The 139,052-nt window shown below is 50.2% G+C and overlaps 6 protein-coding genes and 1 long non-coding RNA gene across 20 annotated transcripts; 2 read left to right on the top strand and 5 right to left on the bottom strand.

The window, feature by feature from the left end:
- Nucleotides 1–8,995: 8,995 nt before the first annotated feature.
- Nucleotides 8,996–12,590, bottom strand: Muc22 (mucin 22). Its single transcript, XM_052164425.1, has 2 exons — nucleotides 9,492–12,590; nucleotides 8,996–9,154 (listed from the first exon to the last, which is right to left on the bottom strand). Exons 1-2 carry the CDS (start codon nucleotides 12,588–12,590, stop codon nucleotides 8,996–8,998), a joined length of 3,258 nt encoding a protein of 1,085 aa, XP_052020385.1.
- Nucleotides 12,591–26,703: 14,113 nt separating this feature from the next.
- LOC127670168 (mucin-like protein 3) lies at nucleotides 26,704–34,110 on the bottom strand. Its single transcript, XM_052164502.1, has 3 exons — nucleotides 34,029–34,110; nucleotides 27,219–28,498; nucleotides 26,704–26,850 (listed from the first exon to the last, which is right to left on the bottom strand). Exons 1-3 carry the CDS (start codon nucleotides 34,108–34,110, stop codon nucleotides 26,704–26,706), a joined length of 1,509 nt encoding a protein of 502 aa, XP_052020462.1.
- A 6,853-nt stretch (nucleotides 34,111–40,963) lies between these two features.
- Nucleotides 40,964–41,595, top strand: Sfta2 (surfactant associated 2). The gene is made up of 3 exons (XM_052162972.1): nucleotides 40,964–41,021; nucleotides 41,281–41,369; nucleotides 41,509–41,595. The coding sequence occupies exons 1-3, from the start codon at nucleotides 40,964–40,966 to the stop codon at nucleotides 41,593–41,595; spliced, it is 234 nt and encodes a 77-aa protein (XP_052018932.1).
- Nucleotides 41,596–46,338: 4,743 nt separating this feature from the next.
- Vars2 (valyl-tRNA synthetase 2, mitochondrial) lies at nucleotides 46,339–57,224 on the bottom strand. Of its 2 annotated transcripts, none has more exons than XM_052163390.1 (29): nucleotides 56,686–57,224; nucleotides 56,458–56,539; nucleotides 56,270–56,370; nucleotides 55,775–55,896; nucleotides 55,609–55,675; nucleotides 55,412–55,509; nucleotides 54,417–54,498; nucleotides 54,162–54,281; nucleotides 53,712–53,823; nucleotides 52,785–52,873; nucleotides 52,281–52,371; nucleotides 51,990–52,117; nucleotides 51,790–51,893; nucleotides 51,418–51,562; nucleotides 50,802–50,878; nucleotides 50,652–50,727; nucleotides 50,356–50,461; nucleotides 50,170–50,240; nucleotides 49,948–50,073; nucleotides 49,715–49,819; nucleotides 49,571–49,639; nucleotides 49,394–49,472; nucleotides 49,178–49,305; nucleotides 48,944–49,096; nucleotides 48,025–48,231; nucleotides 47,140–47,251; nucleotides 46,884–47,059; nucleotides 46,681–46,803; nucleotides 46,339–46,597 (listed from the first exon to the last, which is right to left on the bottom strand). In XM_052163390.1, exons 1-29 carry the CDS (start codon nucleotides 56,884–56,886, stop codon nucleotides 46,502–46,504), a joined length of 3,246 nt encoding a protein of 1,081 aa, XP_052019350.1. In that variant the 5' UTR covers nucleotides 56,887–57,224; the 3' UTR covers nucleotides 46,339–46,501. The 2 variants fall into 2 exon arrangements, with proteins under 2 accessions (XP_052019350.1, XP_052019351.1); XM_052163391.1 differs by having other exon boundaries at nucleotides 51,481–51,562.
- A 94-nt stretch (nucleotides 57,225–57,318) lies between these two features.
- On the bottom strand, nucleotides 57,319–63,425 carry Gtf2h4 (general transcription factor IIH subunit 4). 5 transcript variants are annotated; one of them, XM_052163394.1, is made up of 14 exons: nucleotides 63,218–63,425; nucleotides 62,380–62,522; nucleotides 61,473–61,577; nucleotides 60,780–60,911; nucleotides 60,423–60,519; nucleotides 60,200–60,288; nucleotides 59,915–60,026; nucleotides 59,715–59,783; nucleotides 59,473–59,556; nucleotides 59,148–59,280; nucleotides 58,809–58,939; nucleotides 58,245–58,292; nucleotides 58,042–58,120; nucleotides 57,319–57,603 (listed from the first exon to the last, which is right to left on the bottom strand). In XM_052163394.1, the coding sequence occupies exons 2-14, from the start codon at nucleotides 62,517–62,519 to the stop codon at nucleotides 57,431–57,433; spliced, it is 1,392 nt and encodes a 463-aa protein (XP_052019354.1). In that variant the 5' UTR covers nucleotides 62,520–62,522; nucleotides 63,218–63,425; the 3' UTR covers nucleotides 57,319–57,430. The 5 variants fall into 5 exon arrangements, with proteins under 5 accessions (XP_052019354.1, XP_052019355.1, XP_052019352.1 ...); XM_052163395.1 differs by having other exon boundaries at nucleotides 63,226–63,425; XM_052163392.1 differs by having other exon boundaries at nucleotides 63,248–63,425.
- Nucleotides 63,426–70,275: 6,850 nt separating this feature from the next.
- Nucleotides 70,276–92,983, bottom strand: Ddr1 (discoidin domain receptor tyrosine kinase 1). Of its 8 annotated transcripts, none has more exons than XM_052163860.1 (18): nucleotides 92,952–92,983; nucleotides 82,391–82,520; nucleotides 82,191–82,293; nucleotides 80,961–81,189; nucleotides 79,551–79,698; nucleotides 79,244–79,343; nucleotides 78,118–78,304; nucleotides 77,783–78,029; nucleotides 76,980–77,063; nucleotides 76,739–76,890; nucleotides 75,442–75,607; nucleotides 74,777–74,887; nucleotides 73,625–73,869; nucleotides 73,330–73,457; nucleotides 72,565–72,783; nucleotides 71,922–72,156; nucleotides 71,340–71,489; nucleotides 70,276–71,235 (listed from the first exon to the last, which is right to left on the bottom strand). In XM_052163860.1, exons 2-18 carry the CDS (start codon nucleotides 82,476–82,478, stop codon nucleotides 71,095–71,097), a joined length of 2,733 nt encoding a protein of 910 aa, XP_052019820.1. In that variant the 5' UTR covers nucleotides 82,479–82,520; nucleotides 92,952–92,983; the 3' UTR covers nucleotides 70,276–71,094. The 8 variants fall into 8 exon arrangements, with proteins under 8 accessions (XP_052019820.1, XP_052019818.1, XP_052019817.1 ...); XM_052163858.1 differs by lacking the exon at nucleotides 92,952–92,983 and adding an exon at nucleotides 92,360–92,514; XM_052163857.1 differs by lacking the exon at nucleotides 92,952–92,983 and adding an exon at nucleotides 90,775–90,956.
- A 1,480-nt stretch (nucleotides 92,984–94,463) lies between these two features.
- On the top strand, nucleotides 94,464–102,351 carry LOC127669726 (uncharacterized). Of its 2 annotated transcripts, XR_007974415.1 has the most exons (4): nucleotides 94,464–94,592; nucleotides 94,826–94,918; nucleotides 100,131–100,405; nucleotides 102,188–102,351. It is a non-coding gene; the product is annotated as an uncharacterized LOC127669726 (long non-coding RNA). The 2 variants fall into 2 exon arrangements; XR_007974416.1 differs by lacking the exons at nucleotides 100,131–100,405; nucleotides 102,188–102,351 and adding an exon at nucleotides 95,498–95,561 and having other exon boundaries at nucleotides 94,466–94,592.
- Nucleotides 102,352–139,052: the final 36,701 nt, after the last annotated feature.

Here is a 139,052-nt window from a genome sequence, read left to right as displayed (position 1 = left end):
TTATTATTTATTTTGTTTATTATTTATTTATTATTTTTATTTATTTATCATTAATTAATTTATTTATTACATCTAAGTACATTGTACTTAAAGAAAAACTTGTTCTTGCATTACAAGCACCTACACAGCAGATCACAGCTGTCTAACTCAAGTTCCAGAGGATCTGAGCATCTGGCATGCAAGTGGTATACATACATACATACATGCATACACATACATACATACATATTTACATGCATATATTCATGCATTCCTGCATTATACATGCATATACATGCATTGATACATGCATGCATACATACATGCAGGCAAACCACTCACACAAACCTTACAAAAACCTGAATAAACCTTACGAAACAGCCAGAGCTAACAAACCTGTTCAGCATACTCATGTGTCAGCAAGTTTCAGAACTGCATGCTTCTCGCTGCTTTGTGGCTGATCTAGTCTGCACGTCATCAGATAACTATGAGGACTAAGTGGTTGTAAATCCAAAAGTCCCCAGCTCGGAGCTTGGTGCTTGTTCAGTGCCCTTAGTCATCAGGGAAATGAAAATGAAAATGACCCTGAGATTCCACTTTACACCCATCAGAATGTCTAAGATCAAAAACTCAAGGGACAGTACATGCTGGTGAGGATGTGGAGCAAGGGGAGCACTGCTCCATTGTTGGTGTGAGTGCACACTTGCACAACCACTCTGGAAATCAATCTGACAGTTTCTCAGAAAATTAGAAATAGCTCTCTAAGCCGGGTGGTGGTGGCATACGCCTTTAATCCCAGCACTCTGGGAGGCAGAGGCAGGCGGATTTCTGAATTTGAGGCCAGCCTGGTCTACAGAGTGAGTTCCAGGACAGCCAGGGCTACACAGAGAAACCCTGTCTCAAAAAAACCAAATCCAAAAAAAAAAAAAAAAAAAAAAAAAAAAAAAAAAAAAAGCTTTCTACCTGAAGACCCAGCTATACTGCTCCTGGGCATATACCCAAAAGTTGCTCCACCGTACCCCAAAGACACATGCTCCACTGTGTTCATAGCAGCTTTATTTGTAATAGCCAGAAACTGGAAACAGCCCAGATGCCCCTCAACCATGTATGTGTATGTGGTGTGTGTGGCATGTATATGGTTGGGGTCACACAACATGAGGAACTGTATTAAAGGGTCACAGCGTGAGGAAGGCTGAGAACCACTGGTCTAGATGCTAGACAGGAATAATGTGGTTACATCCAGTTTGTGCACAGTTCAGGGTCCACAGCACCGCCCGAGAGGGGTCAGCTGCAGCATCCTGTCACAAGGTGGGCCTTGTAGGATGACGGGTCAAGTCTTCCCAGTGAATGTTACCTTGAGTGTTCACTTTGTGTCGGTCAGGGTTGCAGTTGGTCCTGATCAGCAGGTGCTGCCTAACAGTTTGGCTATAGAACCTGAGATATGGAAAAACATAAATAGTGAATTGGCAACTGAGAAGCCCAGAAGAGAGGATCATGAATGGGTCTTGTTCAAACAGCACAGACAGCAAGAGCCAGAGGCTTCCAGTTAATGAGTTGGCAAGATGGCCCATCCTATGTCATCTTCTTTAGTCAGGTACTCAGGGACCAAGCAGCTGTGGAGGTCATACATAGCTCAGTCTAATGGCCATCTCCTCTACAGGGCTGAGCCACATGGCCCTACCTGTCTAATCTGCGTACGGTAGTGCTCCGGCTTGGCACCATTCTCCAGACAGAACCCGGGTCAGGCTGACATCTCCAATCTGGAAGCAGTTAGTTATTCTCATAAAATTGATGCTTGCTGGTTTGAGAGTTTGGTATACACCTGTGATTCTGGTACTCGGGAGACAAAGGCAGGAGGATCCTGGCCATGCTGGGCTTCCTAGTGAAACCTGGCCTCAAAATAAGAGATACCTACTTTTCCTGCACACAAGCACCTGTCACGGAGCTCTCTGTATGTCTTATCACCAAGTGTCTCCAACATGCGTGACCAAGGATATCATACTAACAGAATAATATGCTTTCCATAGTCCAAACTGAAGTGTTATTTGTAGAGAATACCCAAGTCTTAGCAGACCTCAGCCAAGTTCATGTATATATCTAAATATATATGTAGATATAATATATCCTATATCTATCTAGCTATATATTTATGAAGTCATCACTCACACAAAGCATTCTTTCCCAATTCTAACCTGATCACAGAAGCTCTGTCAGGCCTTCCCCCTGTGTTTTTCCCACAGCTCTGCTCTCTCTGGGTTGATCTGCTTTGTTCTTTGTCCATAGGTGGATAGAACTGAACACTACATTCCCTTTGCCCTGACTTCTTGTCCTTGAAGCCAACCTTAGAGCATGATCCAACCGTCCATTCTTTTTCCTGCTAGGCAGCAGCCACGGTGAGGCCATGTAACAATGTACTCACTCATTCTGATAGTTATAGACTTTGGGTGATTTCCATCAGGGCAATAGAAGAAACTTCTGGTGGATGTAGGCATTCGTGTCAGCTGGGTATATGAGGGGGGACTCAAGAGTGGAAATACTAGCTCATCGAGCAATGTATATTTAACTGTAGTGTTCTCAGGAGCTGGACAGTGAAGAAAACTTGTTCTTAGGGCTGGAGAGATGGCTCAGTGCTTAAGAGCACTGACTGCTCTTCCAGAGGTCCTGAGTTCAAATCCCAGCAACTACATGGTGGCTCACAACCATCTGTAAAGAGATCTGATACCTTCTTAAATATAATAAATTATAATATATTATATATTATAATAAATCACTTAGATATAGTAAATAAATCTTTATTGATTTATTAATAAATCGTTATTATATCTAAGTAATTTATTGTAATATATAATATATTTATGTAAGATATATTTATATAATGCATATAATATTTATATATATATAATAATTATATATTATAATTTACTTAAATTACTTAGATATAATAAATAAATAAATCTTTTAAAAAAAACTTGTTCTTGCAGAGGATCTGGGGTTCCATTACAAGCACCCGCGTGGCAGATCACAACTGTTTGTAACTTGAGTTCCAGAGGATCTGAGCATCAGGCATGCAGGTGGTATACATGCATGCATGCATGCATACACACATACATATTTACATACATGCATGCATACACACATACATACATATTTACATGCATACATACACACATACATATTTACATGCACACATGCATGCATACACACATACATATTTACATGCATACATGCATGCATACACACATACATATTTACATGCATACATACATGCAGGCAGACCACTCACACTGTGGAGAACCTGGGCTTTATCCCCATCACCCGCACTGAAGCTTATGCCCACTTACATCTTTAGTTCCGGGGATCTGCTCCTCTTCTAACCTGCTCAGGCAATGCATGTGCTTGGTTCACATACGTGGATCCAAGCAAGCACTCCTAAAATATAACTAAATCTTTTTAAAAATATATAGCATTCTCATTTTCCCAAAATAATTTTGTAAGTTCTCACTTCTACTAACAGTGCGTGACAGTTGTTTAGTGTCTCAGCAGTACCTGGTGCTATCGGCCTAAATTCTAGTCACGGGTATCATTATGTTATGCTATCCAGTTGTAGCTTTAGATTCCATTTCCTACAAACATCTGTTTAAAAAAATGTTCACTGGCCATTTTTTTATCCTTTTTTTTTGTTAACTATTTTGCCTGTAAAAATATAGATTTATTTGTGTGTGTGTGTGTGGTATGTGTGTGTGTGTGTGTGACACACACACAAGTGCAGATGCCCACAGAGACAAGAAGACTTCAGGTCCCCTGGAGCAGCAGGCAGGGGACTGCCTCATGTCAGTTCTGGGAACAAAGCTCTGGATCTTTGTAAGAGCAGCAGCCTGGCTCAACAGTTGGGCCATCTCTACAGATCTTCTTTCTTCTCCAGACAGGGTTTCTATGTGGCCTTGTCTGTCCTGCAACTCATCTAACCAGGCTGGCCTTGAACTCACAGAGATCTGCGTGCCTCTGCCTCTGCTTCTGCTTCTGCCTCTGCTGGGATTAAAGGCACATGCTGCCACACCCAGCTGTCATTTTCTTATTGATTATGGTTCCTGAATATCCAGGCTTTGACTCCTTTGTCAAATGTGCCTCTTGCAACATCTCCGGTCTTGGGTTTTTAGCCCTCCTCTGTCTCTGTCTCTGTCTCTGTCTCTGTCTCTCTCTCTCTCTCTGTCTCTGTGTCTGTCTCTGTGTCTGTCTCTCTCTCCGCAGGATCTTACTATGTGGCCTTGGCTGGCCTGGAACTCATGGTGCCCCACCTACCACGGCTCCTGAGCTTGTGTGAAGGATGGACTCCAGCACACGGGGCTCCTTTATGCTCCCCCCCCCTCTCTCTCTTTCTCTTTCTTTGGATTTGTTTTTTTTTGGGGGGGGGACGGGGGACAGGGTTTCTCTGTATAGCCCTGGCTATCCTGGAACTCACTCTGTAGACTAGGCTGGCCTCAGAAATCTGCCTGCCTCTGCCTCCCAGAGTGCTGGGATTACAGGCATATGTCACCACCGCCCTGTCTGAATACACCTCTTTTACAGGTGTATTCAGACAGGGAATTCCTGATAGTTGTTCAGCAGTTTTTAAAATGTTTTATCATTAGTTCTTGCTGTGTTGTGTTTAGATCTCCAGGCCTTCTTTATTGTCATAAAGATGATATTCTCAAAATTTTTCAAGGATTCAGGTGTCTAGTCTGTGACCTGGGGCCACGTGTGTCTTGGATTAGCTATGCGTGCAGCTAACACAAAAATGGAAATATACTTAAAGCATGAGTTTTTGTGTGTATGAGAGGAGCTAGGGATTTGGAGGGTGTGGCTGTGTGACTGACACGTTCCACTGTCCTGGACTTTTCAAGGGTGGAGAAGGTGGGTGATAACTAAATCCAGTTTCTGGGGTCCTGTAAGCAGGTAGATGTCGTCTTCCAGGGGGTGAGGAGGAAGCTCAGAACCACCCATGCCCCGGTCTGTCTTTTATAATGGTTCCTCAGCACTGGCCGTGGTTCTAACCACCTGGAGCCCTGATTTTAGGCTTCTCAAACTGTAGGGAGCTTTGATGCATGCCACACAGGTGTGAGGAAAAAGAACACTTCCACGGACTGTCATTGATCTGGTGTTGTACTTGGGCACTCATTTTCCAGTGGCGGTAGAGAGGGGCATCATTATAGGTGGGAATTAGCATCTAAATTCACTAAGTACTGAAGCTTCAATCCTTCAAAAGGCTCTCTAGGAGAGGCCACCGTGTGGCTCCGGTTCTGCAGAACGCAAGTACATGGAAAAGCCAGCTAGTGCTGATTTAGTCAAAACAGCAGCTGCTTCTCAGGGTGGTAAGAAGGAGGAGGGCAGGGAGGGACCAGAGGAGCCTCCTGGGGAGAAGGCCATGTGTTCTGTCATAGTAACAGTGTGACCTGTCAGTGTAACACACAGTTACATTGTGTGCCTCAGTTAGAACCCAGTGATTTAGAGCCAGGTCAGACTGAAGAAGCAGTTGAATTGTCATGAAAAGCCAGCCAGGGACAAGCAGGAAAGCACAGACAGACAGACAGACAGAATTAAACCAATGTGACACTATTGGGAGGCAGTAGAAATTACAAGATGTGGCCTAGTTGGAGGATTTACAGTCACTGGAGACAGAACTTTGAAGAGGGGTTCATCCTCGCCTCTCCTTTTTTTTCTTCCTGCCTCGCACAGACCCAGAGCTACAGGGTCAGTTGGTGTCATGGCCTGAAACATCTAAAACCTGTGAGTTAAAGTAAACTTCTCTTTGTAAGTAGATTGTCTCAGATATTTTGTTACAGTAACAGAACATTAACTAACATACTCTTCTTCCATTGATGGACAGATGGGTTTACCTGCTCCCACCTTGTCCTGCATAGAAATTCTGGGATGATCATTGTTACAATGTATTTAGACTGTAAAACCTGCAGAGGCTGAGAAGGCCCAGCTATGAGAGTTTGGAAGACTCATCTGAAGAGACAAATCACAATTAATAGCTCTGGAGCAGTTTGACCTGGGGAAGTGGTCAAGTCAGAGGCCCATTTCTGTATGCCTCTTTGGAGAGTCCGTGATTGTGAAGGAAGGTACATGCAGAACTGAGGGCTTAAAACTTGTTTGTTTTTTCAGTGAGAATGGTCAGTTTTGAATAAAAAAAAAAAGGAGAGAGAGATGTCTGTTCCTAGGTATGGTTGGGAAGGTTTGTTGTAGGTTTGAGGGAGAGTAGAGCCAGGGCCCAGACTGAACAGGATCATGAAAGGGGAGGTAAGAATGGCCCTCTTTGAAGTGTTTTTGCTTAGATCAGATGGTCTTGGCGGGCTTTGATATTTGTCAGGAGAAAGAAGTAGCTTATGGAATCCAGAAATGGCTCAGCAGGTAAAGGCACCTTGTGCCAAGCCTGACCTGCAAGGTGGATGGGGAGAACAGACTCCCACAGCTAGTCCCTGACTGTGACACATCCACCATGACAATCGCCCACATACATATATCATACATATTCACATCATACATACTTACATCATGCATACATCTAACATATTTATATCATATATACCTACACCACACATATATCATACTTACATACATCATACATACTTAGATCATACATGTTTATATTATATATACCGATATCATATATAAATAATGATATTTACATCACACATATACATGCTTATGTCATATATATGTACATCATACATATATACGTCATACACATTTACATTATATGTATATAAATCATACATGCATGCATACATACATTATACATACTTATATCATACATACCTCCATGTTGGTAATCCTGCAATGCATCCTAAATAGTGATATTAATAGGCTCTGCGTACATGCTCTAGTTGTTGAGAAAGCGAGTCTTGACGGCACAGTCATGTGCCTAAATCACTGGGGATTGCTCCTCCTTGTTTTTTCTTCTTCCAGGGACTTGTTATTTAGCTTCGTATATGTAAATGTATATTTACATGATGTGCCTTGTAATATTTTGATAGTTTCGTTGAGGGACAATTCATTTTCTATCTAGTTTACTGGTTTACCTGTGATCTGGCACGTTTCTCGTAACTGGTGTGGTGCCTGGTCTTAGCCGTCAGTTTCACACACTCAGGAAGAGGAAACCTCAGTTTAGGGGTTGTCTCTTTCAGGTTGGCCTGGAGGCAAATCTGTAGGGCATTTTCACAACTGTTAATTGATGTAGGTAGTCTGTCCCTGGACAGATGGGTCTGGGCTATAGATGAATGTTTAGCTGAGCAAGCCAGTAAACAGCATCACTCCAAAACCTCTGTTTCAGTTCTTGTCTTGAATTCTCATCTTGGTTTCCCTCTATGGATGGCAAATCTAAGATGAAAGAAACCATCCCTGCCCCGAGTGGCTTTTGGTCAGTGGTTGTGTGTGTGTGTGTGTGTGTGTGTAAGCAGCTTTGTTTTTTGTTTTTTGTTTTTAGACAGTGTCTCTGTGTCTCTGTTAATGGGTTCATCCTGACTATTCTGGGATTTACTATATACAACAGGCTAGCCTTGAACTAGAGAGCCCCCTGCTTCTGCATCCTGAGTGCTGGGATGAAAGGCATGGCTACCATGCCCAGCTCCTCCATATTTTTTATATAACCCTTTCTAGGTTCCTGCCAGCAGGAGACACCTTTTTGCAGGATGGTCAACACAGCTTCTGATTCTAGTTGATGATTTTTTTTTATAATTTATTTATTTATTAATTATATGTAATTACACTGTAGCTGTCTTCAAACACCCCAGAAGAGAGGGCATCAGATCTCATTATAGATAATTGTTAGCCACCATGTGGTTGCTAGGATTTGAACTCAGGACCTTTCCAAGAGCAGTCAGGGCTCTTAACTGCTGAGCCATCTCTCCAGCCCCTAGTCGATGGATTTTTTAAAAGTGATATGATGGTGACATTATCCCCACTTATATTTGGCACAGCACAGCCTCGTGGGTAAAACATAGTTTCCAGTTTTACTGTCCCTTCTGAGTAGGGAGAGCAGAGAGTTACTTCTCTTGCTATGAGCAGGGCTGAGCCCATTAACACAGATGGTTCTCTGCCCCAGGTGAGAACCTCAGTTCCTCTGGATTCAGAGTGACCTTTGCCTCTGCAAACAGCTGCCCCCTGTCCTCCAGACCTCGAAGGGCACACAACCTTCTACTCTGGACCACCGACGTGATGCACAAGAGGGGATTTGCTTCTCTTCCTCTCTGGTTTCTGCACACAACAACCTGATTCTAGACCAGTCTTGCTGTAGATCCTTCCCCAAGTCCCTCCCCGTCACTTATGCCAACCCAATTTCCCCAAATCTCTATCTGTGTTAGTTTGAATGAGCATGGCTCCCATAGGCTCCTATGTTGACTACTTGACTCTCTCCGTCTCATGGTTGAGTCTCAAGATGTGGGAGGTTAGCTACTGCTCCAACAAGCCTGCCTATCTGCTGCTATGCTCTCTGCCATTCTGTGCATGGACTCTAACTGTCTTAAACTATAAGGCCCGAATAAACTCTGTCTTCTATAAGCTGCCTTGGTCATGGTATCTTATCACAGCAATGGGGAAAACAAAACAAAACAAAACCAAACCAAACCAAACCAAGACTCCAGGATCGTGCTTGGGGCAGGAAGACTAAGAAAATGGGCACATGCGGATCTTGAATGAGGCCTCTGGATTTTCCTGTGGAGATTGGGAAGGCCACACGGATTCTAGTACAAGTACTCTCCCATGTAACCGGAAAATTTCCCTTCAGAGCTCTAGACCCCCACCCACGTATATAGATCCTCTCTTCAGACATGTTGGATGTTTTTATTTCTTTGTGAAGTGACCACACAATGCATTATCTTCCTTTGTGTGTCTGGTAAAGACAGAAGAGAAGCATGTATCTTCCTCAAGGATGTCAGGGACCCGAACAAAGCTGGAAAGGGGCTCCTAGAGGGGTCTCACAGAAGAAGCAGTGGCTCGGGTCTGAGAAGGATGAGGCCCTGGGCTTCGTGGGCAGTAGTTATAACCCATTCATCTCTATGACCTCAGAGGTTCCTAGTCTCCTCCAGGAGCAGGTAGGGCTCCCTGGAGTCATATCGGATCCTCCAGGACCAGAGTGGGAATTGTGGGGGTTGTAGACTGCTCCATCAGCAGCATTTCTCCGAGACAGGTATCTTCTCTAGAAAAAAGAGCACACAGTTTAAGAGCCCTGTCTCCTCCTCCCAGGTACTTACCATGGGCAACTTTGAAACCATTACCCTCTCTTCCTAACAGCCTTTCTTTCATGTTCCAAACAACCCCTTCCCTAAAACTCCCCGTGGTCTCCATTCCTCTTGGCAAGCCTTGTTCAGATTCGGTGAATTCTCGGGGCATGGATACACTCTTCTGATTCTAACTTCTGTTTCTGCTTGTAACTCTCCTGATCTCCATTTCTTCCCATCTACTTCTGACTTAAGGCTGCTGTAATTCACCACCCCAGCCTTCCCTAAGCAGCTTGTTACCTATCAGGTACTCACCACGAAGATAAAGAGCCCAGCAGAGAGTCCCATGGCCATGACAACAGAGGCCAGGGTGATGAGGACGATTTCCCAGGGCTTCAGGGACCCACTGGACTCCACCTCCTCAGTGTGGTTGGAGGTGGTGTGTGCTCCAGTGGAAACTGTGGGGTTAGAGGTGCTGTAGGTGCTGCTCGAGCCAGAGCTGGAGGCTGTGCTGGTCCCAGTCGGGGCTGGGGTGGATGCAGGGGCTGTGCTGGACCCACTGGTGGTCAGGGTGGATGCAGAGGCTGTGCTGGGCCCAGTGGTGGTCGGGGTGGATGCAGAAGCTGTGCTGGGCCCAGTGGTGGTCGGGGTGGATGCAGAGGCAGAGGCTGTGCTGGGCCCAGTGGTGGTCGGGGTGGATGCAGAGGCTGTGCTGGACCCAGTGGTGGTCGGGGTGGATGCAGGGGCTGTGCTGGGCCCAGTGGTGGTCGGGGTGGATGCAGAGGCTGTGCTGGGCCCAGTGGTGGTCGGGGTGGATGCAGGGGCTGTGCTGGGCCCAGTGGTGGTCGGGGTGGATGCAGGGGCTGTGCTGGACCCAGTGGTGGTCAGGGTGGATGCAGGGGCTGTGCTGGACCCAGTGGTGGTCAGGGTGGATGCAGGGGCTGTGCTGGACCCAATGATGGTGGTCAGGGTGGATGCAGAGGCTGTGCTGGGCCCAGTGGTGGTCGGGGTGGATGCAGAGGCTGTGCTGGGCCCAGTGGTGGACAGGGTGGATGCAGAGGCTGTGCTGGGCCCAGTGGTGGTCGGGGTGGATGTAGAGTCTGTGCTGGGCCCAGTGGTGGTCAGGGTGGATGCAGGGGCTGTGCTGGACCCAGTGGTGGTCGGGGTAGATGCAGGGGCTGTGCTGGGCCCAGTGGTGGTCGGGGTGGATGTAGAGTCTGTGCTGGACCCAGTGGTGGTCGGGGTGGATGCAGGGGCTGTGCTGGACCCAGTGGTGGTCGGGGTGGATACAGGGGCTGTGCTGGACCCAGTGGTGGTTGGGGTGGATGCAGAGGCAGAGTCTGTGCTGGGCCCAGTGGTGGTCAGGGTGGATGCAGGGGCTGTGCTGGACCCAGTGGTGGACAGGGTGGATGCAGGGGCTATGCTGGACCCAGTGGTGGTCGGGGTGGATGCAGAGGCTGTGCTGGGCCCAGTGGTGGTCGGGGTGGATGCAGAGGCTGTGCTGGACCCAGTGGTGGTCAGGATGGATGCAGGGGCTGTGCTGGGCCCAGTGGTGGTCAGGGTGGATGCAGGGGCTGTGCTGGACCCAATGATGGTGGTCAGGGTGGATGCAGAGGCTGTGCTGGGCCCAGTGGTGGTCGGGGTAGATGTAGAGTCTGTGCTGGACCCAGTGGTGGACAGGGTGGATGCAGAGGCTGTGCTGGGCCCAGTGGTGGACAGGGTGGATGCAGAGGCTGTGCTGGGCCCAGTGGTGGTCGGGGTGGATGTAGAGTCTGTGCTGGGCCCAGTGGTGGTCAGGGTGGATGCAGGGGCTGTGCTGGACCCAGTGGTGGACAGGGTGGATGCAGGGGCTGTGCTGGACCCAGTGGTGGTCGGGGTGGATGCAGAGGCTGTGCTGGGCCCAGTGGTGGTCGGGGTAGATGTAGAATCTGTGCTGGTCCCAGTGGTGGTCGGGGTAGATGTAGAGTCTGTGCTGGTCCCAGTGGTGGTCGGGGTAGATGTAGAGTCTGTGCTGGACCCAGTGGTGGTCGGGGTAGATGTAGAGTCTGTGCTGGTCCCAGTGGTGGTCGGGGTAGATGTAGAGTCTGTGCTGGTCCCAGTGGTGGTCGGGGTAGATGTAGAGTCTGTGCTGGTCCCAGTGGTGGTCGGGGTAGATGTAGAATCTGTGCTGGTCCCAGTGGTGGTCGGGGTAGATGTAGAGCCTGTGCTGGTCCCAGTGGTGGTCGGGGTAGATGTAGAGTCTGTGCTGGTCCCAGTGGTGGTCGGGGTAGATGTAGAGTCTGTGCTGGTCCCAGTGGTGGTCGGGGTAGATGTAGAGTCTGTGCTGGTCCCAGTGGTGGTCGGGGTAGATGTAGAGTCTGTGCTGGACCCAGTGGTGGTCGGGGTAGATGTAGAGTCTGTGCTGGACCCAGTGGTGGTCGGGGTAGATGTAGAGTCTGTGCTGGTCCCAGTGGTGGTCGGGGTAGATGTAGAATCTGTGCTGGTCCCAGTGGTGGTCGGGGTAGATGTAGAGTCCGTGCTGGTCCCAGTGGTGGTCGGGGTAGATGTAGAGTCTGTGCTGGTCCCAGTGGTGGTCGGGGTAGATGTAGAGTCTGTGCTGGACCCAGTGGTGGTCGGGGTAGATGTAGAGTCTGTGCTGGTCCCAGTGGTGGTCAGGGTAGATGTAGAGTCTGTGCTGGTCCCAGTGGTGGTCGGGGTGGATGCAGGGGCTGTGCTGGGCCCAATGGTGGTCAGGGTGAATGCAGAGTCTGTGCTGGTCCCAATGATAGTCAGGGTGGATGTAGGGTCAGAGACTGTGCTGGACCCAGTGGTGGTCAGGGTGGATGCAGGGTTAGAGACTGTGCTGGACCCAGTGGTGGTCAGGGTGGATGCAGGGTTAGAGACTGTGCTGGACCCAGTGGTAGTCAGGGTGGATGCAGGGGCTGTGCTGGGCCCAATAGTAGTCAGGGTGGATGCAGAGTCAGAGACTGTGCTGGACCCAGTGGTGGTCAGTGTGGATGTAGAGTCTGTGCTGGACCCAATGGTGGTCAGGGTGAATTCAGAGGCTGTTCTGGGCCCATTGGTGGTTGGAGTAGATGCAGGGTCAGAGACTGTGCTGGTCCCAGTGGTGGTCGGGGTGAATGCAGAGCCTGTGCTGGACCCAGTGGTGGTCAGGGTGAATGCAGAGTCTGTGCTGGACCCAGTGGTGGTCTGGGTGGATGCAGAGGCAGAGGCTGTGCTGTTCATTGCTGATGTAGGATTTGGTGTGCTGGAGGTAATGTGGACATCTCCTGTGGTACAACAGAAGTTTTTTCTGAATAAGACCATGAAAGGAAACTGGTTCAGACTGACATGTTTGCCTTCTGCTTCCTCCTTTGTCAAATTCTTGGCATGGCTGATTTTATTCAGTGCTCCTGAGTGCTCCGTGGACACCATCATTATCAATTATCTAATCAAGAATTAGAAATATGGACGGTGTCCTGGTGCCCATGAGGTCAGAAGAATGAGTTGGAATCCCTGGAACTGGAATCACAGAGGGTTGTTGGCCACCATGTGGGTTCTGTGAATGGAACTTTGGTCCTGTGAAGAGCAGCCCGTGCTCTGAACTACTGAGCCATCTCTCCAGCCCCATAGTTAATGTTAGACCAGCCTAGCCTACATCAGACTATGTCTAAACAAACAAACAAACAAACAAACGAAAAACCCACAAGAAGCTAAACAGAATGAGAGCAAAGATAACATCAAAAAGCAAGGCTGAGTTTATCTGATAAACATTCTATATTCGTACATTAAAGAAAAAAAAATCTCAGTTTAAAAAAAAATACCATAAAGGAATTGAAGGGCGGCGCCCACCTTAGTGGTAAACATTTGTCAAGCACACACAAAGACCTGTATTTGAACCTCAGCATGAATGTGCAGATACTCATGCACAGACACACAGACACACACGCACACATGTATGCACATGCATGCACAGAGAGACAGACAGACGGGGGTAGAGAATTATCAGATAACTGGATAAAAGTTTTAAATATGTGGGATGTGTGTGTGTATGTGTGCGTAAATAGTCAATATTTTCTACTGCTGTTATAAAATCTCCAACAAAAGCAACCTTAGGGAGGAAGGATTAATTCGGCCCACAATTCCAGGTCATGGTTCCTTTTTGCAGGGCTGACCCAAAGCAGTCCAGGCAAGGGAAAGGGGGTGGATTTGCCTGGGAATATCTTGAAGGATAAAAATGAATGAATCAAGATATAGTCTGGAGAAAGGACTAGAAAGGCAGCTGGGTGGCTAAGAGTACTTGCCGCTTTCAGGGGATGCAAGTTTGCCTCCCATCGGTCACATCAGGCAACTACCTACCTGTAACTCAGCTCCGGGGACTCCAGCATCCCCTGCCCTGCTCTCCTCAGTTCTGTGCACATGTGGTGCATGGACAGGCATGTAGCCAACAAAAGGCACTCACACATAAACTAATTGTAGTTGGCTTGAATTTTGGTTCAGAAAGATGAATTCCCCCAGGATTCCCACTTCCCGCTTCTGTGCAGGCAGAACGCGGGAGTGTTCATTGTTGTAAGAACCGAAGTAAAAAAAACAGTCCAGGCTTTTAGGTTTTTGAGAGGGCTCACTCTGTACCAGGTTGTCTGAACTTACTCATGATCCTCCTGCCTCAGCTTCCTGTGTCCTGAGATAACAAGTCCCCATGCCGAGAAGCACTGGAGGGGCCTCTTACACACTACAGTAGCCCAGCCTTTATCATAACATCCATAACATCGGAAGAAACCCATGAGGCTAAAACCCACTGGGGTCTTCACCTTTTGCTCTTTTGTAGAATCCAGAAGGTTCTTCTTGTCTACTTAAGATGGCGCCTGCTTCACAACCACCTCATAGAGAGAGCCTGCCTTTAATTTTATGATCACTGTTGTCTTTAAAATTAACTTGCCACTAGATCACTTATTATCCTCTGATCATTTTTAAACTTTCAGGCGAGTCCTGCTAGGTGACTCAGGCTGGCCGCTGAGACCTCAGGCGTGAGGGGGCCACACCCAGCTCTACTTGTTTGATTTAATGTGATTTTATTTATTTTATTTTTATTTTTTTACTCCTTTGCTGAATTCCAAACCCAGGGCCTCCCGCGTGCTGGGCAAGCATTCTGCCCACGAGCTACCGCTAGCCTCTTGTTTTATTCTATGCTGTGTTGTTTCAAGACAGAGTCTCGCCCCATGGACAGGGCTGCGGTTGAACTTGCTCCATAACCCGGATAAGCCTTGCCATCTTCCCATCCCAGGCTCCCCAGTAGCCGGAATTGCCGGCCTGTGCCTCCCCAGCTAGAGTTTTGGATTCTATTCTTCTTGGTTTAAGATTGGCTTAGGGTGATTTGGAATTAGGGTTACAGACAGGAGAGAAACAAGACTTAAAAAACAGTCAAGTCGGGCTGGAGAGATGGCTCAGTGGCTAAGAGCACTGACTGCTCTTCCAGAGGACCTGAGTTCAAGTCCTAGCTACTACAAGGTGGCTCACAACCATCTGTATGGGATCCAATGCCCTCTTCTGGTGTGTCTGAAGACAGCTACAGTGTGCTCATATACATAAAATAAATAAATAAATCTTAAAAAACAACAATCAAGTCTTCTCATTATTTAAACACCTAGCCCACACCACACAGGTTATCCCCCCTTCGCCGAGGCCTGGGAAAACCAGTCCCACATGGCGCTCTTAATAAGTGGAACCATGATTTTGGTCGTAGGCAGTGTGAGACCAGAGACTACAGTGTCCATTGCTGGTTCCTGGGCAATGATACACCATTCCCCTTAAGAGATGAAATGATGACTCTCTCTGGGGAGAACAGGAGCTTGTCCCAACGTCTCCTACCTCCTCAGAAGCAGCTAGACCATCCACATTTAGATAAAAATCACTCACCGATTTCTAAAAGCAGGAGCTGCAAAAGCAGCCAGCACCAGAGGTTGCTTCCCCTCTGCATCTTCCTCTGCCTCCCTGTGGCTGGCAGGCAAAGATACCTGGATCCCAAAGTGTGGCCAAGTTCTAGAGAGTTCTTGAGAAGGAGAAGGTAAAGAGGAGCTTCCAGGAGCTCCGTTCTTCTAAGGGCTTTGCCGCTGGGGAGGAGGTCGTCGGATGCCTGAGATGTCAAGTGTCCTCGGCACTAGCCTGTCACCTCGTTCTCATTGCTAAAGTGTGGCTGAGACCTTTATAGGTTCCTGTGGGCCAGGGAGAGGCTGGGCACTTATCTTGACAGATTGCCAAGTGCGAGCATGTAAGGAAACAGTCCTGAGCCTGGGAAGGCAACGGCCTAGGGGTCAAGGGGATGGTACTAAGACAAAGAATGGCATGATCACACTGTGCTGGGTTGAAGCAGGAAGAGAAAAAGGAAAGAAGATCAAGATTGTCAGAGGTGTGGGACCCGCCCCTGAGGCTGGGATGGGGTCAGAAACCTGTTCTAGCTCATTTGTTTCCTGGTCAAGAAATTCTGTGGTTTGACGTTAGCGGAGAAGAAGTCCCAAGGATCTGCTGAAGGACAGGGCCCTGCGTCACCGAACAAACAAAAACGTGAGGTTGGAAAGGGACCCGTGCACTCATCAGCTCGCTCGCACTGAATCAGCCAAGGAAGGGAGAGGACCCAGGGTCAGCAGAGCCATCTTTGCGTTCTATCTTTGTCCATTTTCTGTTGTTATCACAAAGGACTCGGTTTGATCTCTGTTGCTGTGACAAAACAGCCTGACCAAAAGCAACTTAGGAAAGGAGAGATTTATTTCTTTGGCTTACACTTCCAGGTCAGTGCCCGCCATTGAGGGAAGTCAGAGAAGAGATACAAGGGGCCTGAGGCAGAAACCGTGGAGGAAGGCTGGGTTTTTCTCTCTCACTCTTTAGCTCCCTTGCTGGCTCATGCTCAGCTAGCTACCTTATACAGTGGAAAAACCACCTACCTTGGGATAGTGCTGCCCACAGTGGGCTGGACCCGTCTGTATCAGCCATCAATCTGATGGCCTCAGATAGACATGCCTATAGGCCAATGTATTCCAGGTAATTCCTCCACCCAGACTTCTCTCAGATGACGATGCTAGGCTGAGTCAAGTTGACAGTTACTGTTAATTGGAGTAATGCCTGAAGCTGGAGACAAAAAAAAAAAAAAAAAAAAAAAAAAAAAAAGGTTGATTTAGCTCATACTTTAGGAGGCTTAAAATTCAAAAATTTAAGCCTCCAAAGCTTGGCTCTGGTGAAGAGCTATTCATTGGAACATGATGGTCGATGTCATGGTGTGTGATGTCATGGCAGAAGCACATATGAGCGGAATGGATCACATGGTGAGATATGAAGAAAAGTTTTTTTTTTAAAAAAAAAATTTATTTATTATTATTATTACCAGAAGAGGGTGTCAGATCTCATCACGGATGATTGTGAGCCACCCTGTGGTTGCTGGGATTTGAACTGAGGACCTTCAGAAGAGCAGTCAATGCTCTTAACCACTGAGCCATCTCTCCAGCCCCTGAAGAAATGGTTTTTAGGAATATACTATGTTCTCTGTTCTCTCCCTTTTCCCTCCAGACCAAAAAAGCCCCCACTGCGAGGAAAGAGGAAAGCACCGACCCCTCTCAAATTGCCAATCACCTCCCCTTAGGCCTCTTGACTCTCAATCTCTGGTGCTGCTCTCCATTGGAGATTCCCCATCTAGGACCCTTCTCACTTTTCCAAACAAGGCGTCTCTCCATAGCATACACCAGGGTCTCTCCATAGCATACACCAGGGTCTCTCCATAGCATACACCAGGGTGAGCCTCAGGCTCTGCTTTGAGAGTCTGAGTCTTCTACGAGTGTTGAATTTGGTCTGGACACGTGGATGTTGCCCGCTCAGAGCACACGTGGTCAGCTGAATGAGCATAGCAGAGGGTTTCAGGGGGTATGGGGAAGGGGTGCCATATGCCAGGATGGCGAAATGCCACTGTTTAGTCAGCCTGTGAGAGGGGGGAAACTTCATGTGCAAGAGGAAACAACACTTTTGCCAGTCAGTGTGCAGGTGAGCGGACATTCTTCACGAATAAGACCTTCATGAGTGAGAGAGCTGGCAGGTATCTGGAGATGTGAAGCGGCTCAGAACGAATGAGTCTGAGACAGGAAGGGATGTGGCGTACTGTGTGAGACTCAAAGCAGGGTCTCCAGTGTGGCCGTGATGGCCACTCTCCAAAGGCAAGAGGCTGCAGTAAGGGCCGGGCTCCAGTCTTCCAGCAACTCTTATTTTACAGCCGAAGAAAAACCTATAGCTCTCTAAGAAACAGACCTTGCCAGCCCGATCCAGACTTAGCCGGAAGGAGGCTATCTTGGATGCAAATTCAGAGTTTTGATTTAGCTACTTTCCAAAGGTTGTACGAGGTGTACTGATCAGAATCTAAATGTTACTAATCTCTACTCGTCCTCAAAGCAGGAAGGCACTTTATTAGACCCTGTGACTCATCTTCCAGGTCATGCACTAAAGCTGTAAGCACTTTCATTCTGTCTTCAGTGGTCTGGGAGTTTGCTTTCTGAGATAGGCTTGCTGTGTAGCCCAGGTTGGCCTCAAACTACAGACCCCAATTCCCATCTTTTTTTTTTTTTTTTTAAGATTTATTTGTTATATGTAAGTACACCGTAGCTGTCTTCAGACACTCCAGAAGAGGGCTTCTGATCTTGTTACAGATGGTTGTGAGCCACCATGTGGTTCCTGGGATTTGAACTCAGGACCAACTCAGGACCTTTGGTAAAGCAGTCGGTGCTCTTAACAGCTGAGCCATCTCTCCAGCACCCTCTCCCGAAATCTCCATCTTAATCTCCCCAGTGCTAGGCATTCATACACCATTACACCCAACAATTGTTTTTCCCTTTGTGTCTGTGTGGTGCTTGGGAGGGAACCCTGAGCCTTGCACGCCGGGCAGGCCGACCAAGCAGGTCCACCACAGAGCTACAGCCCCTGGCTTTAAGCCCCTACTTTATTCTTTTCCCTCCGTGAGAGACGTTTCTGGCTTATATGCCATCAGCCGAGCATTGTCACACAGCGGCACACAGTCACAAGGGAAACTGAGGAAAACAACTTAATCAACCTAACTGGGTGTGATGGCACATGCCTGGAATACCAGGACTTGGGAGGAAGAAGCAGAGAATACAGGGTTCAAAACCAGCCTCAGCTACATATTAAGTTCAAAGCCAACCTAGGCTACATGAAACCCTGTCTCAACAAACATATCTAGCCCCAACCCCTCCAAAGACAAAAGCAAACCCTAAAGCTGCCCATGTATGTTTGTGGGCGACTATGAAACTGTGACACACATGTAAACCCATTGACTTCATCTTCTACATTTAATGTTTCTAACAGTAAAAGTCTTTATGGACCTGAGCCAGCCTGATTTTGTCTGTTTCCTCCTTGGCTTTCTCTCCTGGTGTCTTTTTACATTTAAGATATCTGACACTGTGTTACTGGGTTTCCCTGAGACTAATGTCGTCTGTACACGCTATCTGAAAGCCGAGCTGAAGGGATGCCCTTCCTCGGAGAACACGCACGTTTTCCCAAACACACACACACACACAGGCACGGCAGTTTGAGGATTCTTTAAATTGGGTGTTGGGATCAAGGGGGGTAGTTTGTTTTGTTTTTGAGACAGGACCTCATTGTGTACGTAGCCCTAGCTGTCCTGAAAACCGCCATGGAGTCCAGGATGGCCTTGAATTTACAGAGATCACCCTGCCTCTGCCTCCTGAGTGCTGGGAGTAAAGGCATGAACCACCATACCTGGTCCCATTTTCTCCTCTTTTAAAAAAACAATTTTATGTCAGGCATGGTGGTATACCTCTTTAATCCTAGCATTTAGGAGGCAGAGGCAGGAGGATGTCAGGGAATTCAAAGCCAACCTCATCTACAGATCAAGTTTCAGGACAGCAAAGAACTGTATAAAAGAATAGCAGTCATTAGTGTGGGGTGGAGCGGAAAAGGGTTCTGGGTCCCTGGGGCTGAGTCACCTCTGAGGGTACTGGTACTGAACTTGTGTCTCTGGAAGAACAGCAAATGCTTTTAACTGAGCTGCCAAGTCTACTGCTTCTATTTTTTATTTTTAAAACACTCTTTGTAGGGACTGAAGAGATGACTCAGAAATTAAGAACACTGTTCTTCCAAAGGACCCAGGTTAGGATCCTAACACCCACAAAATGGCTCACAGACAATTACAACTCCAGTTCCAGGGGATCCAGTATCCTTGTCTGGATCCCGGGGTACCTCACTCGTGTGGTGTGTTGGTAGGCAAGACACACACACAATAAAAACAAAAATGAATATCGAGTTTCTGGATGGTAAGTGGGCATTTGTGGAAACGGGATGTACTGGCTGGTTTTGTGTGTCAACTTGACACAGGCTGGAGTTATCACAAAGAAAGGAGCTTCAGTTAAGAAAATGCCTCCATGAGATCTGGTTGTAAGGCATTTTCTCAATTGGTGATCAAGGCAGGAGGGCCCTTGTGGGTGGTGCCATCCTTGGGCTTGTGGTCTTGGGTTCTAAAAGAAAAGGCAAGCTGAGCAAGCCAGGGGAAACAAGCCAGTAATAACATCCCTCCATGGCCTCTGCATCAGCTCCTGCTTCCTGACCTGCTTGAGTTCCAGTCCTGACTTCCTTTGGTGATGAACTGCAGTTCACACCGAGTGTAAGCTGAGTTAAACCCTTTCCTCCCCAACTTGCTTCTTGGTCATGATGTTTTGTGCAGGAATAGAAATCCTGACTAAGACACAGGAACAATTCCCAGTACTGAGAGCATGCGGAGGTGGGGAGGTTGGGGGGTGGGGGGGTGATGGGGGCGGGGAGGTGGGTGAAAGGCTTTTTGGTCCTAGCCCAAATCACCTAAGGCCCAGGCATGGCTCATACCTTTAATCCTAGCACTTGGAAGGCAGACCCAGGCAGATCGTTGTGAGTTTAAGATCAGCCCTGTCCATGTAGTGAGTTCCAGGCCAGCCAGTGCTACATAGTGAGACCCTTTTTCTTTCTTTTTTTTTTGTTTTGTTTTTTTGTTTTGTTTTTTGTCTTTTGTTTTGTTTTGTTTTGTTTTGTTTTTCCCGAGACAGGGTTTCTCTGTATAGCCCTGGCTGTCCTGGAACGCACTCTGTAGACCAGGCTAGCCTTGAACTCATAAATCCACCTGCCTCTGCCTCCCAAGTGCTGGGATTAAAGGCATGCGCCACCCCCCCCACCCCCTAACCTCCCCCCCCAAGACCCTTTTTCAAAGAAAGAAGTAACAATAAATAAACAAATTCCAGTCTTTTAAGTAAGATCTCTCGACTCTAAGAGGCTGAGCCTCCAGAGTCACAGTACTGGGGTCTTTCAAGTGACCTTCAGCGTGTGACAAGTGACCTTCAGCGTGTGACTCTCCCTGAAAGTCCTATTAAATTCTGTTGACTTTACTGTTTGCTTCTCAGGGGTATGTTTCTTACTCTTCCCTGTACCATGACAAGAGACAGGTAATTTTACTTGTATTTCCTTCTAGGAGGGATGAATTTCGTTTTAGTTTATATTTGCAGGGCGGGTTCTAGATTGAAGTGAGGATCTACTCTGAACAAGCCCCCTGCATTGGTCCCTGAAGGTTGAAATAGCCTGAGCTCAAATTCCATGGGTTTCTTTTTTGCTTCCTTGTTCTTTAATGTTTTATATCAACCCAGGTTTGTTTGTTTGTTTATCTAGGGTCACTCTACGTAGCCCAGGCTGCCCTCAAACTCCTGTTCCTCCGGGTGCAGCCCTGTGAGTGCTTTATAGGCGTGTGTCTCCGAGGCTGGCTTCCCCTCTGCCTTGAGCACTGCTCGCTCTCCTGCCAACTCCACATTCCCTGGAGATTTACCAGCCATCTCTTTTCCTTCAGAATATTTTCAGAGAGGACCCCTGCTCCATTACGTAGTGTACCGACTGGTTTTGCATGTCAACTTGACACAGGCTGGAGTTATCACAGAGAAAGGAGCTACAGTTGGGGAAGTGCCTCCATGAGATCCAGCTATGGGGCATTTTCTCAATTAGTGATCAAGGGGGGAGAGTTCATTGTGGGTGGTTCCATCCCTGGGCTGGTGCTCTTGGGTTCTATAAGAGAGCAGGCTTGGGCTTGGTGGCGCACACCTGTAATCCCAGCATTTGGGAGGCAGAGGCAGGTGGATTTCTGAGTTCAAGGCCAGCCTGGGTCTATAGAGTGAGATCCAGGACAGCCAGGGCTACACAGAGAAACCCTGTCTCGGAAAGCCAAAAAAGAGAGAGAGAGAGAGAGAGAGAGAGAGAGGAGAGAGAGAGAGAGAGAGAGAGAGCAGGCTAAGCAAGCCAGTAAGAAACATTCCTCCATGGCTTCTGCATCAGCTCCTGCTTCCTGACCTGCTTAAGTTCCAGTCCTGACTTGCTTTGGTGATAAACAGCAGTGTGGAAGCGTAAGCTGAATAAACCCTTCCCTCCCTGAGTTGCTTCTTGGTCATGATGTTTGTGCAGGAATAGAAACCCTGACTAAGACACATAGCATAGTTTAATTCTGTTGCTATGATAAAATACCCTGACCAAAAACAACCTGGGGGAGGAGTTTATTCAACTTATATCTCCAGGTCACAGCCAATCGCGGAGGGAAGTTGAGGCAGGAACTGGAAGGCCGTCCTACATGAGATGTGTGGTTTCGAAGGCAACCGAGTCTATGTCTCAGTCTAGCTCTGCTCACTGTAGAGCACAGCTCTGCTCACTGTAGAGCACGCAGGACGGCTCAGCGGGGAAAGGTGCCAGCTGCCGAGCCTGGGGGCCCGGAGTTTAACTCCAGGGCTCGCGCGGCAGAAGGAAAGAATGTACTTCAGGTTTTCCTCTGACCTCCGTGTGCCAGCCATGGCGCATGCATGAATCCCACCTCCCGCAGTCAGTCCACGCATGTGATAAAAACTTATAAAAAATGAATTTTATATAAGTGTCACCAAAAATCTGTTTGGATACTAAAATGATGCTTTTTGTCTTTTTCCACATATGCTTGCTTATAGTGCAAAAACTCAGTCCTATAACATGCATAGCAACTAAAACTAGAGGACTGTGGGACAGGGTGAAATATCCAGCTGGGTTGACCCTGTTTGTGGGGTGTGTGTGTGATGGCTACCCCCAGATGTTTACTTCTGGAAGGAACAACAATCCAGAAATGGAGGGTACACCTGTGATCCAGGTCTTGAGGCTGAGAGACAACAGGCTTTTGATCCAGATCTTGGGGCATAGTGGCCATGAAAAGCATAGGCCTGGACACGCCTTTAATCCCAGGAGACAGAGGCAAGCAGATCTCTGGGTTCAAGGCCAGCCTGGGACAGGGCAAGTTCCAAGTAAAGAACGTTTAGGTCCTGGCATGGTGTTCATGCCTTTAATCCGGGCCGTACCTCCTGCTGGAGGCCTGCATGAGGACAACAGAAGATTCTCTTCTTCGCCTGCTTGCACTTACTGGCCAGCACATCTGTTGGAACCTGCTTCTTCAGGATTCCAGCCCATACAGAAGACCAACTGAGACACTAGCCTCGTGGGACTGAGCAATGACTAGATTCTTGGATTTCCCGCTCACAGCTGCCCGTTGTTGGGTTAGTTGGACTGCAGCCTGTAAGTCTTCCCAACAGATTCCCTTAACATATAGAAAGATACCTAATATGTCCTGTGAGTCTAGAGAACCCTGACTAAATGCAGTATGTGTATTGATACTGGCCCTATTATATGGGAAGTCATACTGTCTTTGAGGAAGGTATTCAGTGAGTAGAAGGGCTGTCTGGTCCTGATCTGAGGATGAGGCTGGGGATGCTGACACAGGGCGATGCCCAGGCTCGAGGTGTTTGGAGCTGGTGAGATTATGTGTGGAGTCTCTTCCAGGAGTCACAGTAACAGAAGCGGTGGTGGCCTGTCAGGTGCTCTGGTTTCTGTGGAGGACGCGGCCATTGTCCAGGGTCTCCAGTCAAAGTTTTAGGAGCCTCAGAGCCTGAACTGGAACAGAGATGCTGCAGAGGAGGAATTGGCGGTATCCAGAGTGGGGGAACCCTGTGGTTCTTTCAGAGACGATAGTGGCCTCGGGAAGTTGGCTGGAGACCCTCACTGGCGCAGACATTGTGGTGGAGGATGTGATGATTGAGATGGAAGTGGTTGAAGCTGTCATGGTCTCACATCGTGTAGTGGAAGCATGGCGGGTATGTGCCCAGGTTATGGAGGATGTGGAAGGCAAGGATACCGTGGCAGTGAACAAGGTGATCACCAGTGGTTTTACAAAGGCCCTGTAGATAGAGACTTGGGCAGTTTCAGAGGTTTAGGGAAGGAGGAATTCCTAGTGCCGTGGGAGGATTAACTAGTGTTAGCATTCTGTCTAAACACCACCCCACAGTTACCTGGCAACAGCCAGATAGGACTGACCCTCTATAAAAGGGGCTGCTTGCCCCTTCTCCCTCCTCCTCTCTTGTTCCTCCCTTCTTGCTCCTGGTCTGTCCCCTCGTCACCCCCACCCCCACGTGCTCATGGCCAGCCTCTGCTCCTCTACTTCTACTTCTCTCTCTCTCTCTGCCTTTCTCTGCCTCTACTACTCTCTTAACTCTCCTCCCCATGCCCTAAATAATCTCTATTCTATGCTATAACATCTTGTGGCTGATCCCTCAGGGGAAGGGATGCCTTAGAATGGGCCCTCTGAGACACCCCTTTCCCCGTACCTCATAGAAAACATCTCCCTTCTCTTTATCTTTTTATAAACACATCAACTAGTATCCGTGGAAACACTGCCCTGAGAATGGGTATTTTTATGCATTGGCTTGGCTGTGGGAGAGAAACCCAGGCTCTCTCATCTGTGATGGAGGCAGAAACTGACTTTGTAGATCTAATGCTGGGAGAGGGAGCCCAGACCCAGCTGTGTTCTGAAAAAGACATCTAAGATCCACCCACCAGGCCGGAGCCTCGGGAGGAGGAAGAGCTGCAATTTGATAACCAGCCTAGGCTCCAGGGACCTGCCCTCTGGGTCTTGAGCACTCCTAGGCCCAGCAGTGACCTCCTGGAGGCACAAGGACACAGCTTGCTGAAAGGGAGTGCGTTCCCTCCAGACCTGCTCATCAATTAGCCATGCCCCAAGTGGACCCAGCCCTGGGCTCATTAAAGGACTTCCCTGTGGGTTTCAGGGTAATAATTAGTGAAGAGACAAGAGTTCCGAGGGGAGCCGCACTCATTTGGATGGTTAAGCTCTAGAGGAAACGTTGTTGTTGTTGTTGTTGTACTATTATTATTGTTGTTGTTGTCTAGTTGAAGGAATTTAGGGTCGGGGTGGGGTAAGGGCTTGAGCATCCCTCCCAGGGTACTCACAGTGCACAGCTTTGCTGAGTCACACCGGCTGAAAAGCACACACCCTTCTCCTTTTCTTCCAGAAGTCCCCGCCTAGCATGGACTTCACCAGAGACCTAAGTCCGGAGTCGCTCCGGCCCCTGAGATACTTCTTTTCTGAAGCCGAGCTCCATCCTGCCCTCAGCAGAGCCTGCCTCCTGATGAGAGATCCTCTGGCCCGAAGCAACCCAGACAATTCAAGATCATCCATGTCAGGGCAGGGATTGCTGACCTTGAGGGATTCCCGAATATTGTGAAAGGGGGAGAAAAAGAGTGGCTAACAAAGGCCTGTGACCCTGCTTCCTGCTTAAGGTTGGAGTCTGGCCAGAAGGCCTGTGGCACACTGAAATGCCTTGTCAGGCACCTTTCTCCAGGGTCAGTGGACATCAAGTCTCTGTGGGTGATGGGCGAGGTTCTGTGGGACTCATAGTTTTGGTATCTTAACAGAGAGACATGACTGCTTATAAATACTGATTTAATTATCCAGGTTATTTACCCTGCACAGCACTTCCTGTCTGCCTAGCACTTCCTGTGATGACTCTTGTGGAAGTCTTCTAGTGTTCCTCAGTTTGTGTCTCAGGCGGGAACATTGCCCTATGTGTTTTTTTGTGTCAACAGACTATATTTAATGGAGGGTTAATAATGTGACATATGGGGGTGGAGAGATGGCCCAACAGTTAAGAGCAGCATTGCTCTTCAGAGACCTGAGTTTGGGTTCCAGCACCCCTGCTGGGTAGTTCAGGACTATTTGTAACTCCTGAACCGGGAGAATCTGTCGCCCTCTACTGGCCTCTGTGGCTAACTGCATATGTCCAGGCGCCCGTGCGCGTGTGTGCATGTATGTATATCACAACACACACAGAGAGAGAGAGAGAGAGAGAGAGAGAGAGAGAGAGAGAGAGACAGAGAGAGACAGAGAGACAGAGAGAGACAGAGAGGGAGGGAGGGAGAGAGAGAGAGAGAGAGAGAGAGAGAGAGTTTTCTTATCAATCCCGAATTCTCCACTGTCCTCATTTTGGCTCCATGCAAATAAAGCCACAGTGGTGAAATGAACTGATCTTTTGCCTTTTAGAAAGAATAGAATTTCTGTCTCTGCTCTCTCTGGCCCTTTAAAGAACTCCACTCCTGCCCTCCAACCTCTTCTGTCCAGGGTCACCCATAAGACCACAGAGCCGGGGAAACGAGTCAGTTCCAGGAGAATCCACACAGTCCACGCTTTAGAAATACATCATGCTTTATTGCAGAAGCCCAGCAGAGGGCGCCTGTCCTCTCTCCACTTCCTTCCTCCCCGCTCCCCGCCTCTAGTACCAGGTAAAAGGAACGGGATAAGTAGGAAAGAAAATCCAAGTACACCGAGATGAACTGCCTGTGAGAAGGAAAATCAGAGCGTGGTGGAGAGTGAGGAGAGGGGCTGGGCTGGGTGACAAAGGTGACTCAAGATGAAACTGCTTTTGATGAAAGATGGAGAAATACAAGTGCTGAGTGGACGCACCATCAGGGAAGGCTGGGGGTGAGGCTTAGTGGATGAGACTGCAGGCAAACATAAAGTCCTGCGTGCAGCCACCCACGTACAGAAAACCCACCACAGACATCCAGAAAAAACAAGGGACTCACAAAGAAGAGGGAAGAGCTGTGGGGGTGGAGGAGTTTGTAATCATTTGCAGGGTAGGGGTGCGATCTCTCCTCCTCCTCTTCCTCCTCCTACTTCAATCTTCCTTTATTTGGGGGTCCTTTTTAAAAACTAAAAACAATTTAAATATATCTAGTATCTCGGGAATTCAGAAGTGTGTGCATCTCAGGTGGGGGTGGACAGAATTACTATAAATCGGTTTTTAAACCTGGGCACCTGCCTTCACTCCTCCTGCCTCCCAGGGTCCTACTTCACTCTTGGAATGTTGAGGAGCCCCTGCCTCACCAAGCCACGCCCCTTCCTGTACTGGTCCCGCCCCTGCTGTCCATCAATGCTATTCTTATACCACTTTCTATAGAGAGCACTTGCGGTTTTTCTTTTTTCTCTCTCCTCCAAATGTTCGTCGTCGCCCTTACAGTCTTGTTCCTCAGCTAGTCAGTTAGGAACATGGCCGATTGGGGGCTACAGCTTTTTGTCTGTCAGTTTTTGCCCTTTCTAAGTCCAGGAACTAGAGTCTTAATTCATCTTCCAGGAAAGGGGCTAAGCCTGGAAGATCTGGGGATGCAGGCCTCACAGTCATGGTGGGGAAGGGATCTGGTTTGGTTTCAAATTCTGCTGCTCCATCAGGTAGACTGGGTAGGAATTACGGCCCCCTTTGTCCTCGGGCTCGGCGTCCTCTGAGTTCTGGGTCAGTACATGGCGTGCTCGTGATGCGCAGGAGACCTGAGGTGACAGACAGAGGAGTGAGACCGCTGCCAGTGGTTCGATTTCCTCAACCATCCTCAGGGCTTTTCTCCCTAATCCTATTCCTTTGTCTTTCTCCTTTTCCAAGATTCTATCCAAGCTTTGGTCCATATTCCAAACCTCAAATACAGAGACCCAGATTCCACCTACAACTCACTTCTGCCCTGGTCACCTTGTCTTTAGATCTCCACCTTCACGCCCAAGACTATTACAACTCCCCAAATTTCTCTCTCAGACCCATATTCCACGACAGCTCATTATTCTAATGCCTAATCATTCTTCAATCCCCAGTCTCTTGGGGATGTGCCTCATCCTTCCCACCCGACTCCAATCCCCACTGCCCTCACCAAAAAGATCAGGCCAAGGATAATCAGCAGAATAATCACAGCCAGGAGGATCACAATAACTATAGCCCACGCAGGGAACGAATTATTCTCCCCTCTCTCCCCAGCACCGTGGAGGCCTCCAGGTAAGCTGTGCGTGTTCTGCTGGGAGTGGTGAGCTTCTGAAGTGGTGGGTCCCAGGTCCACTCTGGATGTCAAAGAGCCAATGGCCCCTTGGTGCGAGGTCTCGGTTTTATGGAAATGAGAGGGAACCGTAGACGTGTCTTCTGTGGCATTGACTGGTCGTGTGGTCTCCAAGATTACTGATGTTTTTGCTGGAGTTCCTGTGGCCTTTACCGTCTTAGTGGCTACTGTGGTTTTCCTCTGGAATACTGTGGGATTCTCTGTGGCTTTCTCAGTGATTGATGTGGCCCCTACTGGGTATTTTGTGGATTTTGCTGAGACCTCTGTCATATTTTCACTGGCCGATGCGGTATGGTGTTCTACAGGAAGCCCCTGGGCTTGCGAGGTATTCTCACTAGCTGGCCCGGTCTTTCCTTCATGCTCAGTGGATGCCGACCGGGATCTTGTGGTCTTCTCCCTGGCTGATGTGACTTCTTTAATGTGCTCTGTACTTGTCTGGACAGACTTGTCTGAGGCAAATAGAGTTGTGTGATGTTTAGCTCCTGGTGTTGTTGGGGTCTTTGGAGTCTTGTATGAGGTCCTTGGGGCTTCTGTGGACTTTCCTGGGGAAGAACTGTTTTTAATAAGCTCTGAGTCAGGGGAAATTGTGGGCTTCCGTGAGGTGGTCCTTAGCCTGGAGCTGGTCTCTGTGGGAATCACTGGTGTACCAGATTTCCTCGTTACCCTGGTTCGACTTGTTGCAGACCTACAAGTTGTGCTTCTCCTGGGTGCTGAGGTCGGATGTCTTCCATCTGACAACTTGTCTGAGTTAGTGGATCCGGGCTCGTCAGCAGAGCGTTCATTCCGGGCCATTGGGTGTTTTCCTTGGCTGCTGAGATTCTTTCCCGAAGCCAGAGGCGTTTCATGATGGACAGTGGTGTTTCCGTAGTCTGCAGCTTTGGCGTTGTCTACAGGTTTGTGCTCTGGTTTGACAAGACGAGTGGTGTTGCACTGTTTTTTGGGCTTCTGGGTTGCTGTAAACTCAGGGAGGTCTGGAGGATCTTGCCCTGAGTTTTTGTAATCAGAAGGAGCTCTCTGAGTAAGACCCGGAGTAAGAAGGAGTAAATGATCGAATATTGAAGGTTCACCAGTCTTTTGAAGCTCTTGAACTGTGTTAGCACCTGTGGGGAGAGAAAGAGAGAGAGATAAATTTCCCTAATTTCTTGCCTGCCTCTGTACTAGGGTTCCCTAGACGCACAGTTGTCTGCTCAGGAAGGCTCATTAGAATATCACACTGTTCAATCCTATTCTTCCCTCTAGCTGCTGAACGTTTGCATAAACTGTACTTTCAGGGGGGGAAATGTCACCCCTCTCCTTCCCACGTCAACTCCTCAAATTTCCTCTCAGCCTTCTGGCATCTTTCATCTGTCATTGGTTGATATAATCACCTGTGGGCAGTGCTTAGACTCCTGCGGTCCTCTTATTGGCTGACACACTGTCAATCAAAACATCTTTACTTTCACCTTCCAATCACCTTCCACCTGCTTGTGTGCCTATTGAGAGTGACTTACCCACCACAAGATCCAACCAGAAGTTTTTCAGAGCTGGGGTTGACTGGTATTCTGTTGCTGGACATTCCTTTAGGGTTTATAAACTCATAGACTCGAACTCCCTTGCTTGAAAGAACTGAATGGAATTGAATCCATATCAGAACTGTTTGTCTTTCTGTAACATCCTAGGTCTGACCCAAACGTGACCTGATGTGAGAAACTCAGAGACAAACTCCTGGCTGAACTTCTCAAACCGAGAGGTTTGATGGAAGAGAGTTGGGGAGAAAGGCAGGAAACTTCCATCCTGGTGACAGTTTGGTCTGAGTGGGGGAGGTTGATACAGTAGGTCAGCCTGTGTTGTCTCCTATTGGGTCCCCTTCTTTGTAAACAGTCTGGGAATAGATGAGGGTGACTTCTTTTGACAGAAAGGTCCCTCCTTGCAGGTCCTAACAGTGGTGAGCCAGGCAGCTGGATTGTGGGAGGGTTCTGTTTATGGACAGGGCAGGAAGGAAAACAACCTTATCAGTGGGTAGATATGGACCTTAATTCAATGAAATTAAAAACCACCTGGATAGGGACAGAGGATGTGTTTCTGAATCTGGCCCTAAGATGAGAGCTGGGAGGTTGCTAGGACTTGTAACTGAGACTGTCAGCACTGTCGACTCAAGGTGGCACCCAGAATCTGGACCCATTCCCAGTCGTGAGAAGCTGAGGCCCACCCACCTTTCCACGGATGGGAACGAGGCTGGGTATTCAGTCCTAGAGAGAACCTTGGTCAGAGCAGACAGGGGCTTGAAGAGCATAGAGAAGCCGGCGCCCCAGTGGGGAACTGAGTTTACAGGCGCCAGAGGAAGAAGGTTCCTGTCACTCCCTTCTCCTCTTCCCTGGACAGCAGTTTCCTCTCAGTGGTTGGGAGCACCATTGTCCAGGTGCCAGAGTAAATCTAGGCTGCCACCAAAGGAGTTAAATGCCAACTTGGCACTGCCGGGAGGTGATGGAACCTTTAGTGGATGAAGTTGGGTCACTGGAGCAGGCCTTGAAGGGACTGTTAGGATGCCAGTTTCTTTCTTGGCTTTACTCTTGATCAATCAGTGAATGGTTTCACCCACCCATACATTGCTACCTGAATGGACTGCACTAAGGCCAACTGTCATGTATACAATCATCAAAAACTATGACCTCAAACAAAACTTCCGTCGTCTTGGGGCTGGAGAGATGGCTCAGCGGTTAAGAGCACTGACTGCTCTTCAGAGGTTCTGAGTTCAAATCCCAGAAACCACATGGTGCTTCACAACCATCCGTAATTTGATCTGATGCCCTCTTCTGGTGTATTTGAAGAGAGCAATGGAGTACTTACAGCTGGATCAAACAGAGATCCTGAATTCAATTCCCAGCAACCACATGATGGCTCACAACAATCTGTAAAGCTACAGTGTACTCATATACATAAAATAAATAAATTAAAAAAAAACTTCTGTCTTCAGAGATCAATAATCTCAGGTATTTTGTACAGTTACAGAAAGCTAACACAGTAGGCCAGGCACTTGATTTCTTCCTAGAGACATTCTTTCGTGATTGGGCTTCCAGACCTCACCAGGCTCTTAGAAGCTGTGAGTCCCTTCCATTTTTCTTTTAAAGATTTATTTATTATATTTAAGTACACTGTAGCTGTCCTCAGACACTCCAAAAGAGGGCGTCAGATCTCATTACAGATGGTTGTAAGCCACCATGTGGTTGCTGGGATTTGAACTCAGGACCTTTGGAAGAGCAATCGGCACCCTTAACCACTGAGCCATCTCTCTAGCCCTCTCCATTTTTCAATCTATGAAACTAGAATCTTACAGAAAAAGTGACCGGCCCTTATCAATAGCACTGGTAACTTTCATTGAGCATTTCCCTTAAGCCTCATCTATTTGTCTCAAGAACCTCCTGAGGGTGAGAGCTATTTTCCGTATTTTCTGTTGTCCCAGCTTTACACCCAAGGAAACAAGGTTCAGAGTGGCTAGGTCATCTCAGGGACACCCAGCAAGTGAGAGGTGGAGTCAGAGCATATGGGCTAGCCCCGTCTCTTAAGGAGGGAAGGGCACTGCTGCGGTGTCTGAAGTATGTTGCTTACATATTTATTTAATCCTTTTTACAAGCCCATGATGTGGGATATATATATTTATCCAACATGATAAAACTCTCAAGAGGACAAATGAGCCAGCCGTGAAATCCAGGGAATTCCATCGGCCTTGCAGAATCGAGGGTTAGGGTTAGGGTTAAAGGTTGAAGTCCACACTTTGCCCCCATCAACTTTGTCCTCCCTGAGGACACATCAAAGCTTGGAAGCTCAGAACAGCAGCTTCCCTGTAACAGCTTCGTAAAAACTGAATGGTCAGAAGAAACAGTAATTTGAGACGGTTGAAGAGACATTAGAATGCCCACTGCCTTCCACTAAGCACATTAAGGAAAAAAGAAGAGAAAAACAAACAACAAATATATTTGTGACTCCTAAAGGTTGGGAGACCCAGGAGCGACATCTCCTGTGTTAACTAAGTGATGTCTCAAGATAAACAAGCAGAAGGAAGAGGGCTGGCCTCAAGTCTGGGGTGGATGTCAACTGCCGTTTTTATTATTAACTAATTGATTAAGTAGTTCTCACGGAGCCCAGGATGGACCTGAAGTTGCTATGTAAACCAGGATGACTGACCTTGAACTTTTGATCCTCCTGCAATTACCTCGATGGTGTTAAGATCCCAGGTGTGCACCGTCACGGTGCTGGGAGCTTTGAGCACACTTGACAAGAACTGTAGCCACATCCCCAGCCCCTGCCTGAGCTTCCCTGCGGTGATTTCATCTGTGCGCATGATTTAAGGCTGAGTACAGGCTCTGGAGCAACTTACCTACCTGCCTCTGGGGACCAACGCGTACCGAGGACAGACGCTGAGCCACACCACAAGAGTGTTCCAGGGCCGTCACCCACCCTGGGTGACCTCTTCTCTCCCTCCCTTGACTTCTCTCTCTGCTGAACACAGACCCCCACACCCCATCCCTTGTTCTGCTCAGTTAGCATCTCACTCAGATGGACCTGTGTACCCGGATCTTCTCCCTGCATCCTGCCCCTGGTCCCCTCCGCGATGCCCCAAGGAGCTCCACACCCCTCTGCATCCCGCATCCCGCCTTCTATCCTGATGCAAATCTCCAGGCAACTATAGTGAGCTTTCTCCCCTGGGCCCCTACGGATATCTTCTGCTTGTTCAGCAGCTCGACACCAGGCTGACACAAAGGAGAAAGGGGTGGGGGTGGGGGAAGCTGATACTGGCTTCAGGTCCTGAGTAGGAGCACCGACATCAGGTCGGGATGCTAACAGAGCTCCCTGTGGAGGGCTGTCAGAGGCTCTGAGAGAGTCTCCTCAGCTCCTACCCCTTTCATTCCGATTGGACCCCAGCGAGACCCTGCTCGGGGTAGGAGCCTCCACCTAGTTCCACCCCTTATCTCTGTTAGAGATGTGGGAACTCTGCTTTCCTGTCTACCCGATGGAGAGCCTCCTCTAGACGCCTCCGCCCCTTCACTGTTCCCTTGCATTTGGCGTCTCTGCTCCCTGGCGCTGTCACAGCACCGTCTGTTAACTAAGTGAACAGATTTAGCAATGCCGCCTCCTCCCTTAGTATCTGCCATGGCAAACTTCTTTCCTTTTTCTTTTTTCCCCCCTTCTTTTTCTTTTTACACAGAGGACGACACGGGACCCCGCCCCTGCACCGGCAGCCCGCAGAAAGCGGGCGAGCCGGGCGCATGGAGCGGATCCCACGGGCGCCCAGACGGGGGTCTCGACATCCCCCTCCCCATCCCGGACAGCAGGCTCGGAGCGGCGGCAGCGGGAGGGGACGTTGAGTCTGAGGGAGCAGGATGAGGAGGGACCTGGAAGCTCTCCCTAACGAACGACTTCCCTATGGGTCCCTCCGATGGGGTCGGGGCGGGGGGGGGGCGGAAGGGCGACCCCCCGGGGGGACCTTTAAACCTCCGCGCTGGAATGCTACAGCTTGGTACCTGGACAGAAGCAGAGCGGACACGCGAGCCCAGAAAGCGGGACGGGGCGGGACAGACAAGCCCACCGCGGCCCGACCTACAGGAGACAACGCTCTGGCCACATAGAGTAAAGCCGGAGCCAGCTGGGAGGTGGGAGTTCCGGAAGGCCCACACTTTTCTTATCTATCCCATCATATGGGGAGAGCACCTCATCGAACTGCCACGAGGGCTAAATGAATAAGCTTGGGCAAAGCCCCAAGAACCATCACGCTTGGTGTGGAGCGGGATGCACCCCAGTTCCTGGCAGCATCCTTCCGGCCTTACCATTGATGAGTGAGTGACTTGGCTGTGTCAAATGGAGGAGCCAGGTCAGCAAAGAACCTTCTGAAGCCCTCCCATGCCCCTGTCCCACAGAGCTTGCCCCTTTCGGCTGTGTGGCTTTGGGCAAGTTCTCTGTACATCTCCAAGTGTAACTCCTCTACTGGAAGATGGACGTCCTTGACCCTCTGTGGGATATTAAGGAGAGGATGGGAGATAACTACCATGAGCATCGGTGAGCTCCCGACATGTGAGCGCCCAGTGTGTGCGGTGAGCTCCCGACATGTGAGCGCCCAGTGTGTGCGGTGAGCTCCCGACATGTCAGTGCCCAGTGTGTGCGGTGAGCTCCCGACATGTGAGTGCCCAGTGTGTGCGGTGAGCTCCCGACATGTGAGTGCCCAGTGTGTGCGGTGAGCTCCCGACATGTGAGTGCCCAGTGTGTGCGGTGAGCTCCCGACATGTGAGTGCCCAGTGTGTGCGGTGAGCTCCCGACATGTGAGTGCCCAGTGTGTGCTAGCTCCTGACATGTGAGTGCCCGGTGTGTGCTAGCTCCTTCTCCTGCTCCCTAGGACTAACAGCCCACACGGTGTCTTTCTGCAAGCTTGAAGCTCTTGGCAGGTATAGCCCCTCAGACCAGGTCTCAATAGAAACAGCAGGATGGCGAGTCCTCCCTGTATGTCATGAGTACATGGGGCATCCCCTCACGGCCATCCATGCTTCTTGCCTCATTCATTTCTGTGAGTGGCCATCCAGACAGATCAATACTGAGAAACAAGCCCTTTGTGATTTGTAACCCTTCCCCCCACCCCCATATAGCGGTGACCCTTTTACCTACCTGCCTCCCAAGAAGCAGAAAGGAAGAGGAGGCAGATGAGGAAGCCAAAAGTAGAACAGAGGCCACTGGTCGGCTGAGCCATGTCAGAGCTGGGAAGCTGCTCAGGGACCACGGGCCAGGGACCCTTCATCTTATAAGGGGTCAGATTTGACGTCATGGGGGCTGGGGCTACTCTGGACTAAGCCCTAAGCAAATGGAGCTGCCCCACCCCACAGGGGTGCCCTGATAATGGGAGACCGCAGCTATGTCATGGAGCTAGGTACCTGGGTTCCACCAAAGGGGTGGAATCTGGGGACACAGAAAGGAGCTGGGTGGGGTACCCACTGAGCCTCCTGATCCAGCCCTTGCAGAAGAAAGGGCTAGTACTGGGTGGCCTGCAGGCTCTGAGCCAATGTCCATGTTCTAGAAGGACTGGACAGAGCGCTGGACAGGTCTGGGCTCTGGGAGGAGGTGTACACTCACCCTCCTGTGTCTCTGGCGTCATCCAGATCCACACCCCTTACTCACACATGGTCACACTTTCTGCCTTGGGTGGAGCTGTCTCCAGGACCAGGTGAAAGGGCAGGGACTGAGGCAGCCCTCACATGGCCCGCCACACACCAACAGGTGCTATGCTAGGTGCTTTCAGATGTGTAAGATGGTAGGATAGGCTGTGGGGGCACCTGAGGCAGTGGCAGGGACAAGACAGGCAGGGGACCCTTGGACTGACATCACATGTCTAACCTATTGGACATTTGTCCTTTCTCTTCCTCCTGTATCATCCCAGCGTAGCAGCTAACTTGATCTCAAAGCTACATTTCCCCTGCTCAGAATGAAGACTCCTATAGAATATGGATGCCTATAGGATATGAACTCACTCTAATAGATGTGGATCTCTTATAGAATGTGGACCTCCTATAGAATGTGGATGCCTATAGCATGTGAACTCACTCTTACAGAATATGGATCTCTTATAGAATGTGGACTCATATAGAATGTGGACCCCCTGCTGGGCATGGTGGCGCATGCCTGTAATCCCAGTACTTGGGAGGCAGAGGCAGGCGGATTTCTGAGTTCGAGGCCAGCCTGGTCTACAGAGTGAATTTCAGGACAACCATGGCTACACTGAGAAACCCTGACTCAAAAAAACAAAACAAAACAAAAAATAGAATGTGGGCCCCTATAAAATGTGGACTTCTGTAGAATCTTGCCTCCTATAGAATGTGGAGCTCCTATAGAATATGAACCTTCTATAGACTATAGAGCTATTATATAGTGTAGAGCTCTTATTAGAATGTGGACCTCCTATAGAATGTGGACTTCTGTAGAATCTGGCCTCCTATAGAATGTGGAGCTCTTATAGAATGTGGACCTCCAGCCGGGCAGCAGTGGCACACGCCTTTAATTCCAGCACTTGGGGGGAGAGGCAGGCAGATTTCTGAGTTCGAGGTCAGCCTGGTCTACAGAGTGAGTTCCAGGACAGCCAGGGCTATACAGAGAAACCCTGCCTCAAAAAAACAAATAAAGTAAAATAAAATTAAAAATTAAAATAGAATGTGGACCTCCTATAGAATGTAGACTTCTATAGAATTTGGCCTCCTGAAGAATCTGGCCTCCTATAGAATGTGGAGCTCTTGTAGAATGTGGACTTCTGTAGAATCTGGCCTCCTTACTATAGAATGTGGAGCTCCTATAGAATGTTAACCTCCTATACAACATCTTTGTCTCCCTCACATCCATAGCCCCAGCATCTGGGACAGTGCACAACATACAGGTGAGTCTCCTGGGTGGGTTGTAAGTAGGGCTGCTGTTTCCTGAGGGAACGGGGTCACAAGAGGATGAGGAGATCCTCAGGGAATGCAGGAGCTATGGCAACTGGAACGCACAAGGACTCAGCCTGTCGTGGCAGTGCCTACACCCTTAGGCAGGGCTGGGTGGCGAAAGAAGGGGAAAGGAGACCAACTGTCCATTAGCTCAATTAATGGGAGATTAATGAGCCTCCGTAGTTGGGCGGAAGACTGATGGCTCAGAACTGGCGGCCTGTAGAACAGACAGTGCAGCCTGCAGGATGAAGAAACTGAGGCAGGCTCCATCTGGGCTTAAAAATAACTGACAACGCCCCCTTTATTAAAGATTTATTTATTTTATGTATATGAGTACACTGCTGCTCTCTTCAGACACACCAGAGGAGGGCATCAGATCCCATTACAGATGGTTGTGAGCCACCATGTGGTTGCTGGGAATTGAACTCAGGACCTCTGGAAGAGCAGCCAGTGTTCGTAACCTCTGAGCCATCTCTCCAGCCCAACAACTTTCTTTTCTGCTGCTTTCTTTTCTACTCGTCTTCTGTACCACCTTTCCTCTTTGGTCCCTAATCCCAAAGACACTGGTTCTCTGCAGAGAGGGGCAGTTTTGCCTCCCCGGGAGAGATGTCGCAATTCCAGGAGCTATTCTTGTCCCAGAGTGGTGATGTGTGCCACAGGAAGACTGGAGACACGCCTGGCTGTCTGTGTGGCTCGGGCACCTCCTGAGTAGAACAACCGTCTGCCTGATACGTCAGTAGTGCTGAGGGTAAGGATTTCTTGGAATAAGCTCCTTGTGAACTGTTTACTGTTACACTCCGTAGACCCTCTTCCCGCTCTTCAGCACACTCACAGAAGACTCTGGTGTCTAGAGAGAAGGAACCTGAGGCAGGTGGAGGCTGGTAGCCTCTTGGATTTTAAAAATAACTTATTGTTGTTCTTTTAAGGTGTCTGTTTGTTTTTATGCATATGGGTTCTTGGCCCACATGTGTGTCTGTGTACCACCTTTGTGCAGTTCCAATGGAGGCCAAAATAAAGAGTTTGAGCCCTGAAACTGGAGTTACAGAGAGTTGTGAGCTAATCATGTGGGTGCTGGGAATTAAACCCTGGTCCTCTTGGGGAGCAGGTAGTGTTCTCGACCTTGCCAGCCCTATCCTTAATTTATTTTTTAATGTTTTTTTGTTTTGCTTTACTAAATTCATTGTCTGTGTGTCTGTCTCTGTCTTTATCTCTCTGTCTCTCTCTACCTCTGTCTCTCTCGGACTGTTTCTGTCTCTCTGTTTTGAAACAAGGTGTCCTGTACTCCAAACTGAACTTGATTTTGCTATGTAGCTGAGGATGACCTTGAACTATAACCTTTCCTTGTGCCCCTCCCATGTGCTGGGAGAATGGGCATGTGCCACCATGCCTGGCCCAAGATGAATTCTTACAAGAAAGAGGTGGATTTCTCTGCGCTGGAGGCAGTGGTTGCAGTCACAGGGTCCTCCTGATGTCTGATGGCTGAGCCTGTGTGTATGAAGACACCTCGCCTGTGAGAACAGATGAGGTCAACAGTGCCAGCTTGTTCTTTCCAGATGCGGGCAGGAGAGCCTGGCACCAGGGACTTGCCCAAGCTATACCTTGGAGCAGAGACCTGACTTTGCTCAGTGTCTACTTAGCCATAAAGCCTATAATACGTGGGAGAGCAGTGGAAGGGAACTGCCCATCACCCTTCTGGAGTGGCCTGAGGAACATCACAGAGCAGGTGGGGCATCCTCACCTGCTGTGAAGGAAGTTGGGTGGGGGGCAATCCTGTGTGGTCAGAATCCAGCAGAGGAAAGAGGCTCCTTCAGCAGGGAAGCGTCGTGGGTTAAAGAGCTTGACTGATATTTAGGGAAGAAGGGGTTTGAGGGGTGAGGGATGAAGGTTCTAATGGACCCCTCTTTGACAGAATAGAGATGGTCCTGCCATCCCTAAAGAGTATCTTCTGGTTGTGGGACATCACCCCACTGTCCCACTAACTCTCGCTGGGAGCCGAACCCAGGGAACACAGGGCTTTGTGCTTGCTAGGCAATGTACCTATGGCTGAGCTAAGAACCAACTCTTCTTGGTTTTTCTGTCTTGTGTTGTTTGTTTTGCTTTGTCTTCTTCAGCTAGCTGGAGCTGGCTGGGCCAGTAAGAATGACTGTTGTTCGTTCTTCGGGTTAGCAACGAAAGCCACCGCCACCCTGGGTACCAGGTCTATAAAAGATAGAGGTTGAGGGAGTTATGAAATGGGACCCGTCACCTGTGATGCCAGGCGTGGCTGCAGCTGCTTGAAAGAAGTCCATTGGGTCAGCATCATGGCTACTGCTACCACCTCAGCATCATGGCTACTGCTACCACCTCAGCATCATGGCTACTGCTACCACCACAGCATCCACCGCCACTGGCATTTCTGCCTTTGCTGCTGCAGGTGAGAGGAAAGGGTAGCTGGCTCTCAAGGACTGTGGGTATTTTTTACAAGTCTTACTTTGCCCGCCCAGAGAAGTCTAGGGCACAGATAAAGAGAACCATCCTCACAAGACAGAGATCCTGTGGGCAACGGCTGGCTGTGCCTGTGTGAGCCTCACTCCGCATCACTTTAACTTCGGTGGTTTTCCTCTTCCTTTTGGGGATTTCTATGTCAAACTGGGTCACAAGAGCTGCTTGAGGGATCGATAGCACTGGCTGTGAGTGCGCCCTGAGCCTTCCCTCTATGCATGAGAAAAATGCTCAGAGACATAGGGTCCCTTCCTGCAGTAGGGTACTAGAGGTAGTGCCAGCCCCACTCAGTGACTGACAGCTCTCTTCTCACTATTCTGTGGGTCAGGGAAACCTCCGACCCCCGAGAAGCCACCTGTTGAAACTGGTTTCACTGAGGGAGGGTGACCGAGACCCAGGAGCCTGGGAAGGAGCCACTGGGGCCAGTCAAAGAGGACGACGCTCTCGGCCATTTCAACCCCACACCTCATGAGCATCGCTGGCCAGCAGCCTAATGGAGGCAATGTAAGGGGTCACGGCTGCACCCCAAACGTATCTCCCTCAGAACTGTCAAGTCTGTGAGATAAAAAAAATGGGTAGGATGGGCTGATCCTGGGACCTGGGGGCCAGCCACCCAGTTCTAGGCTCTCTCCATGGGGTACTGCCTCCTGTGATGGTACAGGACAGAGCAATAGCAGCAGGGAGTAACAGGAGACTGCTTGCTCGGCGCTATTAATTATACTGCATATGTATGTGCTTCACATGTATGTGCTTCACGTGTATGTGCTTCACGTGTATGTGCTTCACGTGTATGTGCTTCACGTGTATGTGTTTCATGTGTATGTGTTTCATGTGTATGTGCTTCACGTGTATGTGTTTCATGTGTATGTGTTTCATGTGTATGTGCTTCACATGTATATGCTTTACATGCATGTGCTTCACATGTATGTGTTTCATGTGTTTGTGCTTCACATGTATATGCTTCATGTGTTTGTGTTTCATGTGTATGCGCTTCATATGTATGCGCTTCACATATATGTGCTTCACATGTACGTGATTCACATGTATGTGCTTCATGTGTTTGTGCTTCCTGTTTATGTGCTCATGTGAGGTAGAGGCTAGCACTCCCATTTCCCCCATGAGTCAGCTACCTCTGTGAAGAGTGTGCCCATCTCACCAGATGGCAGTGGTGGTCAGCATCTACCATGTATAGGTACATTGGTGCTGACCTACACTTTTTTTTTTTTTTTTGAGACAGGGTTTCTCTGTGTAGCCCTGGCTGTCCTGGAACTCACTCTGTAGACCAGGCTAGCCTCAAACTCAGAAATCCACCTGCCTCTGCCTCCCAAGTGCTGGGATTAAAGGTGTGCGCTACCACTGCCCGGCTGACCCACACTTTTAATCCCAGCATTCCAGAGGCAGAGGCAGGAGGATTTCTGTGAGTTCTAGTCCAGCCTGGCCTACAGAGCGAGTTCTAGGATGGCAAAGGCTACACAGAGAAACCCTGTCTTGAAACAAAACAGAATAAAAATTATTATTGAGTTCAAAGTGTTTGGCATACAAGCGAGAGGGCCTGAGTTCATCTCTAACACTTATGTAAAAGGTCTGGCATCGGGGCTGGAGAGATGGCCCAGGTGGTTAAGAGCTCTCGTTGATCTTCCAAAGGACACAGGTTCAATTCCCAGCACCCATATGGTAGCTCATAACCATCTATAAATTTGTTTCTAGGGGATCTGATGCTTTCTTCTGGTCTCTGTGACCACTGCACACATGTGGTGCACATACATGTACGCAGGCTCAGCACTCACCCACATAAAATAAAAATAAGGGGCTGGGGAGATGGCTCAGCGGTTAAGAGCACTGAATGCTCTTCCAGAGGTCCTGAGTCCAATTCCCAGCAACCACATGGTGGCTCACAACCATCAGTAATGGGATCCCACGCCCTCTTCTGGTGTGTCTGAAGACAGCAACAGTGTACTTACATATAACAATAAATCTTTAAGCCGGGCGGTGGTGGTGCAGTTCTGTAATCCCAGCACTCTGGGAGGCAGAGGCAGGCGGATTTCTGAGTTTGAGGCCAGCCTGGTCTACAGAGTGAGTTCCAGGACAGCCAGGGCTATACAGAGAAACCCTGTCTCGAAAAAAAAACCAAATCCAAAAAAACCAAAAAAAAAAAAAAATCTTAAAAAAAATTAAAATAAAATCTCAAAGATGGAAGTGCCCTGCTGCCTGGAAAGCCTGAGCCTGGGACGTTAAGATATCTCTTGCCTGCGGAAGGAGCTGGGCCTCATCCACCCCTCCCTAGAGCCCACATTCCAGCGCCCTTCCCTGGCAGGAATGATGACAGCTAGGAACAGTTAATCATTAATCCCTCAAGAACCACTGAAGGACCCAGGCATAGGTGGGGCCCAGATACCTGTAGGAGCCCCCCCTTTGTTCTGCCTCTTTTTCAAGCACCTTCTCCTTCTGCAGGTCTGAAGCACACTAGGGTGGAGGGCACCCTCCAAATCGCCCAGGAGTTAGTGAGTGGCCCTCTCCAGGGTCATGGGAACTGCTCTGGGGAAACTGGAAAATCCAGCTGTCATGCTCTCTTGGTGCCCCCAACACTGGTGCTGAGGACCCAGAGGAGAGCGTCCATTTTCACATCTCTTCTGGAGAAGTGAGGTGGCCACAATGGAGTCTTCGATGTGCCTCTTCCTCCTCCTGGCCCTCCTCAGCAGCTCACACGCAGGTGAGGCTGGAGGGTGGACACCTAGGTCCCTGACATGAACAGGGGAGAGGAGGAGAGGCCATTCCTTGGTTCTGAGTGCCTGTTCTGGGAGTTGATGAGACAGCAGTGGAGGAAAGGAAGTCTGGAAGGGAAATGAGACCTGTTTTCTCCCTCCTCCCCCACCCCCAGAAGGGGTAACATGACCCTGACTGTAGGGTCCTGAGCCATGGTTTTTTTTTTTTTTTTTTTTTTTTTTTTTTTTTTTTTTTTTTGTTCCCAGGTTCAAAGGTGACTTTGCAAGTAAAGCTAACTGAGGCTTTTCAGGCTAAGACCTCCCAGGACTCCTGCGCTCTGGACACACTCCAAAAGGTAGTTTTTAGGAAGCGGGGTGGGGGTGATGCTGCGTGCTTCTCTGGACGCCTGCAGGTCTCTGCTGGGGGCTGGCTGAGTCAAGCAGGTGTGGGGAACCATCTTAGACCTCACCCTCCACTCATTTTTTGTTCCCCAGATCTGCCTCCTCCTCCACCTCCCAGCAGGGACCAACGTCACCCTTCATCATAAAGGGCCGCCACACCACCTCACCTGCAGAGCCTGAGAGCGGCTAAGCCCGTGTGGACCTGGAACATTCAGCTGTGGGGGAATGAGCAGGCCTGACCTGGCAGGCCCCTGCCCTGCTGCCGGCTAATAAACATGTGGAATTCAGTGATTTCATTCTGTGTGTCCAGCGGGTCCGTGAGCACAGGGCAGACAGGAAAAGGGAGCTGCATGGCAGGGTCTCAGACTGATTCCTCCTGTTCCCTGAGCAGGGGTGCCAATTGACTCTCCCTCTACACCACAGAGGCCTGGAATATAAGTGAAGTCACTCCAGACAGACAGACATGCATGTGTCCTCAGGCGCGTGCGCTCACACACACACACCTGTGAGTCACACACCTGCCCCTCCAGCTTATTTTTTTTTTAAAGATCTACTTATTTGTTATATGTAAGTACACTGTAGCTGTCTTCAGATGCCCCAGAAGAGAGCATCAGATCTTATTACAGATGGTGCCACCATGTGGTTGCTGGGATCTGAACTCAGGACCTTTGGAAGAGCAGTCAGTGTTCTTACCGCCGAGCCATCTCTCCAGGCTGTCTAGCTGAGCTCTTTGGAGCACCCATGCCGCTGCATGTCTCTGTGCTCCTGGCTTTCCCCACGTGCTGCCTGTAGCAATCCTGAGTGCTCTGTAACAGGCTTCACTCTCATCTTCTAGTGAGGGTCGTTCTCCCGAGGACCAACAGCAGCCAGCCAAGAAACCAGGTACCATACAGTGTCTTGGTTTAAGCAGGATTTCAATTGCAGCCCCAGGGTCCTGTGTGGCCTGCATGGCTTGTTAGGGTGGAAAGCTGGGTAGAGAGAGCTCAGAGGACAGTGAGGGGTTCAGCTGAGAAGTGGCCAATAGGTCCCCCTCCCCCATGCTTCAGGGAGGCAGCTGTTAGAGGAGTGCATGGCACCTGTCCACGTGGACACAGTGTGATCCACCTGTGATCACAGATGTCCAAGACAAAGGGTCGATCCTCTCAAAGCTTCTATTCACCCACAAGACGGGGATGGGGGCAATGCCTGCCTCCTCTGACTCCTCTGAGAACAATATGGGTAAACTCGGGAGAGATGTGCCACAGGTCCTGTCATTTGGGACACATGACAGGTGGGCACATCTGGGACAGACTGATGCAGAGAAGGGACCCAGTCTTACCAGTTCAAATCCTCTTGAGAATGCAGAGTCCTCTTCCTATTTTTACCTGACTACGGAGCTCAGCTTAAAGGACACATACCCTTAGTTCCAGTGTTCCAGAGGCAGGCAGATCTCTGAGTTCTAGTCTAGCCTGCTCTAGGGAGTGAGTTTCAGGATAGTCAGGACTACATAGTGAGACTCAGTGTCAAAAAGCAAATTATCTTGGCTTCTCACTGAGTAAATCTTTTTTTCGGTTTTTCGAGACAGGGTTTCTCTGTATAGCCCTGGCTGTCCTGGAACTCACTCTGTAGACCAGGCTGGCCTTGAACTCAGAAATCCGCCTGCCTCTGCCTCCCAGAGTGCTGGGATTACAGGCGTGCGCCACCACCACCGGGCCCTGGAGGTGAAAGGTGCCTGGAAATCTGGTGGAGGCCGCTAGAGGCCAGCCAGCAGGGTCAGGGGTTCTGTCTCGGGGTCAGAAGACTTTGTTGGATCCTGGTACCCTGAAGGTTGTCTGCTGTTTGTTCAGAACCCACATGGCTACTGCTGAGGTAACAGGACTAATGACCTCTCTGCCCATACCCCTTCCTCTACCCAGGTCTCCCGACTCCAGGCATCCCAACCCTCACCCTCTTTTGTGTGCAGATCTCTCCCCTGGCTTGGCTGAGACACAGAGTTTTGATGGTCTGAAGGCTTATGGGGGAGTGGGGGATGAAAACAAGAAACATAAGCTTGTGGGGCTGTGGGTGTGGTTGTGGATGGGGCAGTTGAAGGCTTGCCTAGACCTGTACAAGGGCCAGGGTTCCATCCCCAGCCTGAGTTTGCAGCAGCCCAGGGTCAGGTGCCCGACAAGCGACTGCCATTAACCGTTAGGCTCACCTGCTTGCGGAGGGAGGGGCTGGAGTTGAGCGGTCCACTGGATCATTACGGCTTTTTCCATTCAGCATCTCCAGGCTTATTTTTCTCTCTTTTTATTTGATTTTATTTTGCTCTTTGCTGTGTGGCTTCATTTCTGCCCCATTGCACCCTGGGCACCCACTTTGGTTTTTAGTTGCCAGTTGCTATAAATGGGCAGAGGAGAACTGGGCCTTCTATATCCTCTAGATCACAGGCATCTGTGGTAAATATTTCAACCTGAGTGCTGGGCTTGCTTTCAGATTATAAATTTGAGGGGGGTGGAGTTTAAATGGAACCTCTACTCTGGTTTTGTTTTGAGTGGTGGATTTTATATAGGCAAGGGAATTCGTTAATCTGAATAAGCCTCACTTTTCTTTCTTGGTCCCAATAAGAAAGAAGATACAGGTACCTATATCAGGTCAGTAAAATCTCCAAGGGTGCTCTGGAGTTCCAGTATCTTGCTTACGGATGGGCATTATTGGCAGAGGCTCCCCTAGCCTGTGTTCCTTACTCGGAGATCGCTCTGATCATGGATCTAAGAAAGGAACACCTGGTATTTTCCTGCACAAGGACCTGACTTTAATATAAACCCCCATTACCCTCTTAAAAGAAACCTCTGGTGGGAAGTATCAGTATGTAAAAACCAACAAGCTTGTCTGAGGCTGGCGTGGGCGGAGATGTAGGTGACTGGTTCCCTGCTGGTGATAAGCTGTTGCAGGGTTGCTAAGCACTTCTGTTTCTGTTAGGCTTGTCAATAGCGAAGGCACTTTCAGGGCACTCTGAGAAGCAATAGGGGCACCCCAGTGTAGCGGGGGGGTCGCTCACTCCTGCAGGGTCGGGAGAACAAGGGGCTTTGAAGTCGGACTGTAGTGCGCATGCAATCGTTGTCTTCCCAGGTTCCAGTCTGGCTTCCAGTCTTAGAGAGGACGCAGTTGCTGGTCTGGCTCCCCTACTCACCATTGCTTCTCCACCTCAGCTACCACCCCTTAGCCTGCCTCTGGCCTCATCGCTGTCGTCAGGGCAGCTCCAGGGGTTGGAGGACGTTCCTATCCTAGTGGCCAAGAGCGTCCTTACAGTGTCCATAATATCCTGCTAGCCCAGGGCTGTGACTCCTCCCAGTTAGATAACTGTGCCCACCAGGTACAGTTGGAGGCCTCCTCAAGGGTCCACTCCTTAGGAGTGTTTTCTACCAGCCAGGCATGGTGGCACACACCTGTAATCCCAGCAGTTGGGAGGCAGAAGCAGGCGGATTTCTGAGTTTGAGGCCAGCCTGGTCTACAGAATGAGTTCCAGGACAGCCAGGGCTGCACGGAGAAACCCTGTCTCAAAAAACAAAAACAAAAGAGTGTTTTCTACCTTAGACCCTTGGCCTCATGGAAATGGTCAGTTTCTCTCAATACGTGGGCAGAGTGGACGGCAAACACACGGGTCTGGATGGAAGCCCAGCATGTGTCTGGAGACCCAGGAACTGTGTGCAACCTGCTTTATTGACACGACTCTCAGGTGTGGAGCATACGCAGTTGTCTCCCCCAAAAGGTCTCCAGCCTGCTCTTCTGGGGACCAAACAGGAAATGGGCACCAGAGGTAACCCCGGAGGACAGAGGATGGTGGTCAGCTCTTGGGGTGGTAGGCCAGGCTTGTAAAGTTTCATTGGACTGGTAAAGAGCCATTGAAACCATTTTAGCTGGAAACATGGCTGCTAAGGGACGTCTGCCTGCCTCCCTCTGCAGCTGTGTGGGCCACGTGATGATGCTGTGTCCAATACGACAGAAGCCCAGTCCTTCACAAGACCCCGTGTCTTTCAGTGCTAACCTCTGGAGTAACAGATGTCTCTATTACTGCAGACCCGTGTGGCAGGCAGCCAGTACCCCCACAGTTCCCCCACCACACTGCTTGCCCTTCACCTCCTCCCCACACAACGGCCTCCTTGGTACTTGGAGCGCCAAGAATGTCCTATGTCAATTTTTCTCTGATCCTTCCCTCTATGTGGGACACTTTCTTGCCCCTCCCAGAAGTCTTTGCTTAACTGGTCTTTCTAAGATGAACCTGGCCCATTTACTACCCCAGTATAGTGTGGTTCCCTTGTCTACCTTGCATTTGGTGACATTAAATGGCCGACTCGCCCTCTGACCCCAGAGGGAAGGAATCGGGAAGCCTTCCCTTCAGGGAGAGTGCAGACACATGGAGCAGCCAAAGTGGGTCTTGGACATGGTTAATGTGTCAGGAAAAAAAGGCTGACAGGGCAGAGACATGGAGCCCAGACCCTGTACCTCCGCCCGCAACAGGAACGCTTGTCAAAGTTACTACCATGTTTGAAATTTTGCTACAGCAACAGAAAGGAACTGCTCCTGAGTTATGCTGACCAGCTAAGCTAAACTCCCTTTGATACGTTGGGAAGAGTACTTCCACTCTCTGGCATCTTTGTGTCCAAATGAGGCGCAATTGTGCGTGTATGGTTAGGCAGCCTCGCTCTCCTGGAGCAAGGGAGAGGCGAGGCAGTCGGCGAGGCACAGGATCACACTCGGGGGCTGTGGGTTTATCTTTTTTTTTTTTTTTAAAGATTTATTTACTATACGTAAGTACACCGTAGCTGTCTTCAGACGCACTAGAAGAGGGCAACAGATTCCATTACAGATGATTGTGAGCCACCATGTGGTTGCTGGGATTTGAACTCAGGACCTTTGGAAGAACAGTCAGTGCTCTTAACCACTGAGCCATTTCTCCAGCCCGGGTTTATCTTTTTATCTACATCTCCTCATTCTCCAGCTGTAGGGACTTTCCAATCTGCTCCCTCCTACAGAGTGAGGAAGGTGGTCCGCGTCACCCCTGAGGTCCCATCGCACCAACAGCGAGCAGGTCTGAGGAGAACGCTGGCCGGGCCGTGTGTGGAGCTCAGAGCTCCCTGGCACTGGGAGCCTCATCCAGCAGTTGCCGTAGGTGGGAGGCTGCCTGGTCCAGCTTGGACAATTCCAATTGGAGGGAGGAAACCTGGACAAGGAGACAAGATGAGAAAGGGTGAGCTGGCCTCCCTACCCACGCCCTGCCAGGAACTCGGGTGTCCTCAGCCTCACCCTCTGCTGCTTCTCTGTAAGACCCTCTGACACGGTCTGGTTCAAGAGGCCATCAAGCTGCCGCTGTAACTTCTGCCTTCGGGCAGCTAGGCGAGGTAGCTGGCTCTGGGGGTCCACCAGGCCCTGCAGAACAGGGGAGAAGTCGGACACCGGCAGCCTGCCCCGCTGCCTCCTCAGAGGTCCCTCTAACGCCCTCTAGTCACCTGCAGCTCCATGTAGATCTTCATGGTGTCACCCAGTGGGGCCAGGGCCCACCCTGAGGGAGCTGCGGCCCCTGGGGGCAGGAATCCTACAGCCCCGCAGTGGCTCAGGACACCCAGAGGCTCCAGGAAGGGCTGGACTAGGCCTTGTTCTCCGGGGTCTGAGCTCTGCAGCAGCACTAATGGAGATGGGCGGTGAGACAGTCAGTCAGAGTGAGCATCAGCCTGCAGTGCTTCCTTCCCATCCACCCAGCCTCACCTTGGGGTTGGGCTTTTGTGAGCTGGTAGGTGGCTCGCAGCGCCCGCAGTGCCTGTATAACCTCCTGGACTCTGGAGAAGCAGCGCTCCAGCTCCGGCTGACGCCAGGACTCCTGATGAAGAAACCCAGAGTCAGCAGGGAGACTCAGCGGCATTGATTCCCCGGCTCTACCTCCCCCCACATCTCCTCAGCAGCGTGCACACTGCTCCAGGAGCAGGGCAGCATGTGAGGTGTCTCCTAAGAGTTTACACAACCAGTGGCTGATGTATGTTCTCATCTTGAAGGTACCAACCAACTGAGCTAGAAATATAAACGTTATCAAAACACAAAGCCCAAAATCTAGAATGATTTTACTTTATGGGTATTCTGTAAGCATGCATTCATATGTAACATGTGTGCCTGCCAGATCCCCTGGAATTGGGGTTACAGACAGCTATGAGCCACCAATGTGGAACTTGAAACTAAGTCTTCTGCAAGAAGAAATTCTCTTAACTACTAAGCCACCTCTCCAACCCCAGATTTTCTTCTTTTCTCTCTATATCCTGGGCTGTCCTGGAACGTGTGGACTAAGGCTGGCCTCGAGCTCACAATAATTCTTGAGGCTGAAAACAGCAATTCAGTGACACAGTATCAAAAACAGCTGGGCTGGGCACGGCGACACAGGCCTTAATCCCAGCACTCGGGAGGCTGAGGTAGGTGGATGAGTCCAGGGCTACATAGAAAAGTGGGGATGGGAAAGGGCTCGGCAGGCAGACGCTTGCCTAGCCAGCAATGGCAACTCGAGTTGGAATCCCATGTGAAGAACTTCATGACTAACACAGTAATTCTATAACCTTCAGCCATCAGAAGGCTGCCCTACTTCCCGGATCCCTGCCCGTGACTCACCAGGCTGTGGGCACTGGGGTAGGGGGCCACACAGATGCTGGGGGCAAGGGGGCCATCTTGCCTGGGGGGCAGCCTCTGCCACAGCTCTTCTGCCAGGAAGGGCATCAGCGGGGCGAGGAGGCGCAGACCCACATCTGCGCAGGAGAACAGGACCTGCGGGGGTCCTGGGGGACAGGGCACATTCGACAGCACCGGCTTCACCGCTTCCTAAGAAGGGAGCTGACAGGTAACACGACAGCATATACCACTACCCAGGGTGTGGTGTGGTGTGGCTAAGTTACTGAACATCACTGACACCATGCTAGCCTCGGACTTGCGTGTGAACGGGCCCAATGATTCCCAGAGATTGAGGAGAGGAAGGGGACAGTTTAGGAAAACATGTTTTTGTTTTGTTTTTTGTTTTTATTTGCAGTGCCAGGGATAGAGCCCAGAGCCTTCGAGCACCCTGCCTAGGCAGGTCTCCCAAGGAACCATGCCCTCTGCTCTAGAATAAGGCTGAGGAATGGGGTATCAGTGCCACAGCCACCACTGCCTATCCTGAATGACCCTGAGTGGGAAACTGAGATAGACAAGTCACTCTAATGACAGTCATAGACTCTGCTTAAAGACCCTCGTCTGAAACCCACCACACTGATTGTTCCCCCTCCCCCCAGTATACAGCTGCTCACTGTAGATGCAGCAGCGACTGGAGCTGAGGAAACCCCCACTGCCCACATTCCCTGACAGTTTCTAGACTCTTCCAGCCTTCTTCCTCACTAGGACAGGCTGGCAACAGCTCTGAGATATATACTCCAGAGCCCAGGCTAGTGAGGAAGGAACATGGTCTCTCTGATGAGGGAACACTGGGTGTACCCACAGAGCTCTGGACCACCACCACTCAGTTCCGGGAGAACCCACCAGGCTGTGCCCTACCACTCACCAGGTAGACATCACAGAGATTGTGGAGCCAGAAATGATACATGGTGTGGGTGACGAGCGAAAGCTCCCGGCTGAGGAAGCCCCTCTCACATTCATTGGCCGCAAAGGCCAAGCGGCTCAGAATCCAGGCGTCCATGGGAGAGGAGGGCGTTACCTGCCGGCAGGAGGGCGTGAGGACCTGGATGGCTGGACCCCTGTCCTTGCCACCCCCGCAGGCTTGCTGCCCTCTTCCCACCTTCTCTGCAGGCTGAGGCACGAAGTTGTCCCCCAGTGCACGGAGGATGAAGCGCAGGGCGTTCCAGAGCTTGTTGCAGAAATGGCGGTAGTTCAGGACCTCAGAGACAGACAGGTGCAGGTCGCCCCCTTGGGGGAAACAACAGGGAGTCTGCTCATCCTCAGCCAGTGGGGCTGTCCACAGACGCCCTCTGCCATGCCACACGCCAAGGCTTACCCAGGATTCCATGGGAGCATAGTGCAAACCTCAGGGCATCCGTCCCACACTCAGGGATCCCATAAGGAAAGTCCTTTTTCTGCAGACAAGGGAAGACAGGCGTGTCCAGTGCCATCTCGGCTGAGGAGGAGGCTGGCAGTCACAGAAAGAGGCCTGGACAAGGGCCACGGGTCTCACCTGTGCTGCAGCTGCAACAGCGAGCTCTCCCGGGTCCAAGTTGCCCTCTCTCAGCTTGGCCTGTAGCACCTGGAGAAGAGAGAGGTCAGACTCCCTGCACTTGGCACAGACCTCTTCATCTCCAGCTGAAGCCTCTGTGCTTACCTGCAGCTCCTGCCCACTAATGATGTCCCGGGGGTCTAGCACATTCCCCAGGGACTTGCTCATCTTCCGGCCCTGCCTGTCCCGGACCATGGAGTGAAGAAGCACCTGGAGACAAGAGGGGTCAGCAGGAAGGACTCAGGCCCACGGCTTTGCGCTTAGTGAGTTAGGGTAGGAAATCAGAAGGCACGCTAGGGGACAGGTGCTGGGGATGGGCGGGCGCTAGAGTACATTACCTTGCTGAAGGGGAGCTGCCCAGTGAGCTGGGTCCCCAGCATGACCATGCGGCCCACCCAAAACATCAGGAGGTCGCTACCCGTTTCCAGGAGTGTGAGGGGGTAAAAGCGAGCGAGGTCTGGCGTCTAGGATGAGATGAGCAGTAAGGGTCAGGCCTGCCACACCCTTACTGAGCCGTGCCCACCTTCATGCTCTCCTGCCCACCTTCCAACCCTCCTCACCTCTCGGGGCCAACCCAGGGCGGAAAAGGGGAAAAGAGCTGAAGAGAACCAAGTGTCCAGGACGTCAGGGTCTGGAGACAAAACAGGGAAGTGGGCGGCTGGAGCCTTAGGATCTGAGGCCTCCAGCCTGCTGCCAATCCCACCCACGGGGGCAGCCCTCAAAGATCTGCCCTGCCAGCTTCTCACCCCTCTCCAGGGTCAGCTCTGCCTCTGGTCTCCCTGTCTGTTTTGCTGCTACCGCTCTGGCTTCAGCCTCTGACCGTGCGACCACCCAGCATTCCTTCCTGTCATCCTGAGAAAATTGAGAGAAAAGCAGGGGATGGGTGTGAGACTCAGTTTTCACACTGTCTCCTGAGTGGCAGGCTCCTCTAGAGGAAGGAAAAGGACCCTGGGGGCAGGGTTCACACAGTAGGTTCCACACAGAGCCCCTCTCCGACCCTGACCGAGGCTCTCTTTACCACACTCAGCTGGTTCTCACTGACCTCTGCATTCTCTCCAACGACCTGGTAGGCTGGAATCTGATGGCCCCACCACAGCTGCCGGGAGACACACCAGTCCCTGTCACGGAGGATACCATGGCATCTCAATATGACCACTGGGCCCCCTCCCACCTTCATGAAAGGCTCCCTTACCCAATGTGGGAAAACCAGTGTTGCCAGCTCTTCTGGTGGAAGGAGGGCCAGAGCTCCAGAGCCCCTGACTCCACAGCCTGTTAAGAAAGGTGGCGTATGCCCTTAATCCCAGAGGCAGGCAGACCCCTGTGAGTTCCAGCCCAGCCAGGATGCACAGTGAGACTCTGTCTCAAAGACCAACCAAACAAAAGCCCTCAGAAGGGTAGCCGGTGAGACAGCAGGCAAAGGGCATGGCTTGTGCGGTGACAATCTGAGTTCATCCTCTCATCTTCACATAGCACACACAAATAGTTTTAAGGTTTTAAAACACGTTTATGTATGTACACTACTTGTGTACATGTATGGTGTACATGCACACAAGTATGGATGGCAGTCACAGGACAACTTGGGGACTCAGTTCTCTCCCTCCACCGCTTGGGTTTGGGGGACTGAACCAAGACTAAGCTTGGCAGCTAGTGCCTTCCCCTTCTAAGCCATCTGAGCACCTACTGCCCCACAAAACATCGAAACTCCTCAGAAGGACCTTGCGTGATGTCCAAGAGGATTCCGGGCTAGAACGAGGGCACAGGCCAGCCCTCCAGGCCCCTCCCCTGTTAGTCACCACCAGAGCCCTTACGACAGGAGGTTCTCCACTCTGGGCTTCGTCACAATGCTCAGAAGCTCCCCACACGGGCCTTGCCTTGGCAGCTCGGTCCCCCATTTCCTGGCAGCGGACAAACCACTGGCTCTTCAGCAGGTACTCCACCACGTCCCCGGAACGGCTGCAAGGACAGCAGGTGAGAGGCCCCGAGTGCTAAGGAACAGCTGGGACAAAGTCTGGTGACACCCTTTATGATCCCAATACTTGACAGGCTGAGGAGTTCCAAGCCAGCATGGGTCACAGGATCCCAACTCAAACAGAATCCACACTCTAGTCAGGGCACAGAGCCCACCCTGCTGTCCATCCCCATTCAGGATGGGCCCTAGTGAAGGATTAAAATGGGGTTACCTGCAGATGGGCAGTACCATGGGGTGCTCCTGTAGGCCCCGGAACAGGCCCCGTTCCCTCAGTGTGCACATGATCTTTTCCCGGGCCACAAATCGGTGAAGACCCTGGGAGAACGTGACATATGAGAGGCCTCAGACTAGATGGGGAGGCAGGGCAGAGGGCACCTATAGGAGACAGGGTGACACCAAGGCTCGACCCACCTGCAGCCAGTCTCCACAGAGGGATGTCATGGTCCCATCCTCTGCAATGACGTTCAGTGGGGTCAAGCCATGCCGGGTTCCCATCTCAGCATCTGCCGGACTGTGAGCAGGAGTCACCTTCACTGCTCCTGGGGGAAACAGCTGCTCTGAAACGGGCAACGACCTGGGCCTTGGGCTTCAAGAAACATCCCACCCTCATCCTCTCCTGCCTCCATCATCCCCACCTACAGTTCTCACGGTTTCCTCTTCCTGTTCCCTCCGTCCCTCCCTGGACCCCTGACTTCCACACACCTGTGCCCACATGTGGCTGAACAGTGGTGTCTGTGATGATGGGCAGAAGCTGTCCTGTCAAAGGGTGTCGGAGCTGTCGTCCATGTAAATGCTAAAGGGAAGGTGAGCCGTTAGGAACAGGCAGGAGCATGGGACAGAGGACCATGAGAACCCTAGAGCAACAGGGTAGAAAGCACAAGGCAGGGGTTAGAGCAAGACCCAGCATCAGACTTCTGGGTGAGCAGAGAGGCAGTCTCTGGACAATTCCCCACGGCTGCTATGAAGGCAGCCATGGGAAACATAAGCCAATTAGTGTGACTGACACACAGAAGGGCAGCGGCTGCATTTGGTCTGGAGGCCGTGGTTAGTTAACCGCGAGCATGGAAAAAGCAGAATAGCAAAAAACGACAAGCGAGCATATTAGAGCCACCGCAGAGCTGAGAGGCCGGGTCTCTGAAGAAGCCTCTAACAAGAAAGGGGGCACCATGGGGGTGGGAGGGCCTGGTGCAGGCATACCCTACTCACCGTGTATCTAGGGTCGTCTGGGTGAACAGCTACAGCCATATCTCCAGGCAGGGTCTCTGGCCTGGTGGTTCCCACCACAATCTCTGCGTCTGGAGACAAGGGTTCAAGAGCTGAAGTCAGCCATCACTCCGCACCCTCTCTTCCACACAGGGGAAACAGGTAGAGCAGGAGTGGGAAGGAGGGAAGGGGGTAGGGGAAGGAGGGAAGGGGGAGGAGGGAAGGGGATAGGGGAAGGAGGGAAGGGGTAGGGGGAGGAGGGAAGGGGAGGAGGGAAGGGGATAGGGGTAGGAAAGAAGGGGGTAGGAAAGAAGGGGGTAGGAAAGAAGGGGGTAGGAGGGAAGGGAATAGGGGAAGGAGGGAAGGGGTAGGGGGAGGAGGGAAGGAGGAGGAAGGAAGGGGTAGGGGGAGGAAGGAAGGGGAGGGGGAGGAAGGAAGGGGAGGGGGAGGAAGGAAGGGGAGGGGGAGGAGGGAAGGGAAGGGGGAGGAAGGAAGGGGAAGAGGGAAGGGGAGAGGGAGGGGAAGGAAAGGGGATGGGGGAGGAGGGAAGGGGGTAGGGGGAGGAGCTTGCCTCTTTCCCTGCTCTGAACTATCTGGAGTACTTACAAACTACTTTAGAACTAATCTGTGTTTTACTAAGACAGGGCCTCATGTAGCTGTGGCTGGCTTGGAACTTGCTATCTAGACCAGGCGAGCCTTGAACTTGGAGTCCTCCAGCCTCTGCCCCCACAGGCTATGATCACAGGTACACTGTTGGTAGCTCATTTCATCTTAGTGAAGGACCTCACAGAGTCACACCAAGTTCCCAAAGAAGAGGGTTGTGTGCCTTTTCTTCCCCCCAGAATAAGTATCCACGACAGTGCAAACCCGTCACACACTTGAGAAAATGGGAAGCAACGTGAAGAGGGCAACTCTCAGGACCTCACTCACCAGGCTCTCCATCCACAGGGAAAGCAACAGAAACAAGGAGCCCAAAGGACACAGGGGTCGGGCAGCCGGGCAGCTGCAGCACCGTGCGGCCTGGCAGGGGCCGGCTCTCCACCTGGAGGGTTGAGGAGGCAGGGAAGAGAGCAGTCTCTCTGTGGTGCTCACACCCGGGATTCCTACAGCTCTCCACCCTGCTTCCCTGCCCTCCCACCCAGAGGGCTGAGGAGCCATCTTCCACAGTAAAGTCTCGGAGCTCACAAGCCACAGCTGCTCGCTCTAAGGAGCACTGCAAGAATTCTGTGTCTCTTACACGGTCCCTACAGGTCAGCATGCCGCCCTCTGATTGGCAGGTGAAGAAGCAGAGTGGTTAGAGCTGGGGCAAACCAAACACAGACACCACCAGAGGTGGCAGAGACCTCACTCCATCAGTCTGTCTTCCTTCCTCTCCCTCACCTCAATGTCTGAGATGGCCGATCTCAAAGTGCACGACCAGTTGACAAGCTGGCGGTTCCGGTACAACAATCCCGAGTTGTAGAGTCTCACAAAAGCTTCCGTCACGGCTGCTGAGGAGCCCTGTAATGATCTGAGTGGTCACACCGGACATCCTCCCTCAGCTGAACCCAGGGACTCCCCATCCCTCTCCCAACACTTCCCACACTGGTCTCTAGCACCCTCCCCAAACCCACGGGGACTGTGACTCGAACTCACAGCATCCATGGTGAAACACTCTCTATCCCAGTCCAGAGAGGCGCCCAGAGCACACAGCTGCTCATAGATCTCCCCTCCTTTCCTGCACCAGAGATTCCTATCAGTAAATATGACCGGAGCACCTCCCAGCACTAACCGTGGGTGCTCACCAATGCCAGGTACCACAGGAAGTAAAGTGCACGGAGCGCTGACCCCGCTGATGGAGATAGGACCACACACCCGGGGTGGGGCTGCCTGTGGCTTTAAAAGGCACAGAAATGTCTCTGCAGGGGTATCTAAACCTTTGGCTTTTCTGAGACGCACAGGATGGATGACTGACTGACTGTCTTGGGCTACAACCAGTGGTGTCCAAGGTGTAGTTCATGGGTTGTGAGCACATATATACATACATTTTGTATAACAATGTCCCTGCCGTGTAGAAAGTTCACATTTGAGAATTATGCAGTGGAAAAGCAAGAAAGAAATCCACAAAATGTCCTCAAAATGTTTTAAGTTTACGATTCACAGCTATGCTGGGATGCAAGAGGCCCACAGGCCTCGGCCTGCACACACCTAGCAGGAGCAGCTACTTTGTGAAAAATTTGAGAAAGAGAAAGAAAAGGGGGTTGGGGCGGGGGGGGGGGGGGAAGCACGTGACCACAGACACGGGAGGGCCCAGGGCGTGGAAGAGGTGATGATGTCCAAGGGAAAACAAGACAAGGGGATTAAAAAAGAAAATAGACAAGGAGGTTAAAAAACACATTTGTATATATCCATTCATTCATATACACACAAATGTGTGCATTCTAACATGAGCACTGGATACACAAATGTGTGCATTTTAACACACACATGCATGCACTCATGCACGCACACACAGAGCTCAGACACCCCATCCAGCAGTCCCTCTGCTCCGAGGCACTGAGGCACGAGGCAGGAAGAACCAACTGCGACAAGTCAGAAGTGCTGACAGGCAAAGACTCGGCCAGTCACCCACGGCCACACGGCCATCGTACTCATGTTTCCACCGCCACACGGCCCTGAGGAAGTCCTCCCGGCTCAGCTCGTGTCTCCGGACTCTCTGCTCCTTCCACAGCTGTTTCTCCACCACAGCCTGAAGTGGGATCGGGTATACACGAAAGCTAGTCAGCGGCTGGCTTCACACAAAGTCAGCCCTTTCAACCAAGCAGAGGAAAGGCGGCACAAGACCCACCTGTGTAGCAATTCCTGCGTGATCTGACCCGGGGATCCACAGCACACGATCCCCACGCATCCGGTGCCTGCCACAGAAACACCACGGGGACCCCTGAGGTCACTTATCCTCATCCCAGCACTGCCCTCCTTCCCTTCGGGAACTGCAGTGCCCCATCACCTCTCACCAGCGCACAAGTGCATCCTGTATCGCCACTGTGAGCGCATGGCCGATGTGCAGGGAGCCGGTGACATTGGGCGGTGGGACACACATGGAAAAGGTCGCCCCGGTAGCTTGGGGCAGCCTTGCCTGGAAGGAAGAAGAAGTCAGAAGAGGGAGAAACTGGATGTTGCCTGGGGGAACAGCACCCTCTGGTGCCTTGGGGCAAAAAGATCTTCAAAAAGGCCAGGTGTAGTGGCACACAAGTGTTAGGCAGGGACAGGTGGACCTCTGAGTTTGAGGCCAGCCTTCAGTAGTCCAGGATGGCCAGGACTACATGGAGAAACCATGTCTCAAAACTATTATTATGATTATTACAAGGAAAATCCAATAGAGGGAAAGCAAAAAGAAAGCCAGGGGGTGCCAAAAGAAATGTCGGCTGAAGCTAGCCTGTGCCCACCAAATTCAAGGGCCGGCCACTCTGTCCTAGGGACCTCGTAGAAGCCATCTGTCTCGCACTGACCTGATACTCTGGTTTGAAGAAGCCCTCACGCACCCACCATTGGTACCAGGCCGCTTCGACATATTGGGGACTGTAAGCAGGAGGCAGGGGCCCAGAAACATCTGTGGAAGCAGAAGAGAGATCCACCTCTCAACTGCATGCTAACAGACCAAAGAGCAACAACATCGCAAACAGTCCTTACACTTTACCTTTCTTTTCACCTGGCTCGGTGGGGATTTCATACAATACTTTCTCCTTGTGACTCCAGGCCTTAGTGGGCACTGCAGGTATCTGCAGAGAGGCAACAGGGGTGTGTGTGGGGGGGGGAGGGGGGGAGGTTGCAATTCCCAGTACACCACAGTCAACTGGATCCTAGCACCAGTCTCTTCGGCCCCTTCCCAAGTGTAGGAAGACCCAAGGACTGACCCCTGCCTGACCTTGCTCTTCTCAGCTAACCCAGCCTCCAGGGCCGCCTGCTTCTCCCGCACGCGCTTCTGTTTGGCTTCACGGTTCCTCCGCGAGACCGGGGAGCCGTGGGGCTCCGGCTGTGTACAAAGTGCCTGGGGCCTGGAGAGACCCCATGAGGGCCTCGGCCCCCACAGCGGTGGCCGGAAGGAGGCCAGAGGTAAATGAGGCATCGGGAGTGTTTGGGAAGGGATGGAGGTCTGCTCACTAGGAGGCCATGGGGTGCAGGTCGCAGCCCTTCACTGCGGTCCGCAGGACCCTCTCATTCTACGTCCTTCCGCCTCGGGGCGGAGCGCGCGCTGTGGATAGCACTCTGGAATCACTGAAACCAGAGCGTCTGGAGAAGGCGGGAGCTCTGCCTGTCACCGGGCACTGACGCGGACACGAAGGTTGGGGTTCGGAAACCAGGGACCCCCGACTGAACCTGAGCCCCGCGACTCTATCCCGAACGCCGCAGCGAACTCAGAGAGGATGGGAGCGCCGCCGAGGTGCGCGCGCACGTGTGGGCGGGGCTACGCAGGCGCACGCGTAGGAGATTCTTGTTCCTCCCGCTTTCCGAGGGTTGAGAAAAGGCCAGCAGGGGTCGGAAGTCGCACGGCTTTTTTTTTTTTTTTCCATAATTTTATTAAACAAGAAATGTCCCGGTGTGTAAACAAAATACACCTGAGTTGGAAAGCTGCCCGCCCGCTCGCCCGCCTGGGACCGGACCCGGCCGACTCAGGAGCTGTGCTTCTGCCGCTTCCAGAAGCGCTTGACGTCGCTGTGCCCCGCCGGTGTCACCACCATCAGCCGCTTGGCCGAGTTCTCGAACACGAGCACGCCCAGCTCCCGCGCGTGGGCCAGCAGCAGTTCAAAGTCCACTTGCGACAGGAACTGGTTATACAGGACGCCTGGGGTCGGGTGGGACAGGCAGGAAGTGAGGGGCAACAGTGGTCTCGGCCCCTCCGAGCAGCATGCAGGCCGGGGCTGCAGGCCACCGTTCTTAGGACTAATTCTCTACGGATAGTCAACTGTTCAACCTTAACACCTGTGGCATCCAGGCACTCGAAAAGACAACAGAATCCACAAAAAAAACCCATGCAAACCCACCTAGAGTGAAGACTAAATTACCCTGCCTTTTATCCCCCCCACCTAGCTTAATCCAAATTGCACTGATTTGGGACATACTTCCTTTTACTAATATATCAAAATAAAATATCAGTTTTTCTCTCCTTTCCTGTGGGGAAACAAATATGAAATGCACAAAACCTTTTCCGTTTATCATGGCGAAATTGCCGGCCTTATCTCTTTAGCCACTGACCAAGAAAAGGTCAGGAGAAGCAACTCACCTTCAGTAAACCGGAGTCTGTCCCTTTCCAGTTCCCACAACCGGATCTGGTCTGTTATGGTGGGGGGCAGCACAGGAGTCTGCAGGACAAGGGTGAGGCTATGGGACCAGGGCAAGTGTCCAAAGCAGTGTCAGGTTTCTCATCGACCCTCTTACTGCTAGGTGCCCAGGCTGCCAGCCTCCAGTCTTGGTACCCATCCATACCTGTTTGAGCATCACTGGATGGGCCCTTGTCCTTAGGAAATGGATTATCTAGGAAAATGCAAGAATGTAGAAAGTCATCTGAGCGGTCACCTAATGTCACTGAAGCAGCATCACCTGTGTTCTCTTAGCCACAAGCCTCTGACAGGACCCATGCCTGTTCACCTGTTACTTCTAGGTGCACCTCCCACTGGTCACACCTGCGATTCCCCTCTATGGTGCATCTGTCTTCGCCCTGTTTTTCTTTAAGACAGCAGTAGCTACTATACTTTGAGCACTTACTGCTCGGCAGGCTCTGAGCTAAGTGTCTTAACATCTAGTCTTCCAGCACCGCTATGTGGCGGACTGCTGTTTACTGGGAGCAGAGTAAGGCTCACAGAGATCAAGCAGCCGTGAACAGTGGAGTGAGACCGATTCAGAGCTAGACCTTCATGACTTCCCAGGTACTCAGGTGACTTGCCATCCCCCCTGACAGACCTGATGCTGGTGCTTCCAAGATAGGAATACCTTCCCCCTACCCCAGGACAAGCACAGCCCCCATCCTGACCTCCAGTCCACGAGGGGTACCTGCTGAGCTGTGATGCCACTGGCAATGGCCTGCTGCACACTCTCCCGGGTCACTTGTGCCACCACCATGTTGGGGAATCGATAGAGCATCTCGGAGAAGAGAGCAATGAGTGCGATCTGCAGCTCCGACTCTGACCCAGGGATGAGGAGGAGTGAGGAGACTGCCCCCGCCCCGCCCCGCCCCGCCTTCCTCCAGCCCCGCCTTCCTCCAGCCTGCCCTCAAGTGTAGGAATAATTGCCGGGGAGCTACATAATTCCGTAAAACACGGCCATAACTGGAGTTTCTCCTGTGTCCTTCTCCTCCCCCCTCCCTACTCAACCACCCCGACCCAAACTCACCGGTATAGGCATACAGTCGATAATTGGTTTCTACAACAATGAAGCCTGGCTGGTGCACAGTGCCCCCAGCCCCAGAGACACCAGATGAGAGGTTGATGGCCAGGCGTGTGGGGTAGTAACGCCGGGACTTCCTCTGGAAGAACACAGGGCAAGATAGAGTCCTCTTCCTGGTAACCACCCTCCTGTTAGACGTCTGACCCCCTCCTGTGAAACCATTAGCCTTTAACCTCCTCCCTCATGACCTAAGCACTCAGTCCCGGCTAGGTCTTTCGGCTGCGCCCCAACACCCTACTCTTCCAGAGGCCAGGTGGCTGGGTGTACATACCTTCCTCTGGAAAACGAGCCCGAACTCACGCAGGTGTTGCAGGAAGTTCAACAAAGAATCACTCATACCCTCCACAGAGTAGTCCTGGTGAAGAGATGGCCAGCTGTGGGCTGTGACACATCCAGTGGTCACTACCCAGCCCCTGTCCCCTCCGCCCTTTGCCTTCTCAGCTGGTTCTGTGGTCATTACCATTTTCCTCCATAACCTCTCCTTACCTCCCTGCCCTCCAGCTCCCTAGTTACCTTGCCAAGAGTAGAGAAGCTGAGCTGGAAGAGGAAGGAGAGGATCTCCACCAGATCCATGCCCCGACTCTGAGAAGGAAACGGCAGAGCAACAGGAGGTAAGACAGGAAGGGGGAGTTGAGGAGCACAGTGGGCTAGTTGTCACTCAGCAGGACCTAAGCAGGGTGAGCACGTCCCCCGTCCTAGGCCCTGTCTCTTACCTGGGCTGTCTGCAGATACTGCAGCATGAAGTACCAGAGCTGGGCAGATGTGTCCAGGAGCAGGAACTGGAAGCCGGCGGAAGTGATGCAGGGTGGCTCTCCGGGTTCGGTGCTAGAGACAGAGCGGGCCGATGGGAGCAGCTTGCAAAGGGCTACACCGAGTCTGCTTACACCCACTCAGGCCTCTCCTCAGTCTTTCCACTCCCTTCTAATCCCAGACACCCACTTTATTTGAGACCCAAGGAGATGGCAGAGCAGAGAGCTGCAGTGCTCTGCCCTCCTCACCTTTTCATAAGCCCGGCCTGGCTGAGGAGCTGAGCCAGGTCCTGGCTGACAGCTGCACTGGGGGAGCCCACCATGAAGTGCAAGACCACCTAGAGACGAAAAGGGTCAGGAGGCTGGGGTCTCGAGGGCTACCGGGAATGGGAGCATGGTGGAGGCCCGCAGAAGTCCGCTCCTCAGCTCCCAGGGAGAACACAGCAGAGGCCCGCAGAGGCCCACTCCTCACCTCCCAGCGCTCTTCAGCGTACTTGTCCAGTGAGGGAACGTCCCGGGCGTGCTTGTCTGGTCCCAGCTGACTTGTGTCATCAGACCAGGCCTTGCCCCTGTCGCCAGGATGGACAGGAGTAAGGAGCCCTGTCTATTTCCTGCTTCCCTGGGTCTTTACCCTCACCCCATGGGCCATGAGAAGAGGACATTTTCTGTATCCTACATCCACACTTGGTCCAATGTATTCTTGAAGGAGCTTCCGAAGGGGCGAGGGCGAGGAGGAGAGGTTCTGGGGAGGCCTCTCAGGAGCCTTTCCCCCATCACTGCAATAACCAGTTCCCCCGGCCTCGCTCAGGGAGGGAGGGAAATGACGTACCCACCCAGAAGGGCAATTCGGAGGTTCTGACGGAAGACAGGGTTCAAGATGAGGCCCTGGAGTCCACCGGGGAGGAGCTGGGTATGCCAGATACGGAGGCCACTTAGCAGCCCCGTACTTTCCTCCTGAGCCCTGGACAGAACAGAGTTGGATGGGCGTCACCAATAGAAAGGAGACCTCCCGGGAGCTCCATCTCTGTCTCCTCTGAACGGCAGCCTTGGAACAGTGTTGCAGAGTGAAGCCCTGTCTCTCAGCTCACATATCTGTACTGCAATGCTAAGGAGAACCCAGCTGGTTTTGATTGTTATTTGATTCTCTGTTTGGTTTCCTAAGTCAATTTTTTTTTTCATTTGTTTCAGAAAGGATCCTATGAAGCCTGGGACAGCCTCAAACTTACAATGTATCAAACTTAGAACGTAACCCTTGAACTTCTGGCCTCCTGTCTCTAACTCTCAACTTGCTTTCCCCCCCTTTCTTTCTATTTTTGTTTGTTTTGTTTTGTTCTGGTTAGTATGCAGCTAGTTAGATCACAACTCTCCACAATGGACAGGGCAGGGTCGGTTGAAAGGCCTAGATCTGACACCCCCACAACCCCCCTCCTCTGTGTGTGCACCTGGAAGTGTTCCTAACCAATGCAGTTTGAGAAATGTTGCTGTTGAGAAGCTCCCACCAGCGGGCGCGCACAGGACTCACTTGCTGAACTCCTTCTTCACCCACAGGGCGACTGCAGCCTGAGGTAGAGGCTGCTCCAGAAAGAGCATCCTCATCACCCAGTTCTTAGCCAAAGAAGGGAGCTCCCTGTAAGGTTCAGAGGCCAAATGTTATCAGAAGCGACCTCACACCTGTATCTCTGCCCTCACCTGCCTGCTTATTTTTTTTTAAGATTTATTTATTATATGTGAGTACACTGTAGCTGTTTTCAGACACCCCAGAAGAGGGCATCGGATATCATTACAGATGGTTGTGAGCCACCATGTGGTTGCTGGGACTTGAACTCAGGACCTCGGGAAGAGCAGTCAGTGCTCTTAACAGCTGAGCCTTCTCTCCAGCCCCTGTTGTTTTAAAAAAAAAAAAAAAAAAAAAATCCCAACTGCTCAGAGAAGCAGAGAAAGGACCCAGCTGACTTTCCTCCTCCAATGGCATCCCAGAAGGAAAAAGCTCCCTCTCCTTCTCCACACTGTCTTAAATATCCTTCAGCTCAACGTCCCTAATTTCCGTTTACTTGGTAATTACCTGGTAATACTTGACCGTGGGTTGACTTTAGTCCTTGGCTAAAAGGTGTGTGCTTAGGGCTGAGCCACAATACAAGTTTTTTTTTTCTTTCTTCTGGTTCATAATCTTGCAGTTCATAATCGTGGGGACCATAATGTGATCAAATACCCTGTAACATCTGCCTCTCAAATGTCTCATGCCATTGCCCACATCCTTACCAGTCCCACTGCCCCCACAACCTCTCTCTGTTTTGGATTGACACACTTTGGAGTAATGTCTAACACCCTGGTACTCACACTGAGCTAAGCCTCTCCCCGTGGTAACTAATTTCAGTGTGCTGGCCCCGTTACATTCACCAAACATCCCCCTTGCTTTGAAGGCTCCTCACCTGAAGACAGCCAAACAAGTGGCAGGGTGCCCATACAATCGGTCCAGCACCCCAGGGCTCAGGCCTCCTAAGAACTCCTGTAGATTCCTGCATTGTAGGTGAGCTCGGTTCAGTCCACCCCTCGAAGGGGTGATCTCCATCACCTGAGAGGGACAAAGGTCAGAACTCCCACATGACCTCTATCACTGACTCCAGATCTATCAGGTTCCCTTTCTGTACTTTCCTGTCTGGTGCCATTTATCACCTATTCCTCCCAAGCCCCTGTATCCTGCGTCTTCATCATGCAGCTCAGGATGGCCTTGAACTTGCTATGTAGCCAAGGATGGATTTGAACCCCTGATCCATCTGCCTTGACCTCCTACGTGCTAGCAAGTGGCCACCAGGCTTTTCATCCCACATCTGCCCCAAAGTTCAGCCTTTGTTCAGTCTCCAGGGGGTGAAATTATTCTCATTTTTGTGTATAATCCTGAGGATCAAATCCAGATCCTCACCGGTGTGGACACATGACTTAACTCCTTATTCATGCTTGCAATAGTGTTTTGCATATCAACGTTGTCTTAAGTTTACCTAAGCAGTGACAAAGAGGCTTATTTCAGCCTAGGCTTCTCTCTTGTCCACCCTCCTGGTCAGACCAGTCCAAATCTGTCAAGTCCTTAGCCCTCACCTGGGGATGCCTATAAACTGCCTCCATGCTTACCAATCTAAATCCCTCTCTATCTCTTTCCCCCAGCCAGCCTCACCCCTCTCACTGAGACCCACGCCTCGAGCTCCTAACTTCTCCCCGCCTTTCCTTTCACTCCACCTCTACGCTCAACTCTCTCCCTTACCCCTTTCATACCCCCTCACCACTCGGATCCCCCTCGCGCACCCCGGGTCACCAGCGGTCGCCTAATCAGAGCTAATGTCTCGCATTGGCTCCTGGAAATAAAGGATGAGAATTCTAAAAGGTGGGAGAACCACGAAGAACTTCACAGACAGGACCCAGCCAAAAAGCAGTCCAAACAGAAGGGAGAGGAGAGAAAAAGTGTCAAGAGTAAAGGGGGTTAGAATAGACAATGCACTCGCTGTCGCATAGCATCTTGGGGATTGTAGTCCTCTTCTAATCTACATTGGCACACTATGAGGAAGTTCTGACTACAATATCCAAAATGCACCGCAAGAAGACCGGCCGCGAGAAGGTGGCTTTTCATTGGGCTTCCCTAGGAACACCAGAAGCCAGATCATTTTGTTCCGCGTTCCGCGCCTCTCTCCGCCTTTGCAGCTAAGGGGAATCAATCTCTGTCAGGTCTAGACAAGAGGAGTGTGGAGGAGCTCCAAGGCCGCTTATCTGAGACGCGCTAAAGCAGCTCAGTGGTGGTATGTTAGACTTAGAGACCTCAAAACTGGGTTACTTGACCTCTTTTGTCAATAAACTGAGATAATGATCAGTGCAGAGCATTTTCACGTGGTGAGGCTCAACACAATCTCCCTTATTTGGTTACTAAATGCTCAATTAATCAAAATATCTATGTGAGGTCATATCCCCTGGCACTGGAATTATTTACAGCTGTGAGCTGTTATGTGGGTGCTAGGAATTGAACTCGGGTCCTTTGGAAAGACAGCCACTGGACTTAACTACTGAGCCATCTCTCCGCTGTCCTCCTACCTACTCACTCAGTCTTAATCTCTTCCTCCTGAGCCCTTCCCACTCCCCAGGAGTTAGAAGATTACACTACAATTTTTAAAAGAAAGCTATCATTTGCCCTGATTTGATTTATGAATTTATCATAGGCAAATCAAGGGAAGGGGGGGGGGAATGACATCAACTAAGGTCATCTATAGGTCCTCCAATTCTTATGGGGAAAATTCTGTTATTCTTACATCACAGACTCTCAAGCCCAACAAGAATAAGAAATCTGCCCAAGAAAGCCCCAGTACTGAGTTGAGAAACACATTTACCAAGGGCAAAGATGGTGGGCCGTGTAAGGACTTGATTGTGCTTTATTACGCATGTTAAAGAAAATCAGGACTGGTGAGATGGCTCAGTGGGTAAAGGCTTTGCTGAGTTGTGACCTGAAGAGAGGGGAGAGACATCCGACTTCCATGTTCGTGCACGGCAATGTGAATCCCAGCCTTCACCCTCCTGCGCTCACACACCATTATGATAAAAGTCATCTTTAAAAAATTAAAGTAGTCTGACATTGTCTTGGTTGTGAATGTTAGAATAAACCTTGGACCACATCCTGACTCCTTAAGGCCCTGCATTGGAACTCCAGCCCCCACCCCTCACTGCCGTTACAGAACTCTCAGTCGAGACCAGGCAGTTTCTAAAGATAAAATGACTTTTTCTCCAGGAGGGAGAAATTGAAGTCTTGCACACAGCCCATAATGGCATTTAACTTCCCGTTCTCTAAATCTCCTATACAAACCCAAGCATCCCTTCCTTTTTGGTAGACGCTCCTTTAATGCTGTGTCTGAAACAAACTGTCCAGTCAGTTGAAGTTGGTCTCCATCTTCTTCTCTGCCTCCTGTCTCTTTAAGCTGCTTCAGAAATCTAACAGTAAAAACAACACAATGCCGGTAACTCCGGGTCCAGGGGGAGGGATCTAATGCCCTCTTCTGGCCTCTGTAGCACCTGGACTCATGTGCATATACATAACTTAAAAATAATAATCTTCTTTAAGAAGAAAATGAAGCCGGGCAGTGGAGGAGTATGCCTTAAATCCCAGCACTTGGGAGGCAGAGGCAGTCAGATTTTTGAGTTCAAGGCCAGCCTGGTCTACGGAGTAAGTTCCAGGACAGCCAGGGCTATATGGAGAAACCGTGTCTCGAAAAGAAAAAAAGAAGAAGAAGAAAATGAGCTAAAAGAACAAAAACAACTGAAATTAAAGGAACAATCAAATCTCAGTGGGAAAGAAAAAAAAAAAAGCTGAATTTGGCATGTGGGCCTGTAATCCTGCCGGCACTTTGGAGACAGGCAGAGGCAGGAGGATTGGGAGTGATGGTGGAGGAGACCTTTAATCCCAGAACTCAGGAGGCAGAGGCAAGCAGATTTCTATAAATTCAAGGCCCAGCTGTCCTACATAGAGAACTGCAGGACGCATAGAGACCCTGTCTCGAAACACAAACGATAAACTAGGCAGGCCATAAACTGATCCTACTGCCTCAGTTTCTACAAACCATTTAAACTTGCTTGTCTCTTGACTCAGCAAAGCCACCATTAGAACTGTAGTACCCAGGCAGGGTGTGCTGGTACACACAGTCTTACACACCTGAAGACTCACGAAGCAGAGGCAGGTGGGTCTTAGCGAGCTCACGGCCTGCCTGGTCTACAAAACCAAGTTCCCGCACAGCCACGACTGTGTTACAGGAAAAGCCTGTCTTGATATAGTATCATCCTGGATCCCTGACTCACAGAATAAATGCAGATTTACCCCTCAAAGATGTTTCCTGAAGTCAATGGGAACAGCTCAGGAGTCTGTGCCAGAGGTTGATTAGATAAAACATGAATCATCCCAACACTGTGAAACACTGGCACCCCTGAGAAAAGAGGGGCCCATATGTATACCAGCCTTGAACTGCTCATGATCCATCAACAGAGAGAAAAATGCAAATCACAAAGTAGCTCTAACAACTCGTTAGAAGCTTTGATATAAAACCGAAAGGTCCCCTGGGGAGATGGCTTAGTGGGGGAAGCATTTGCTATGCAGACATGAGGATCAGAGTTCAGATCCCCAGAACCCACATAAAGTATAGGAATAGTGACCTACCTGCCTGTAGGGATTTCCAGAGCAGCTGGCTATGGAAACTATGCATATCAGGGAGCTCTGGGTGATTGGGAGACCCTGCCACAAAGAATAAGATAAAAGCTTATTATATTATATTATGAAAGGTGGGGGCTTCAACTTGATTTTGTTCAGCAGGATTCAACAGAGGAAGCCGTGTTGTCTAATATAGTGACACAGGTCAGACTTGGGTCTTGGAGACACCCATGAAGAAACAGCCTGACTAGGCACCTCGTCATAAATCTTCCAAGCCCTGGCAACTATCTAATAAACACTTCCTACCAGCCTCAGTATTTGGGGTGCGGGTGTCCAAGACAGGGTTTCTCTGTGTAGCCCTGGCTCTCCTAGAACCCACTCTGTAGACCAGGCTGGCCTTGAATTTAGGAATCCACCTGCCTCTGCCTCCAGAGCGCTGGGATTACAGGTGTGCGCCACCACTGCGCAGCCAGCCCCAGTCTTTACTGCCTGTGCTACTCAGGCACGTAGCATAGCCTGATAGTTTTCCTCGCTCTATAATGATAGTGGTTTATATGTTGTATTAAATAGAAGAATTATAATAGTTGGTATATAGCAGATTCTCAGTAAAACATTACCAGTTATTTCTATAATTCTTATTTTTATTGGTATTTTTGTTTGTTTTAGTTTTTAGTTTTTTGAGACAGTGTCTCATGCTGTAGCCCAAGTTGGCCTTGAATGGTGTAACTGAGGATGACTTCATCTGGGCAGTGGTGGTACATGCCTTTAATCCCAGCACTCAGCAGGCAGAGGCCAGCCTGGACCACAGAGCAAGCTCCAGGATGGCCAGGCTACACAAAGAAACCCTGAGAAAAACCACACCAAGCCAAACCAAGTATGATCTTGCTGCCTTGTCTCCTGCCCTGGGATTACAGGTGCACACCGCCACACCCACCCCTAACTTCCACTTCCTTTTCAAAATTATTAAATTAATTCAACTTTTACTTAAGTTTTTTATGCTTTTTAAATTTTTAAATTATTTATGTATGCGAGTACACTGCCGCAGTCTTCAGACGCACCAGAGGAGGGAATCGGATCCCATTACATATGGTTGTGAGCCACCGTGTGGTGCCTGGGAGTTGAACTCAGGGCCTCTGGGAGAGCAGTTGGTGCGCCTAAGCATTGAGCCACCTCTCCAACATTTATTTTTATTTTATATGTGAATATTTTGTTTGCTGGTATATATGTGAACTACATGAGTACCTGGTGCCGACGGGAGTCAAATCCTCCCTGGAAGTGGAGCAATGGCTGGTTGTGAGCAGCCCCGTTGGTGTTGGCAGCTGAACTGGGCCTCTCTTGGAAAGCACCATTGCTCTAAACCACTGAGCAACATGTCCAGCCCATCACTTTTAAAATTGATACTTTTTTCTTTTCTTTTCTTTCTTTTTTGTTTTTGTTTGGTTTTGTTTTTGGAGACAGGGTTTCTCTGTGTAGCCCTGGTTGTCCTGGAACTCACTCTGTAGACCAGGCTGGCCTCGAACTCAGAAATCTGCCTGCCTCTGCCTCCCAAGTGCTGGGATTACAGGCATGCACCACCACACCCAGCTCTAAAATTGATACTTTTATGTTAGCCTTTTAGAGATTTGATGTCTGTTTTTCCTCAATGATCTGAGCCCTGTGTTCCAAAAGTTAGCCATTTTGCAGCTTATGATCTAGTCGTCGAGGAAACATATTGTGAAGACACACACACTACGTGTGAGATAGGCATACACTGACCAAAGCAGAGATGGCTGGGCTGAAGAGCATCAGGGGGATTGGACCTGACACTGGTCACTGATGGACCAGAGGAGGCTGGTGAAAGGCTAGCAGCAGCTAAAAAAGCAGACCCCAGGGAATATTATTGCAGGGGACAATAGCATGCTACAAAGGTCACATATATGCCAGGAAGGTCTGCAACCCTTAGAGGAAACAGAAAGGGCTGTGGTATACACAAGAGACTGGTACTGCACAGGACATAGGAACCAGCCAGTCTTGGACAAGGTTTTGTTCCTAAAAGGTCAATTAGAAGTGGACTTGGTGGAACACACTTCTAATTTAAGCATTCAGGAGACTGAGGCAGGAGGATTGCTAGGAGTGAGAGCCTATCTCAAAGCAAACAACAGCTGGGCATGGTGGCCCTCACCTTTAATCCCTGTGTACATGAAGCAGAGGAAGGTGGATCTCTGGGTTCTATAGCAACCTGGTCTATATAGGGAACCAGCCTAGGCTACACAGTGAGAGTCTGAAAAACAAACAAACAAACAAACAAACAAAAAAAGGATCCCAAAGAGGGTAGTGGAGCCTTGAGTTATAGCTCAGTGGTAGAATATTTGCTAGTATGTACAAGGTCCTGGGTTCAACACACCATCATCATCCATACATACATAATATAAGTATATATACATATAAAATTAGAAGAATGTAATAAAAATTTTAAACGTCGCTGGGCAGTGGTGGCACATGCCTGTAATCCCAGCACTTGGGAGGCAGAGACAGGAGGATTTCTAAGTTTGAGGCCAGCCTGGTCTACAAAGTGAGTTCCAGGGCAGCCAGGGCTGCACAGAGAAACCCTGTCTCGGAAAAAAAAAAACAAAACTTTTTTTTTAAACATGGTGTCTGGATGGCTCGGTCGTAAAGGCGGTTGCCACTATAACTGAGTCTTAAACTCAGGACACACATGATGAAAACAGACCACCAACTTCCACATGCTGTTCTCTTAACCTCCACGCGCATGCCGTGGCACATGTGCACACACAGCTTCACATACGTGTGCGCGCACTAAATCAATGAACATAATTTTTAAAATAAAAAGTCCAGAGGACCAGGTGTGGTGCTGTGTGCCTGCAATTCCAGCACCCGGCAGGTTAAGGCAGGAGAATCACTTCAAGGTTATGCTGTTCCACTGCAAGTTGAGACAAGTCTGGGCTTCGTTAAGACCCAGTCTCAGAGCAAGACCTCCGTTGGTTGCAGAACCGAAAACAAACCAGAAAGGGTCCGAACAGTCCTGGCTGACTAGCTAGGAGACTGCAGTGTTGCAGTACGCGTGCCAGGGAGATGTGGAGAAAGAATGGAAATCTGGCAGGCAGACTTGGACTGGGCAGCGAGGAGCCAGCATAATACCGGTGCTGCTGAGTGGACGCCGCCGCCACCGTGGGAGAGGGGCGGGTTTGGACATGCGCACACTGACTTTCTCGAGACCCTGGAGTTACATAGCTCGAGGGCTTAGAGCAAGTCTGGGCGGAGCTCTGGGAACTGTGGCTCCCTGCCAGGGCTTCCACTGCTTATTATTCATTAGAATAATAATGTCTGACCTCTGAACTCTAACTCATCAATGTCGGCCTTAATCTGAAGGCAAAGGCAGTCGTCTGACCTATGTAGCTTTAGCAAGACTGCTAGATTTGTGGCCTGGCCCCTGAGAGCCCATTGATTCAATCTCAGATTGAATTATCTTTACTGTCCCCTCATTATCCATCTGGTTCACTTTGTGAATATCATCAGACAAAACCCCAGGGTCCTCATTTCACAGGAACAGCTATGAAGATGGAGTTGTTTTCTTCAAGCCCGGCCACTTGAGGCCTTCACACTGGCTGGCTGCAGCTCGCTCCTGCAGGCCTGAAACAACCCAGGCTCCTTGTTGTGGTTTTCACCCAAGTGTCTCATACTTTCTTTTCTTTCTTTCTTTTTTCTTTTTCTTTTTTGGTTTTTCAAAATAGGGTTTTTCTGTGTAGCCCTGGCTGTCCTGGAACTCACTCTGTAGACCAGGCTGGCCTTGAACTCAGAAATCTGCCTCCCAAGTGCTGCAGTTAAAGACCTGTGCCACCACTGCCGGCTGTCTCATACTTTCAAAACCTAACCCAGAGATCACCTGGGTCTCCCCAGCCCTCAATCCTAGAATTCGGAAAAAAACCCCACACCTTCATTTTTAATAAGTAGCACTGCCCTTTATGATGAATGAGAACAGAATTCCCAGCGGCTTCCACTGCACCTCTGACCTGCCCCCGAAGGATACCATTATTTACAGTCCCCCTTTGGCTCTCATGGCCCAACCGGCAACAGGTCTGGATTACGTGATAACAGACCCACGCTGAACCACAGGCAGGGGCAGATATTACCCAAACCCCAGGAAATGCACCATAGCTGTGAAAAAAAAAACAAACAAACTCAACTTTTATTATTACCTGCCTAGTGCAGGGGATTAAAATTGCCTCAAGCTAGGTCCATATATTAGTGTAAAAATCTGTGTCTCTCTCCCCCCCCAAAAAAATGTACAAACCCCACGTGATTATAGAAAAACCAATGTGGTAGCTACAATAGAAATCCCCACCCCCAGCCTCAGGCTATTGCTCCCTCTGTTCCCCATCCTAATATTTACTCCACAGAAACATAGAGGCTTTGCAAAGTTCTAGCTGCAGCATGGCGGGTGGGAAGGAGGGGCGTGTGACAGAGGTTCACGGCAGGGATCACCCCCAGGTCCAGTGTGTCAGGGGGCGGAACAGAAGGGAGCCAGGGCTGAGAACCACTGTCGGGGTTGGCCTTCCTCGTTCCTGTCATCCCCTCAATTCTCAGCTAGCGGCGTCCAGTGTGTAACAAGAAGAAGCTGGGGGCACCGTCACCTCCCAGGAACCAGTGTTGTCCAGTGGGCCTTGTCCAGTGTGTGCCCAGCATTTGACCTCGTGCTTCCCCAGGGGATAGCTGGAAGAAGTCTGGCAGGATCCCAACCACAGGGCCAGCTGGGTGGGTGGCGCTTGGCAGATGAAAGGAGGAACCGGAAGGGAGTGTGTATCCGGTAACAGAGGCTTCGGCTCCCTGGGCAGGCCCAGCCCACCTGCAGAGATGCCGCCTCTCGGGAATGGACAAGTGGGGAGATGGTGGGGTGGGGCGCCATAGGCTTCTCTGGTTTTAGTGTCCAGCTTCCCCTGGATGGCTCCCAATGGCAAAGGGCTGCCGGGTCCTGAGTTTACATCGTGTTGAGCGCATCATCCGACAGGAACCGATGAAGCTGGGCGAAGGGTGGCCGCTGCTCCGGCTCCCGGCTCCAACACTGGAGCATGAGCTCATACAGAGTCTGGGGGCAGGCGGGAGGCCTGGACAAGTATACCTGTGAGGGAAATGTGAGTGATAGATCGGCAGGGGCAGATGGCCTTTAGTTCCTGTGACCGCATGCTCTGCCCCTCTGGGCCGAACCCCTCCCTCAGCTCTGACCTGCCGGCCCTGGTCCCTGAAGAACTCGCCAGCATTCTCGATGACCTGCTCGTCTGTAAGCTGCCCAAAGGGCTGGGACCTGCAGAGCATCAGCACCTCCCACAGGGTCACTCCGAAGGCCCATACATCACTGGCTGTTGTGAACTTCCCCTGGCATGCAAAAAGGAAGAAAAACAGAGAAAAATCTCAGGGGGGGGGTAGATTTGAGGTTCACCCATCCTCACCTTGGCTGTCCCCATCTCCTGCCTGACACACTTCTCTGCTTCTCTGTTCCTGCCTCCCGCTGCCCCATGCTCTGGCCCCCTCCTCCGCCTGCCTTCCTCATGCTGGTACTGAGCCTCCATCCTAACCTTAACCCCTGTACTCCCAGCTTCCAATTCTTACGCCTCCATCCCAGTACCCACACCCTTGACTCCTGGACTCCTTTCCCCACACGCTACTGTTCCTTCCCAGTTTCTTGATCCAGAAGGACCCTCGACATCTAAATAGAGTATAGCCCCAGAAGGCAAGAGGCTGAGGAGCCACAGACCCAGCAGAGCGGCAGCGCCCCCCTCTCCCAGCCTGTGTCTTACGGAGGCTCACCATGAGGATGCACTCCCAGGCCATCCACCTGATGGGCAGCACTGCTCGGCCCTGTACGCGGTAATAATCCCCAGCGTAGAGATTCCGGCTCATGCCAAAGTCGGCGATTTTGATGGTGAAGTTTTCCCCAACCAAGCAGTTCCGGGTGGCCAGGTCCCGGTGCACAAAGTTAAGCGTGGCCAGATAGCGCATGCCAGAGGCGATCTGGGCCCCCACGTGTAACAGCATAGGGTAGCTGAGTACAGGACAGAAGAGAAGGTCACGGCTGCCCAGACCCCTCCCACTTTACAGACTCGGCTCTGGGAGATGGAACCCACACCACAGCCACTGACTGGGTCACTCCTGCTCTGGATAGGGAAGAGGTTCAGAACAGGCCAGGTTCTACCCAACCCACCCAATACCAAGAAGCTCGTGTTTTGTTTCGCTAGGACAGGAGAGGGCTCATGGTAGCTCCAAGCCTCTACAACTGCTCCTCATAAGGTCTCGGTCATTCTGGCCAAGTTCATGAATTACCATGGACACATGTTCTTCATCCTAAGTCCCTCTGGGACCTTTCGCTGTCCTCTTCCATGATCCCCTCCCTCCTTCCTAGCTTGAGTGAGGGTCAGCAGGCCCACTTGGGGTTGCCTCGGGGAGTGGGTACCTGATTGTGGGCCCCTGGTCCGACTCTCTGTCCCCAGGAAGCCCCTGAGTGGCCTTGTTCTCCAGCTGGTGGGCGCTGAGGAACTGGTTCAGATCACCGTTCTCCATGTAGTCCGTGATCATGCAGAGTGGGTCGTCCTGCACGCACACACCCAGGAGCCGGATGATGTTCGGGTCCTTTAGCCGGGACATGATCTTTACCTCCTTCAGGAAATCATTCCTGGAGAAGCAGGAGAAGCGCCATGGTGGTATACTCTCCATCCCTCCCAGCAAGGCCCTCCCCCAAGTCACTAGGCTCTGTTCCTTAATCTTCAAGGCCCCGCCCCCATCTCCAAGGATTCCCCTCCCTCCCTTTCCTAGTCATCACCCCGTCCCTACCTAGCATTTTTAAAAATTATTTTTTTATTTAATTAAAGTATAATTACATCATTTCCCCTCTCCTCCCTCCAACCCCTCTCGTATCCCCTTGAGGTGGCCCGCTCTCTTTTAAATCCTTGTAGCCTCTCATTCTTTAGTTATTAACGTTACGTGTATATGTGTGAATAAACCCATAACTGCACTCTGCCCGGTCCATTTAGTGTTGCTTGTATGTTTAGGTTTTAAGGCTGACCACTTAGGATTGGATAACCATTCAGGGAGCTGCTCTGTAGACAAGCCTCTCTCAGAGGCTGTGAATTGGCAATAGCTCTCAAATCTAGGAGTCACCTCATCGCTAGCTCAGTCTAGGGGTGCCATGTGATATCTGTATTGCTGCCCTGAGTCTCACCTAGCATTTTTGGTGGCATCTGGCCGGAGGATCTTCACTGCTACCAGCAAGGGGTGTCCCTTGTGCACACTGATAGGGAAGTCACTACTGACCAGATCTTCAGGGTCCTCTACTTCACACAGGTGTACCTGGAGAATTAAGGTCATTGCTAGGTTACAAGGACCCTCCCAAAGTCACAGTGTCAAACAGGGCATCAGCACAAATGGCAAGTTGCTGGCCAAGGACATATGCAGCCATGGTAACAGAGCTCTAGGGTGGACAGACACCATCAAAGCTGGGCAGGCATCCTCCTTACCTCCCCAAATTGGCCCTCGCCAAGCTTCTCCTTGAAGCGCAGCCGTGACCGAGGGAAATCCACTCTGGGAGGCCCATCCCCGACCGCCCCTGGGGGCAGTGCGGGCACAGCGTAGGTGTTGCCCCCAGTGACGCCCTGCAGGGTAACAATGTCAGCCTCGGCATAATGGGGGACGCTGTTCTGGGGAGGTGGGGGTAGGAGCGGGGCGCCCGGCTTCTCGGGCTCCATGTAGTCCCCACTGCAGGCTGGAGGGTAAAGGGAGAGAAGACAGGAAGAGCCCTGAGCACCACATCCTCCAGCGGTTCCTGTGTCCCCTGTGTCCCAGCCTCAAACCAGAGAAGGCTAGCACCCAGAGGCTTTCGAGGTAACACAGATAGCTAAGCACAAAGTACCAGAAAATTTTACCCTCTGAGGTCCCCTGGCACAACCCCAAACACTAGGTATGTCTAGGCTGAAAGAAGGACTCCTCCAGCCAGCATCTGAAGGAGGTCCAAGCCAAGAGTCTCCTCCATGTGCCGAACCCTGGTCCCACTGACCAGCAGTTCCCTGCTGTTGTCAGCCCAGCCCCTCCCTGCCAGTTCCTCCCAATCCCAAACACCAAGCTCGAAGACAGGCCGAGACAGGGTACACAGAGAGAGAGGGTGACAGGTCTTCACAGGCCCCCAAGACAAGATGTTTATAGACAGGAGGGAGGCAGAGGTTGTCGCCTCTGGGCCCTGGGGGAGGGGCCACAAGGAGAAAGCGACACAGAGGAAGGAGGATGGACAGGAGGGGCGGGCGGCATGAGCCTTCACCTCTGGGACTGCGGAGAGAGGACACAGGGGGGAGGGCAAGCGCCCAGGGTGAGGCCCTCCTCCTCGCAGCTCTAGAGAGAGGGGAGAATAAAGGAAGAGTTACAGAAGAGCCAGCACCACAGCAGCATCCTCTCTAGCTCAGGAGAGCGGCGTGAGAGGAGGGGACAGAGCTAGGGACAAAGCTAAGACCAGCAGCCTTCCCCTTGGCTCCAGGGGTGGTAGAGCTTCCCGCTGGGGAGCTCAGGAGATCAGAAGAGCCACAGCGGGGGAAGCAGAGAGCACAGGTTATGAGGGCTTTGCCGTTTCCCAGTAGAGTTCCGGGGGAGCCCCCGCAGAGCCCAGCGATAGAGGGGCTTACCCTGGGTGTTGGTGGGTTTGGCCCAGGCGGGTGTGGGGGGGCCCGGGCCTCGAGGGGGACGGGCGTAAGTGGCCAGAAGGAGGCGGTAGGCCGGATTGGAGAGCAGCAACGCTGTCGGGAGAAGGAGGGGGGAGACACGGGGAAGGGATGAGACTGGAGGCTGGATAGACAGGGAGACCTGGAATAAGGCGAGACTGGGCATATGGAAGTCCGGGAGACAGAAATAGAATAAGGCAAGGCCCCTCCGGAGCAATGGAGAGCCGAGTTGGTGGGCGGATGACGGGCGGGTGCCGGAACTGACGTCTGACTGCTGAATAGACAAATGGGCTTACGAATATAGATGCTCAGTAGGGTGAGGGCTGGTTAAGAGAGTGGATGGATGGATGGACAGAGAAAGATGGATGGATGGGCAGATGGAAAGAATAAACATGGAGGGTAAGGACACAGGAGGGAGCACAACAGAAATCTACCACACAGTGTCAGGATGGGCCCATTGGCATTCTGGGTAACAGACGGGAAAGCCTCGGGGAGGGGGGAAGACTCTACAGAGATGGACAGAAATGAGAAAAATGAATCGAATGGGTACAGACAGTACGGGAGGAGGGCTACTGTAAGGACACAGGTGGAAGACAGACATGGTGGCACTGGAACAAGGCAAACCTTACCAGAGCCATTGGGGACGCAGGGTGCAGAGTGGGGTGGAGTCCCCCGAGGCCGGGGCTCCTGGTAAGGGGGTGGCTCTCGGAGTCCTGGGCGGTTGTTGATGAGGATGGTGTCCCCAGGGACAGAGAGGTGCACTGTCAGCTCCTCCTCCAACACGCGGCGCTCAGCCTAGCTCGGGATTAGACAATATTGTCTGAGCTACTGCTCAGCACAGCTTCCTGAGTCCCTCTGTTCTCTCCTCACAGCAGCCCTACAGCCGTAGCGCCTACAGCCCCACTTCCCTGAGGTCACCCCATAGGACCCAACCCAAATCTGAGCAGACCCTAATTATCAGCCATGATGGACATGTGGAAGTCCAGGGCATATGGAGAGTGGGCGACCTGATGCTTGGTGACCGGCACTTTCCCCCCTCGCCCTACTCCTCTCCTGCCTTGGTGACCGGCACTTCCCCCCTCGCTCCGCTCCTCTCCAGCCTTGGTGACCGGCACTTCCCCCCTCGCCCCACTCCTCTCCTGCCTTGGTGACCAGCACTTCCCCCCTCGCCCCGCTCCTCTCCTGCTTTTGCTCCCAACAGGTCGATGGGCTTGGTTAGAGAAGAAGCACAGAGGAAGACAGAGCTGGCTGAGGGGCAGAATGTGCCGGGAGGATCTGTCCTCCGGACCCTCCCTGAGGGAGGGCTGCTCTGCCCACCTGCTACATCCTATACAGGAAGGCCCTGACTCTTTCAAGGAGACCCACAGTGGTGGGAACTGATTCATGGGGTATTACTGCCACACGCATGCTCACTCTTGACAATGGTCTGCTTCTGAAATTAGTCCACACCCTATAGCTCCTACTGGCCCCTGATTCTGCACATGCACACACACACACACACACACACACACTCATACACTCAAACACATACACTCATACATACGCATTCACACATACATGTACACACATGCATATACACATGCACACACTTAAAAACAAATGCACACACAAAAACACAACACTCACACACACATGCACACACACTCATACATACAAGACACATACACTCACACACATACGTGTAGCTTGAGTACATACACACACACACACACACACTACCCTGCCCACCTTGTTGAGCAGTCACTCACACATACATAGATACAACACACACTCACACAATGCACTCTCACACTCATATAGTCACACACTCACATACATGTTGCACATACACACATGTTGCTTCTGTGCACAGGAGTGCGCGCACGCACACGCACACACACACACGCACACACACACACACACACACACACACGCTGCCCTGCCCACCTTGCTGAGCAGCCGGCGCCAATGCAGCCTCCAGAGCATCAGCGCTATGATGAGAAGCAGCAGCAGGATGATGGCCACCAGGCAGCCGATGAGGATGGCAGTTGGGCTCCCCTCTGCCTTGGCCACCGGCTGTTGACCCCGGGGCTCCAGCTCTGACGGAAGAGAATGGTCAGCACCACAGCAGGAGTCCTACCCCACCAGAGGGGAGACCCAGAAGAAACTGAGGCCAAGGGCTGCTCACCCAAGCTGCTGAAGTTGGTAGGAGGCGGGCCAGGCGGCCACCAGGGAGCTGGTGGGAAGGTGTCGGAAGAGTCATTCACCACATCTGGGGAGAAGGAAGAAAAGTCGAGGTAGTGAGAGCGGGGGACCCAAGGGGACACAGCTGTGTGAGACCTAGGGAATTGAGGCGGCAGATGGTTAGTAACTACCCAGAGCAACTCCACTGGTACCACATCTGGGGAGTCCCTGACTAACCAGAAGTGGAGAAATCGGGGCGGGGCCTTGGATATTGGCAGGCTTAGTAAAGAGGGTGTTCCTCATCTAGGCAGAATACAAGTCTTTAGGTTTAACCAGACTTCCCTCCCTCAGGATGAATCAGGAACAGGGTTACTTATACAGGGACTGCAGAAGAGCTGGTGAAAGGGGCCCTACATGCCCATAGTCCTAATGTTTAAGAGGCTGAGGCACAGGAAATCATTGAATTTTAGGCTGGTCCAGGTTATGCAACAAGACTCGTCTCAAAACAATAGAAATATTAAATTATATTTAAAGGTAATCTACCTGGATGTGGTAGTGCATGCTTTTAATCCCAGCACTCAGAAGGCAGAGGCAGGTCTATGAGTTACAGGCCAGCTAGGGCCATATAATGAGACCTTGTCTCAATATAAAACACCAAAAAACAAAACAAAACAAAGACTCTACAAAGGACTGGGATTTGATTATTCTGCCTTAGTTTGAGAATCTCGTGGGTGACAGAATACCAGGGCACCTCAGGATTAACTGTCAGATGACATAGGGCTAAGGCTGGCACACTCAGAGGCTTACCCGAGATGAAAGAGATCTCGCTGAAGAGTAACCAGGGTCCTGCAAAGAGGAATCTGCACTGCAGGAAGCGGCCCACGTGGCCACCCAGGGGCACTGAGATGGCCCTGGCTCTGGGGTCTCCAAGGCTGCCCCCCAGGGCATGGCGAACGGGCTCTCCTTCCCAGGCCATGGCGGGACCCCTTTTAAACCGGCATTCCACCCCGCCCGGTAGGCGGGCTCCCAGAGTGTGCATGTTGTTACAGTGGACCTGAGGGGAAGAGGAAGACACTGGGAGTCGTCAAAGCCAGGAAAACCGGAGAGCCCCGCCCCCCTCCCGGAGGGCGGAGCTCTCTCACCTGCATGGTCTGGAAGGTCCTCAGCCGGTCAAACTCAAACTCCATCTCCACGTAGCCACTGGGGAAGCTCTGGTTGCTCCATCCCACATAGTCATAGCCTGGCCAGACCCGCAGCTCCTGGCTCTGCCTGAAATCATCCAGCCCCACCACGCCGTCTGCCAGCTGGCCCAGACCGCCATACTGCAGCCTGAATGGAGGGAATGGGAAAGGAATGTTGAGAGACGGCGGTGGGGACCATGCATGCTTTCTGCACGCACACAGCCAGCAGCGGCCTGGAAGCCCCGCTCTCACCGACTCTTCCTCCCAGCCCACCCCAGTGCCATGCAACGCTCTCCTCTCTATGTACCATAGCCCAAACTACACAAGGTACTCTGTGGGTCACACACCAGGCTGAAATGCGGCCACTAAGGCACCACGTTTATTGTGACCATTCCCAGCAGATATTCTTAATTGGGGTGGAGCCTCGGTTTGTTTTTAGGTAGAGTCTTGGGGAGTTTGCCTAGAGTTCGGGTTTGCCTAGAACTCACTGTGTAGCAAAGATTTACTGACATCCCCAATGCTACTGCCTCTGCTTCTCAAGCTCTAGGATTATAGGAGTTCTGGATATCCTGAAGGTTTTCTTAAGAGATGGTCCTTGCCTCACCACCAAAGGGTCCTCTTTCTGATGCAACTAAGTACCCTTTGGGCTAGAGGTCAGTTCCCTATCCTTTGGTCTCATCCTGTCCTTTTAGACCCTACCTAACTTGCATTCTCTCCAGTCCTTCCATTTCACTGCCCAGGCTACTCGATGCTCTACCTCACCTCACACGGAAACACGCACAAAGACATACACATATACACACATAAACACATACACATGAATATACACACACATGCACATACATGCATACGCACTTGCACACATGCACACATGTACATGCCCACACACGTGCAGACATGTATTTACACATACATGCATGAGTGTGTATACACATACATGCATATATGCACAAGATGCACACACACATACACGTATATGCACAAATGTACACATGCACACACACATACATATGCACAATACACATGCACATGCCTACTAGCCTTCTCCCATCCCAAGCTCCATGTTCTGCAGGGCCATTCCTCTTACCCTCCAGCAGTAAATCCGTCATAAGTGGAGTCATTGAGATGTACCATCTCAGATAATTGCATGGTCTGCCCCACAGGGGCTGTATACGACAGGAGTCCATCTGGGTGAGTGGAAAGAGGGGAGTTAGAGCCATCAGGCCTGAGTGATTTCAGCTCTTTCTTACTAGTATGGAGAAGGCTATGCTGTCTCCCCTCCTCCCTCTCCCTGACACCTTGCTGACAGGAAAGTCTCTCTGATGCCCTTCCTCACACCCTCTAGCCTGTGCTTCCAGGACTGGAAAGGATTCTTGAGAGGCTGACCTACTCACCCCGCCAGAGGCAGCCGTAGAGCTCCACCCGAAGACAGACACTCATGACCCGGTCAGCCCTGGGGTAGAAGCGGACCAGCCGGGCCACCATGGGGGGCCCAAGGTCCTTCAGCACCACTCCCCCAGGATCCTCGTTACCAGAAATCACCTGTGGGCCAGGGAAAAAATGTGGATGTGGGGGGGAGTGGGGGTGGGGGTGGGGGTGGGGCTCCAGGTCAGAGCCAACCTCCCAGCTTTCACATGCTCCCTGGCTCCGCCTACTGGGGCCACCGGGAGGTTGGCAAAGGTGACACTGAGCACACAGCACTGTGGCCTGCAGCTGGGGATTTTAAAAAGAGGGTCCTGTAGCAGTGACCACTGGTGCCTCTCAAGCTCTGGAGGTCTGACCTCAGTCGTACCTCAGCTCCCACCCCCACACCCCTGCCTGGTTCCACATACATGCCACTGTCCTAGACCCTTACCCAGACTCTCGGCACCCAGGATCCTGTCTCAGCACCCCCCACCTCCCTCTGTTTATTCAACAGCTGACCGAGTGCCCATGCTGGACCAGACATGATCTCAGTGATGAAGTCAGCCCCCACCGCCACAGGACAGCTGTGAGGGAACAAGAGGCAGTGTGTGGGGCAGAGCAGTGAGGTGGGTGTCCAGAGCGCGATCTGCAGGAGGTGATATCTCCAAGGAGAACTGGATGGAGGAAGAGGGGGCCTGCGGGTGTCTGGGGGAAGGGCTTGCCAGGCCTAGAGAACAGCAAGTTGTGGGCCCTGGCTGTGGGGAGGGACCTTGGTTTGTTCCACAGATACCAATACAAGCAGTATGGCCATTGTACATACATATGTGTAGGTTTGTACACTCAAATGCGGGGCCTGCAGAGACCACAGGAGGGTGAAAGATCCGCTGGCGTTGGAACCAGACTAATTGAAGTACGTTGCACTCAGCGATTGGGGTTTTTGTTTTTTTCTGACCTCTGGGTAGGGCAGTCTGACTACTTCAGCTAATGTGTGCGGTTTGTAGCCTGGAGGAAAAGGTTTGCTATTTAGGTGAACACTCTGAATGGTTTAGACGTCATCTCAGCTGGGTGAAAGAGCACTGGCTTAAAGCGGGTGTGGAAGGCGAGGAAATGCCACAAAAGCGGGCGCAGAGAGAGTGAGCCCCCGGTACATCTTAGTTTGTGGTCCGAGTTGCTAAGCATAAGTTTCCCCAAGTTGAGAACATGGAAAAAGGAACAGATTTGGGTTGGAGTGGGAACTGAGGTTCTCTGGAAAGGTTGAGGTTAAGTCTGAGAATCTCACAGGAAGATAACAGGCAGCCAGGTTAAGACAGTCTGGAAATGCTGGCGTTCAGGCAGTGACAGGTGCTGTATGGAGCGTGGCGAGAAAGCTAACGTTCTCGGTGCCTCCCCCTCTGCCTCACCTCCTGACCCCAGCGGTCCTTCCAGTCCATCCAGCGGCGGCCATCTCTGGAGTAACGCAGCCGGTAGCTTCGGGAGAACTCTTTGCCCAGACCCCCAGCATGGCGACCCTGGGTGCCCACCAGAGCCACCAGGTGTAGCCTACGGAGGTCCACCTGCAGGTATTCCTCTTCCTTGGGGAACACAGGCCCTGCAGGGCACCAAGCCCCATCTCCGTCACTGCTTTCCAGCCTGGAGAAAGGAAGGAGGTCAGGGAGGAACTGAACCTTAGATGTCACTTGTAGCTAAGGCTGACCTCACTGTGTAACTTCCTACCCCAGGCTGGCCTCACTGTATAACCTTGAACTTCTATTCTTCTTGTCTCTAACTCCTGAGTGACAGGAATGTAGCCATCCCACCCATTTATGGGTGCTGGGAATTGAGTACAGAGCTTCATACTTGGTGAGTACCCTAACTGAGCCCCGTTGCCAGCCTGGACGTTGGGTCTATTTAAAACCTATTCCCACCATGCTCCATATGTCTCACTGGCCTGGGCCTTCTCAAAAGACGTGCAGAAGGAGCATAGAAGGGTAGGATACGTAAACGAGCTCCTGCATTGGACTGACTGGTTTTGTGTGTCAACTTGACACAAGCTGGAGTTCTCATAGAGAAAGGAGCTTCTCAGCCAGGCGGTGGTGGTGCACGCCTGTAATCCCAGCACTCTGGGAGGCAGAGGCAGGTGGATTTCTGAGGTCGAGGCCAGCCTGGTCTACAGAGTGAGTTCCAGGACAGCCAGGGCTATAAAGAGAAACCCTGTCTCGAAAACAACAACAACAACAACAACAAAAGAGAGAGAGAGAGAGAGAGAGAGAGAGAGAGAGAGAGAGAGAGAGAAAGGAGCTTCAGCTGAGGAAATGGCTCCATGAGATCCACCCATAAGGCATTTTCTCAATTAGTGATCAAGGAGGTAGGGCCTATTGTGGGTAGTACCATCCCTGGGCTGGTAGTCTTGGGTTCTATAAGAGAGTAAGCTGAGAAAGCCAGTAAGAAACATCCCTCCATGGCCTCTGCATCAGCTCCTGCTTCCTGACCTGCTTGACCTCCAGACCTGACTTTGGTGATGAACAGCAGTGTGGAAGTGTAAACTGAATAAACCCTTTCCTGCCCAATTTGTTTCTTAGTCATGATGTCTGTGCAGGAATAGAAACCCTGACTAAGACAGCTTCTTCAAGATGACCCCCAGTGTCAAGTACCTGCTGTGGCGGGCAGCAGTGGAGTCCGACCAGGAGCTGGACACAGAGATATCACTGTCAGGAATGGTGCGGTCCTGCATGCCCAGGGCATAGCGGCACTTGGCTGAAGGGCACAGGTACAGAATGGGTCAGAGTCCCCCAACTTTCTGACTCCCAAGCTCTATTCCTCAGAATTTTGACCCAAGATTCAGTCTCCTTACCAGGGTCAAAATGTCCCTTCATGTCAGCATCTCCAATTGTCACCAAGAGTAGCAGCAACAGTACAGATGAGATGGTCCCTGTCCCCATCGCTCCTGATCCCTTTGGCCTATGGAGGAGGGGACAGCATCTCTGCAGGGGACAAACAGGAGAGTCATCTCACCACGGGGTCAAGGTACAGCCAACAGCAAGAGACAGACAGGAGGGCTACTTTGGGAATAAGAACAGTAAAATGGCCAAAGATAAAAATAAGAAGTCAGTGTTTGGAGAATGGCTCTATTTTAGACTGCCTCCTACACACCAGGCACCGGCTGAGTCTGCAAACAAGATAGCATAACTTTATTGTCTGGCACTTTGTAAGGTAGATGTTACAATCCATATTTAATGCACAGAGAAACCAAATAGAGATCCGTTTGTTAAATTACATGCCTAAAGGTTCTCCCGACCCCTTCAACCAATAAAATAAAAACAAAAAATAAAGACAAAACAATGGCTTCAAAAGAATGTAGACACAGAACAGGCAAAGGGCCTAAGAGCTACAACAAACTAAGAGCACATAAAATGGGCAAAAGAAACAAGTCAATCGAGAAATGGCCTAGGACTCTGAATATGCATTCCACACAAGAACAAAGCTAACTTGTTTAAAATCCATATTTTTAAAAAATAGTCAGCCGGGCGGTGGTGGTGCACGCCTGTAATCCCAGCACTCTGGGAGGCAGAGGCAGGCAGATTTCTGAGTTCGAGGCCAGCCTGGTCTACAGAGTGAGTTCCAGGACAACCAGGGCTATACAGAGAAACTCTGTCTCCAAAAAACCAAATCCAAACAAACAAACAAACAAACAAACAAAAGTCACATTCCTTAGAATCAGAAAAATACAAATCAGAGTGACATAAGAATATTTTTTTGAGACAGCTCTTTTGTGAAACCCAAGCTGATCTTAAACTTACTACGTAGCCTAGGCTGGTCTTGAACTTGGCAGTTCAAAATCCTCAATATTCCCAAATGCTAACCTTGACAAAGTTTGGGGCTGCCAAGATGGGTCAGAAGTTAAGAGCATTAGCTATTCTTCCAAAGTACACTGGTTCACTTCCCAGCGCCCATGTGCCAACTCACAATTGTCTGTAACTCCAGCTCCAGGAGATCCAATACCCTCACACATGCATACATGCAAGCAAAACACTAATGCATATAAAAATAAAAAGTAATCATTGGGCGGTGGTGGTACACGCTTTTAACCCCAGCACTTGGAAGGCGGAGGCAGGCAGATCTCTGAGTTCGAGGCCAACCTGGTGTACAGAGTGAGTTCCAGGACAGTCAGGGCTATACAGAGAAATCCTGCCTCAAAAAACCAAAAAATAATCATCAGTATTTGTTTTTTAAGTTTTTATCCGTATTAATGTTTTCCTACATATATGTTTGTGCAGCACATGCATGCAGTACCTGAGGTGGCCAGAAGAGGGAGCCAGAACGCCTAGAACTTGAGTTACTGATGGTTATGAGCCAAGAGGGTGCAGGGTCCTCTTGCAAGAGCAGTAAAGTGCTCTTAACCACCGGGCCAACTCTTCAGCTCCAGCAAAGTGTTTTTAAAGGTTATATCTTCGTGGGAAGAGGGACAAAAGGGAAGCCACCATGCGGGGTGGGGTGGAAAGCTTCTATGTAGCGATGAAAAGAAAAACAGGGCCAGAGAGACTCAGTGGGTAAAAAGCACTTGCCTCTAAGGTTGACAGCCTGAGTTCTATCCCTGGGACTCATGGATGGAAGAGAATCAGGGTTGAAGGTGAAAATCAACTCTTTTTGTTTGTTTTTGAGACCTGTCTCTTTACATAGCCGTGGCTGTCCTGGAACTGTGTAGAGCAGGCTGGCCTTGAACTCACAGATATCCAGCTGCTTCTGCCTCCTGAGTGCTGGGATTAAAGATGTGTGCCACCACTACTGGCAAGAATTGGCTCTTGAAAGCCATACTCTAGCAGGGCTGTGGTGGCACACGCCTTTAATCCCAGCACTTGGGAGGCAGAGGCAGGCGGATTTCTGAGTTCAAGGCCAGCCTGGTCTACAGAGTGAGTTCCAGGACAGCCAGGGCTACATAGAGAAATCCTGTCTCGAAAAACAAACAGAAAGAAAGAAAGAAAGAAAGAAAGAAAGAAAGAAAGAAAGAAAGAAAGAAAGAAAGAAAGAAAGAAAGAAAGAAAGAAAGAAAGAAAGAGACAAAGAAAAAAAGAAAGCCATCCTCTGACCTCCATGTTGGTATTCTGCCTGGACTCCACCCCCACAGTTACCTGGCAACAGCCAGGTAGGCCTGGTCCACTATAAGAGGGGCTGCTTGCCCCTCCCTTCTCTCTTGCCCTCTCCAGATCTTCCCTTCCCCCCTCTCTCCACGTGGTCACGGCCGGCCTCTACTTCTCTACTCCCTCTGCCTCTACTATGCTCTTAGCTCCCCTCCCCATGCCCTAATGAACTGTATTCTATACTATACCTTCGTGCGCGCGTGGTCCCTCAGGGGGAAGGCATGCCCCGCCGAGGCACCCCCTTCCCCCACACCTCACCAGATGCCTCAGAACATCTCTTAATATCTCTTTCTCTTTTTATGATCACAACACCACACACACACACACACACACACACACACACCCCGGGAAGGTGGCTCAGCAGTTAAAAGCACTGGCTGCTCTTCCAGAGGTCCCAAGTTAGATTCCTGGCACTAACATGGTGGTTCACAACCATCTATAACTCAGGTCCTAGATGATTCCATGTTCTCTTCTGGCCTCCAGGGGCACAATGCATGTTTGTGTGGCACAAACATACATGTAAGCCAAAACGCTCATACATATAAAATTATTATTAATAATAATTATTAATGCATAATATTATAAATAAATATGTATATATTATTAATAATTAATAATGCATAAATTTGAAGGAAAGATGGGGCATAGTGGCATACACTAGTAATTCTAACACTTCAGAGGTGAAGGATCAGGTGTGCAAAGCCAGCCATAAATAGTCCCATTCTAAAGTTGAAGACAGCCTGGGATACATGGTACCCAGAAACACAAAGCCAACAAAAAGAAAGGAAAAAAAAAGAATAAAGAAAGGAAAAATGAGGGCTGGAGAATATGGTCCACAGTTAAGAGCATTTACTGCTCTCGAGGACCCAGGTTCAGTTCCTAGCACCCACACCATGGCTTGCAATCATCCACAACCCCAGTTCTAGGGAATACAATGACTTCTTCTAAGCTCCGTTGGTACCAGGTACACGCGCATGCGCACGCACACACACATACACACACACACACATTACACAGACATACATGCAGGCAAAACACTCATTAACATAAAATAAAAATATATACATAAAAGATTGCTTTGCATCTTAAAACGCGTGTGAGTCTGACTTGGCATGTGCCATACCACTGGCAAACACGAAAAGCAAGACTGGGAAGTACAAGAACTATTCCACCCCGTGAGAACAAAGGGTACACGCCTGCTCACACTCTTTCTCATGGGCACGTCTAGGCGGACTGTGCCACAGACACAAACAGGGAGGGCAAGAGAGCCGAGCACACACACAAAAAGAGAGAGGTTAGCTTCATTAGTTCTATAAAACTCGGAGGGCAGTACCATGCACTTAAGTACGACCATGTGACATACTGTCTTAGTCAGGGTTTCTAATCCTGCACAAAGATCATGACCAAGAAGCAAGTTGGGGAGGAAAGGGTTTATTCAGCTTACACTTCCATGTTGCAGTTCAGCACTAAAGGAAGTCAGGACGGGAACTCAGGAAGCAGGAGCTTATGCGGAGGCCATGTTTCTTACTGGCTTGCTTCCCCTGGCTTGCTCAGCCTACTCTCTTATAGAACCCAAGAATACCAGCTCAGGGATGGCACCCACCCACAAGGGGCCCTCCCCACTTGATCACTAATTGAGAAAATGCCCCAGAGCTGGATCTCATGGAGGCACTTCCCCAACTGAAGCTCCTTTCTCTGTGATAACTCCAGCCTGTGTCAAGTTGACACACAAAACCAGCCAGTACACATATACACCAACATAAAACCCACTCTGGTTTCCAAAACACAAAGGTGTCCTAGAGAAGTTTAGTTGATTTACCGAGGAAAACACAAGAGAATTAAGCATCAGCTAAGCCTGACTCCCTCGGACCTCAAAGCCTACAACCGAAGGACCAGACTCATCAGTCTCCAATCTCGCTGTCCTCTGTGGTTCCATATGGCCACTGTGGTGGCTGGACCAGCGGCTGGACATCTTCTCAGAACTTGGCTGAAAGTCGGAACCCCACCTGGACCCACTGGCTCAGACTCCCCAGGTAGTTGTCTCCCTAAAGATTAGGATGCTTTCTCTGTTTCTTCTGGGGTGCAGGCAGTTTACCCAAAACCACCCCAGCTGAAGTCTCTATATAAATGCAGGGGTCTGATGGCCTCTGTCCTGAGGACAGACTTTCCTGACGCCTGTACTGAATTCTAAAGGTCCAGGGATCCTGAGGGACACTGCCCCTCTCACACCCCAGCTACCAGGTCTGCCCAGCTCTCCTGGCCCCGCCTCTAACACCCCATCCCCTTTCCCCAAGTTCCAACTTACTGAAGGCAGCAGAAGAGCAGTGAGCTGAGAGGGCTGAGTTGCCTTGGAGATGAGGGCGGGCTTAAACAATGGGGGAAGCCAGGTCACCCCAGGAGGTAGGAGGAGTTGGGAGGTAGACTCCCCCAGCCCTTTGTCCTCCTCCAGCTGCTCCCACAATGCTCTAGGGCAGGAATGTAAGAGGCAGCTGAGACCCCCCCCCCAATCACTGAAGCAGCAGCTGAGGGGGCTGAATGGGTTGTCAGAGGGCACCTGGCTATCAAAGGACAGCCTAGAACCGAGAGGCATCACGACCAGTCCGTGGGGGATGCAGCCCCATGGTGCAGAGGAGCAAGCCGTCGGGGAGTCTGGCAGGGAATTCCTGGGTGCTCCTCTCCACCCCCTCGGCTGTGGAAACAGCAGGGCCCTTGTTCCCCTGAGTAACCTTCGTGCCTATCCCAGATGACTCATCAGAGACAGACAGTGCTGAGAGGAGCCTGGGGCTGAGATACGAAGCCGGGCAGGGACAGGAGGCGTGGAAGGGGAGGGGCAGAGCAGAACACAAAGCCAGAGGTAAATAGAGCAGGCTGAGAACGTGGCAGAGGGCCAAGGGCAGGAGCTGCAGAGACAGGCTGACAAGGTCTGGGGCAACCCCTTCTCATTGTCCCCCAGGTCTTGAATCCCACGATCAATCAAACGACAGGCTCAGCAGAGCCACCTCAATGGCACCCCACCTGGCCCTTCTTCAACCAGGTACAAACCAAGGATCAAGACCCTCTACCCGGGCCCTTCACTCTCCTCTCCTAAACCCATCTCCCAGTCCCAGCTCCAGACACAATACGTACACGCAGGGGTGCAGTGAGACTTAGACCCACTGTGAACACTAAATGTACCCTGCTCACACACCACTGTTGTCTTACCGCCTCTCACATACATTTTCCTTTTCCTTTCTTTTCTTTTATTCCTTTCATTTCTCTGACCCTCCTGCCTCTTCCGCACATCCTATTGGCCCGTGTCCCACGAAGGCCACCTCACATACAATTCCTATCCACTCCACACGGATCTTGGCATGTTCTGTGTGTGCGTTTGATTGCTTTGTGTGGTCTTTTGGGGGGTGGGGGTGGGAGGTGGGGACTGGTTAGTTGCTTGGGTTTTGTTGTCTCACTATGTGGCCCTGGCTGGCCTGGAACTCAGAGAGATCCTCCTGCCTCTGCCACCTGAGTGCTGGGATTACAGACATGTACTCCTACAGCAAGATGGTTGTTTTTTTGAGACAAGGTCTCGAGTTCAACTACAATGCCAAGGAAGGCTGACCTTCAGTTCGTGATCACACCTCCCAGAAGCTGATTACAAGTGTGTGCCACACACCCTGAGGTAATCTATAAAGTCAGATCTCATCACTTAGTGGATACTAAAAGGCAGACACAAGCGCCTGTAATCAGAAGACAATGTGAGACACACGAAGGCCCTGAGGTACAGGATTCCCCGGAGAACGGAGGCACCCCCAAACATCCAGGGTGACTGAGCCAGAGGGAAGCCACAAGCAGGCAGGAACAGGTGGGTCTCTGGTGGGAAGAACAGCAAGGAAAACGAGGGCTATTTCTCCACTTTCTCTAGCACTCTACTGTGTGTGACCTGTCCCTGCAGTGCCACACGGGTCTAAACACACCTCCACCCTTCTCAGCCAGTCAGTTGGAGGCCAGCCGGGCGGTGGCAGGGAGAGGGGGTGCTGAAAAGGAATGCCGGGCCAGAAAGGGAGCCTGGGAGTGTTGCTCATGGGGCGGTGACCTCGTCTCTTGGCACAACCCGGCAAACACGGAGCGTGGCTGGTCTGGTAGGTTGGGCGTCAGGCTGGCTCCCTCTGCCTGGGCAGCTTAACAGAGCATGTCCGTAAGCATGGCCCCGGAGGATGGGGGGGGGGGGACACTGATAGAATGACTCAGTGGGCTACATATGCGCACCTGTCCTCTTGGGGCTCGGTTCTCCCCTCACCCAAGGAAAGGGAGGTCCTCCCTCTCTTTTCAGAATACTTTCTCGAAAAGCCAGGGTCCTCTGTTTTGGATGGGGAGTCAAAATCCCGGCGCAGCGAGCATAACTCCCCAACCCGCGCCCCTTGCCTCTTGCGCGCCCCCGCCTCCGTCCCTACCTCTCATGGCTTTCCCGGGCCGACCCGGGCGTCCGGCCCCGGCTTGGGGCCTCCTCGGCGGCGGGGCGCGGGAGGGGAGCGCAGGCGCCGGCGGGGCTCGGGTGTCGGGAGGCGGCTCCCGCGAGCAGCTGTCGGGGGCCTGTTCCGGGGAGAGGAGCCAGCGCAGGGCCAGATCGCGCCCAGGCGCCGCCTCCCCGCGCCCGTCCCCCGCCGGTACTCCCGCCCCGGCGCCCGCGCTCCCACGCCCGGCGCCGCCCCTCGCTCCTCTCCTAGTGCCTTGCCCGCCCTGCATATGGCCCCCCAGCGCTTAGCCTCCCCTAGGTGATCCGCACGCCCATCCCCCGCCACTCCGATGCTGGGGTACAGCAGCACCAGCAGCGGCCCGGCTAAGGCCCCTAGGGGATCCCGCGCGCGGTGGCTCGGGGGTGGGGGGGAGTTGGCGCCTTCCCTCCTCCCCTTTTTCTGGGCTCGGTTCCTGGAGAGAGGGAGAGAAGCGCGGAGAGGCAGCCCCAGGGCACGCAGGAAGGAGCGGGTTCCCACAGGCCCAGCACGGGGGAGAGAGAGCTGGAGCCCGGTTGGGGGAAGGGAGCCGGGCTCACCTGTCTAGCCAGACCCTCTTGGTTCACACCCCACCTCATTTGTCACCCTTTGGCACACACCCCTCCTCCGGATCCCAACCTAGATTACTCCCCCTACCCCGCACCCCGCGCGCCCCGAGTCGGAGAGCCGGTCACGTTCTTTTAGTCTCAACTTTTTTTCTGTTCCCTTCTTCCAGAACGTCTCCCTAGCTTGGCAGCTCCCTATTGTCTTCAGGAGCCCTGAGATCCAAACCCCCAAGCTCCGGGTCCCCCTGGGATCCCTGCTCCATCCAGGCTAGCTCTGGAGTCTTTCTCAGGCAAGCCTTCCCGAGTCCCTGGTGGAAGCCGCGAGTCTGGCTTCTGGCAAGGAGAAGGGCAAAATGGAGCCAAGACGAGGTGGGGGTGGAGGAGGAAGATAGATAGGCTCCCTGAAAAAAGAATACACTGCTCAAAGGACAGGAGCGCAAGACCTGGGGAATCAAGGAAAAAATGAACGGAGAGCTACTGAGCCATCGACGGGAGAGAAGGGGCAGGGAGGAACGACAACAGAGTGTGTGTGTGTGTGTGTGTGTGTGTGTGTGTGTGTGTGAGGTGTTCCGTCCCCATTCAGCACCACCTGTCATTCCTACCTCTCTCCATCACCACCCCCATACCTGCCAAGTCCCCGGATAATGTCAGGTCACAAGTAAAGTCTCCGCTCTCACCACCCGGTTGCAACACTTCCTAACGGATTCAAAACTCACACCCAAAAGCATTTCCAAAGAGTCCCAAGAAAAACACAAAAGTCCAAGCCAAGACAAGTACACAAAAACCTACCAGGAAGATAAGCCGCCCCTAGGGAGAGGCCACAGCAGGCCGGGTCTCCAGTTCACACACCCAGGGACGCTCCAGCTGCGGAACGACCTGCTAATAGCTCTCATGGTCACTGTGAGAACTGCCTCCGACCTTCCCACCGAGACCTTAGGGAATCACCCCACCACACCCCCAAATCACCTACCCCTCTGCAGACAGCGATAGGAAATCTGGGTCCTGCAGAGGCTGGGCGGGGTGTGGAGCCTGGCTGGGGGTGGGGCCAAGGTTTCCCAGTAACCTCACCTGCGCTGGCGACAGCCCCTCCTCCCAGGAGGGCCGCTGTGGGGAAGCCCTAGCAAAGCTTCTGCTCCTCACGCCCCAGACTCACACTGCCCAGTGAAGGGTACATGGGAGATTTGGAAGAAGCCAGTCTTGAAGCCTTTGCCCCTTTCTCATTCTCCCAGGAAAAATTCCTAGTCGGTGATACCCACCTCGTCCCAGACTAGGGCTGGAGGAGTAGGAGGGACGCGGGGCCGGGGCCCAGAGGAGTCAAGTGACAGCGGAAAAGGAGCTGGAGCCGGCTGGAATGTGCTGCTTGGAGCCCAGATTCCCAGGGGCCAGAGAGGGAAATCCCAGCCATCCAGGGGCCTAGATAGCCGGGCCAAGAACCCAGTTATCTGTGGCTCCCCAGTCCTCTGTTCCTCTCCAGGGTCCCCCACATTGTACCCTAGAACCAGGGAAGGTCTCCCTACTTCTCCCTCGCGCACACTCCCATGCTGAACCTTTTTCCGTAAGCCCAGGAAGAAGACGCAAAAACAGCTGGGGGAGGGGGGATGTGAAGAGAGGCACAGAGGAGAAATAAGAGCTCAGCCCAAGGCCTGCAGACCACCCCACCATTGCAGGGAAGGGGACAGAACCAGTGAGAGACGAGTGGACCAGATGGGCCACCCTCACCACTCCCAACACACGCTAGCTACAGTTCCTGCCCCCAGATGCAGCTGCCTCTAGGGGAGCAGGTTGGGTCAGCAGCTGTGGAGAGCGGGAAGCCTCCGGTGGGGGCAGGGTAAGGAGCTGGAAAAGACCCTGGCTGTAGGTCATACTTTAAAGCCACCGAGTTCAAATAGGAAAATGAGGCCTGGGGTGTGATGGTAAAGCAAGAGATGACTTAAATCTGGGACAGTCAGAAGAAAGACAAGACAAGAAAAAATGAGCCCGATTAGCTGTGCATAGTGTGGGGAAAGGAGTGGAGGACCAGGGTAGGAGGGTCTCCCAGAGGGAGGCTGATGGTCACATAGACACAGACCATGGCAGGGGCCCAAGTCTGGAGCGCCGAGAAGGGAGGAGAGCTAAGGGAGATGGTGCCAAAGTAAAGGGTGGGAGATATGGGGACTCTGGAGGAAAGAGGAGTTTGGGGAGGGGAGGCGATCCAACAGGGAAGGAAAGCCAAGCTGGGAAGGCAACTGGAATAGAAAAAAAAAGAAATCCAGAGAGAGGAGGTTGAAATGAAACTGATATGGAGGCAGGAAGATACTGAGGCATGGAGGGGGAGGAGGAAGGAAAAGGAAGGAAAGGAATGAATATATAAATAAATAAATAAATAAATAAATAAATAAATAAATAAATAAATAGGGGGCAGGGTGGGCACACTGAGGAAGGAAGGACAACTTTAAGACAGATGGAAAGGCCAGAGATAGAATTAAACCTGTCTCCAGGCTGAAGGCCACCAAGGCTCCGCCCTCATTCTGGTCAACCTGTTTCCACACTGGGCCTCCATCCTTCTCCCCTCCCACCACACTTCCACACAGGCCTACCTGGTCCCTCCCCACAAAGGCAGCTTAGCCCCAAGGCCTGCTCTGGCTTTCCCAGGTGAGCTCTAACTTCCGCTCACCTCCAGGCTCTCTCCTGAGTTTCAGTCTCCCTAGGCACAAGCCTTTGGGGATCCAGGTCTGAGGCCGATGAAGCCTCCCGGCTTTGTCCAAGCTTCAGCCTCGGAGGCCCGTGAGCAGCTGCCCTGGCCAGCTGCGGCTGGCTTCAAGGTGACCATGGCAACCCAGCTCGGCTCCCCTCGCTGAGCCTCTCAGCCCCCGCAGAGAGGGAGGGGACAGCCTAACCCAGAGAAAGGGAGGGGAGACTAAGAACTATGGAACAGGACCAAAGGGGTCTCCCAAACAAAGAGACCCCAGACAAAGAGAACCCCAGACAAAAGCAGCTGAGGAGGAGGTCCGGTCGAAAGCAGCGTTCCCAAGAGCTTAGAGCTGAGCTCATCCTGCCTAACAGAGGACGAGATGGGCCGGGTGGACTAAAGCTGGAAGCAGAGGAGTTTGGAACTGACTGAGGATGGTCCTTTGGGGACTTTCTTCTGAGTCCCAAATGATGCACCCCCTTTCCTGGGACTTTGATTTTGTTCCCTAAGAAGAATCCCAGTTTTTTAAATCTCTACAGTATAAAACTGAGCTCCCCCAGCTGTAGCAATGGCTCACCGAGGCACCTGAAGCCAAAAAGCAGTCTGTGGTTTGAAAACTCCGAACCCCAAAGCTTTCAAAGGACGTTGACTGATGGGGTTGGGAGTGGGGTGGGGGCAGCTGAAGCCAGGCTCCGCCCTCTTAAAGGACTGAAATGTTAACTCCCATCCCATCTGCCTTCCCTTGGCTGAGTTTCCGCGGTCCAGTTCCCTCCCACTAGGATGAGGGACCCCGGAGTTTGTGTGGGTGGTATTCCTGCTAGCATCGGCTTCCCTTGGCTTTCTAATGTGTCACTGAGGATCTCTGAGTCCCGCCTCCTAATCCATTTCACAGAGAGTTATTAAGGCTTTGCACGAGGCAGGACTCTTGCCGAGCTCTGAGAGGTTTGGGAGGACTGTGCTCCCTTCCAGCGCTTCCCACACAGACAAGAGAATCTGTGGTCGCAGAAGGCAGGCTCCACGTGCAGTAGATTGAGCAGGAAGGAGCTGTGGCAGCCAGTGGAGGGCTGGGAGGAGACTGAGCAAAGTCTCACGGAAGAGCAAACTTCAAGTAGATCTAGGTGAGGTTGACATTTGCAGATGGTGTTCCGGGAAGGAACGCCAGCAAGACAGCTTGGACTCTTGTGACTAGCTTGGGCTTGTTCTGAAGTTGGGGAAGAAAAGGCCTTGGGCTTTGCGCTGGAAAATAACAGGATTAAGACTGGGATCCCCCACCCCCACCCCGGAAAGTGGAGGCTGACAATTTCTCAGAGATGCAAAATTCGGAGCAATGGTGGAGGGAAGAAAATGGTTAGTCCCAGCTTTGTCCTGCTCACACAGCCCTGACGGCTCACCTCCCACACCAGCCAGAACACAATGGGTAAACAGTGGCAGCTGAGGCTGGAGAGATGGCTCAGTGGGGAAGAGCACTGACTGCTCTTCCAGAGGTCCTGAGTTCAATTCCCAGCAACCACATGGTGATTCACAACCATCTGCAATGGGATCCAATGCCAGTTTTCTGGTGTGTCTGAAGACAGCTACAGTGTGGTCATATAAATAAAATAAACTTAAAAAAAATAGAAGCCATAAAATTTTCTTTAAAAAAATAAAATAATGGCAGCCGATGAAAAGTACACACGTGGGCTGGAGAGATGGTTCAGTGGTTAAGAGCACTGAGTGCTCTTCCAGAGGTCCTGAGTTCAAATCCCAGAAACCTATCACAACCATCTATAATGGGATCCGATGTCCTCTTCTGGTGTGTCTGAAGACAGCTACAGTGTACTCATAAACATAAATCTTAAAAAAAAAAATAAAAGTACACACATGGTAGGTCTTTCCTCCAGCCATCTCTGTTATGTGTTTCTCCTCCAGCCTTTTGAGGAGGGTGGGCAGGACTCTTCATAAAAACAACCAATCAGGTCCAGACTTGGAACTTGCCCTAAATCCCAGGCAAGCTGACATGTCCCACCCAGAGCTTCTGGATTCTTCCATCTCAGTTTTCCCAAAAAATGGGGGTGGGGTGGGGTGGAGATCTAGCATGGTTTCCTGTAAACACTCTTGAGCTTCTTCAATTCTGGGCACTTGGTAACCCTTATTGATACAGACTTGTTTCATCTGTCTTCTATGGATTTCCCAGGGACAGCAATGAACAAGAAAACCACTGCGGGGTGCTGCGGCGCAGGTGACTAAGGCGGAACCCAGGCAGAAAAAAGTAAGAGGCCAGCAGGGTGGGGGGTGGAGAGGCTGGCAGAACGGAGGGAGGGTGGGGGAGGAGCCCCATGCCACAAATACCAAAGGATGGGTCAGAAAGGATGACTGTCGGTGCGCGTGGGGGGGGGGAGGGGGGAGGGAGGGGGAGGGGCGCCCCCACGGGCTGTTTACATTTGCTCTCTTTTGCTAACTGGCCCATTATAGTCAGCCAAGCCACCTGCCTGCAACCCTGCCCCTGCAAGGCTGTCCTCAGGCTCTTCCAGACTTCCTCAATTGGATCCACACAGCAGTTCTGTGGTGAGGAGTTTTGTGTTGTTTTGTTTTGTTTTGTTTTGTTTTGTTTGAGACAGGGTCTCTCTATGCAGTCTTGGCTGGCCTGGAACTCCCAACATAGATCAGGCTGGCCTAGAACTCAAAAGCACATGCCTGCCTCTAGAGAACTCAGACAGACAGACAGACAGACAGATAGACAGACACTGGTGGTGCAGCCATTGTGTTCCTAGCTGTTTGGGAGCCAGGATCAATAGGTCAAGGCCTGCCCAGTGAGTCCTAGGGGTCAGCCTGTTCTAAAGATCCACGATGCCTGCCTTCCTGCGCTAGGATTACAGGCTGGCCACCACCCCCATCTCATACTTAGGTGGATCCCGAATATCTGAACCCTGGTCCTCATACAGCAGGGCAAGTGCTTAGCCACTGAGCTATCCTCCCAGTCTCCAGTTGAGCTTGAGGCCATTCTGGAGACATGAGGTCCTATCTCCAAGGCTGGAGGCTGGGCTGGAGAGAGGGCACAGCATTTAGGGGCAAATGTTGCTGCTCTTCCAGAGCACTTGAGTTTGGGTCTTAGGCAACTCACAAACACCTGTAATTCTGTTCCAGGAGATCCGACACCCTCTTCAGGCCTCCGTGGGCATTCACATATACACAGACACATAGATACAAATAAATATTTTTTAGAAAAAAAAAATGCTGCCGTCGACTCTTTCCTTCATTTCTCAGGAAGAACTCTAGCACCCATCTCTGCCTTTCTTGTTTGTGGACAGAGATCTGAAAATGGCCAAGGAAGAGTTGGAGGGGTGGATGGCTCAATGGTTAGGGGCACCGGCTGCTCTTGTAGGGTACCTGGGTTCAGTTTCCAGCACCCACAGGCTCACAACCATCTGTAACTCCAGTCCCAGGGAGTCTGATGGTCCCTTCTGACCTCCGCAGGCACTTGATGGTGCGCTTACATACGAACAAATCAACACTCATAAGCATAAATAAATATGAATTTAGCTGATTGTAGTAGTACAGGCCTTTCGATTCTAATACTTGGAAGGCAGAGGCAAAGGATGTCTGTGTTTTAGGCCAGCCTGCTCTAGCAATGAACTCCAGGCTAGCCAAGGCTACATAGTGAGACCCTGTCCAAAAACCCAAAATACTATCACTAATAATAATGGTTTTTTGTTTGTTTGTTGTTGGGTTTTTTGTTTGTTTGTTTTGTTTTTTGGATTTGGTTTTTTCGAGACAGGGTTTCTCTGTATAGCCCTGGCTGGCCTGGAATTCACTCTGTAGATCAGGCTGGCCTCGAACTCAGAAATCCGCCTGCCTCTGCCTCCCAGAGTGCTGGGATTACAGGTGTGCGCCACCACCGTCTAGCAATAGTAATATTAATAACTACACTATAGCTGTCTTCAGAAACACCAGAAGAGAGCATCAGATTCCATAACAGATGGTTGTGAGCCACCATGTGGTTGCTGGGAATTGGACTCAGGACCTCTGGAAGAGCACTCACTCAGTACTCTCAACCACTGAGCCATCTTTCCAGCCCAAAATAACAATTTTTTAAAGGTAATGATTAGCTTAAGGCCACATTGGAAGTCAAGCTCAATGACTCCCAACCAAGCTCAGAAATTCTGTGGATCGTTGTGAAAATTATTCACTGCACGTTTTCATTTTCTCAGAAACCTTGAAGATTATGGAAAACACGTTAGGGGCGTGTATGAATGACATCACGTGCCCGGGAGCACCTGACCCGTGTGTGGCTTTCATACTGAGTGAAAGCCACCAGCCAGTATTAACATCTCTTGGGAATTTGGATAGACCTGAGCCAGGGAAGAACTGAGTCATGGCTGGGCACACAGTGGATGCGTGGGTGTGGTGCTCAAAGAACCTAGCACTGGACAGAATTCATGTTACATTTGCAACAGTATCTCAGAAAAACAATGCTAAGTTATCTTTGGTTTGTGTTAACTGCTGCTTTGACTGGAGCTTTGCCGGGGTTTAATTGCTGAAGGTATTCAGAACTCATAGCTCGTTGATTTTGCAAGCATGATAAAAAATGGTTTCAGTCAGGTTCGTGAAAATGACTCTTCTTCTGTCTGTTGATACATCCCAGCTTTCCTAGAGTCTCCGTGCTGTAGGCCTAACATTAACTTGGGTCCTAGGTGACTCTAGGGCAAAACTGCTGGGAACCCTGGTGAAAGCCAGAGATCTGAAGATAGTATAACCTCCCCTGCTCACCCACCCCTACACACACACACACACACACACACACACACACACACGCACACGCACACGCACAGCACCTCAAGACCAAGCTCAAGAAAGTTGGATCCTGGGGCAGAGTGGAGAAGAGGGGAATGCCAAGGCAAATTAAAGGGTAGACTCAAGACTTAAAATGAGGAGTTGGGGATGTATCTCTCTTGATAGAATGCTTGCCTATCTGAAGGCCCTGGGTCCCTAGTGCAGGACTGTCTAGGCCAGACACAGTAGCACTTTTGTGTATGCTAAGCAAGCACAGTACCAGCAAGCAATATGGACACATTTTTAAAGGACATGACTTTAAAAATAGAAGGAAAGGAACAAGATAAGGAACTTGTTTTTAAGAATGTCACGATTGGTCAGGACATAATGGCGAATGCCTTTAATCCCAGCTCTTGGGAGGCAGAGCCAGGCAGATAGATCTCTTGAGTTCAAAACTAGCTTTGTCTACAGCCCTAGTCTTTCCAGAACAGCCAGGCCAGAACTGGAGAGATGGATCAGCAGGTAAGCAATTTGACTGCTCTTCCAGAGGTTCTGAGTTCAATTCCCAGCAACCACATGGTGGCTCGAAACAACCTGCACTGAGATCTGAGGCCCTCTTCTGGTGAAGTCCGAACAGCCAGGGCTACACAGAAACAAAAAAGCTGCGGCTATAAATGTAAAAGGACACTTACCCAAAAAGGCTGGGAAGTTCTGACTTGGTTTGATGATGTCACTTGGTCGCAGTAGATTTCAGTGGATTTCAGTGGATTTCAGTGGATTTGCAGTGGATTCTTCCAGCTTCGCACATGGAGACGCTCTCCCAGACACGGACCAGATGCCTTAGCTGCAAACATCATATCCCCACAGCAATTTCTGGAAGCACAAGACCTCTCAGAAGTGCTCTGCAGTGAGGGCCAAGGCAGCTGACATGTCTCTGCAGTGATTCCAGGGGCAGCTGACATGTCTCTTCAGTGAGGACGTGGAGGGTGGGGGGCAGCGGGCAGATATATTCCTGAAAAGCTTTCTCTTTTTTTGGATTTTTGGTTTTTTCGAGACAGGGTTTCTCTGTGTAGCCCTGGCTGTCCTGGAACTCACTCTGTAGACCAGGCTGGCCTCGAACTCAGAAATCCACCTGCCTCTGCCTCCCAGAGTGCTGGGATTATAGGCATGTGCCACTACCGCCCCGGCTCCTAAAAGTTTTTTAAGGCTGAAGCAGCTTTCCTTAGATCACGGGCTGCCTGGATGTGCCAAGGAGGTCGGGTATTATGCAGTGGGCTCAGGAGCCTTTGAAACAACAGATCTGAGACTGTACATGGCCAGATAACTACGTGGAGAGAAAGAGAGAGCAGGAGTGTCAGGGATCCCATATGTTTTTGTTTTGAGTATTCATTTGTTTCTTTAGCCTTGGTTTTTTAAGACATAAGGGCTTACTCTGTGTCCCAGGCTGGCCAATCCTCTTAACTGAGTCTCCTGGATGCTGGGATTACAGTGATGAGCTACCTAGCTACTTGGCTTTTTCATAAGTCTTATGTGGGTGAAACTGACTTGAATTTACAATGAACTCAGAAATGCCTTCAACTCCCCATTTTTCAGTTTCCTCCTCTTCAAGGGTGGGGAAGGAACCACCCTAGACTTAAAGTATCTCTGGAGGTCATTGTCACTTTCTGCACACTAAGAGTTAATCCCCTGAGGGAAGAGGACCCTGGCAGCCTAGCAGGAGGAGGTTGGGAAGCTTCTGTGGTGAGGCAGGCTGTCAGAGCCAATCTGCTTGAGAGTTACCAGGCTTTGCAAAAACTCACCCAAGCAGAAACAGCATCCAGGCGCAATGAACTTGATCTGTTGCCAAAGTCTTTGACCTTAAAGCTTAAGTGCTTTCTGTTGTTGCTTATGCGTGTATGTTGTTTTGGTCCCAAACTGCACGTATGCACAGGCTCAGGCTGCGTTTACCTTGTATACCGTGTGGCTATCCTGAAGAGGACCCCAGAAAACCTTGTTCAGTTGTTTGTCACCATATATGACACAGCCTCGCCTCCATCCTAGGCAGAGAAGTGTGGACGCTGTAAGGTCCTTTGGTGGACAATACAGAGATGTTGAGCAAACTTGCTGCCTGCCTGATTCAGATTTGGGAGATCCAAGGGCTCAGCTTCCTCAGGGTGAAGGTCTGTGTAGGCAGAGCTGCAGCATACACTTATCGGGGCTCCTAAGCACACACAAACTGAAGCAGGGTGTCATCAGGTGTCTCTGAAGTCCCACCACTTGGGAGAGATGTAGAGGCAGATGGAGTGGGGGGTTTAAGGGCAGCCTTGGCTATGCAGTGAGTGTAAAACCAGCTTGGGCTACTTCAACAAAGAAGGAAGAGGAGAAGAAAAAGGAGGAGAAGAGTTCCCAGGGACAATAGTAACTCCTGTCACAAACCTCAAAGTGGGAAGTCACCACCCACTCTGGACCTCACTAGGGGAAGCTGTTCTGTAAATGATGCAAAGAAAACGAAAAGGCCTTAGATCCAAATAAAGTTCCTTTAGGAGGCAAGAGTCACAAGCGCCCATGTGAGTTTGAGGCTAGCCTGGTCTACATAGTGAGCTCCAGGACAGCCAGGGCTACACAGTGAATCCATATATCAAAGAAATAAAAGCTTCAGTCAGCAGCAGGCCTGGACAGTTTGCTGGAGCGTTCTTAACCTCTGAGCTGTGGTTGTTAGCCGTCAGATCTGTTGCTACCAGCTGAAAATACTTTATTCATATGAGTTGGGCCTAGCACTGCAGGGGCCACACTGCTGTCTTTCTAGCTCCTGGGTTAGCCTTTGAATGTGTTTTTCTGTCCTTTTAGAGACAGGATCTTACCTTATATCCCTGCCTAGCCTGGAACTTGAGGTAATTCTCCTGCATCCTCCTCCCTCCCCCATGCTGGGATTACAGGCATGTGCTCCACAAAACCACCAAAACCATCTTTATTGAGAGGTAATCGTCATATAATAAACTGCAGAACTGCAAAGCATGTGTTGTAGCAGGTATGGTGGTGCACGCCTGTATCCGAGATTGTCCTGAGCTGCACTACGAGTTCAAGTCCCAGACAAGACTACTTGAAGCCTGCCTCAAAGAAAAGCAAAAAGGAAGAAAGACGACCAAGTGCCTGAGGCCTTTGACTCACAGAGTCTTGTGTGGAGCCATGAAACCTCACGCTGACAGTCGGCCTGCCTCCTTCCCTCCATTCCCAAGTAACTGCTGACCTGCTTCCTGTCCCTAGTTTGCATTTTCTGGAGTTCCCTGTGGACAAACTTACACAGTAGGTCATCTTTCTAGGTCTGGCTTTGTTCACTTTGACTGACAACTTTTAAGAGACACCATTCCAACCAAACACTGTTCAGCTCAGAAACCGGGCCAGGGAATGAATGCCCACCTATCTCTCCATGTCCCAGGAATTTGTTAGTTTTTTTTTTTTTTCCGACAAGATACCTATAGTATTTTGTGGTTACAAGATATGTCCTAATGAGCAACAGGAATAAATTTTATACTCTTATTTTTGCCAAAATCTATAACCTTGAATACTGTCTTAGGGTTTTACTGCTGTGAACAGAAACCATGACCATGGCAACTCTTATAAGGCCAACATTTAATTGGGGCTGGCTTACGGCTCAGAGGTTCGGTCCATTATCATCAAAGTAGGAACATGGCAGCATCCAGGCAGAGCTGAGAGCTCTATATCTTCATCTGAAGGCTGCTAGTAGAATACAAACTTCCAGGCAGCTAGGATGAGGGTCTAAAAGCCCACCCCCATAGCGACACACCCACGCCAACAAGGCCACACCTACTTCAACAGGGCCATACCTTCTAATAGTGCCACTCCCTGAGCCAAGCAAATACAAACCATCACAAATACCAACCTTCCTACTTTCCCACACTAATTCTTGCCAAAAACCTCAGCTGGGGCAACAACAGGGCACGAGGGGTCACTGGAGAATACATAGTCCCTTCAGCACTGTGGATATGTACGGCAGGCACTGGCAGCAGTGGCTATTCTTACTGTATTATCACTATATATTGATTAATGACTGATTAAATGATTAATTAACAGGCTCTTACTCTTTTGCCCAGACCTACCTGGAATTTGCTACATAGCCTAGATTGGCCTCTAACATGTGGTAATCCTCCTGCCTCAGCTTCTCAAGTACTGAGAATTACAAGTATGAACTGCCAACTCTAGAATATATAAATTGGTTTTTATTTATAATATTTGATTTAACCTTTAAAGTTATATCTATCTATCTATCTATCTATCTATCTATCTGTGTGAGTGGGCACCTGTATGCATAGCTTACTCGTGAAGGTCAAAGGGCAACTCCCTGGAGTCTGGTCTCTCCTGCTGTTGGGTCCTATGGACTGACTCCAGGCTGTCTTGCTTGGCAGCACGCACTTTCACCTACTGGGCCATCTCATCAGCTTGACTGTATTGTTTTGAATCTTTATTGAATGTCTTAAGTTAACTGTACTTTGGCTCTGTGCTTTCAGCCTTCAAGGACTCAGTAAGGACCAAAGGTCATGCCAAAGAACACAGGGGTGACATTCTATGGTGTCTAGAATTTGTCTGAAAAGATCTCTAACAAGCCAAGTGGAGAGTCTAACGCCTATAGTCTCAGGACTTGGAAGGTGAAGCAGCAGGATTTCCATTAGTTGGAGGATAGCTGATCTCAAAGCAAAACAAAACTTCAGCGGAAAAAAAGAAGTAGGGGCAGATAGCGAGAATCTGACCAAGTTTACCTTACTCCTCCTCCATACAGAGCCAGCTCTGAATAAGCAACAGGTGTCTACCAGAAACTGACTTCATCAGTAATGACTCATGGGTCTCAGTAGCCACACCTGCCTGAAACACGGAGGTCTCCTTTGCTAATGTACAAAGAACAGAAAAAAGAAAACATCATTTTTCTACAAGGTTATTTTTAGGAAGTTGGTAGGAGCATAGCAGACATAAGAAGTTTTCTTCTTACGTTGTTTAGGCAGTGCTAGAGAGGAAACCCAGCACCCCAGTCACCAGCAAGTCATCTACTAACAGGATGCCTCTTCCTTTCAGGATGTCTGGAGCATCCCTGGACGTGGTGACACACACCTGTAATCCCGGCATGTAGGAAGCAAGGCAGAAGATCACCAGCCTGTTCTACACAGAAAGTTAAGACCAGGAAGGACTGCTTAGTGAGTCCCCTGTCTCAAAGGATCCAATACAAATGGACAATAAAACAAAAAATATTTCTTGAGTCTCTATCCAGGAGTTTTTTTTAAAAAATCACAAAAAGGGCTGGAGAGATTGGCTCAGTAGTTAAGTGTACTTGATGTTCTTACAGAGGTCCTGAAACTTGGTTCCCAGCACCTACATAGGGCAGCTCACAAGTGCCTGTATCTCCAGTTCCAGGGGTTCAAACACCCTCACTTGGGCTCCCCAGACCCTGTCCACACAACACAGGGTGCTCTCTCTAGAGCAGAAAGTGCCCTTAACTACCGAACTATCTCTTCAGTCCCCACAGTGCAGTTAAATACCGTCCTCCAACTCGCTATGTAACTGAGAATGACCTTGAACACCTAGTCCTCAAGTCTCCCCCTTCTGAATGCTGGGATAGCGAGTGTTCACCACCACACCTGGCTAAATTCCCATAACTGTAAGTGAACTGCATCCTATGGTATTCAAACACTACAATTTACAGTGAGCTGAGAGACCAGCAAGGTCACAGACAGGCGCTTAATATTTACCAGTTCTCTGGGTTAAACACCTTCATCTGCCTTCTGTGAAGTCATGCTATAAGGCTCTCTGTGGAGTTATACAAGGGTCAAACACCTGTATCCAGCAAGCCAGAAGGGGAGGCAGGAAGATGTAGATTTGGAGGCCAGCCTGCACCATGTAGAGATACTGTGTCTTCAACAACAAACTCTACTTGAGACACTGTCTTACTCTGCAGCCCAGGATGGCCTGGAACTCAGATTCTCCACCCACCTCAGCTCCCTAGTTCAGGGGTTACAGGCACGAGACAACAGAATCTTTAAGGGTATGTTTTACTCAACTTTGTGTTTCTATGATAAAATGACAGGGAAGCAAAGAGGAAGGTCATTTTTACAACTCTTAAGTTATGAATTCATAAAAAAAAAAAAAAAAGCCAGGTGGTGGCACACACCTTTAATTCCAGCACTTGGGAGGCAGAAGCAGGTGGATTTCTGAGTTCGAGGCCAGCCTGGTCTACAGAGTGAGTTCCAGGATAGCCAGGGATATACAGAGAAACCTGGTCTCAAAAAAAAAACAAATCCAGACAAGCAGCGGTGGCGCACGCCTGTAATCCCAGCACTCTGGGAGGCAGAGGCAATTGGATTTCTGAGTTCGAGGCCAGCTTGGTCTACGGAGTGAGTTCCAAGACAACCAGGGCTACACAGAGAAATAGCTGCCTAAAAAAGAAAGAAAGAAAGAAAGAAAGAAAGAAAGAAAGAAAGAAAGAAAGAAAGAAAGAAAGAAAGGGAAAAATAAGAAAATAAAAAAGAGAAAAACCTAAAAGAAAAAAAAGTTATGAATTCATAAATGAGTTAGTCCAGCTGCTCATGGTGGTGCTAGATCAATATTTGAGCCACTGGAGAGGGCAGGATGGCAAGGGCAAGATCAGGGCAACCAGCCCTCCTACAGCCAGAAAGCTCACAGATCTACCACAGGGAAAACGAAACTATGTCAGAGTTGAAACTAGGAAAAAAATAACTTTATATCCTCTTTATGACTTAGGTGCCCTTTTGCTACATTCTGTTCCATTCTATCACCGAATTATTACTAATTATTACCATTTGCAGAGTAAGGCAACATCTTACTTCTAAGTTTTAGACTATACTCATCTTCAAGGAGAAGAGAGACTCTGTGAGCTGAAAACATTCCCTTTTCCCCTCCGTTTCAAACTATATCAAATCATCCTTTCATCGTGCTACATAATATTTAAGCTATGCTGTTATTTCTTTGTCTTGTAAAATTTTTAATAAATCTCTTGGGAGGAGAAAGGAAAGGGCGGTTGAGGAGACACTGGATTAACAGTTGCATGCCTTCTGAAGCAACAGTAGCTCTCTTAGCACAGTGTGAATAAATTTTAGTATTATCTAGAAATGTGGTCACATAACAGGAGGCAAGCTTCAGCGTCTGACTTATAGCTGTGTGCTCATGTTCTGTGGTCCCCATCTCCTTTGGGATCTGTGCTGTTATCTGCATCTTTTGGAGTGCTCTTGGGAGAAGCCATCTTGCCAGACTCTGTGATCCCCGGTGACCGGGTTTCTCCACCTATATCAGTCACATTAATGTACTTCAGTCCTGATCTTCATTCACAGTCTTCGTCTGGCATGGTTTTTCCAACCCCTGGTCATATCAATTAAAGAAGGAAATGACTGTATTAGATACTGTGAGCTGAAGTGTTACAGGATATTTGATCATACTGTGAACCCTGAAGTTGTGTTAGTTGCTGAAAAAAAAAAACTGTTTCTAGTTGTGGTGTGGCTCAACCTTAGCACACACCTTTAATCTCCCTGGCTGGAATACAGAAATGCTCCTTTTTTTCTTTTCCTTTCTTTTTCTTTTTTTAGATCTATTTATAATCATATCTAAGAACACTGTAGCTGTCTTCAGACATACCAGAAGAGGGTGTCAGATCTCATTACAGATGGTTGTGAGCCATCATGTGGTTGCTGGGATTTGAACTCAGGATCTTAGGAAGAGCAGTCAGTGCTCTTCACCCTTGGGCCATCTCTCCAGCCCCCAGACAGGCTCTTAGTACACACCTCCAATTCCAAACAATCAAGGTAATGTAGGGATGTGGTTCTGATGCTTTGATCGGGATTCTGTGTTTACTGATACTGAAGCTCCTTGCTCCCAATTGGTTTTTGATCTATCAATAAAGATGCCAGTGGCCAATGGCTGCGGTGAAAGAAAGAGGCGGGACTTCCAGGTTCCCGCAGGCTAGAGAGAGGAGGAGAACCTAGATACTTGGGGGAAAGAGAGAGAACAGATGGAGCAACAGGCAGAAGGTGAAAGTGGCCTGAAAGTGTCTTCGGCAGCAAGACCAATGGGCTTCACAGAAGGTAACCAGCAACTAAGCTGAGGACAGATTTAAAGATGTCGAGTTAGGAGGGAAGGTAAGGGCACGTTAAGTGCGGGAGGCTTAGAAGAGCCCAGCACAGAGCCGATAAGCTAGTTTAAAAATGAGCTTGTGTGTGTGTGTGTGTGTGTGTGTGTGTTTTATCCTCATATCTGAGATAGCTCCTGAGTGGGTGCAGCTGTGCTACCAGCAGGAAACACACGTTGCGCATGAGATTAAACATGGGAACTCACGTTACCCTGCGCTGTCCTCAGCCATGTGCACCCTGGGGACTTTGAACCCCAGGAGGCATAATTCTTCTTCACATCCTGTGTGTGAAGGACGAACTTCATTTAATAGAGACTGAACTCAGCGCTGGGAACTTCTTAGCGTTCTTCCTAAAGTACAGTTTTTTTAAAAAAGGAAAAGCATGAGCCAGAGAGATGGCTCAGGGGATGAAGGGGTTTGCCACCAACCCTTATGGCTTGAGTTCAATCCCTGGGAACTACACGGTGGAAAGAGAGCGCTAACTCCCAAAAGTTGTCTTCTAAGCCTCACCATCCACTGTGGAATGTGTGCACAAGCATGCATAACATAAATAAAAGTTAATTGTTTATAACATAAATAAAGTAGAAAAAGCAAAAGGCGCTCTGGGAGATAAATAATTCTGGGGATTGACTTTAATGGTGGGCAGCCTTCCTAGTGCAGAAAAAAGTCAACAGTAGGGCACACCTGTGATCCCAGCACTCAGGTGGCCGAGGCGGGAAAGCTTCCTGAGCCAAAGGTCATCCTGGCTTGTATAGTGAGTTCCAGACCAGCATGAGTTACATAGAGAGTTGCTGTTTAAAAACAACATCAAAAGCCAAACCACAGCCAAACAAGATGGCACACACCTCTTTTCCAGCCCTTGGGAGGTAGAGACGGGAGGATTGGGAATTCAGTGTCATCCTTGGCTATAGTACGTACGGCCTTCTGTATATAAGATCATGTCTTAAAACAAAAATCATAACACCAGTCATGGTGGCACGCGGCTTTAACTCCAGCACTCGGGAGGCAGAGAGAGGTGGAGCTCTGAGTTCCAGGACAGCCTGGTCTACAGAGTGAGTTCCAGGACAGCCAGGGCTACACAGAGAAGCCTCATCTTAGAAAACAAAAACAAATAACCATAGTAAATAAGCAAATAAATGGATTAATCCTAGTTAAGAGGTCAGAACCTGAATGATATAGTCACACCCTCCCAAACTCCACTTCCTGCTATCTGTTTCCTACTCTACTGGGGACCAAACCCATGAGCTCATTAGAACATGCCTGATTCAGACCACAACAGTGGACAAGCATCTTCCCCCCACCCCTTAATTGACAAATGTTTCTTATGACCAGCATTCATAGTTTCAAGTTACAAGGCGACAGTCTGAGCAACAGCTGTGGATCACAGACCGGAGGTATCTACGAGAAGCTCTTGCCAAAGAGGTTGACAGACTGACGAGAGAGGCTGGGCCAGGTGGGCTCCGGGCCATCAGACACCCCAGATAGGGCTGCTCAGGGGACAGAGTCGGGTCCTTGGCCTGGGTGCTGCTATCCTCGAATCTTAACCTTGAAGGATAAGGGAGGACATTAGAGCCCTGCTTAGCGGAGAGGTGAGGGACAAGACATCACCAAGAAGGCCCTGAGTCACTCAGTTTCCAACTGCACAGCAAGGTGGAAACACGTGGCTTCAGCATCGATTTTCCACTTTTTTTGTTTTTGTTTTTAAGATTTATGTATGAGCACTCCATCTGCATGTACACCTGCATGCCACAAGAGGGCATCAGATCCCATTACAGATGGTTATGAGCCACCATGTGGTTGCTGGGAATTGAACTCAGGACCTCTGGCAGATCAGTCATTTCTCTTAACTGCTGAACCATCTCTCCAGCCCCCACTTCCCACCTTTTTAAGGCACAGTCCCTGAAGACACACGCACATACCGGTATCCCAGGGACCCTTCTCTAAGAGGGCCATCCACCCCTCCCCCAGCCCTCCAGCTCAGCCCCTTCAGAGATGGATCCTGTCCAGGTCCTGCTGACAGCTCCGAGAGGCCCGCTTGCTTGCTCGTGCGCGCACGCGCGCTCTCTCTCTCCCCGCAGCACCCCCAAATTCTCTACATTCCAGGGAGGGAGTTATCTCAGTCTCCAGCTGCTTGTGAGGAATGAGTAACACACATATCCACAACCGCATATCAGAGAGATGGGGAAGGCGCCGGAGACGTCAGCATCTCGCCGGGAGAAGAAGGCGAGATGGAAGGGCGGCGGGATGGAGGGGCGGCGAGATGGAAGGCCACTGCCAGCCTCAGCCTGCTCAGGGCACTGGGAACACCCGCCCTCTCCAGGCAGGGCTTGGCGGCCACCACCACCACCACCACCACCACCACCACCACCACCGCTGCCCCTCACACTTTCCTTTTTTTCCTCTCTGCACCGCCCCCCCCCACAACCATGTTTGTCTCCCGCCCCCTTGGATACTAGTCTTTTTTTCTCCCTCCATCTGTTTTACCTTCACATTCTTTCTTATCTCTCTCTTTTTTTTTTTTTTTAATTTCTTCCCTCATGGGTCCACATTGTACTGGGCAGAAAAAAAAAGTACTTTGTGGGGCTAGAGACCTGCCGTATTGCTTGCTCTAGCAGAGGACCCCAAGTGCAGTTCCTAGGACCTTCCCCTGCCCCAGACACCCAGAGCAGCTCACAGTGCGTTTGCTCCAGATTTCTGGGGTCTGAGGCTTTCTTCTGGACCCTGAGAGCACAAACGTACACTCAGTCAGCCACATATATACGCCACTAAACGTAAAACATTTTCTAAAGCTGCCCTCCCTTCAGCTACAATGCATGTTTGTATTCTCTTGGGAAACGGAGGCAGGAGGATTATTTGAGACCAGGAATTTAAAGTCAACCTGAGGAATCTACTGAGACCCAGTATTGCAAAAAGAAAGAAATTACCACAGCTTGGAGCCTGGAGCAGAATTGATAGAACTCTTGCTCAGCGTGAGGCCCAGAGTTTGATCCCTTGAAACTGAGAAAACGTTTTGTTGTTGTTGTTGTTGTTGTTGTTGCTGTTGTTTGTTTGTTTGTTTGTTTTATGTCCTAGTCAAGCGGTGGTCCATATCTATAATCACTGCACTTGAGGAGGAGAGTCAGGAAGATTAACAGTTCAGGGTCATCCTGAGCTATGTGTGCTACGTTTGGCTAGCCTGTGCTAACTACATCAGACTTTGTTCAGACATAAACAACGAAAGAACGAAAATGTCAAGACCTTTAACAGTGCACCCTCAGTTCAGAGCTGAGCTCACACCCATAGGGCCACCACCACCAGCAGTGGCCGCAGCTGATGTCAGTTTTCTGATCATAGAACAGAGACTTGTGGGAGGCAGAGTGAGTGAAGCTAACTTGTGCTTTTCTTTTCTTCACCTAACCTCACTTCCAAGCTAAGAGAAAGGACTTTGGACTCTCTTGATCTGGGAGGCCAGAGTTCAGAAGTCCCACACAGGCTTCTGTGAGACAGAGCCTGGAATGTCTTGCCAGGGTCATGTGATAGGAGGTATGCCGATAGCCCAGGGCCTTTGAGGGAAGCCAGAGAGGAAGAGCCTTTGGTCTGGGAAGCCAACAGGTCATGGAATTATCCCTTGTTCCGCAGCAGCCCGGCCAGCTCCTGCCCAGCAGGACCTCAGGAGAGACTAGCTCCGGAGCCGGATGGGAGGTAGGGAGTGCCTGGAGGGGCCGTGGCCAGGCGAGGACTCCCAAGTCCACAAATGGCCCCACGTAGACAAGCAGGGGAGTCCACGTCACCTTGGGAGACCTTGGGATTTTTGGCAGTAAGAACATACGAGCTCTGAATGGATTGGTATGGGGCAGAACTCCTGAGGCTGATGTGGACCTCACACAAGTGGAGGATGGGTGGAGTAAAAGGATGGCTGCGGTGGTGGCGCATGCCTGTAATCCCAGCACTTGGGAGGCAGAGGCAGGCAGATTTCTGAGTTCAGGGCCAGCCTGGTCTACAGAGTGAGTTCCAGGACAGCCAGGGCTACACAGAGAAACTCTGTCTCAAAAAAAAAAAAAAAAAAAAAAAAAAAAAAAAAAAAAGGCTGCCCAGCTAAGTAGAATTTGGGGAGCCTGGAGGGACACAGCCAGGAACTAACACCTGTTTCATGCAACCTTGGTTTTCCTTCAGTCTTTCATTTTGGGATGGTGTCTCACTATGTAACCCATGGAAGGGGTGGGGAGGAGGTTGGAGCTCACAGCAATCCTCCTGCCTCAGATCCTGAGTTCTGAAATTTCAGGCACAAGTTACACTCCCTGGCTTCACAAAACCCTTTCATGAAGGTACCAGTTTGACAGAATGACTGACACTTAAGAGTCTGCTGTGAACAGTTTCTCCTACACACTATTCTGTGTCGTGTGTGTGTGTGTGTGTGTGTGTGTGTGTGTGTGTGTGTGAATGTGTGTGTTTTCCAGCCAGCACTCAGGAGGCAGAGCCAGAAGGATTGAGAGGTCAAGGCCTGCCTGGACTAGATAGCAAGACTGTATCAAAAAATAAAACAGAAAACAATACCAAGGAAGATGTCAAGCACAAAGGAGAATGTTCTGATTCCCTTCGCTTCCCAGAAGGCCTCTCTGAAACAGGAAATTAAATAAACTGCTGATCAGCTCTCTGCTGAATGTGCTGGCATTGGAGAGGAATGGGGTGGGGGGGAGGGCAGAGGGGGAGATTTTAAATATTCCTCACCAGCTACAACCAAAAGGATTTGGAGCTAGGTGCCGGCACCATCTTGCTTGGGCCTTTGACACTGAGAGCTCTTGGCCACTTACTGTTGAAAATAGAGGGATTGGAGAAGTGACCCAGCAGCTAAGAGTCCAGGCTGCTCTTCTGAGGAACCTGAGTTCAGTTCCCACACCCATGTGACAACTCACAACCGTGCACAGCTCCAGTTCCAGGAGAGTTAATGCTCTTTTCTGGCATTAAAATAAAAAACCCAGGGCCTAAGTGTGCGCACGGTGGGGCGCCTGTGTGGTGGAGGCTAAGGCAGGAGAAGATGCAAAGCTCAAAGCCTTCCTAAGCCATACGAGACCCTAAACAAGAGAAACTGGGGCTGGAGAGCTGGCTCAGCGGCTAAGAGCACAGGCTGTTCTTCCAGAGGTCCTGAATTCAATTCCCAGCAACCACATGGTGGCTCACAACCATCTGTAATGGGATCTGATGCCGTCTTCTGGTGTCTGAAGACAGCTATAGTATACTCATATAAATAAAGATAAATAAATCTTTAAAAGGAGGGGGGTGCTGGAGAAATGGCTCATAGGTTAAGAGCACTGACTGCTCTTCTGAAGGTCCTGAGTTCAAATCCCAGCAACCACATGGTGGCTCACAACCATTTGTAATGAGATCTGATGCCCTCCTCTGGAGTGTCTGAAGACAGCTACAGTGTACTCACATATAATAATAAATAAATAAATCTTTTTTTAAAAAAAGAATATTAAAAAAAAAAAAAAACAACAAAACTAGATGCCTGGGAGACAGGTCAGCAGCATGTACAGGGCCAGGTGTAACGGCTAACGTGGAACCTACAGAGATCCACCTGCCTCTACCCATTTGAGCCACTCCACCCAAACAGGTTTTAATATATTTTCTCAATCCTACTGGGGCTGCTGCAGAGTTAGCCAGACATGTAATCCCAGCACTGAGAACTCAAGACCAGCCTGGGATTCTAAATCAGTTTGGGACCATACAGTGAGTTTGGGATCTTGTTAAGCAATAATAAAACTATACAAAGGATTCTCTGTAATAATTTTCCTTTTGAGGAAGGAATCCTCTAAAGCCCACCTCCATAGTGACACACTTTCTCCAACAAGGCCATACCTCCTAACAGTGCCACTCCCTCTGGGGCCAAGCATAGCCAAACTAGGAGAGCAGGTGTCCATGGAATCCAGAAGAGGGCGCTAGACACCCAGGAGCTGGAGTTACTAGTTGTGAGGCCCCTGCTGTGGGTTCTGGGAACGGAGTTTAGGACCCTGGGAGAGAAGCAAGTGCTCTTAACCCCAGAGCCGTCCTTCCATGTCTCTCATCTTTTAGATGAAAAGGAGATTTCCAGGCTGGAGAGGGTTCGTGTGCACTTGCTGCTCTTGTGGAGGACATGGGTTCAGTTCTCAGTACCCACACGTGGTTCACAACCATCAGTAACTCCTGGTCCAGAGTAACTACCCAACACCCTCTTCTGACTTCCCCGGGCACCAGGCACGCATGTGTTACACATATACATTCAAGAAAAACACTCGTATACATAAAATAAAATTTAAAAATCGTTACCAAGAGAAAAGAGAGTAGCTGTGTGAGAGACATCAGCTCCACACAGGGACCCTGGGTGTCCTTGATCCTCAGGTCCCCAAGTCACAGCCTTGCTATTGCATTGACTGTGAACGCCCGGCAGGACAAGAGCTGTCCCTCCTGACTCTGGCTTGCTGAGGAGACCCATACCTTCTGCGCCCTCTGTCTGGCCCCTGGCTCAGCTGTCTCCCTTTTGCAAAAGCCTCAAGGTGAGCATTCACCTGCTGGCTGCCACCCAGGCTCCTGGTCCCCCTCACAGACACCACAGAGCATCTAGCACCTCATCTCCTGTGCACTCTCCCAACTTAGACCCCACCCCTACACATTGGCAATCTGGTATTTTTCTAGAAAACGAATCATCCTCTGAGCCTTATCCAGGGTATTTCTCAGCCTCATAACCCTGAAATACGCCCAGACTTATGGGACGGCTTTCCAGCACCTTCCTCCTCGCCTGTGTTTTGACCCAAGCTGCGGTGAGCAGTGCTTTGCATAGAGGCACAGTGTGTACGGTATGACTCGATGCTCTTTATCCATTAAAAAAGAAACTGAGGCAGGGGAGGGGAGCGACCGAGACAGGGTTCCTTTGTTTAACCCTGGCTGTAATGGATCTTGCTGTGTAGCTCAGGCTGTCCTCAGAGATTACCTGCTTCTTCCTCCCAAGTGCTGGGATTAAAGGCATGCGCTGACTAGCCTTGGACCTCTTAATGCCATTGATGGTAGCTTCTGGAGAGGGGTAAATTTCACTAGAAGCTGAGTCTCATGGGTCAGCACCCGCACCCCACAACATCCCTCTGCTGGGTCTCCAACCTCTGTACTGTGACCCCGATAGCAAATGAGGCATTTGAAAAGTGAGAGCCGTTACCACTCTTCCTCAGCACGTCGTCAAGGGTTATGTTATGTAACTAGAGCCCTGTGTAACTCAGAAGTGAGACAGACCCAAGCTGCTGCAGAACACTGAGTTGACTAGGTCAACTCAGGAAACTTAGGAAAGCTGAATCCACAGAGAAGCCATTTGCAGCGCACACAATCACGCGCCCTCTAGGTGTAAGGTGTGGAAAGGGCGTCCCCTGGTGGCCTCCTTCTGAACTGCAAACCCCGCCCAACACAGCCATGCAATCTGAGATCTGCAGGACTGGAAAGCCTTCCCTTCAGCGCCAACTTTCACTCCTGCCATTCTCTGTCCTGAGCTGACACCCAGTTCCAGGAAGAACTGGCCTCTGGAACAAACTTGCACAGGCGGCCCAGGAGACAGTCTGGCTACGCAGCTTGTCGAAAGTAACTTTGAGAAGACTGTTCACTGGGCTTCACCCCACCTCATGACCAGAGGCCCCGCCCTGCGCAGGGAGCCAGGACCACGGGGCTACTGTTCCTGACCCTGACCCGGCCAGGCACGGGCCCTCATTCTCTGTACAGAAGCTGCCTTTTATCTAAAGCTTTAGTCTCCACATTTTCAAACGCTCCTGCGTCAGCCACACCACAAAATACTGAGTGGAGAATTCCAGAAACAAACAATCATAGTTCTAAATGCCTCTATACTGGATACTGTTATAATTGTTCTATGATTAGCTATTGTTAATTTCTTACTGTACCTAGTTAAGCAATTAAGCAAGAGATGATGACACGTGCCTCTAATCCTACGACTTGAGAGACAGAGGCAGAAGGAGCTCAAGGCCAGCCAGGGTAATGTGAAATCCTTTCTTAAAAAACAAAACAAAACAAAAGACCAAACAGCTGGGCAGTGGTGGCGCACGCCTTTAATCCCAGCACTTCAGAGGCAGAGGCAGGTGGATTTCTGAGTTCGAGGCCAGACTGGTCTACAGAGTGAATTCCAGGACAGCCAAGGCTAGACAGAGAAACCCTGTCTCGAAAAACCAAAAATAAAAATAAAAAATAAAGATGAAGATGAAAATGAAAATGAAAATGAAAAATTAGAGGCTGCAGAGATGGTTGGGCAGTTAAATATAAAAAGGCCATACATACTGCTCTTGCAGAGGACCTGATTTTGGTTCCAGGAGCCCACTGAACAGCCTATGAGTGTTAAGTGACCTGACACCTCTGGCATCCTCAAGTACCTATCCTCAGTACCCACACACATAATTAAAAATTAGTATGTCAAGAAAAATATATATCTCAAGCAAATATATATATAAATATATATCATGCATATATATTAAAGAAAGACATTAAGAAAGAGTTTATTCTGGAGACTTTTATGACTTACTGTGGCCCAGGAACACAAATTTATGTTATACCCAAATTCCATGTTCCGACATTTTTATAGTTTTACAGAACAGGGAGCTAGGTCTCAAACCTAGGAAAATGGCTGAGGTACCTACTTAGCACAAAGCAGACCTGGCTGGCAGGTTCTCCCAGCATCCCTCAGTCTCTACCCGTTACAGGGTACGGCTGGCATACCCTTGCCCCCTCCCCTAAACTTCTCCAACCCAGGGGCTGGGCTGCCCTTTCCCAGCTGCCCTTTCCTATATAATCCAGCCATTTTGATTACCTGGCTTCTTTGTCTAGCCTTGTGGCTCTCCCCTGTCCCTTGTCCCCTCTCCCCTGTCCCCTGTCCCCTGTCTCCTGTCCCCTCTCCCCTCTCCTCACATGGCTTGGCTCAGGGTGCCATGCTCATTCTGGGTCTCCCAGATGTCCCTGCCTCTGGCTATGTGGTCCCTTTTATCTATAATAAATTCTTTCCTCCACCATATACAAGAACAGTCATGTTCTTCCTTTTCTCTTTCTTTTTCTTTCTCTCTCTCTCCCTTCCTTCCTTCCTTCCTTCCTTCCTTCCTTCCTTCCTTCCTTTCTTTCTTTCTTTCTTTCTTTCCTTCTTTCTTTCTTTTTTTCTTTCATTCACAAAGTCATAAATTAAGGCAAGCTTGAAACACATCGGTAGGCACACTGGAGAGGCAGACACATGGAGACTTTCTAGGCCAAGACGCCATCTGATGGCGTTCTTAGCTCTGGGATTGGTGGGAGCTAGTGTTCCGCTGAGCTAGTAGCTTTCCGAAAGGTTTTTATTTATTGTCATGGAGAGTTAGTACAGATTCAGAGTGGGGCGAGGAATGACTGTTATGGAAGCTAAACCCAGCCCAGATGAAGTAATTAGCCTCTGAAGCTACAACTTTCCAATCTCTGCTCAGCACTGAACCCCCAACCTGTCCTCCAGTCTCTGGAGACACAGAAACTCCTTCCAGGAGCCCGTTTGTTCGCAGCCAGACATGGCTTCTTTTCAGGAATTTTCGTTTACACTGGGTTTCCCATGGCTAAGACAACCCTGCCGCATATTGCCAATGCAGTGTCTTGTTTGGAGGACCTTGCCTGTGCCACTGAGAAATATTCTGGCAAGTCAGAAGGGGCAGCTAGTCGGGGAAAGCTCTTGGGCTTGGCCTCTCCTGGAAGCTACCATTGATTAGGTCAAGGAGGATTTGCAACATTGGACAATGTACTCACTGGGCTTTTAGAACCCAGCTACACAGTGTGCAGGGAGCACCCTGTTGTGAGGGAGGGAAGGTTCCTACTACACTTGAGATCCAGGGACTCTCAGGGACTAAATGTTGGCACAAACCTCGGGATCAAATGCTTTCTCCAGGTTGGAAGGAGGACCGCATACCTTCCTTGGTTCTCAGTTTTGTTCACCACTGCCTGGCCTTCCACTTGAGCCTAGAGAGATTTGATGAACATGATTGGAAGTTGTTAAAGTGTCTAAAGCCACAGTAATTAACACTCATGCAGAGATAGATGCCCTGCTACTGAGCCAGGGAAGTTAGTCCTGCAGCTTCTAAGACATGGCAGCGAGAGACACAGTGTTAAAGGAAGTGTGAGGCAGTGGTGGTGTACACCTTTAACCCCAACAAGGGAGGCAGAGGCAGGTGGATGTCTGAGTTCTAGGTCAGCCTGATCTACAGAGTTCCAGGCCAGCCATACAAAACTATGTCTTGTAAACAAAAGAAGAAGAATTAAAAGGAGGAGGAAGGAGGAAGAAGAGAAGAGGAGAAGGAAGGAGGAAGAAGAGAAGAGGAGGAAGAAGGAGGAGAAAGCAAGCACTTTAAACCCTGTCTATGCTGGGACCAGGTTCGAACCTTTAATACCCATCCTCAGGGGACAGAGGTAGGTAGATCTCTGTGAGTTTGAAGCCGGCTGGGTTACAGAGAGTTCCAGGGTAGCCAGAGATGCATAGTGAAACCCTGTCTCAAAAATAGAGAAAAACGGGCTGGAGAGATGGCTCAGCAGTTAAGAGCACTAACTGCTCTTAGAAGGTCCTAGGTTCAAATCCCAGCAACCACATGGTGGCTTACAACCATCCGTAATGAGATCCGATGCCCTCTTCTGGTGTGACTGAAGATAGCTACAGTGTACTTACATATAATAATAAATAAATCTGAGAGAGAGAGAGAAAGAGAGAGAGAGAGAGAGAGAGAGAGAGAGAGAGAGAGAGAGAGACGGGGATGGGGCAGTTTGCTGTAGAGATGGGCCAGTAACAAAACATTGCCTGCTCTTCCAGAAAATCTGGGATCCATTCCTAGCACCCACATAGCACTTGATAGTTGTCCAAAACTCTAGTTCTAGGGGATTCTAGCTTCCTTCCAAAGGTAATGAATATATACGATGCACAGGCATACATGCAAGCAAAAAGAATCATACATACATGATAAAAATAAATAAATCATTTAAAAAAGCAAACAAAAGACAGCCAAGCTGGGTCTGGTAAATGGCTCAGTAAGTAAAGGTGCTTGCAGCCAAAGCCTAGTACCCTGAGTTCAAGTCCTAGCAACATATGAACTAAGTATGGTGAGGAACCTATGTCATCCCAGAGCCAGGGAAGTGGAAACAGGAGGATTGCAACCTCAAGGTCATCTTAGGCTACAAAGTGAGTTGAAGGCCATCCTAGGGTATGTGAGACCTTATCTCAAAATAAATAAGTAAATATTACCGTCAGGAGCTAGGGTTTGCCTCTCCTTGTTTCCCCTTCACTATCTTCAGAAAAGAAAATTACAAATAACTCCCTGTCTGGGACAGGCCTGGGAGAGCCTGTGAGTTCCCATTGGGGAATTCAGCTGCGTCGGGCTTCACTCCGCTTGGCCTTCAGCTCTCTGGGCCATTCCCAAGAGTCACCCCAGGTCAGGAGTCCCAATTGCTATACAAGACCTCCCGGATACTTAGCACAGCCAGCTACGGTGTCAGGAGACAGGAAAGAGAGAGGAGAGGCCGGAGAGCAGAGATGGAAGAACATCTGAAAACCAGTACTGCGATGTAGGCAGAAAGTAGCGGCTAAGAAAACCGCCCAAAGAATGTGAAGGCTGAGGCTGGGCAGTGGTGGCGCACGCCTTTAATCCCAGCACTTGGGAGGCAGAGGCAGGCGAATTTCTGAGTTTGAGGCCAGCCTGGTCTACAGAGTGAGTTCCAGGACAGCCAGGGCTACACAGAGAAACCCTGTCTGAAAAACAAAAACAAAACAAAAACAAAAACAAAGTGATTCGCCATATCCAGTCACCAACCCCAGACACTGTTGTGGATGCCAAGAAGCGCTGGCTGACAGGAGCCTGACACAGCTGTCTCCTGAGAGGCTCTGCCAGAGACCGACAAACACAGAGGTGGATGCTCGCAGTCAACTGCTGGACTGAGCATGGGTTCCCCAAAGGAGGAGCTAGAGAAAGGACCCAAAGAGCTGAAGGGGTTTGCAGCCCCGTAGGAGGAACAACAATTTGAACCAACCAGAGCTCCCAGGGACTAAACCACCAACCAAAGAACTCACCTGGAGGGACCCATGGTTCCAGCCACATATGTAGCAGAGGACAGCCTTGTCGGGCATCAATGGGAGGAGAGACCCTTGGTCCTGTGAAGGCTTGATACCCCAGTGTAGGAGAATTCAAGGGCGGGGAGGCAGGAGTGAGTGGGTGGGGGAACACCCTCATAGAAACAAGGGGGAGATGGGGTAGGGGGTTTTGGGGGGTGTAACCGGGAAAGGGGACAACATTTGAAATGTAAGTAAAGAAAATATGCAATTTTAAAAAAGATAAAAAAGAAAAGAACAAAACACTAGTCACTCTGAAAAGATAACGAGGGTATTATGTTCATTTCAAGGCAAATGATTCTGGAATAAAATATAAATAAATAAATAAATAAATAAATAAATAGATAGATAGTTAGATAAATAAATAGATAAATAAATAAATAACAGTCAAAAAGGTGTCATAGGAAAATACCAGCACAGCCAGACCTGGTGATGCACATCCTTAAAACCAGAGACAACCAAAAATCAAAACAACAAACCTGAAACTGCAGCGGAACAGCTCAGTGAACAGCTCAGGCGGGATGGCTGCCTGAGGACTGAGCAGAGTCAAGCAGCGCACACTAACACGTGCAGTTAGGATACTTAGTTCTGGGTTGCCAGGCGGCTCGGCTCACAAAGGCACTTACTATCTAGTCAGATGAGCCCCGCCCAGGGTCCACATGGAGCAAATCAAGAACCAACTCCAGAAAGTTGTCCCCTGACCTCCCAGAACAGTGGTGCTCCCGAAAGTTGTCCTCTGACCTCCGAGACACAGTGGTGCTCCCAAAAGTTGTCCTCTGACCTCCCAGACACAGTGGTGCTCCTGAAAGTTGTCCTCTGACCTCCGAGACACAGTGATGCTCCTGAAAGTTGTCCTCTGACCTCCCAGAACAGTGGTGCTCCTGAAAGTTGTCCTCTGACCTCCGAGACACAGTGGTGCTCCTGAAAGTTGTCCTCTGACCTCCCAGAACAGTGGTGCTCCTGAAAGTTGTCCTCTGACCTCCCAAACACAGTGGTGCTCCTGAAAGTTGTCCTCTGACCTCCGAGACACAGTGGTGCTCCTGAAAGTTGTCCTCTGACCTCCAAGACACAGTGGTGCTCCTGAAAGTTGTCCTCTGACCTCCGAGACACAGCAGTGCTCCCAAAAGTTATCCTCTGACCTCCCAAACACAGTGGTGCTCCTGAAAGTTGTCTTCTGACCTCCAAGACACAGTGGTGCCCTGGCCACTTCTCCAGTGAATGAATGAATGAATGAATGAATGAATGAATGAAAAAGTTACTAGTTCTGTTGTTGAGTGATTTGGGGCCCTGCTTTGAAACAGTGTCTCATGAAGTTCAGGCGGGCCTCAGACTCACTAGATCCTTATGGGTCTCCACTTTCCAAGGGCTGGGATCCCAGGCCTGCACCTCCTCACCCAACTCTGGAATTGGTGAATCTTGTGTCGAGTTAGGGGCAAGTCTTAATCGGAAACACCCTGCAAGTGCCTTCTGTGAACGGCTGGATGGGCCCCTCCTGCACTCCAATCTGTCGGCCAATCTGTCACTCCCTTTGCGTCAGGGCAGCCCAGTTGCTTAATCACTCCACAGAGACTTCGAGGAAACTTACCTGCAACTGTGCCTAGTGTTTCCACATCTCACTGATGAAGCTCAGAGTCAGGGAGCAGCCCTACTGAGTGGTGTCTGAGGATTAGCCCTCCTGGTGCAAGATATTTGATTACACGGTGGGCCCTGACATTGCGAACTGGGAAAAAAATGGCTTGTTGTGATGGGGCTCAGTCCTAGCACCTTAACCACAGAACTTCCTATAATCGAGAGCTAAAGAAAGTCAACAGTGGGTCAAGAGGCAGAGCAAGCAACCAGCAGACAGGGTGAACATAAGAAGACCCAGGAAAGAGAAAGGACGGCCTTTGAGTTGAAGGGAACTTAAGACAGTGTGAAGGGGAGGGAGCTTTTCCTTCTGGGGCATTGGTGGAGTCGGAAGGTCAACTGCCTCTCTGAGCCAACAGGTTTTCCCCAGAGCATCTGGCTCCTGAGTCTTCATTTGGTACACACACACACACACACACACACACACAGAGAGAGAGAGAGAGAGAGAGAGTGAGTGAGTGTGAGTTCAGGTCTCATCACCAGAGGCCAATATGAGGCAGTCACGAGATGAAGAAAATTCGGTCCAGACACAAAGCACCACCTAGCAGTTGCCCCAGAGAGATTCTCCGGACTACCTGAATGAACCAGTGGTCCCAGCCAGGTGGCTTCACCTGAGTCTGACAGGGCACAGGCTAGCCACCAGCCCTTCAGCAGGCACCCAGATGAATGTGGACCACGATTCCTACTGTAGATGTGCAAAAGCGATCAGAGGGGAAGAAAGGCTTAACTTTTTCTCCTTAAATGATTCTAGGTGTTTATGTGCACGAGTGTTTGCCTGCACAGACCTATGTGTACCATGCGCGTACCTGGTGCGTTATCCGCTGGAACTGGATTGCGAGTGGCTATGAACCACCACACAGGTTCTAGACCAGAACCTAGGTCCTCTACAGGAGCAACAAGTACTCTTAACCACCGGGCCATCTCTCCAGCCCCTCTTCTTCTTGAGACAAGGTGTCATTCTGTAGGCCAAGCTTCTCGTGAACTCGTGGTATCCCTGGGCCTTGGTTCCCAAGTGCGTGAGCACCATACCTGGCTTTCATCTCTAGTCTTACTTTTCTATCTCTGTGCAGTTTGATCTTAGAGAAGAGGTTCCTTTCCCAGGGTCGAGTCTGTTTTAGGGAAGACTGAGGTAACAGTAGGAGCCAGGATGTATGAGAGAAAACAAAGCCTCTTCTGGCCTCTGGGGCGATGGCACGAGAGTAGTGCACAGGTGCACGCACCACAGAGCACCGCATGCGTGACTTAAAAAAAATAAAGATGGGGGAAATTAAGGGCTGTGGGGAAGGACTGAAGCCCCCTGCACCAGGATCTAGCTTGCTTCTTCCTGAGAGTCGACGGAAAGCCAAGATGCCTGGAAGGTAACGTGCATTGTTCTAAAGACATCTTAGGAGGGCAAAGCCAACAAATGAGGACCTGGACAGATGGCTCGGCGGTTAAGAGACCTGGCTGCTCTTCAGAGGACCCTGGCTACATTCCCAGCATCCACATGGTGGCTCAGAACTACCCATAACTCCAGTTCCTGGGGATCCAATGCCTTCCTCCGGCCTCCATGGACATCAGGCATACAGATAATACACATACATGCAGGCAAAACACTCAAACACATATTTTTTAAAGATTATTTATTTATTATTTATTTATTCGAGTACACTGTGGCTGTCTTCACACACACCAGAAGAGGGCATCAGAGCCCATTACAGATGGTCGTGAGCCACCGGGTGGTTGCTTGGAATTGAACTCCGGACCTCTGGAAGAGCAGTCGGTACTCCTAACCACAGTGCCATCTCTCAAGCCAGGTTCTGAGGATCTGATCTAGACTCCTCAGACTATTCATCTCGCTTTCCAGCCACCCTCAATGTCCTCTTTCACATGGGCATGGTCTGAGATACAATCCGTGGCCATTCTGACCTGTCCATCATAATTCACAATTTTAATAAAATTCTGTCTCCAAGAGCTGCATCTCCATCCATGCCTGTGCACAGTGGATGCTTCCCTTCTAAACTCCAAAGAGACCCTGCTGATTTCCAGCTTGTCTTTGTGGGGGGTTAAAAGCCAAAATCAGAAGGTTTGATTCTGGGGAACACAGTTCAGTGATAGAGCACAGGCTTCCTTTGTGTGAGGCAGAGGATTCAGAGCCTACACAAGAACAAAGAAGGAAAGAGGAAGGGAGCAAAGGATGAAGAAGAAAGTGTGTTAGACAGTGTGCAGAGGTCCCTCCATCTTGTTTCCTTTTTTTTTTAAAGCTTTATTTATTTATTATATGTAATGCACTGTAGCTGTCTTCAGACACACCAGAAGAGGGCATTTGATCTCCTTACAGATGGTTGTGAGCCACAGTGTGGTCGCTGGGATTTGAACTCAGGACCTTTGGAAGAGCAGTTAAGAGTGGCTCTTAACCTCTGAGCCATCTCTCCAGTCCCCATCTTGTATTCTTGCTGAGATCATTTCAGGTTTAACTTAAATCTGATCGTCTAGATGGAGAATCCCATGGAAAATTCCCAAACTGTTCCTGGAACCCAAGGTCAGGATGTCAAGGTCAGGATGCTCTGGCTAGTTTCGGTTAAATTGTCTGCTTGAGCAACCCTCCCCCTCCAGCTAACTATTTTATCTTAGATTCTAATTGCTTACTCGAAGAAGCTGCTGTGCACCCACCCCCACCACGCCCACCACCAGGACCTGAGTGAGCTTCTGAGTGAGATGCCAGGATGTGGTTTCTGCGTTCAAAATCCTTGTGTTATGGGCATTTTAGGGCCACACCCTGAATACTGGACTGTGGTTCCAGCAGTCTGGAATAAAGACCTTCATTTGGCTATAAATGGTGTGTGAGAGGCCATCTCTGGTGGGCTCCCCATAGTAACAGAAGGAAGATCTGAGAAAGGCAATCTTTTATTTCATATTTTTTTAAACAGGGTCTCCTGTACATCGGGCTGGTCTCAGACTTGCCAAGGAGCCAAGGATGAACTTAAACTTCTGTTCTTCTCCCTCGATGCCTGAGAGCAAGGGTTAAAGACGTGCTGCTACCACGCTCTGCTGACGTGGTTTGTCAGGTTGGGATGAAACCCAAACAGAAACTCTGAGCTGAGGTACATCCTCAGGCCCATAGAAGCACAAAACAAAGCTGGACATCTTTTTTTCCCCAGTCCTCTTCTTGACATAACCCACACCTCACAGATACTGTATTTGTCCACATATGACCAGAAGGGGCCTGGCTGACACTCAGGAGTCAACTCCACGCCTTCTTAGACTCCCTTACAATAGCAATTTCCCCAGGATATGGGTGCGTTGCCCTTTTCACTCAATTCAAGATTTAGTAGAGAAAAGTTCACAGCAAAGAACAGTACTGTTTAGGACAGATCAGTGACCTACTTGTGCTCTGGGCACTGGAGTGGAAGCCAAGCATTCTTAAGGCAATTTAAGCACAATTTAAATAGCTCCCAAGGGCCATCCAGATGTCTTGGGTAAAGGTATTTGCCACCATGCCTGATAATCTGAATTCAGTTCCTGGGAGCTACATGGTGGAAGATGAGAGCTCACTGGTCCATTCACCCACACCCACACCCACACACCCACACACACACACACACACACACACACACACAAAATGAAATAAATGGGGGGAAATGTGATTTTTTTTAAAGGACAGTTGGTATTAGTGATAGACCCTCTTCCCTTTACAGAAATAGTTGGGGCAGGGTGATAAGACTCCCTGCATGAGAACTGTTGGATCCTTCCCAGGAGTCTCCTCACCTTAACTGATGGACCGTCAACCAGCAGCCAGCCAAGCTGCCTTTTGTTAGCCATACCCAACTTTCAACTCAGTTCTTAGGTTGGTGCAGGAGTAGAAGAGGCAGTAGCCACTGCTCCGGCAGCTAGGGATGGGTTGTATAATGAGGGGCTGAGGAGCCGTGGAAGGAAGTGAGGGAGAGGAGGGAGAGGCTAAAGATAGACAGACTGTGAAGAACCGGAGAACCTGTGGTCCTCCATCACTGGAAGAGTTCCAGGAGCTGACAAGCTTAAAGGATCGAGGAGCCCAGCACCAAGACCCAGGGATTATAAATACTAGCTGCTGTTGAGGTCTGCGTCCCAGTACTTAGCCCAAGAACAGCAGATACCAGCCACCGGAGCTACAGCTTCCCCTCCTGGTCAGCTGAGGTCCCGGCATCTGAGACTGCTTCAAGAGTTGCAGCACCAAGCCAGGCAATAGTAGAGCACACCTTTAACCCCAGCACTCTGGAGGCAGAGGCAGGAGGATTTCTGAATTTGAGGTCAGCCTGGTCTACAGAGGGAGTCCTAAAACAGCTAGGGTTACGCTGTCTCCAGAAACAGCAACAAAGTTGCAGCACCCGCAGCTGGAAGCAGAGGAGTGTGAAAGCTTCCAGGCATCAGGGGTTACCGCACGAAGCGGCAAGCCTCCGGCCCAAGGCTTTGCAGCTACAGATTCTGGCTTCTAAAGCCTGGAGCAATAGGCCTGAGCCTTAGGCACCCAACAGCTGGGATTGCCAGTTCTGGAAGAGCTTCCTCCTGCCTACCCATAATTCCTAGCCAAGTAGAGCCAAAGGGCCCCAATCAGCTCACTGAAAATGAGTCAAAGATAGCTTGTTTTCCCTCTTCCTCCTGGGGGCTTTTTATACTTGAACAGTGAGGGTCTGTCTTCAAAATGGTGAGCCTCACAGAAGGCTTGTTATTTAATTTTTTTGTTTTTAGTTTTTGTTTGTTTGTTTGTTTTTAGTTTTTTGAGACAGGGTTTCTGTTATTTAATTTTAAAAGCTTTAGTTATTGGAGAGATGGCACAGAGGTTAAGAGCATGTGCTGTTCTTCCAGAGGATGCCAGGTCAGTTCCCAGCACCCATGTCTGATGGCTCACAACAACCTGTAACTCCAGTTTTTAGGGGATCTGACACCTTCTTTAGGGTACAGGTTGGTAGCTCAAGTGTGGAGATCAAAGGGCAATGTTCAGGAGTCAATTCTCTCTTTCCCCCAGGTGGATTCTGGGGACTGAACTCAGACCATCAGGTTTGGTGCCTTTGCTCGCTGTGCCCCTCATTGGCCCTAACAATGTCCTGCAGCGATGCTGGGGTTGACTCTAGGGCCTAATTCATGCTAAACAAAGATTATTTTATCACTGGGCTTTATCTCCAGTCCAGTACACCACTCATCATCCCACCCACCCTGATTTTATTTTGAGACAGAGTGGTCACTATGGATCCAGATTTAGTTGGCCAGGAACTTACTCTATAGACCAGACTGCCCTTCTAGAAAGAAGCCCACCTGCCTTTTACTCCAAGTGCTGAGGGCAAGCATGTCTGCCACCACCCCAGGCTCTCCTGCCTCTTTAACTTTCTGTTTAAAGTATTTTTACTATTTATAATTGTGTGTATGCATTTGTGTATATGTCTATGCGTGTGAATTCGGGTGCCTGTGGAGGCCTGAGGCATCAAAGGCCCCTAGAGCTGGAGTCACGGGTCATTGTGAGGTGCTGGATTTGGGCGTACTGGGAACCAAAGCCAGGTCCTCTGAAAGAGCGGGACATGCTCTTAACCACCGAGTCAGCTCTCCACCCCTCTTCACTTTTTATTTTGAGAGAGGGTCTGCTGGACACAAATTAGCTCGAACTCACTACGGCAATCCTTGTCCTGCCTGCCAGCTTCTGGAATCACAGGCATGCACCATAACACCCACTAAAGAAAGGATTGAAAACGCTCACCACTGTACTGGGATGGACAGAAAACCACTCTGAAATGCCAAGGCACTGAGAATAAGCGCGGGAATGTGCTTCTCTAGCGGCTGTCAGCATCTACAAACAAAAGGTCAGTTTCTTTAGCCTTTTGTTTCTGAGCGTCCATCTCCTGCTCTTCGCTCCTTCTTGACTCAGTTCTGCCCTCTGGCGGCCACAATACATTAGGACCGCACCCTTCGCTCTGAACTGGCCCGCGCAGCCTTTGCTACAGTGGGAAGACATAAAGGGTTGTTTTAGAATCACTTCCTTTCCTCCTCAACAGCGAGCACTCCCCACATCAGGGAGCGTTCAGAGTATTAGCCATGTTCCTGTCTGGATCCCTGAGTGGGAAAAATGAGGGAGCTTGGTCTTGGCGTGAACGAAATTGGTTAAGACAAAATTAAAGAAGGGGCCGGGTGGTGGTGACACACTCCTTTAATCCCAGAGCTCCGGAGGCAGAGGCAGGTGGTTCTCTGAGTTCCAGGATAGCCTGTTCTGCCCAGAGAAACCCTGTCTCTAAAAATAAAAGAAGGGGCTGGGGCTGTAGCATAGTTGTCCATAGTTGGTTCCTACCATTCGTGGAGCCCTGGGTTCTATACCCTAGCACTTGTAAACCAGACACAATGGCCCACACCTGCAGTCCCAATGCACTCATGGGTTTGTAACCCCAGCATACAGAGGCAGGAGGATCTAGAGTTTAAAAGCCTCTAAATTAGTGGGTTCTCAACCTGTGGGTCATGACCCCTTTCACAGGGGTTACCTAAGATAATCAGAAACCCCAGATATTTACATTAAGATTCTTAACAGTAGAAGAATCACGGTCATGAAGTAGCAAGGAAAATAATTTTATGGTTGGGGGTGTCACTAAAACATAAGAGTCATAGCATTAGGAAGGTTGGAGAACAGTCAATCTAAGCTAGATCCTGGGCTACATGAGACCCTGGTTTTCGAGAGGAAGGGGCCTGAGATGGCTTAGCGTTTCAGAGCACATGCTGCCCCTTCAGAGAATCAGACCGGTTGCTAGCACTCACAGTAGCTGCTCACCACAACCTATAACTCCAGCCCCAGGGCCCCATAGCCTCTTATGGGTCCTTCTAGCGCCACCACCTGCACTAACATGTATTCCACACAGACACATCATTAAAACGGAGGAGAGACCGAGCCCCACCAACTTAGGAAAGGCTGACCCAACATTGATTGCAGTACAACCCCAGGAAAAATATTCTAAACTAGTATCCAAAGGAGAATTAACCAGCCGTCACCAGCCACCACCAGCAATCACTGAGGAACTGTGGAGAGGCAGGAGGCAATCGGAGGCTGGGAAGAGCAGAGTTCTGACTTTTCCCAAGGTCTACCTTCCTCTAAGGTCCGAATGACAAAAACAATAACACCAAGGTTCACACTGGGGACCAATGTGCTTCCTTACAGAGCGCAGGTGAGGGGTTACTTACAGGGGTGTGGGTGCTCCTTCCCAACAAGCAACACCTGGAAAACCTTTACCCGTCAAGGATGAAGGTTTCACCATAGCCAGCCACAAAATGGATCCCTGACCCCCAGTTTTCCCTGGCCTGTAGACTGTAGTCCCTCCCCAGGCCATGAACAATTAAGGCTGCTGGATACTCAGGTGAGGATCTCCTGACCCCGCCCCTCTATAGGCAAAACACAAGCTCAGCTGGGATGATCCTTCTGCAACAGGCAACAGCTGAGCTCCCCAAGACAGCAGATGCTTGGCTTGGAGGATACTCCTATACATCAGACAGAAAATAGATGACTGTCACAAATACAGGTCCGCAGCCTCAGCGTGACTGTGGCAAAACCTTCAGACGAGATCTAAAATGGAGTTCTGTGAGTCCTGAAACGAAAACTTGGAAGCACGAACCTGTCCCAGCACTTGGGAGACCCCGGGCACAGGAGGAACAAACACAGGGTTCAAGATTGGGCTGCATAGTAGCAAAACAAAATATGTGGCCACCAGGGGGCGCTAGGAGCCGCTTGTCATCAAGGACAAGTCAGGACTGGACCCTCGGGGCAGAAACCAAGACTGAGACTAGGGAGGAACGCTGTTTACTGACTTGCTCACGTGCTCCTGGTGGGTGGTTTGTTTAGTTTGCTTTCTTATACAACTGAAGACCACCAGACCAGGGTGGCACCGACCACTATGGGCTGGAAACTGGAGTGTGGGTTTGCCCATAGGCCAATCTGGTGGGATCATTTTTTCAGCTGAAGTTTCCTCTTCCAAGATGACCCCTGTTTGTGTCAAGTTGATTTAAAAAAGAAGCCCTAACCAGCACACTTTCCATGACACCCCAATTCCACCTCTACGAAGCAAAAGGAGAAATGGGTAAGAAAGGAACCCACCACAACCAGGAGGAACTGGGAATGAATTCAGTGGCATTTCTGAGAAGCTGGTTCCCACCTCGGGTCTTCTTCCTTTTTTTTTTTTTTTTTTTTTTTTTTTTTTTTTTTTTAAGCCTTGGCTCTCCTGGAACTCACTCTGTAGACCAGGCTGGCCTCTAACTCGGAAATCTGTCTGTCTCTGCCTTCCAAGTGCTGGAATTAAAGGCATGAGTCACCACTGCCTGGCTCTTTTTTTTTTTTTTTTTTTTTTTCTAAAACAAGGGTCTTGTGTAGCCTAGGCTAGCCTCAAACTTATCATATAACCAGTCTGCCTCTACTTCCCAAATGCTGGAATTACAGGTAAAAGCCACCAAGATCATGAACATTCTGTAGACACATTCTGCATGTGTGTGTGTGTGTGTGTGTGTGTGTGTGTGTGAGATAGTGTGGAAAAAAATATTAAGTTGGTAGCATTCTCAATTCCCAACAGGAGGAAGGCGAGTCTGCCCTATCCCCGAAATTTACATGTTTCTCTCCTGTTCACACCTGTGCTAAAGCTTCATCCAGAATGGGGCAGGGAGCACCCGTCCCACCTTAACCCCAAAGATCCCTGCTTAACCTTGCCAAGGGCGGTGGGCCATCCTGCGGTGGTTAGCATTACCTGACAACTGGGCACAGGCTAGAGTCGCCTGGGAGGGGAGCTTGAATGAGGGATTGTTGAGGTCGGGCTGCCTGGTAGGCTTGTTTTCAGGAGATAGATGATCTTGATTATGAGGAGAGAAGACCTGCCCACTGTGGGCCATGCCATTCCCTAGTCAGGGCATCCTGGGCTGACTCTGTCCACTATGGGCACACCATTCCCTAGACAGGAGATCCTGCTTATGGATGTGATGTGAAGCCCTCTCTCCAGCTCCTGCCTCTGTGACTTTCCTGCTGTGATGGACTGCAGCCTGGAACTGTGGATTAAAAATACCCTTTTCTCCAAGTTGCTTTTGGTAGTATGTTTTATCACAGCAACGGGAATGAAACCCAGGGGTCACTGACTGCACAACTGAGGACCTCGGGCCTCTCTGATGCCTCCCAAACCACATGAGACGCATCACAATCTTCAGAGAGTCTCCCTTGTTCAAGACAATTACTTTTCCCAGCCCTTGTGTGTGTGTATGTTCAAACAAGCCCATGTGTACTCACGTGGGCCCCAGAGGCTGAGGTCCAGTCTCTCCCTCCTTCACTTTACAACTTTGTGTGTGTGTGTTTAATTTTTTTATTGCTTTTCCAGTGTGAGGGTGCATGTGTGTGGAGGTCAGAGGATAAGTCACAGGGGCGGATTCTCTGCTTCAGACATGTACGTCCTGGGGAACTCTGGCCCTCAGGTTCGGCAGCCCCACCTTATCAGCCCTCCACCTTGTGTTTTGGGGCAGAGTCTCTGGGTCTACATAGAGCTCACTGTTGTCACTAGATTGTCAGCCCAGCAAGATCCGCCCATCTCCAGTCGACACCCAGCTGGGGTTTTAGGTGCAGCTTTCGCATAGATGCTGGAAGTCCGAATGCATTATTCATGCTCTCAAGATTGTATGGCAAACACATTACCCACAGAGCCATCACCCCATTTCCCCAGCCCTTTCCTGGGTCTTAAAATCCACCCATTTCCTCCTCCTCAGATTCCAAGCACTCTTCTGCTTGGCTTCTTCTCTTTCCTGCTCTTAAAAAAAGCAAAACAGGTTTGGTTTTGTTTGCTTGTTTTGCTTTTACATGTCCCTTTAACCTGCATCTCACCCAGAGCACTGCAGGTTGCAGAGAACCTGGGCAGTGCTGCTCTGCCGAGCTGGACTCTTCCTTTCTGGCCCTGCAAGCAGGGAAAGGGCCAGGGGTCTGCAGCCTGGTGGACCTGAAAGAGCTCGTAGAGGAGAGCTGTCTACGGACTCCTCTTGGTCCTCCGTGAGATCCTGTGACTCGTGCTGCTGTCTGCCATACTCGGGGTACTCCTTTTTCCTTTTTCCTCTCTGGCATGCCTGAGTCCACCTTCAAGCCCACTAAATTACATCACCTCATCCCTTTCCCCTAATGCAAAAACAACAGTCCTTTCGGAAGCTTATTGTGTATCACAAACTACTACAGTTCACTGGGGTTCACAGTCTGTGTGTGTGTGTGTGTGTGTGTGTGCGCTCTTCACTTCTACAATCACTTACTCTCCGACCCCTTAACCTCGCCAGCGGCGCCTCTCTGGGTTCCACAAGCATCTCGTTTTCCACACATCCCTAAGTGCTGGGCTTTACCCTAGTCCATTACCTGGCATCTCCTACGTCAGAGTGCATCCCATTGGTTACTGATCACTTTCAAATCTGTTCAGCAGCCCTCCTCCCCCGCCCTGTCTCAAAACACCTCTTGGAGCTGGAGAGAGCTCAATGGCTCAGTGGTGAAGAGAATACGTTGTTGTTGTTTGTAAAGATCTATTATATGTGAGTACACTGTCGCTGTCTTCAGGCACACCAGAAGAGGGCACCAGATCCCATTACAGATGGTTGTAAGCCACCATGTGGTTGCTGGGATTTGAACTCAGGACCTCTGGAAGAGCAGTCAGTGCTCTTAACTGCTGAGCCATCTCTCCAGTCCCCTGTTGTTTGGTTTTTGTTTGTTTGTTTAATTCTAAAGGTTTGGTTCCCAGAATCCATGCTGGGCAGCTGACAACCATCTGTAACTTCACCTTCCAGGGGTATCTGATGCCTTTGGCCTCCAATGGGCAACATATGTATACATATACACACACACAACTTAAAAAAAATAAAACTTTTTTTTTGTTTGTATTTTCAAGACAGGGTATCTCTGGAAACTGCCTCCTAAGTGCTGAGACTAAAGGTAGGCACCACCACCACCCAACAACTTTTACTTTTTTAAGACTATGTGTTTATATATGAGCTTATGCAAGGCTGGCGGAAGCCTGAAAAGATTGTCAGACCAGGCAGCTCAGAAACCAACTCTGGTCTTCTACAAGAGCAGAAAGCACCACTAAACACCTACCATCTCTGCAGCCCATCTCCCCCCAAGCTCCATATTCAGCTGTCTCTGGGACCCTCCAGGCCCAGGTCCCCAGGACAGTGAGTTCAGTATTTCCCTGAGAGAGGCCAGCTTTCCTGTCCTGGGTGGCACTGAGAGTCCCCTGGGAGTTTTCTCCTTCTGGCTCAGGCTCAGCCGCCTGTCCCCGCTTGTATGAGGAGAAGCTAGAGGGTTAGCAGGACTCCGAATATGGGGGATTTACCTTACAGGCACACAAATAGCTGAGGTTTGACTGCCAAGGCCAAGAAAAGTCACCTGGCCACACCCACTCCTTGCCTACCTAGGTGAGTCTCTGACTCAGTGGCTCCCTAGGGAAGTTATTCAGACTTTCCTCATTACAGGTGATGAAAGGTGGCGAGATTTATTTTATAGCTCTTCTAAAAGAGCGTCCCTTGAGCAGGTGGGTCTTAGCCAAACCTTTCATCCCCAGGCCTAGACCTGCTTAATGGGGGAGGTGTCTCAAGGGATATTATCTCTGTGTTATTTAATACATTGCACTGGTACATATCTGTCACCTCTCCTCAAATTAAATATTTCAGGTGGATCTTAGTGAGTAATCACGGGCAAGGCCAAGCAGGGTCCCCAGTGGGGGTGCACGGTCCCTGCCCCGGGGCCCGTGTGGGGGTGTATGGTGCCGGGGTGGAGCTAAGGCTGTACCGCAAGGTCGGATCAGCAGGAAGAGCTCCAGAAAGCCATTGCCTCTGAATGATGTGGGTTTCCAGGGAACGGAAGGGCTCCTGAGGTGACCTAAGGACAAATTTCAAGAAGAAATAGAAATGAGCTATGGCAGAGATACATCGTGAGAGAGGGAAGAATGGACATTTGCAAAAAGCCGCTGGAAGAATATCATCAAAATATTAGAAAGATAGATAAAAAATAATAGCAAGGAACTTTTCTTAGAGCCAAGGCCAAATTCTGAACCTGTGGGAATACTCCAGGAAGTCTGGGAGGGACCAAGTCAGGGGTAGGGGCAGGGAATATAATTAACATAATATTTGGTTCTTTTGCTTCAACAGGTAATGGGACATCTCATTTATTGCCTCAGGGTTCTGAGGATGAGACATTTGTCATGGCGTGACAAGGTCTTGCGTATTACAGGCTGAGGTCAAAGAGGTTGAATTTGGGTTTTGGTTTGTTTGAGGTAGGACCCAATGTAGCCCAGGCTGGCCTCACACTTACTGCATAGCTGTGGCTAGCCTTGAACTCTTAATCTTACTGCCCCCATCTCCCAACTCCTGAGATTACTCTTGTGTGCCACTACACTCATCCAGGGCATGGATTCCCAGATCTATTCCCTCGCTGGGTGCGTCACGGCCACCCCCATGGGCCTCTCTCAGATCAGCATTTACTTCTTCAAAGCAGAATAGTGTTTACTACAAGGCAGCATCAGGAAAGGCTAAATCACGGCTCCCTGACGCTCCAGCTCCATGGGCCTCAGCTCAGACTTAATCTCTTATTAGTCTTTGTTTCACCACCATCACGGGTTTATGTATCACAAGAAAAGAAGGAAGGAAGAAAGGAAAAGAAGAACAAATCTATCACCTTCAGCTAGATTCCCCAAAGGGAACAACATTTTATTTACACTCAACCCAAGTCTATAGGTAGAAAACCTGTGAAAGTCACTGAAAATTGCTGACATGCACACAGTTAGCCACTACAAACTCCTGGTGATCTAGAATTCCAGAACTAGGCTCACAAAAGCAATTTCCATCTCCTGCTTATTAATACCCAGATAAGAGGAGCTAGGGTGTGAGCCAGCTGTTGGAGTGTTTGCCTAGTGTGCAGGAAGCCTGAGATTCAGCCTCCAGCACCGTATAAAGCGGCGTGGTGGTGAACACCTGCAATCCCAGCACTTCAGAGGTCGGAGCAAGAGGAAACACTAAGGTCATCCTGGGTCACACATTGATTTTTGAAGCAAGCCAGGGCTACGTGAGACCCCATTTCAAAAAAATAAAAAAATTCAGAAAAGAAAACTGGGTGTGGTGACCCACAACTTTAATCCCAGCACTTGGAAGCAGAGGCAGGCAGATCTCTGAGTTTGAGGCCAACCTGGTCTACAGAGTGAGTTCCAGGACAGCCAGGGCTACACAGAGACACCTTGTCTCAGAAAAAAAAAAAAAAAAATCAGGAGTTTCTCCCTGCTTGACTTCCCCACCCCACCCCCGCCCCCCAGTGGGTGTGGAGACCCTGGGCAAGAACAATGGCCCAAGGGACTTCACAATTAAACTAACAATGGCCAGGTCAGTCTGACCACCCATGACACACAGGGGTAAAAAAATATTCTACTGGGTACAGTGTGTGCTTTAATCCACAGGACACTGCATCATAGGACATCATTCATGAAAAGGGGAGTGAGGATCCAGGAGAGGAATCTGAGTGCCGGCCTCCTGATGTGAAGCTGGCAGCTGAGATTCTCCTTCCACTGTGAAGAGTCCCTATCTTAGTTTGCTTTTCACTGCTATGATAAAAAGCAACTCAGGAAGGAAAGGGTTTTATTTGGCTTTTATCCTGAGTCACAGCCCTCTGAGGGAAACCTGGAGGCGTGAACTGGAGCAGACATCGTGGAGGGCGCTGCTCACTGGCTTGCTGTTCTCTTCCATCTTCCTGCTTCCTTACAGAGCTCAGGACCACCTTCCCAAAGCCCAAAGGTTGGGCCTTTCTACATCAGTCATCAGTCAAGACAAAGCCCTGTAGACTTGTCAACTGACTGAGGTTCTCAGCTGAGGTTCCTCTTCTCAGATGGTGCTAGCTTGTGTCAAGTCGACAAAAAACTAACCAGGACAGACCCTAAAAATCTTGAAGAGAGAGAGACAGCAATGAACAGTAATAAGAGGCACTGGTAACAGAGTATGGGGTGTGGGGCGGGGGTTGTTTGTTTGATGGGTTTGTTGGTTTTATTTGTTTTGTCCAGACAGGGCCTGGCTCATTGTGAGTTTTAGTCTGAACTCAGACTTGAAACTTTCCTCCTGCCTGGTCCTCTCAAGTGCTGGGGTGATGGGGGTGCACAGAGGTAGGGTTCTGTTGCTGTTGCTGTCTTCAGACACACCAGAAGACGACATCAGATCTCCATTAGAAATGGTTATGAGCCACCATGTAGTTGCTGAGATTTGAACTCAGGACCTCTGAAAGAGCAGTCAGTGCTCTTAACGTCTGAGCCATCTCTCCAGCCCAGAGCTAGGGTTCTTAACACATTATTCTATGAAGGAGTTAAATCCTCCAACTTACAAAGACAAAACAAGAGTACCGCAAAGCTGTGTAATTTCCCTGTGAGAAGGCACGGGGCTTGAGAGAGAGAAGGAAGTGATGTGGGTGTCTTCTGTGTATGCATTTTGGATCTGGGAAGTAATTTGGGGGAGCAGCCTGAGAAACAAGGACAGATCAAACTCTGTACATCCACCCACTTATGTTCCAAGCAAGGTTACATAGAGAAAAGTTGGGCTAGTTAAGCCTGTACTTGGTTTTTTTTAAAGGTAAATTTTCATTTTATAAGTGTTTTGCTTGTGTGTGTGTATGTGTGTGTGTGTGTGTTGTGTGTATGTACCATATACAAGCCACACCTGTGAAGGCCAGAGGTGGACATCAGATCTCATGGAAGTAGTTACAGGTTCAGAGCTACAATATGGGTGTTGGGAACTGAGCCTGGTCCTCTTCAAGAGCAACAAGTGTTCTTTTTGTTTGTTTGTTTGTTTTTGTTTTGTTTTGTTTTTGAGACAGGGTTTCTCTGTGTAGCCCTGGCTGTCCTGGAACTCACTCTGTAGACCAGGTTGGCCTCGAACTCAGAAATCCACCTGCCTCTGCCTCCCAAGTGCTGGGATTACAGGCGTGGGCCACCAGTGCCCTGCACAACAAGTGTTCTTAACTGCTACACTGTCTCTCTTCTTTTGAGTAACAAAAACTCTATGCAAAGCCAGACATGAAAGCATACTTGTAATCCCAGCATTCGGAAGGAAGTAGGAGGATCAGGACTTCAAGGCCAACTTCGGGTACATAGTAAGTTCAAGAACAGTTTGAGTCATGAAAGGCAAATGAGCAGGGCGGAGCACACCTGTAATCCCAGCACTTGGGAGGCAGAGGCAGGCAGATTTCGGAGTTTGAGGCCAGCCTGATCTACAGAGTGAGTTCCAGGAACAGCCAGGACTATACAGGGAAACCCTGTCTCATGAAACAAACAAACAAACAAACAAACAAATGAAAGGCAAATGAAATAGTTAATAGGCTGGTAAAGCCCTTGGAAAGAGTCGCCAAGGGTCCAACCCTCTGCTTGATGTCTTCACGCTGCTTTGTGCACCATGGGTTCAGTCTCAGGAGTCACACTCCATGAAAACCTCCACTTCTGGACCAGCTCAAGTATGAGAGGCCTGAGGAAATAGCATTTCCGGGAGAGAGGATGATGGCATGTCATGAGAGGCAGAATCGACCACTCTGCCAGAGTGCATCAAGATTAGCTGCCAAGATGGAGGAGGTTGCTGAGAAACACCACTGAGAGCTGAGGAGGCAGTAAAACCACAAACCTCCCCTGGAAGAGCAGCCACAGGCACTGGCTTGCTCTGTTCCCGTGGGTGTCCGCGCATGAGTGATAGGGAAAGAGTGGGTTGTTTCACCGCCTCAGGTTATGAGACAAAGAGCAGGGACTCAACCCATTCCTTCCACAATGCCAGCCTGAGTTTGTTCTACGGTCCACACACTGGCAAACCGCATTCAATATGATGACTGTCTGAGGGAACACAGTGACTGGGGCCGTGTTTGATGTGTTACACCATGAGCTCCTCTGTGAGACAAGTTAGGTAACATGGGTGACGTGTAGATGGGGTTACAGGGTGGAAAGGTTTAGCTCAGAATAGGATGAGGGCGTGGGAGGTTAGGAGGAGGGTGTATGAAAAAGCAGCATAGAAACCTACCTCTTTATAAGCTTGCTAAAAAGAATAAGCAGAGATTCCTACCGGGCAGTGGTGGCACATGCCTGTAATCCCAGCACTCTGGGAGGCAGAGGCAGGCAGATTTCTGAGTTTGAGGCCAGCCTGGTCTACAGAGTGAGATCCAGGACAGCCAGGGCTACACAGAGAAACCCTGTCTTGAAAAACCCCAAAAGAGAGAGAGAGAGAGAGAGAGAGAGAGAGAGAGAGAGAGCCAACATTGGTGCCTGATGATCTCATCACTATAGAAAGATACCCAACATCGGTGCCTGATGATCTCACCACTATAGTATCTTAAGTCAAAAAATCCACTTCCGGGTGTGGAATACTTTTCAATGGATTATGGATCAGGGAGCCCTCAGAGGCCCCCATTGCAACTGAGGCTGCTGTCATGGCTCTTGGTTGCCTGTCAGAACTAGAGAGTAAGACTTTCCTGCTGAAGATACCTCACACTCTGAATATATGACAGACAGACAGACAGACAGACACACACACACACACACACACACACACACACACAGAATCAAGCTGTAACTAAGCTGGACTCTTCCTCCTTCTGACTAGCGATCATAGCACCAGAAAGTGCTATGCATGCTGTTGGGAAGAAAAATCCATATCCATCTGTGGACTCTACATGCCGCAGTACAGACCCGCTGGGCTAGATGTTACTAAGGCAATAGTGGTATAACCATTCTGGGAATAACCAACCACCCTCTACTTGGATTCTGCAAGAAGGTATAAACATCTAGTATTGTAAACCAGGTTAAAACCCTATGGTTTGGGGAAGTTGCAGGCTCCAGGAGAGAATCTACTCCAGATGTTTTGTTAACTTACCGTGTAGTAAAACTGCCTTTAAATATTTGTGTTTATTCTAAACAGTCTAGTTGAGTGCTCAGCCTTAATCAGAGAAGTCTTTTCCAGCACTGGGCCACAGTTAGAATAGAGACCCATTCCTAGGCCAGCTAAGCTGAGTGCTGAGAATGAGGGATTGTTGGACCATTTGCCCAAAGGAAACATAGCAAACGAGGAGGTGCAAAGATTGTAAAAACTGGGGGACCAGAAAGGATGCTATGGGCCGTGGTATTCTGGATATGGTGTGGCCACTGTATGCATGGGCACACAGTAGCTATGACTCACATGTGCAGGCACGCAAGACCCAAAAGGAAGAAGAGGACAAGGAAGAAGGAAAGACTCAGCAACAGGGAGGAAATGAGAGGCTATGGGGTTGAATCTGATCACAGTCACAACACACAATATTCATCTATGAAGCTGTTAATTAAAAACTGATACTTTTTATTTTGCCACTATACTATCTATCATGTGCTTTCCTTATATGGTTATTATTTTATAGATTTTGTTTTTATAACTTTTTTTTGATAAGGTGTGTATTTATGATGGGGTGAACAGAGGCTCCATGGTGCTTGTGTAGAGATAAGAAGGCAACTTCAGAGAGTCAGTTCTCTCCTCCTCCTCCTCCTCCTCCTCCTCCTCCTCTTCTTTGTGGTATCATGATTTGAACAGTGTCACAAAGAGTGGCACTATTTGAAAGGATTAAGACATGTGGCCTTTTTGGAGGAAGTGTGTCCTTGAGGGTGAGCTTTGAGGCTTCAGATGCTCCAGCCAGGTCCGGTGGCTTTCTCTCTCCCTTCCCGCTGCTTGCTGATCCAGATATATGACTCTCAGCTCCTCTCCAGTGCCAAGTCGGCCTGTGGAGGACCAGGCATTCACGGCAAGTCCTGGCTATATAGTAGTTTGAAGTCAACCTGAGCTAAAAAGAGAGTATATCTCAAAAACACCACAATCAAACCCAATCGGTAGGGGCTGGAGAGATGGCTCAGCAGTTAAGATCACCGACTACTCTTCCAGAGGTCCTGAGTTCAATTCCTAGCAACTACATGATGGCTCACAACCATCTGTAATGGGATCTGATGCCCTCTTCTGGTGTGTCTGAAGAGAGCAATGGTGTACCCATATACATAAAATAAATAAATCTTTTTTTAAAACCCAATAGATAATAAAAAATAATAATGCAGTGACTTGTGGGAATCCTCCTGTCTCTACTTTCCAGACTGTGAGGATTACAGGAGCGACCATCATGCTCTACTGGGCTACAGGATGTAGCTAACTGGTTGAGCGCTTGCCTGTCATGTGTGTGAGGCCCTAGAGAGACAGAGACAGCAACACACAAAGAGAATATTCCTGCTGGCACAGGCAGCTGGCACACACACACACACACACAAACACACAAACTGGGCAACAAGGAGCCCTTTCATGCTTTTATGTGAGTTAGAAAGAGGGGCTCTTCCTTCCTCTGGGCAGGCAGCCCATGACCTAACCACACTAGTTAGTTAGCATTCAGCCCTGTTTGCCAGACTTTGCTGGAGTTCTTGGGCAGGGCAGTACTGCTCCAACCCTCCTGGTGGCCTGGGTTATCCTGTTTGAGACATGAGAGCATTTTCAGTTAGGGAAATGAGCTTTGGAAAGAGAAGGAAGGGGTGTGGGGAGTCTTCCCTCCTGCGGCCTTCCTGTGATGTGTGGGGCACAGGTTCACATGCAGGTTCACCCACAGCAGGGAGCCTGTCCATCTGAAGCCTCTAAATGTTTCAGTAACAATTGTGCTTCCTAAAATTAGGCCAGTTGGCAAGTGAGGGGGACTCTTACTACCCACAGTTCCTGAATTATATGCAAATTACACCTTGGGAACCCAACAAATAAACAGGAAACTGGAGTTAAGTAACCAGAGGTTGATGGAGTTCGAGGAAGTTTATGTGATCCACCCCCTCCACCCCCCCAAAAAAAAACAATAAATAGCCTAGGTTCTGTGAGGGCGGCTCCCTGTGTGATCCTGAGCCAGAGGGAGCCTTCAGGGAGGTCAAGGAGATGAGGAAAGGGTCGGGGCTGGAGAGGACTGCAGATCTGGCATCCTTTCCTGCTTCCTTTGTGTGTGTATATGTGTGTGGTGTATGTGGGAGTGTGGATGTGTTCTTGATCGTGGGCACACATGTGTGTGCAGGTGCCTGTGCACGTGTGCATGGAGGCCAGAGGTCACTGTCAGGTGTCTCCCTCAACCACTTCACGATCTTATATTTGACACAGGGCCTCTCACCGCCCCTGGAGCTCCCAGGCATCCATGGCTACACCTTTGGATAACGAGATGGGAGATGGGTAGGAAAATGGAGTTTGTCTTCAAGCTAAGAGGTGATTCAGACTTTCCTTATGTAGTAGAGAGGCAGAGAGAGACCCTATCGGAGGGACTCCCAGCCCAGACTCTCTCATCACCAGCCGTGAAGACTGGGCTCCCTGAGAACAAACAGCCAGAATTCTGGATTGTTATTTAATTTACAAAAATTATGTGTGGCTGTGCGCCTCTTGCTTACAGTGTCTGTGGAGACCAGAAGGAAGTGGTGTTAGATCCCCCGGAATTGGACTTAAGGACAGTTGAGAGTCACCATATGTGCACTGGGAAATGAACGAGGGTCTTCTGGAAGAACAGCCAATGAGTGTGTGTCACCTCTGAGCCATCTCTCCAGCTCTGCTGTTGGAAGGGCTGAAGAGATGGTTCAGGGGTGTGGTGGTTTCAATATGCTTGGCTCAGGGAGTAGCCCTATTAGGAAGTGTGGCCTTGTTGGAGTGGGTGTGGCTTTGTTGAAGGAAGTGTGTCAGTTTGGGGGTGGGGCTTTGAGACTCTCCTAAGAGCGTGAAGACAGTCTTCTCCTAACTGCCTTTGGACCAGAATGTAGAACTCTCAGCTTCTTCAGCATCATGTCTGCACTCTGCCATGCTTCTTGCCATGATGATAATGAACTGAACCTCTGAAATTGTAAGCCAGCCCCAGTTAAATGTTGTCCTTTAGGAGAGCTGCCTTGGTCATGTCTCTTCACAGCAATGGAAATCCTAAGACAAGGGGTTAAGCATAAGTGCTCCTCTTACAGAAGACCCAAATTCAATTCCAGTAACTTCAGCTCCAGGAGATCCAACATACTCTTCTGGCCTCCTCAAGCATCTGCATGCATGTGCACGCACACACACACACACACACACACACACTAATAATAATAATAAAATAA

This window comes from Apodemus sylvaticus, chromosome 19, assembly GCF_947179515.1.
Source record: "Apodemus sylvaticus chromosome 19, mApoSyl1.1, whole genome shotgun sequence".
Lineage (NCBI taxonomy): Eukaryota > Metazoa > Chordata > Mammalia > Rodentia > Muridae > Apodemus > Apodemus sylvaticus.
This window is presented reverse-complemented; position numbering and strand designations above follow the sequence as displayed.

Excerpts from the sequence above, each read along its gene's own strand:
- Muc22 (XM_052164425.1), bottom strand. The coding sequence starts at position 12,590 with ATGGTGTCCACGGAGCACTCAGGAGCACTGAATAAAATCAGCCATGCC. Across the intron at positions 9,155-9,491 it reads CTGGGCTCTTTATCTTCGTG|AGAAGATACCTGTCTCGGAG; the intron begins GTGAGTACCTGA and ends TCTTTTTTCTAG.
- LOC127670168 (XM_052164502.1), bottom strand. The coding sequence starts at position 34,110 with ATGGCTCAGCCGACCAGTGGCCTCTGTTCTACTTTTGGCTTCCTCATC. Across the intron at positions 28,499-34,028 it reads TTCTGCTTCTTGGGAGGCAG|GTGCTAACACAGTTCAAGAG; the intron begins GTAGGTAAAAGG and ends CTCTCCCCACAG. Across the intron at positions 26,851-27,218 it reads TCCTTGGCCTGATCTTTTTG|GTCTCCTGCGCATCACGAGC; the intron begins GTGAGGGCAGTG and ends CTGTCACCTCAG.
- Sfta2 (XM_052162972.1), top strand. The coding sequence starts at position 40,964 with ATGGAGTCTTCGATGTGCCTCTTCCTCCTCCTGGCCCTCCTCAGCAGC. Across the intron at positions 41,022-41,280 it reads CCTCAGCAGCTCACACGCAG|GTTCAAAGGTGACTTTGCAA; the intron begins GTGAGGCTGGAG and ends TTTTGTTCCCAG. Across the intron at positions 41,370-41,508 it reads CTCTGGACACACTCCAAAAG|ATCTGCCTCCTCCTCCACCT; the intron begins GTAGTTTTTAGG and ends TTTGTTCCCCAG.
- Vars2 (XM_052163390.1), bottom strand. The coding sequence starts at position 56,886 with ATGCCTCATTTACCTCTGGCCTCCTTCCGGCCACCGCTGTGGGGGCCG. Across the intron at positions 49,640-49,714 it reads TTAGTGGGCAGGAGCTGCAG|GTGCTACAGGCCAAGCTGAG; the intron begins GTAAGCACAGAG and ends TCTCTTCTCCAG. Across the intron at positions 47,060-47,139 it reads CACAAAAGCCCAACCCCAAG|TGCTGCTGCAGAGCTCAGAC; the intron begins GTGAGGCTGGGT and ends CATCTCCATTAG.
- Gtf2h4 (XM_052163394.1), bottom strand. The coding sequence starts at position 62,519 with ATGGAGATCACCCCTTCGAGGGGTGGACTGAACCGAGCTCACCTACAA. Across the intron at positions 60,520-60,779 it reads CGAATTGCCCTTCTGGGTGG|GGGCAAGGCCTGGTCTGATG; the intron begins GTACGTCATTTC and ends TCCTGGCGACAG. Across the intron at positions 60,027-60,199 it reads CAGGCCGGGCTTATGAAAAG|CACCGAACCCGGAGAGCCAC; the intron begins GTGAGGAGGGCA and ends CTCTGTCTCTAG.
- Ddr1 (XM_052163860.1), bottom strand. The coding sequence starts at position 82,478 with ATGGGGACAGGGACCATCTCATCTGTACTGTTGCTGCTACTCTTGGTG. Across the intron at positions 77,064-77,782 it reads CGAGATCTCTTTCATCTCGG|ATGTGGTGAATGACTCTTCC; the intron begins GTAAGCCTCTGA and ends CCTTCTCCCCAG. Across the intron at positions 73,870-74,776 it reads CAAACCCACCAACACCCAGG|CCTGCAGTGGGGACTACATG; the intron begins GTAAGCCCCTCT and ends TTTACCCTCCAG.